This window comes from Nycticebus coucang, chromosome X (assembly GCF_027406575.1).
Source record: "Nycticebus coucang isolate mNycCou1 chromosome X, mNycCou1.pri, whole genome shotgun sequence".
In the NCBI taxonomy this organism is placed as follows: Eukaryota; Metazoa; Chordata; class Mammalia; order Primates; family Lorisidae; genus Nycticebus; species Nycticebus coucang.
This window is the reverse complement of record NC_069804.1, coordinates 79,561,798-79,683,693: the sequence shown is the minus strand read 5'-3', so window position 1 is coordinate 79,683,693 and position 121,896 is coordinate 79,561,798. Positions and strand designations below refer to the sequence as shown.

Sequence of the window (121,896 nt, the reverse complement as noted above, 5' to 3'; positions counted from 1 at the left end):
CTGTTTCAGCCTCCCAAGTAGCTGGGACTACAGGCATGCACCACAATGCCCGACTAATTTTTCTATTTCTTTGTAGAGACTGGATATCACTCTTGCTCAAGCTGTTCTCAAACTCCTGAGCTCAAGCAATCCACCCCCACTTAGCCTCCCAAAGTTGCTAAGATTACAGGCATGAGCCACCATAACCAGCTAGCATACACATCTTTTTACATACTTTTACTTCTAACCTATTTCTGTTTATATATTTAAAGAGTTTCTTGGCTCAGCGCCCATAGCTCAGTGGTTAGGGCACCAGCCACATACACCGGGGCTGGTGGGTTCAAACCCAGCCCAGGCCTGCTAAACAACAATGATGACTACAACAATAAAATAGCCAGGTGTTGTGGCAGGTGCCTGTAGTTCCAGCTACTTGGGAGGCTGAGGCAAGAGAATAGTTTAAATCCAAGAGTTGGAGGTTGCTGTGAGCTGTGGAGCTGTCAGGGCAGCGCACTCTACCAAGGGCAACATAGACTCTGTCTCAAAAATAAATAAATAAATAAAAATAAACATCCCGGCTCCGTAGGTTAGTGAGTAGGTTGCTGGCCACATACACCCAGGCTGGTGGATTCAAGCCCAACCCTGCTAAACAACAATGACAACTGCAACCAAAAATAGCGGGGCATTATGGTGGGCGCCTGTAGTCCCAGCTACTTGGGAGGCTGAGGCAAGGGAATCCTTTGACCCCAAGAATTTGAGGTTGCTGTTGAGTTGTGACTCCACAGCACTCTATAGAGGGCAACATAGTGATACTCTGTCTCAAAAAAAAATAATCTCCAGTGGGGGGCTCCCCACAAAGAGAGCTGGGTCCTCCTCTCCTGCTCTAGTGTAAGTCAGCGCTAGTTTCTCATTTTTCACCCTTGGTTGCCTGTGAGACCCTTGAGGGTGGAGGGCACAGTTAAAGGCCAGGCTCCATGGTTCACACCTGTAATCCTTAGCATTCTGGAAGGCCAAGGTGGGTGGATCGCCTGAGCTCACAAGTTTGAGACCAGCCTGAGTCAGAGAGAGACCTCCTCTCTAAAAATAGCCAGGCATTGTGGCAGATGCGGGTAGTCCCAGCTTCTCTGGAGGCTGAGGCAAGAGAATTGCTTGGGCCCAAGAGTTTGAGGTTGTTGTGAGCTGTGACACTAGGGCACTCTACCAAGGGCAACAAAATGAGACTCTGCCTCAAAAAAAAAATTAAAAATAGGGGCTGGGGGCAGTGCCTGTAGCTCAGTGGGTAGGGCGCTGGCCCCAGATACCAAGGGTGGCAGGTTCGATCCCGGCCCCGCCAAACTGCAAAAAAAAAGAATAGCTCGGGTGGCGCCTGTGGCTCAGTCGGTAAGGCGCCAGCCCCATATACCGAGGGTGACAGGTTCAAACCCAGCCCCGGCCAAACTGCAACCAAAAAAAAGCTGGGCGTTGTGGCGGGCGCCTGTAGTCCCAGCTACCTGGGAGACTGAGGCAAGAGAATCGCTTAAGTCCAGGAGTTGGAGGTTGCTGTGAGCTGTGTGAGGCCACGGCACTCTACCGAGGGCCATAAAGTGAGACTCTGTCTCTACAAAAAAAAAAAAAAAAAAAATAGCTGGGTGTTGTGGCAGGCGCCTGTAGTTCCAGCTCCTTGGGAGGCTGAGGCAAGAGAATTGCCTAAGTCCAAGAGCTGGAGGTTGCTGTGAGCTGTGCTGCTACAGCACTCTCCTGAGGGCGATTAAGTGAGACTCTGTCTCTAAAAAAAAAAATTAAAAATAGGGGCTGGGCGCGATGGCTCACACCTGTAATCCTAGCACTTTGGAAGGCCGAGGAAGGTGGATTGCCTGAACATACCAGTTTGAGACCAGCCTCAGCAAGAGCGAAACCCAAGTCTCTAAAAATAGTGGGCAGGGGTAGCGCCTGTGGTTGAAAGGAGTAGGGCACCGGCCCCATATACCGGAGGTGGTGGGTTCCAACTTGGCCCCAGCGGGGGCGCCTGTGGCTCAAAGGAGTAGGGCGCTGGCCCCATATGCCAGAGGTGGTGTGTTCAAGCCCAGCCCTGGCCAAAAAAAAAAAAACCTGGCCCTAGGCAAAAACTTCAAAAAAATAGCTGAGTGGGCTGGGTGGCTAAGGCACGAGCCACATACACCAGAGCTGGCGGGTTTGAATCTGGCTGGGGCCTGCCAAACAACAATGATGACTACAACTAAAAATAGCCGGGTGTTGTGGCAGGCGCCTATAGTCCCAGCTACTTGGGAGGCTGAGGCAAGAGAATCACAGCACTCTACCCAGGGCAAAAGTTTGAGGCTCTGTCTCTAAATAAATAAATATAGCTGGGCCTTATGGTGGGCGCCTGTAGTCCCAGCTACTTGGGAGGCTGAGGCAAAAGAATCATTGGAGCCCAAGAGTTTGAGGTTGCTGTGAGCTATGATGCCAAGGGACTCTACCAAGAGCAACAAATTGACACTCTGTCTCAAAAAAAAAAAAAGAAAAGAAAATTTAGCCAGGTGTCATGACAGGTGTCTGTAGTCCCAGCTACTTGGGAGCCTGCAGTAAAAGGATCACTTGAGGTTGCTGTGAGCTATGATGCCTTGGCACTCTACCAAGGGCGACAAACTGAAACTCTGACTCGAAAAAAAAAAAAAAGAGATCCTCTTGCCTCAACCTCCCAAATATCTGGGACTACACATGCCTGCCGCAGCATCTGGCTAGTTTTTCTATTGTTACTAGAGAGGGGGTCTCACTCTCCCTCAGCAATCCACCCTCCTCAGCCTCCCAAAGGGCTAGGATTACAGATGTGACACACAGAGCTTGGCTTTTATTTTTATTTTTACTTTTTATTTTTTTGCAGTTTTTGGCTGGGCCAAGTTTGAACTTACCACCTCTGATATATGGGGTCAGTGCCCTACTCATTTGAGCCACAAGCGCTGCCCTTTACTTATTTATTTATTTATTTTTTGAGACAGTCTCACTTTGTCACCCTTGGTAAAGTGCTGTGATGTCATAGCTCACAGCAACCTCAAATACTTGGGCTCAAGCAATTCTCTCTTTTTTTTTTTTTTTTTTAGTAGAGATGGAGTGTCACTTTATCGCCCTCAGTAGAGTGCCGTGGCATCACGCAGCTCACAGCAACCTCCAACTCCTGGGCTTAGGCGATTCTCTTGCCTCAGTCTCCCGAATAGCTGGGACTACAGGCGCCCGCCACAACACCCGACTATTTTTAGAGATGGGTTATTGTTCTGGCTCAGACTGGATCAAACCTATGAGCTCAGGCAATCCACCCACCTTGGCCTCCCATAGTGCTAGGATTACAGATGTGAGCCACTGCACTGGCCTTTTTATTTTATTTTATTTTATCTTTAGGTACTACAAAGGCTGAACTGAACTTTTTATTTTATTTTTTCAGACAAGGTCTTGCTCTGTCACCCAAGGTGGAGTGGAATGGGATGATCACAGCTCACTGTAACTTTAAACTCCTGGACTCAAGCAAATCAAACTCCCACCTCTGCCATCTGAGTGGTTAGAATTACAAGCATGTGGGCGGTGCCTGTGGCTCAGCGGGTAGGGCGCCGGCCCCATATGCCGAGGGTGGCGGGTTCAAACCCAGCCCCGGCCAAACTGAAACAAAAAAATAGCCGGGCGTTATGGCGGGCGCCTGTAGTCCCAGCTGCTTGGGAGGCTGAGTCAAGAGAATCGCCTAAGCCCAAGGATTTGGAGGTTGCTGTGAGCTGTGTGACTCCACGGCACTCTACCGAGGGCGATAAGGTGAGACTCTGTCTCTACAAAAAAAAACAAAAAAAGAATTACAAGCATGTGCCACCATGCCCAGCTAATTCTTTTCTTTCTTTCTTTCTTTCTTTTTTTTTTTGAGACAGACTTTCATTTTGTAGTTCTCAGTAGAAGCTATGGCGTCACAGCTTGCAGCAACCTCCAACTCCTGGGCTCAACCGATTCTCTTGCCTCAGCCTCCCAAGTAGCTGGGACTATAGGCACCTGCCATAACACCCGGCTATTTTTTTGTTGTTGCAGTTGTCATTGTTGTTAGGCAGGCCCAGGCTGGGTTGGAACCTGCCAGCCCTGGTGTATGTGGCCAGCACCCTAGCCACTGAGCCACAGTGCCAAGCCTTTTTCTTTTTCTTTTTTCTTTTGTAGAGAAAGGGTGTCCCTATGTTGCCCAAACTGTTCTCTAACTTAACTCCTGGCCTCAAGAAATCATTCTACCTCAGCTTCCCAAAGTGCTGAGATTGATGGATGAGCATAGTGCCCAGCCTGACTTTATTTTTTTTAGAGCAGTTTTGGGTTCACAGCAAAATTGAGTGGATATACTGAAGTTTATCTACCTGTTCACCTACTGAAGGACATGTTGGTGTTTCCAAGTTTGGGAAATTATGAATAAAGCTGCCATAAATATCCACATACAGTTTTTTTTTTTTTTTCCTTTTGAGACAGAATCTCAAACCCGGGCAGATTTGAACCCATCAGCCTTGGTGTATGTGGCCGGCGCCGTAACCACTGTGGTACAGGTGCCGAGCCCCACATACAGGTTTTTGTATGGACATAAATTTTTGACTTGTTTGGATATATACCTAAGAGTGCATTGCAGAATTATTTGTTCAGTTTTCCCCTTCCCCTTCTTCTATTTCTTCTACAAGGTCTTCCTCTGTCCCATAGGCTGAAGTACAATGGCCTCATCATACCTCACTGCAACCTCAAACTCATGGGCTCAAAGTGATCCTCCCACCTCAGCCTTGTGAGTAGCTGGGCCTGCACCACCTGCACCAACATGCCCAGCTAATTTTTCTATTTTTAGTAGAGATAGAATCTCAGTCTCCCAAATTCATCCCAGAAATCCTGAGCTCAGGCAATCCGCCTGCCTCAGCCTTCCAGAGTGCTGGGATTACAGGCCTGAACCACTAAGCCCAGCCTAAATCTTTATTTTTAAAGATACAAACTAGGCTCAGTGCCTGTGGCTCAGCAGCTAGGGCACCAGCCACATACATCGGAGCTGGTGGGTTCGAACCCAACCCGAGCCTGCCAAACAACAACGACAACTACAACCAAAAAATAGCCAGCGTTGTGGCAGCTGCCTGTAGTCCCAGCTACCTGGGAGGCTGAGGCAAGAGAATTGCTTAAGCACAAGAGTTTGAGGTTGCTGTGAGCTGTGATGCTATGGCACTCTACCAAGGGCAACATAGTGAGACTCTGCCTCAAAAAAAAAGGCTCAAGCGGCTAAGGCGCCAGCCACATACATTTGATCTGGCAGGTTCAAATCCAGCCCAGGCCGCCAAACAACAGCTGCAACCAAAAAATATAGCCAGGCGTTGTGCAGGTGCCTGTAGTCCCAGCTACTTGGGAGGAGGCTGAGGCAGGAGAATAGCTTGAGCCCAGGAGTTGGAGGTTGCTGTGACCTATGATGCCGCCATGGCACTCTACCCAGGGCGACAGCTTGAGGCTCTGTCTCAAAAAAAAGAAAGAAAAAGATACAAACTAAATTGAATTTGAAAATAAAATGACATCTTTCTTTATATGTGAGCAGTGTTATTTCTTATGTTCTATACAAATAGTTGAAGGTTTATTAGCAGTATAACTATAAATAGTAATGCTGCCAGTCTCCTTCAGACAAGAAACTTTATAGAAAGTGGTTGAATGTATTAGGTAAATAATAGGTCTTTATCTACAAATATTAGCTTTTTGTTTTGGGAAACTAAGATTTTAAAAGATATGATTAAGGGGTGGCGCCTGTGGCTCAGTGAGTAGGGCGCCGGCCCCATATGCCGAGGGTGGCGGGTTCGGACCCAGCCCCGGCCAAACTGCAACAAAAAAATAGCCGGGCGTTGTGGCGGCCGCCTGTAGTCCTAGCTGCTCGGGAGGCTGAGGCAAGAGAATCGCGTAAGCCCAAGAGTTAGAGGTTGCTGTGAGCCGTGTGACGCCACGGCACTCTACCCGAGGGCGGTACAGTGAGACTCTGTCTCTACAAAAAAAAAAAAAAGATATGATTAAGGGGTAGTATAATCCATGTATGATGGTTCAGAGCAGACTTTGGAGTTGATAGTCTGGAATTCTCATTCCAACTTCAGCTCTGATTCTCTGAGCTTTAGTTTTTTTCTTGGAATAAAATGGGCATAAATTCTGCTTGCCATGAATGTCATGATGTTGCGTATAAAAAGTGCTAAGTAAATAGTGGCTGTTACTAACCCTGTGTTTATTTTTTATTTTATTTATTTATTTTTTTTTGCAGTTTTTGGCTCAGGCTGGGTTTGAACCTGCCACCTCCGGTATATGGAGCTGGTGCCCTACTCACTGAGCCACAGGCACGGCCCCAACCCTGTGTTTATTTAAAAAAAAAAAAAGAAAAGAAAAAAAGAAAGTAACATGATGTCTATGATATGCTTTAAAATACTTCAGTAAAATCTTAATAACAAAAATCAACATAAATAGAAGGAATAGATGAAACAAGAATAACAGGGTATTGGGCGGTGCCTGTGGCTCAAAAGAGTAGGGCGCCGGCCCCATATGCTGGAGGTGGCAGGTTCAAATCCAGCCCCAGCCAAAAACTGAAAAAAAAGAGAAAAAAAAGAATAATAGGGTATTGATAATTATTGGACTAAGAGATGTGTATATGGGATTCATATACTATTCTCTCTCCTTTGTGTATATTTAAAATTTTCCACACTGAAAAGTTATATTTATTTATTTATTATTTATTTTTTTTAGAGACAGAGTCTCACTTTGTCACCCTTGATAGAGTGCCGTGGTGTCACAGCTCACAGCAACCTCCAGCTCTTGGGCTTAGGTGATTCTCTTGCCTCAGCCTCCTGAGTAGCTGGGACTACAGGCACCCACCACAATGCCTGGTTATTTTTTTTGTTGCAGTTTGGCCGGGGGCTGGTTTTAACCCACCACCCTTGGTGTATGGGGCCAGCGCCCTACTCACTGAGCCACAGGCACCACCCTTTAATTAATTAATTAATTTATTTATTTATTTTTTTATTTGAGACACAGTCTCACTATGTGAGAGGTTGCTGTGAGCTATGATGTGCTGTGCCATGGCATCACAGCTCACAGCAACATCAAACTCTTGGGCTTAAGTGATTCTCTTGCCTCAGCCTCCCAAGTAGCTGGGACTACAGGTGCCTGCCACAACACCCGGCTACTCTTTTGTTGCAGTTGTCATTGCTGTTTAACTGGCTGGGGCTGGGTTCGAACCTGCCAGCCTCAGTGCATGTGACCGACGTTGTAACCATGGTGCTACAAGCACCGAGCCAGTGAAAAGTTTTTTGTTTGTTTGTTTTTGCAGTTTTTGGCCAGGGCTGGGTTTGAACCTGCCACCTCCGGCATATGGGACCAGCGTCTTACCCCTCTGAGCCACAGGCGCCGCCCTAGTGAAAAGTTTTTAAATGGCCAGGTACACTGGCTTACACCTGTAATCCTAGCACTCTGGGAAACTGAAGGCAGATGGATTGCCTGAGCTCAGGAGTTTGAGACCAGCCTGAGCTAGAACAAGACCCGTCCCTAAAAATAGCCAGGCACTATGGTGGGTGCCTATAGTCCCAGCTACTCTGGAGGCTGAGGCAAGAGAATCACTTGAGCCCAGGAGTTTGAGGTTGCTGTGAGCTGTAATGATGCCAGGGCACTTTATGGAGAGGGTGACCAAGTGAGACTCTCAAAAAAACAAACAAAGAAAACAAACTAACAAAAAAAAAAAAAGCAATCAAAGACATTAATCAACTGTCATGGCTGGGTGCCTATAGCTCAGTGACTAGGGCGCCAGCCACATACATCAGAGCTGGCAGGTTCAAACCCAGCCCAGACCTGCCAAACAACAATGACAACTACAATAAAAAAATAGCCAGGCATTGTGGCAGGCGCCTGTAGTCCCAGCTACTTGGGAGGCTGAGGCAAGAGAATTGCTTAAGCCTATGAGTTTGAGGTTGCTGTGAGGTTGCTATGAGCTTTGATGCCACGGCACTCTACCGAGATCAACATATTGAGACTCTGTCTCAAAAAAAAAAAAAAAACTGTCTTAAATATGTTCAATGAACATAAAGGAAACCATGGACCAAAAAATTAAAGGAAATTGGGAAAACAATATATGAAAATAATGAGACTATCAACAAAGAGATACAAATTAGAGTAGGCAGAAGAAAGAATCACAAACTTTTTTTTTTTTTGGAGACAGAGTCTCACTTTATCACCCTTGGTAGAGTGCCATGGCATCACAACTCACAGCATCCTCTAACTCCTGGGTTTAGGTGATTCTCTTGCCTCAGCCTCCCGAGTAGCTGGGACTACAGGCACCCGCCACAACGCCTGTCTATTTTTTTGTTGCAGTTTGGCCGGGGCTGGGTTTAAACCCACCACCCTTGGTATATGGGGCCGGTGCCCTACTCATTGAGCCACAGGTGCCCCCAAGAATCACAAACTTTAAGACAATTGAATTCATCCGTTCTAAGGAGTAGGGAAAGAAATAGAAAAAAAAGAACAAAGCCTAAAGGAACTATAAGACATCATCAAACATACCAACATGCACTTTAGGAGCACCAGAAGGAAAAGAGAGAAAGAAAAAGCAGAAAAAAATATTTGGAAGAAATAATGGCCCCATGGGCAGCGCCTGTGGCTCAGTGAGTAGGGCGCCGGCCCCATATGCCGAGGGTGGTGGGTTCAAACCCAGCCCCGGCCAAACTGCAACAAAAAAATAGCCGGGCGTTGTGGCGGGCGCCTGTAGTCCCAGCTGCTCGGGAGGCTGAGGCAAGAGAATCGCGTAAGCCCGAGAGTTAGAGGTTGCTGTGAGCCGTGTGACGCCACGGCACTCTACCCGAGGGCGGTACAGTGAGACTCTGTCTCTACAAAAAAAAAAAAAAAAAAAAAAAAAAAGAAATAATGGCCCCAAACTTCTCTACTCTGAGGAAAGACATCAATATCTAACAGGTTAACAATGCCAGGTGCAGTGGTTCAGGCCTTTAATCCCAGCAGTCTAGGAGGCCGAGGAGGAAGAATCCCTTCAGCTCAGGAATTAGAGATTACCCTGAAAAAAGTGAGAACCCCATCTTTACTAAAAATAGAAAGAATTAACCAGATCTGATGAGAGTCTACAGTCCCAGCTACTTGGGAGGGTGAGGCAGGAGGATAGCTTGAACCCAGGAGTTTGAGGATGTTGTAACCTAGGCTAATGCCATTGCACTCTAGCCTGGGGCATCAGAGTGAGACTCTGTCTCAAAAAATAAATAAATAGAGGCGGTATCTGTAGCTCAGTGGGTAGGGCGCTGGCCACATACACCGGGGCTGGTGGGTTCAAACCCAGACCAGGCTAGCTAAAAAAACAACGACAACTGTAACAACAACAACAACAACAACAACTACTAGCCAGAAGTCGTAGCAGGTGCCTGTAGTCCCAGCTACTAGGGAGGCTGAGGCAAAAGAACTACTTAAGCACAAGAGTTTGAGGTTGCTGTGAGTTGTGACACCACAGCACTCTACCCAGGGTAATAGCTTGAGACTGTCAAAAAATAAATAAACAATAAATACATTTCTTTTTTTTTCTTTTTCTTTTGAGACAGAGTCTCACTTTGTCGCCCTCGGTAGAGGGCTGTGGTGTCACAGCTCACAACAACCTCCAACTCCTGGGCTTAGGCGATTCTCCTGCTTCAGCCTCCTGAGTAGCTGGGACTACAGGCACCCACCACAACGTCCAGCTATTTTTTTGTTACAGTTTGGCGGGGGCCGGGTTTGAACACGCCACCCTCGGTATATGGGGCTGGCGCCCTACTCACTGAACCAGAGGCACCGCCCATCAATAAATAAATTTTAATAGATTTAGGCACTACAAGTACAGTTTTGCTACATGGATATACTGTGTAGTGGTGAAGTCTGGGTTTTTAGTGCACATATTGGCTGAATAGTGTACATTGTACATATCAGGTAATTTTTCAGTCCTCACGTCACTCCCAATCTCCCCCATTATACGCTTTTTTTTTTTTTTTTTGAGACGGAGTCTCACTTAGTTGCCCTTGGTAGAATGCCGTAGGGTAATAGCTCACGGCAACCTCAAAATCTTGGCCTCAAGCGATTCTCTTGCCTCAGCCTCCTAAGTAGCTGGGCCTACAGGTGCCCACCACAATGCTCGTCTATTTTTAGAGACGAGGAACTTGCTCTGGCTGAGGCTGGTCTGGAACCTGTGAGCTCAAGCAATCCACCCTCCTCAGCCTCTCAGAGTGCTAGGATTACAGGCATGAGCCACCAGCCCAGTCTTTTTTTTTTTTTTCCTCCAACATCTGGGCTTAGGCAATTCTCTTGCCTCAGCCTCCTGAGTAGCTGGGATTACAGGTGCCCACCACAACACCCGGCTATTTTTTCTTGCAGCTTGGCCAGGGCCAGGTTTGGCTACCCTTGGTATAGGGGCCAGCACCCTACCCACTGAGCCACAAGCACCACCCTCTTTTTTTTTTTTTTTCAAGACAGGCTTTCACTTTGTTGCACTTGGTAGAGTGCTGTAGTATCACAGCTCACAGCAACCTCAAACTCCTGGGTTCATGTGATCCTCTTACCTCAGCTTCCCGAGTAGCTGGCATCCACCACAATGCCCAGCTATTTTTTTGTTGCAGTTTGGCTGGGTCCAGGTTTGAACCCACCACCCTCAGTATACAGGGCCGGCGCCCTGCTCACTGAGCCACAGTCACTGCCCTTTTTTTTTTGATTTTTGGCCGGGGCTGGGTTTGAACCCGCCACCTCCGGCATATGGGACTGGCGCCCTACTCCTTGAGCCACAGGCGCCGCCCCTGCCCTTTTTTTTTTTTTTTTAAGACAGAGTCTCACTTTGTTGCCCTCGGTGGAGTCCCATGACGTCACAACTCATAGCAACCTCAAACTCTTGGGCTTAAGCGATTCTCTTGCTTCAGCCTCCCAAGTAGTTGGGACTACAAGCGCCCACCACAATGCCTGGCTATACTCAGCTAGTTTTTATAGAGATGGGGTCCTACCCTTGCTCAAGCTGGTCTTGAACTCCTGAGCTCAAGCAATCCACCAACCTTGGCCTCCAAGAGTGGTAGGATTGCAGGTGTGAGCCATCCCACCCAACCTGTCCATTATATTTTCTATATGGTTTGTTTTTTGTTTTTTTTTGTAGAGACAGAGTCTCACTTTATGGCCCTCGGTAGAGTGCCGTGGCCTCACACAGCTCACAGCAACCTCCAACTCCTGGGCTTAAGCGATTCTCTTGCCTCAGCCTCCCGAGTAGCTGGGACTACAGGCGCCCGCCACAACGCCCGGCTATTTTTTGGTTGCAGTTCGGCCGGGGCTGGGTTTGAACCCACCACCCTCGGCATATGGGGCTGGCGCCTTACCGACTGAGCCACAGGCGCCGCCCTTCTACATGGTTTGTTACGTAACTCTTTTTGTTCTATATGTTTTAATAGAGAAATGCCTAAAATATAAGTAGAAATTTATGTCAATGGACCTATTATGCATAAAGATGCAGTCTATGACAACAATATAAAGAGGAGGGGTGGGGATGTAGAAGAGCAGATTGTATTTTTTTTTTATTTTTATTTTTTGTAGAGACAGAGTCTCACTTTATGGTCCTCGGTAGAGTGCCGTGGCCTCACACAGCTCACAGCAACCTCCATCTCCTGGGCTTAAGCGATTCTCTTGCCTCAGCCTCCCAAGTAGCTGGGACTACAGGCGCCCGCCACAACACCCGGCTATTTTTTTGGTTGCAGTTTGGCCGGGGCCGGGCTTGAACCCGTCACCCTCGGTATATGGGGCCGGCGCCCTACCAACTGAGCCATAGGCGCTGCCCCCCTTTTTTTTTTTGAGACAGAATCTCAAGCTGTTGCCCTGGTAGATTGTCATCATAGCTCACAGCAACCTCCAACTCTTGGGCTCAAGTGATTTTCTTGCCTCAGTTTTTTTTTTTTTTTGTAGAGACAGAGTTTCACTTTATGGCCCTCAGTAGAGTGCGGTGGCCTCAGACAGCTCACAGCAACCTCCAACTCCTGGGCTTAAGCGATTCTCTTGCCTCAGCCTCCCGAGTAGCTGAGACTACAGGTGCCCGCCACAACGCCCGGCTATTTTTTCGTTGCATTTTGGCCGGGGCCGGGTTTGAACCCGCCACCCTCGGTATATGGGGCCAGCGCCTTACGGACTGAGCCACAGGCGCCACCCTTTTTTCTATTTTTAGTAGAGATGGGTTCTTGTTTTTGCTCAGTTTGATCTGGAACCCGTGACCTCAAGCAATCCACCCGCCTCAGCCTCTCAAGCACTGGGATTACAGGCTTGAACCCCTGTGCCAGGAGGAGAATGTTTATATTCCATTGAAATTAATCAGGGCTGGGCGCGGTGGTTTGTGCCTGTAATCCCAGGACTTGGGAGACTGAGGTGGGTGGATTGCCTGAGCTCCCAGGTTTGAGACAAGCCTGAGCCAGAGTGAGACCACATCTCTAAAAGTAGCCGGGCGTTGTGGTGGGCACCTATAGTCCCAGCTACGTGAGAGACTGAGGCAAGAGAATCACTTAAGCCCAAGAGTTTGAGGTTGCTGTGAGCTATGATGCCACAGCACTCTATTGAGTTCAACAAAATGAAACTCGGGCGGTGCCTGTGGCTCAGTCCATAGGGCGCCAGCCCCATATACCTAGGGTGGCGGGTTCAAACCCGGCCCCGGCCAAACTGCAACCAAAAAAAAAAAAACATAGCCGGGCGTTGTGGCGGGCGCCTGTAGTCCCAGCTACTCGGGAGGCTGAGGCAAGAGAATCGCTTAAGCCCAGGAGTTGGAGGTTGCTGTGAGCTGTGTGAGGCCACGGCACTCTAACGAGGGCCATAAAGTGAGACTCTGTCTCTACAAAAAAAAAAAAAAAACAACAAAAAAAATGAAACTCTGTCCCAAGAAGAAAAAAAAGAAACAAAGAAATAGGCAAATGGCAGAAATAAATCCCTCTTTATCAGTATTTATGTTACATATAAATGGATTAAACTCTCTTAGTAAAAGGAAGACCCTGGCACATCGGATTTTCTTTTTTCTTTTCTTTTTTTTTGAGACAGAGCCTCAAGCTGTCGTAGAGTGCATTGCATCACAGCTCACAGCAACCTCCAACTCCTGGGCTCAAGCGATTCTCCTGCCTCTGCCTCCCAACTAGCTGGGACTACAGGCACCCGGCACAACGCCTGGCTATTTTTTGGTTGCAGCCGTCGTCTTTGTTGTTTGGCAGGCCCGCTTGAGCCACAGCCGCTGAGCTTCTTCTTTCTTTTTTTCTCGCTTTTTTTGCCCTTAGTACCTTGATAGAGTGCTGTAGCATCATAGCTAACAGTAACCTCAAACTCTTAGCTCAAGCAATTCTCTTGTCTCAGCCTCCCAAGTAGCCGAGACTATAGGCACCCGCCACAATGCCCAGCTATTTATTTATTTATTTTTTTTGTAGAGTCAGAGTCTCACTTTATCGCCCTTGGTAGAGTGCTATGGCATCACACAGCTCACAGCAACCTCCAACTCCAGGGCTTAGGCGATTCTCTTGCCTCAGCCTCCCGAGTAGCTGCGACTACAGGTGCCTGCCACAACGCCTGGCTATTTTTTGGTTTTAGTTGTCATTGTTGTGTGGGAGGCCTGTGCTAGATTTAACCCCGCCAATTCCAGTGTTTGTGGCTGGTGCCCAGCCACTGAGCTACAAGCGCTGAGCCCCAGATTGGATTTTTAAGAAGGATACACAGGCTCATTCCTTTCCGTCTGTTGGTAGCCATCACGTGAGCCAGGATGGGTGATACACTTATGTACATCCAGGAGCTGTGGAAGAAGAAGCAGTCTGACGTGATGCACATTCTTTTGAGGGTCCACTGCTGGGAGTACCGCCAACTCTCTGTGCTCCACAGGGCTCCCCCACCCTACCTGGCCTGATAAAGTGGAGACTGAGATACACAGCTAATTAAGGTTATGTCATAGACAGGATTCGTGTGCACCACAGTGCGCACAAATGCCCAGTTCCTATGGGTGCAACCTATGGCAAGCCTGTGCATCATGGTGTTAAACAGCTGAAGTTCGCTTGAAGCTTTCAGTTTGTTGCTGAGAAGCGAGCTGGACACCAATGTGGGGCTTTAAGAGAACTGAAATCTGGCTCCGTGCCTGTAGCTATGCAACTAGGGTGCTAGCCAGATACACCAGAGCTGGCGGGTTCGAGCCCAACCTGGGCCTGCCAAACAACAATAACAACTACAATTAAAAAAAAATGGCTAGGCATTGTGGCTGGTGCCTGTGGTCCCAGCTACTTGGGAGGCTGAGGCAAGAGAATCGCTTAAACCCAAGAATTTGAGGTTGCTGTGAGCTGTGATGCCATAGCACTCTACTGAGGGCGACGTAGTGAGACTCTGTCTCAAAAAAAAAAAAAAAGAAGATAGCCGGGCATTGTGGGGTGGGGGGCGCCTGAACTCCCAGCTACTTGGGAGGCTGAGGCAAGAGAATTGCTTAAGCCCAAGAGTTTGAGGTTGCTGTGAGTTTTGATGCCACAGCACTCTACCAAGAGCAACATGAGACTCTGTCTGAAGAAAAAAAATATATATATATGTAAACATAGAAAAGGTACAGTAAAAATATGGTATTATTATCTTATGGGACCACCATCATATATGTGGTTCTTTATTGACAGAAATGGCATTATGTGACTCATGACTACTTGTACACAGCAGAATTATTCACAATAACCAAATGTAGAAAGACACTTGGGTAGTACCTGTGACTCAGTGAGCAGGGTGCCGGCCCCATATACTGAGGGTGGTGGGTTCAAATCCGGCCCTGGCCAAACTGCAACAAAAAAATAACCAGCGTTGTGGCAGGCACCTGTAGTCCCAGCTACTCGGGAGGCTGAGGCAAGAGAATCGCCTAAGCCCAGGAGTTGGAGGTTGCTATGAGCTGTGATGCCACGACACTCTACCAAGGGCAACAAAGTGAGACTCTGTCTCTAAAAAAAAAAAAAGAAAGAAAGAAAGAAAGACACAGGTGCCCTAGATAAAATATGATGGCTTGGCGCCTGTATCTCAAGTGGCTAGATATCAGCCACCGTACACCAGAGCTGGTGGGTTCAAATCCAGCATAAGCCTGCCATACAACAATGACAACTACAACCCAAAAATGGCCAGATGTTGTGGTGGGCACCTGTAGTTCTGGCTACTTGGGAGGCTGAGGCAAGAGATTCACTTAAGCCCATGAGTTGGAGGTTGCTGTGAGCTGTGATGCCACAGCACTCTACCCCGGGCCACAGCTTGAGGCTCTGTCTCAAAAAAAAAAGAGGGCGGCGCTTGTGGCTCAGTGAGCAGGGCGCCAGCCCCGGCCCAACTGCAACAAAAAAATAGCCAGGCATTGTGGCGGGCGCCTGTAGTCCCAGCTACTCAGGAGGCTGAGGCAAGAGAATCGCTTAAACCCAGGAGTTGGAGGTTGCTGTGAGCTGTGTGATGCCACGGCACTCTACAGAGGGCCATAAAGTGAAACTCTGTCTCTACAAAAAAAAAAAAAAAAAAAAGAAAGAAAATATGATATATATGGCTCAGCGTCTGTGGCTCAAGCAGCTAAGGCACCAGCCACATACACCTGAGTTGGCGGGTTCGAATCTAGCCTGGCCCGCCAAAAACAATGACGGCTGCAACCAAAAAATAGCCAGGCGTTGTGGCGGGCGCCTATAGTACCAGCTACTTGGGAGGGGGAGGCAGGAGAATGGCTTCAGCCCATGAGTTAGAGGTTGCTGAGAGATGTGATGCCACGGCATTCTATCTAGGGCAACAGCTTGAGGCTCTGTCTCAAAAAAGAAAAGAAAAAGACCTGTAGTCCCAGCTCCTCGGGAGGCTGAGGCAGGAGAATCGCCTAAGCCCAGGGTTGCTGTGAGCTGTGTGAGGCCACGGCACTCTACCCAGGGCAATAAAGTGAAACTCTGTCTCTACAAAAAAAAGAAAAAAAGAAAAGAAAAGAAAAAGAAAGGCCTATTTAGGAAGTGTTTTCTTTTAGTTAAAAAATTGTTTTATTGTGGGCAGTGCCTGTGGCTCAAAGGAGTAGGGCGCTGGCCCCATATGCCGGAGGCGGCGGGTTCAAACCCAGCCCCGGCCAAAAACTGCAAAAAAAAAAAAAAAAAAAAAAATTGTTGGGCGGCACCTGTGGCTCAGTGAGTAGGGCGCCGGCCCCATATGCCAAGGGTGGTGGGTTCAAATCCAGCCCCGGCCAAACTGCAACAACAAAAAAAAATAGCCGGGTGTTATGGCGGGCGCCTGTAGTCCCAGCTGCTCGGGAGGCTGAGGCAAGAGAATCGCGTAAGCCCAAGAGTTAGAGGTTGCTGTGAGCCGTGTGACACCACAGCACTCTACCAAGGGCGGTACAGTGAGACTCTGTCTCTACAAAAAAAAAAAAAATTGTTTTATTGTAAAATGAAGCAGAGATATAGAAGACCCTATATATCAGGCTGGGTGGGTGGCTCAAGTCTGTAATCCAAGCACTCTGGGAGGCCAAAGCAGGTGGATTGCCTCATCTCACTAGTTCAAGACCAGCCTGAGGCAGAGCGACACCTCATCTCTAAAAATAGCCTGGCTTTGGGCGGCGCCTGTGGCTCAAAGGAGTAGGGCACCGTCCCCATATGCCGGAGGTGGCGGGTTCAAACCCAACTCGGGCCAAAAACTGCAAAAAATAAATAAATAAATAAATAAATAAATAAATAAAATAACCTGGTGTTGTGGTAGGTGACTTTAGTCCCAGCTGCTTGGGAGGCTGAGGCAAGAGAATCACTTGAGCCCAAGAGTTTGAGATTGTGAGCTGTAACGCTATTGTACTCTACTGGGGACAACTAAGTGAGACTGTCTCAGAAACCCCCCCACCGAAAAAAACCTATGTATCAATGCATGGCTTACTGAATAAGGTAAACACTATTTAGGTCAAGGAACAGCTATTTCATGTCTTTTTTTTTTTTTTGTAGAGACAGAGTCTCACTTTATGGCCCTTGGTAGAGTGCCGTGGCATCACACAGCTCACAGCAACCTCCAACTCCTGGGCTTAAGTGATTCTCTTGCCTCAGGCTGCCAAGTAGCTGGGACTACAGGCGCCCGCCACAACGCCCAGCTATTTTTTGGTTGCAGTTCAGCCGGGGCTGGGTTTGAACCCACCACCCTCGGTATATGGGGCCGGTGCCCTACCAACTGAGCCACAGGCACCGCCCCTATTTCATGTCTTGTTGCAATCTTTAACTCTCCCCCGATAAGTAACCACTAACTATCTTGACTTTTTTTTTTTTTTGAGACAGAGTCTCAAGCTATTGCCCTGGGTAGAGTACCGTGTTGTCACAGCTCACAGCAATTTCCAACGTGGGCTCAAGCGATCCTCTTACCTCAGTTTTTCTATTTTAAGTAGAGACATGGTCTCGCTTTTGTTCAGTCTGGTCTTGAACTTAAGAGCTCAAGCAATCACCCTCCTTGACCTCCCAGAGTGCTAGGATTAGAGGGGTGAGCCACTGTGCCCGTCCTATTTTGACTTTTATATTAAGCATTTCCTTACAGGTTTTTTTTTTTTTTTTTTGAGACAGAGTCTCACTACGTTGCCCTCAGTAGAATGCTGTGACATCACAGCTCACAGCAACCTCCAACTCTTGGGCTTAAGGGATTCTCTTGCCTCAGCCTCCCAAGTAGCTGGGACTATAGGTGCTTGCCACAATGCCCGGCTATTTTATTATTTTGTTGTTGTTGTTGCAGCTGTCGTTGTTTTTTAGCTGGCAAGGGCTGGGTTTGAACCCACCACCCTCAGTGCATGTGGCCAGCGCCATAACCACTGTGCTATGGCTGCCGAGCCCTTACAGGTTTTTCAAAATAATTTTTATGACCAAATATAGATCCCTAGACACTCCAGTACCCCTTTATATCCTCTCTTTTTCTTTTCTTTTTTTTTTTTGTAGAGACAGAGTCTCACTGTACCGCCCTCAGGTAGAGTGCCGTGGCATCACACGGCTCACAGCAACCTCTAACTCTTGGGCTTACGTGATTCTCTTGCCTCAGCCTCCCGAGTAGCTGGGACTACAGGCGCCCGCCACAACGCCCGGCTATTTTTTTTTTTGTTGTTGTTGTTGCAGTTTGGCCGGGGCTGGGTTTGAACCCGCCACCCTTGGCATATGGGGCCGGCGCCCTACTCACTGAGCCACAGGGGCAGCCCCTATATCCTCTCTTTTTCTTATAGCCTATCTGTGGAAGAACTTAAGCATTTATCTATAGAGCTTCTTGGTCTGTATTTTGTAATTTTATACACATCGTGCAGTCCCTCTGTCTCCTATATTTCCCAAAAATTTGAAGCTGGATCCAAAGATTAAATTAAATTCAGATTCCATCCTTTTGGTGTGACTATAGGATGGACATAATGCCCGATTATCTTTATTTTTGTGACCTCAGAAGTTGTTAATGCTTACTACTTAGATTTTTTTTTGTTTGTTTGAGACAGAGCCTCAAGCTGTCACCTGGGTAGAGTGCTGTGGCATCACAGCTCACAGCAACCTCTAATTCCTGGGCTTAAGCGATTCTCTTGCCTCAGCCTCCCAAGTAGCTGAGACTACAGGCGCCCACCACAATGGCTGGCTATTTTTTTGTTGTTATTGCAACTTCATTGTTGTTTTAGCTGGCCTGGGCCAGGTTCAAACCTGCCAGCCTTGGTGTATGTGGCCGGTGCCATCCCCACGGAGCTACGAGCACCACCTAAAATAGTTTTGTAAAAAGAGTCCTCTCATCTACTATTTTGTTACCCAGTTCATCTAGGAAAGGCAGGATAAATGCTTGATTCCCTGTATTGACCAGTTTTCAAGATAATTAATCAGTTTCCTATCATGAGAGGTGATATTTGAGCTGAGACCTGATTGACAAGTAGACAGCTATTCAAAGATCTGGAAGAGAATTCCAGGTAGGGAGATGAGACAGTACAGAGGCACTGAGGAAGGAACAAACTGCATATGTTCAAGGAACACAGAAGACCAGCATGGCAACATTACTTTCATTTCTACCTGTATAACTCTCTCTTAAATCCATTACCCTACGCTCCATTCTTGCTACTATGTCCACGTAATCTGGGGATCTCATTTTTCTCCCTTGGACCATTGTAATTATCTTCAATTGGTGTTAATGCCTCCAAGCTTCTCTTCCACCACAGACAGTTAACCCCTTACTCACCAAAAAGATTTTAATATTTTGGTGAAAATGGATTTATTTATTTATTTTTTTTTCTTTGGCCGGGGCTGGGTTTGAACCCACCACCTCTGGCATATGGGACCGGCGCCCTACTCCTTGAGCCACAGGCGCCGCCCCTGAAAATGGATTTATAATTTGATTTGATTTAATTTGATTTTTTTTGAGACACAGTCTCAGTATGTCGCCCTTGGTAGAGTGCTATGGTGTCACAGCTCACAGCAACCGCAAACCCTTAGGCTTAAGTGATTCTCTTGCCTCAGCCTCCCCAGTAGCTGGGACTACAGGCGCCAAGCTACTTTTTTTGGGGGGTTGCAGTTGTCATTGTTTAGCAGGCCTGGGCCAGGCTCAAACCCGCCGCCCTTGGTGTATGTGGCCAGAGCCCTTACTCACTGAGCTATGGGCACCAAGCCAGATTTATAATTTTATAACTCTTGTCATTGGCAACACAAGATTAATGTAATGGAGGGGAGCATTTTCTGGATAAGTATTGCTTGACACCAAACAAAGAATTCAGGCTTCATGGTCAGAATTGAGTTCCAGCTCTGACACCTGCAGTGTGACCTAAAGAAAATCACATAACCTCCTTGAGCCTCAGGTTCCTAATCTATTAAGAAAAGTAATAATGCTTTCTTTCTGGGTACAGTGGCTCATGCCCATAATGCTAGCACTTAGGGAGGCCAAGGATAGAAAATCGCTTGAGGTCAGGAATTTGATACTAGCATGAGCAACATAGCAATGCCCCATCTCCACAAAATAAAAAATAAAAATATCAGCCAGGCGTGGTGGTACACACCAATAGTCTTAGCTCCCGGGGAGGCTAAGGCAGGAGGATCACTTGAGCCCAGGAGTCTAAGGTTGCAGTGAATATGATGACGCCATTGCATTGTACCCCAGACAACATAGCAAGACCTTGTCTCATAAAATTTGCATTTTTATATACTTTTGTGAGAATTAAATGAGAAGTCAAACACATACACCCACAACCATTATTATAGAGTCTGAAGCATAATAAAAACTCAAAAAATAGGCTGGGTACGGTGGTTTATGCCTGTAATCCCAGCACTGGGGAGGCCGATGCAGGTGGATTGCCTGAGATCACAGGTTCGAGACCAGCCCCAGTCAGAGTGAGACCTCCTCTCTAAAAATAGCCAGGCGCTGTGGTGGGCGCCTATAGTCCCAGCTACATGGGAGGCTGAGGCAAGAGAATAGCTTAAGCCAAGGAGTTTGAGGTTGCTGTGATTCTGTGAGCTATGATACTATTGCATTCTACCCAGGGTGACAGAGTGAGACTCTTATCTAAAAAAAAAAAAAAAAGAAAGAAAGAAAAAGCCAGGTGTTGTGGTAGGTGCCTGTAGTCCCAGCTGCTAAGCCCAAGAGTTGGGCGGCACCTATGGCTCAGTGAGTAGGGCACTGGTCCTATATACCGAGGGTGATGGATTCAAACTTGGCCCCAGCCAAACTGCAACAAAAAAATAGCCAGGTGTTGTGGTGGGCACCTGTGGTCCCAGCTACTTGGGAGGCTGAGGCAAGAGAATCACCTAAGCCCAGGAGTTGGAGGTTGCTGTGAGCTGTGATGCCACAGAACTCTACTGAGGGTGATAAAGTGAGACCTGTCTCTACAAAAAAAAAAAGCCCAAGAGTTTGAGGTTGCTGTGAGCTGTGACACCACAGCATTCTACCCAGGGCGACATAGTAAGACTCTACATCAAAAAAAAAAAAAAAAAAACCTGAAAAACCTCCGTCATTACTCAGAGCTATCCTAGAGCCATTGAGCGTATCCAAAAGCTAAGGACCCAACAGAGATCTTAAGAGATTGACATCACACCCCCTAGCCTGGCAGGGTCCCTTTGACAACCCTAACTGGGGACCAGAAGACTCTTGGTTTGATCAGTGTTATTTTACTTTGATAAAAGTCTTCTCTGAACAACTTTTACATCTCTGATCACCTGATCTCTAACCTTGATAAGACCTCCTAGGTACTCCACCTCTGATTTCATACAGATCATGTAATAATCTCCCAGTCATGGCCAGGCGAGGTGGCTCATGCCTGTAATCCCATCACTCTGGGAGTCTGAGGCAGGTGAATTGCCTGCGCTTACAAGTTCAAGAACAGCCTGAGCAAGAGCGAGACCCTGTCTCTAAAAATAGCCAGGCATTGTGGCAGGACCTGTAGTCCCAGCTACTTGGAAGGCTGAGGCAAGAGGATCACTTGAGCCAAGAGTTTGAGGTTGCTGTGAGCTGTGACACCATGGCACTCTACCAGGGGCAATAAAGTGAGACTCTGTGTCCAAAAAAAAAAAAAAAAATCTGCCAGTTATACCACATTGCTCCCTTACCCATACTCCATGGGTAACCACTTTGGTATTACTGTCTCTGGAACTGTTGTCTCCAGTGTCCTTTTCCTTTTTGTTCCCAAAGACCCAGAACATTAGTAGAGAGAAAACCAAGTAGCGTATACCAATTCATGCTGTCCATTTTCGATTTGGTCTTTGCAGCTGCTCAGCAACCTTTTTATTTGTCCCATACATCCCCTGGCACTCTCCCACAAAGGCTATTCTAGATCTTTTTTCTCCTCAAACTACAAATTCCAGTCTCTTTCCTTCTACTTCTAAAGACTTCCTGAGTGGTGCCTGTGGCTTAGTGGGTAGGGCACCGGCCCCATATACTGAAGGTGGCAGGTTTGAACACAGCCCTGGCCAAACTGCAACAAAAAATATAGCCGGGCGTTGTGGCAGGTGCCTATAGTTCTGCTACTCAGGAGGCTTGAGGCAAGAGAATCTCCTAAGCCCAGGAGTTGGAGGTTGCTGTGAGCTGTGACGCCACAGTATTCTACTGAGGGCAATAAAGTTAGACTCTGTCTTTAAAAAAAGACTTCCTATTAGACACATTCATTACATTAATTGTCCCTCTTGTGACAAATCAATAATATCTTTCTCTCTTCCAGCTCTGTCCTCTAGCCATTCATTCCCTTCCTGGGAAAGCAACAGATGTTATTTATCTTTCTAGAAACATTTTGTGACTCTATAAGCACAAATATGGAAAAGAAAGAACTTGCACTTGTTAAAGATATATAGGACCTGTATAGGTAGAGAGAATGAAGATGATATTCCAACCAGAGGAAACATCCGAGGCAAAGACACAGAAGTGCAAACAAATAAGATATATTTACAAAATAGGGTATAGAGAATAACACCCTGAGAAATAATCCCAGGTGCTGCTCAACTGCTCCCTCTCTTTTTCCAGTTGACTTCAGCCCAGTTACTTCTCTGCCTGTCCTGTTCTACATACCAGTGTAGTGGAAATATGAAACTCATGGCCCCTCACCCATACTGTCTTGCCTAGACCTTGGTTACTATTTATTGAGCATTGACCCCAACCATCTGTTAGAGGTCCCAGCTCCTTCCTGAGTCACTCTTCAAGCCTGACACGTTCCAGTTCAATTGTAACATGGACAATTTCCTCACATTGCAAAAACAGGACAATGAATAAAAAGGATACCACATAAAGGTGTTATTCATTTTATTATTATATATGCAACAGGGGTGGTGCCTATGGCTCAAAGGAGTAGGGCGCCAGCCCCATATGCCAGAGGTGGCAGGTTCAAATCCCCAGCCCTGGCCAAAAACTAAAAAAAAAAATAAATTAAAAAAAAAAAAAAAATATATATATATATATATGCGCAACATACGGAGGTCAAGCGATCATATTAAATATGCAACAGAGAAGTACCAAAACAGACTGTATGCAACTCTATTGAAAAAACACTCCAGGTGGCACCTGTGGCTCAGTGGGTAGGGCACTGGCCCTATATACCAAGGGTGGCAGGTCCAAACCCGGCCCTGGTCACCTAAAACAGCAGTGACAACTGCAACAAAAATAGCTGGGTGTTGTGGCAGGCGCCTATAGTCCTAGCTACTCGGGAGGCTGAGGCAAGAGAATTGCCTGGGCCAGAGAGTTGGAGGTTGCCGTGAGCAACCTGTGACACCACGGCATTCTACCCAGGGCAACAGAGTGAGACTTTGTCTCAAAAAAAAAAAAAGAAAAGAAAAGAAAAAAACACTCCAATTCCTTCAATAAAAAAATTGCAAGGGGGCCAGGCATGGTGACTCACATCTGTAATCCTAGCACTTTGGGAAGCCAAAAGCAGGAGGATTATTTGAGGTCTTGAGTTCAAGACCAGCCTGAACTACATAGCAAGACCCCATTTCTACAAAAAATAGAAAAATTAGCTGGGTGTGGTGGCATGCACCTATAGTCCCAGCTACTCAGAAGGCTAAGGCAGGTGGATCACTTGAGCCTAGAAGTTTGAGATTGTAGTGAGATATGATCTAGTCAGGGAAAGAAAGAAAGACCCTGTCTCAAAAATTAAAAAAAAATTGGCTTGGGCTCGGTGCCTGTGGCTCAAGCGGCTAAGGCGCCAGCCACATACACCTGAGCTGGCGGGTTCAAATCCAGCCCGAGTCCGCCAAACAACAATGACGGCTGCAACCAAAAAATAGCCGGGTGTTGTGGCGAGCGCCTGTAGTCCCAGCTACTTGGGAGGCAGAGGCAGGAGAATCGCTTTAGCCCAAGAGTTGGAGGTTGCTGTGAGCTGTGAAGCCATTGCACTCTACCCAGGGCGACAGCTTGAGGCTCTGTCTCAAAAAAATAAAAAAATAAAAAAATAAAATAAAATAAAAATTGGCTTGGCGCCAGTAGCTCAATGGTTAGGGCATCGGCCACATGCATTGGGGCTGGTGGGTTCACACCTGGCCAGAGTCTGCTAAACAACAATGACAACAATAACAAAAAATAGTCAAGTGTTGTGGCGGGCACCTCTAGTCCCAGCTACTCATGAGGCTGAGGCAAGAGAATCACTTAAGCCCAAGAGTTTGAGGTTGCTGTGAGCTGTGATGCCAGAGCACGCTACCAAGGGTGACATAGTGAGACTCTGTTTCAAAAAAAAAAAAAATTACAAGGGGCCAGACATAGTGACACACACCTGTAATCCCAGCATTTTTGGAGGCAGAACCCAGGAGTCTGAGACCAGCCTGAGTAATAGAGGGAAACTCTGTCTCTATTAAAAACAAACAAACAAAAAAAAAAAACTAACTCACGCGAGGTGGCTCATGCCTGAATCCCAGCACTCTGGGAGGCTGAGGTGAGCGGACTGCTTGAGCTCAAGACAGACCAGCCTGAGCAAGAATGAGATCGCTAAAAAATAGAGGGGAAGGGCAGCGCCTGTGGCTCAGCGGGTAGGGCGCCAGCCCCATATGCCGAGGGTAGCGGGTTCAAACCCAGCCCCGGCCAAACTGCAACAAAAAAATAGCCGGGCGTTATGGCGGGCGCCTGTAGTCCCAGCTACTTGGGAGGCTGAGTCAAGAGAATAGCCTAAGGCCAAGGATTTGGAGGTTGCTGTGAGCTGTGTGAGGCCACGGCACTCTACCGAGGGCAATAAGGTAAGACTCTGTCTCTACAAAAAAAAAAAAAAAAATAGAGGGGAAAAAAAAACAATATACAGACTTTATTTGGATACTGATTCAAACAAAAAAGCTATAACAAATTCTTGACACGAAACTATTGGAATTTTTTTCTTTTTGAGACAGAGACTCAGTTTGTCCCCCTTGGTAGAGTACCATGGTGTCACAGCTCACAGCAACCTCAAATTAGTGGGCTCAAGTGATTCACTTGCCTCAGCTCTCCTGAGTAGCTGGGACTGCAGGCACCCACCACAGCTCCCAGCTATTTTTTGGTTGTAGTTATCATTGTTTGGCAGGACTGGGCTGGATTCGAACCTGCCATCTCGGGTATGTGGCTGGCGCCCTAGCTGCTGAGCTACAGGGGCTGAGGTGGAAATTTCTTTTCTTTTTTTTTTTTTGTAGAGACAGAGTCTCACTTTACTGCCCTGGGTAGAGTGCTGTGGCGTCACACGGCTCACAGCAACCTCCAGTTCTTGGGCTTATGGGATTCTCCTGCCTCCACCTCTCAAGTAGCTGGGACTACAGGCACCCGCCACAATGCCTGGCTATTTTTTTGTTGTTGCAGTTTGGCCGGGGCTGGGTTTGAACATGCCACCCTCGGTATATGGGCCGGTGCCCTACTCCCTGAGCCATAGGCGTGGCCCAAAATTTTTTTTTTGAGACAGAGTCTCACTTGGTTGCCCTGGGTAGAGTGCTATGGCATCACAGCTCACAGCAACCTCAAATTCTTGTGCTCAAGTGATCCTCTTGCCTCAGCCTCTCAAGTAGCTGGGACTACAGGCGCCCACCACAATGCCTGGCTATTTTTAGAGACAGGGTCTAGCTTTGGCTCAGGCTGGTCTCAAACCTGTGAGTTTAGGCAATCCGCCTGCCTTGGTCTCACGGAGTGCTAAGATTATTTTTTAATTTTAATTTTTATTTATTTTTAATTTTTTGTTGTTGTTGTTGTAGTTGCATTTTGGCCGGGGCCAGGTCTGAACCCACCACCCTTGGTATATGAGACTGGCGCCCTACTCACTAACCCACAGGTGCCACCCCAGAGTGCTAAGATTACCGGCGTGAGCCACCACGCCCAGCCCTAGAAATTATTGGAAATTTAAATACTGATATGGTATCTGATGATACTAAGGCATTATTATTTTATGTGTGCTAATCTAATGGTATTATAATTAGGATTTTTAAATTATTTATTATTTATTTATTTATTTTATTTATTTTAAGACAGAGCCTCAAGCTGTTGCCCTGGGCAGAGTGCTGTGGTATCACAGCTCACAGCAACCTCCAACTCCTGGGCTCAAGCAATTCTCCTGCCTCCGCCTCCCAAGTAGCTGGGACTATAGGTGCTAGCCACAGTTCCCGGCCATTTTTTGGTTGCAGCCGTCATTGTTGTTTGGTGGGCCAGGGCTGAATTTGAACCCGCCAGCTCAGGTGTATGTGGCTGGCGCCTTAGCCACTTGAGCCACAGGCACTGAGCCTATTTATTTCTTTTTTGAGACAGAGTCTTACTCAGTTGCCCAGGCTAGAGGGCTAGGACCTCAGCCTAGCTCACAGGAACCTCAACTTCCTGGGTTCAAGTGATCCTCCTGCTTCAGCCTCCAGAGTAGTTGAGACAGTGTCTTAGGGTCTTACTCTTGCTCAGTCTGCTCTCAAATTCCTGATCTCAAGGGATCCTCCCACCTCGGCCTCCCAGAATGCTAAGATTATAGGCATGAGCCACTGTGCCCAGCCCTTAGGTTTTTTTTTAAAGAATATCCTTATCTTTTGGAGATACATACTGAAATATTTAGGTATGAAATGGTGTGATGTCTAGGATTTGTTCCAAAATAATATAGGAGGGAAGAAGTGGAGGGGGATATATGTGAAACAAGATTGCTCAAGAGGGTGGTGCCTGTGGCTCAAAGGAGTAGGGTGCTGGCCCCATATGCAGGAGGTGGCGGGTTCAAACTCAGTCCTGGCCAAAAACTGCAAAAAAAAAAAAAAAAAAAGGATTGCTCAAGAGTGGATAACTACTTGAAATAACTGAGTGTCTGGTAAATAGGGATTCATTACACTACTCTGTTTACTTTTATACATGTGATAAGTTCCCCATAAAAGTTCTAAAACAATGCTACTAAATTCTCAAATATCTGATGAAAGCAGATATATTAGTCTAAAGAAGTGGAACAGGAGGAGCTGGAATTTAAGGAGAGGAAGGTCTGGAATAGTCTCTGTGGGAGAGTGCCAGGGAATGTCTGAGACAAATAAAAGGGTTGCTGAGCAGCTGCAAAGACCAAATTGAAAATGGACAGCATGAATTTATAAGTGCTACTTGGTTTTCCCTCTAGCAATGTTCTGGGACTTTGGGAACAAAAAGGAAAAGGACAGTGGAGGCAGAAGTTCCAGAGACAGTAACACCGAAGTGGCTGCCCATGAAGTATGAGTAAGGGAGCAATCTAGTGTTACTGGGAGATTATTACTTGACCTGTATGAAATGAGAGGTGGAGTACCTAGGAGGTCTTATCAAGGTTAGAGATCAGGTGATCAGAGATGTAAAAGTTGTTTAGAAAAGCCTTATATCGATGTAAGATAAAACCAATTAAACCAAGAGCCTCCCTAGTCCCCAGTTAGGGTTGTCAAAGGGACCCTGCCAGGCTAAGGGGTGTGATGTCAATCTCCTCTTCTAAGGTCTCTGTTGGGTCCTTAGCTTTTGGATATTCTCAAATGGCTTTAGGATAGCTCTTAGCAACGACTGAAGTTTTAAATCAGTAGCAAGCTATTTTCTTCTTTGAAACTTGGTTTCCTCATGTGGCTCAGTGAGTAGGGTGCCGGCCCCATATACTGAGGGTGGCGGGTTCAAACTTTGCCCCGCCAAATTGCAACAAAAAAAATAGCCGGGCATTGTGGTGGAAGCCTGTAGTCCCAGCTACTCGGGAGGCTGAGGCAAGAGAATCGCTTAAGCCCAGGAGTTGGAGGTTGCTGTGAGCTGTGTGACCCTACGGCACTCTTCGGAGGGTGAAAAAGTGAGACTCTCTCTACAAAAAAAAAAAAAAGAAAAAAGAAGTTGGCTTAGGGCTCAGCGCCTGTAGCACAGTGGTTACGCCGCCAGCCACATAGACAGAGGTTGGCAGGTTCGAACCTAGTGCAGGCCAGCTAAACAATGACAACCGTAACAAAAAATAGCCAGGCGTTGTGGCGGGCACCTGTAGTCCTAGCTACGTGGGAGGCTGAGGCAAGAGAATCGTTTAAGCCCAAGAGTTTGAGGTTGCTGTGAACTGTGACGCCACAGCACTCTAGCGAGGGAGACATAGTGAGACTGTCTCAAAATAAATAAATAAATAAATAAATAAATAGGAGAAAATTAGTTGGGCATTATAGTTCCAGCTACTCAGAAGGCTGAGGCAGGAGGTCTGCTTGAACCCAGGAATTTGAGGTTGCTGTGAGCTAGGTTGATACCACAGTAATCTAGCCTGGAGAACAGAGTGAGACTCTTTCTCAACAAAAAGAAAGAAGTTGGCTTAATAATACCTATCTTGGAAGGGCAAGGTGGCTCACGCCTGTAATCCCAGCACTCTTGGAAGGCAAGGCAGGTGGATTCCCTGAGCTCATAAGTTCGAGACCAGCCTGAGCTAGAGCAAGACCCTATCTCTAAAAATAGCCAGGCATTGTGGCGGGAACCTTTAGTCCCAGCTACTTGGGAGGCTGAGGCAAGAAAATTGCTTGAGTCCAAGAGTATTAGGTTGCTGTGAGTTATGACACCACGACACTGTACCCAGGGTGACAAAGTGAGACTCTGTCTCAAAAATAGATATATATTAATACCTATCTCACAGAGCAGGCATAAGGATTAAGGAAAATAATGTGGGCAGAAGTACCTGCATTCTACATAGGATACCTATACTCCCTCAGCAGGCAAATATACTCTCCCTAAATTCAAAGCTGATGCAATTGCATGGTAAATTTGTTATTACTTTATGAAATAGCAAAACCTGACTGTCAAAAAAACCTTACTTTCTGGGCGGCACCTGTGGCTCAGTGAGTAGGGCGCCAGCCCCATATACCGAGGGTGGTGGGTTCAAACCCAGCCCCGGCCGAACTGCAACAAAAAAATAGCTGGGCGTTGTAGCGGGCGCCTGTAGTCCCAGCTGCTCGGGAGACTGAGGCAAGAGAATCACATAAGTCCAAGAGCTGGAGGTTGCTGTGAGCCGTGTGACACCATGGCACTCTACCGAGGGCCATAAAGTGAGACTCTGTCTCTACAAAAAACAAACAAACAAACAAACAAAAAACTTACTTTCTTATTGAAACAATTTAAAATTTGATACTGGAGATGTGTTCCCCCTCTCTAAAAACTAAAAAACCACCCTAACTTTCCTAAGAGGGTGAGGTACGAGCTTTTTTATTTATTTTTTTTTTTTTGTTGTTGCAGTTTGGCCAGGGCCAGGTTTGAACCCACCACCCTCGGCATACAGGGCCAGTGCCCTGCTCACTGAGCCACAGGCGCCACCCTGAGGTACAAGCTTTTGATGAAGAGAAAGAATAGTAGCAACAGTAAAAATAATAGCAAACATTTATATGGTATTTATTAGATCTAGGACTCAGAGGAAAAATGTACCCTAGACATTAAAATGTGTGAGTCATCTGCATGTGGGTGGTATTTGAAGTCATGGGTATAATTGAGAGTACCTAAAAGAGAGTCATATGAGAAGAGAACAAACCTAGGACTGAATCCTGAGGAACTTCATCACTGACTAGCTAGGTAGAAAAGGAGAAGCTGTAAAAGAGACCAAAAGGAATAGCCAGAGAAGTAAGACAACAAAGTATAATGTGGGGTTATAGGAGCCAATGTATGAAGATATTTCAAGGAAGAAATGATCATAAGTGTCAAATTGTGCTTGAGAAGCCAAGTAAGATGAGGACTAAAAGTACTTAGTGGATTTAGAGATTTGGTAGTCAGTGGTGGCATATTACCACAGTTTGAAGAGTTGGAAGTCAGATTAGAGTGTTATAAAGGGAGTAGGGAGGAGGAAATGGAAAAAGAATACAGCTATTTCAAGAAGTTTGGCTGTAAAGGACAGAAAAGAATTATATGGTAGCTGGAAAGGTATATGAACTCACGGGAAAATGTTTTTGTCAGATTGGAGAGACTTGAGCATGTTTAAATGTCAATAAAAATACCCCCCCAGGGCGGCACCTGTGGCTCAACAGAGTAGGGCACCAGCCCCATATACTGGAGGTGGTGGGTTCAAACCCAGCCCCGGCCAAAGACTGCAAGAGAATCGCCTACTCCCAAGAGCTGGAGGTTGCTGTGAGCTGTGACGCCACAGCACTCTACTGAGGGTGACAAAGTGAGACTCTGTCTCTAAAAAAAAATTAAAAAATACCTCAATAAGGGAAAAGTTGAATAAAAAGGAGAGAGAAGGGATAATAGTGGTAAAGTCTCTGAGAAAGTGTGAGAGAATAGGATACAAAGTACAGAGGGAAGAAATGAGAAATACAAAAGGATATAGATAGAGGATTTGTTCTAATGTGAGCAAATATATAGATTTTACAGTGGGAAGTAGGGGAATAAATGAGATAATGTATGCAAAGACTTAGCATAGTGCCTACCACAGGTAGTTTGTTATCAGAAATGGTAGCCATGGTCTATGCACTGGTCTGGTCTGATCTATACTTCTTCTGACTGGTCTACACAAGGCAGAAGATTGAGGATGAGCAGCAGCGGTGTGGGACTGATTACTGATTCATTGCTTTGGACTTTTTCACCTTCCTTCTTTAATCTTAGATGTAAGAATGTAAGACCTGAAGAAGGTTGTGAAAAATCTATCCAAAAGGTAACCCAACTAGACAAATTGTCAAAATTGTGCTATTGGTTTACTCTTACTATGAATGTACAGGAAAGCCTGAAGGTACTTGCATATATAATAACACCCAATATCAGATATGTGTGCCCCCCCAGTGGGCCAGTTGTTTGCTACAATCCTTCTGAACCCCCAGAGCAAACTGAATTTGCTATGTGGTGTACTTACATCCCTAGAAAGAAAATAACCTGAGTTATAACAAAAGGAATACCTAAGCAAATTTAAAAAAAAATCATTAATAACAATTTTGCAATATATACAGACATGTGTCTTTCTATATTTTCAATAATTAGTTTTCCATACAGAAATACTGTTTATTTCTGAAGAATTCTTTCTTTCTTTCTTTCTTTTTTTTTTTTTTTTGAGACAGTCTTAAGCTGTCACCCTGGGTAGAGTGCCATGGCATCACAGCTCACAGCAACCTCAAACTCCTGGGCTTAAGTGATTCTCTTGCTTAAGACTCCCAAGCAGCTGGGACCATGGGCACCCACCACAACGCCTGGCCATTTTTTGGTTGTAGTTGTCATTGTTGTTTGGCAGGCCTGGGCTGGATTCAAACCTACCAGCTCTGGTGTATGTGCCTGGCGCCCTAGCCGCTGAACCATAGGCACTGAACCTGACGAATTATTTCTATGTATTTCATATTTTGTGTTGTCATGTTAACTTTAATTCTCTAATTTTTAATGGTATACAATGGATATTTGTATATTGAACTTTAATCCAAAATTTTTTTAAAAGAAGTTAGCTATTTTGCAAAGAGGGCTGTCTTTACCTGCAGTGAAGAAAGCAGCCGTCTACTACAGAGGGTTCAGCCTGCAAAGCCTGAATAACACTCGGGAGTGCCTTGGTGCAGAAGTTTTCAGAAAAAGAAGCCTCTCTGTGCCTGTCCAGAATTGCACACTTACCAGCATGAACAAAGCCCACCTAACTAAAACCAAGCAACTGTTAAGCTTACAGCATTCTTCAGCAATTTTTCTATTCAACAATTGCTCAAAGTTGCAGATAAGTTAATTATTTGACAGAAAGGTTGTCTTGCTTAATAAGAGCCCAGCAAACAGTAAAATCAAGATATCCTGAAAAAAAAAAAAAAAGAAGTTAGCTATGGCTATTTATTTTTATTTTTTCTTAGAGACAGAGTCTCACTTTGTTGCCCTTGGTAGAGTGCCGTGGTGTCACAGCTCATAGCAACCTCCAGCTCTTGGGCTTAGGCGATTCTCTTGCCTCAGCCTCCCGAGTAGCTGGGACTACAGGCGCCCGCCACAATGCCTGGCTATTTTTGTTGCACTTTGGACAGGGCTGGGTTTGAACATGCCACCCTCGGTATATGGGGCTGGTGCCCTACTCACTGAGCCACAGGTGCTGCCAGCTATGGCTATTATTGTTATTCATGTTATATACCTGCTTGAAAATTTCTTAGGTTTGGGCCGTGCCTGTGGCTCAATGGATAGGGTGCCAGCCCCATATACTGAGGGTGGTGGGCTCGAACCCAGCCCTGGCCAAACTGCAACAAAAAAATAGCTGGGCGTTGTGGTGGGTGCCTGTAGTCCCAGCTACTCGGGAGAGGAGGCAAGAGAATTGCCTAAAACTAAGAGCTGGAGGATGCTGTGAGCTGTGATGTAATAGCACACTACTGATGGCGACAAAGTGAGACTCTGCCTCTAAAAAAAAAAAGAAGAAAATTTCTTAGGTTTTAGGCTTTGACTATGTAAACTCTACTTTATTAATGCTGTGAACATGAAATTTTATATCTACAATAAGGATTACTTGAACTTTCTGATTCCACACCTCTGGTCACTTCAGGATTTCTGGATGGTTGCTGGTCCCCAATTTTGATAAGAAGATAGGAAAAAGTTGTACATTTAAGAGAATGTAGCTGGGCACAGTGGCTCATGCCTATAATCTCAGCACTTGGAAGGCTGAGGTGGGTGGATTGCCTGTGCTCACGAGTTTAAGACCAACCTGAGCGAGAGGGAGACACCGTCTCTTTATTATTTTATTTTATTTTATTTGAGACAGAGCCTCAAGCTGTTGCCCTGGGTAGAGTCCTGTGGCATCACAGCTCACAGCAACCTCCAACTCCTGGGCTCAAGCGATTCTCCTGCCTCCGCCTCCCAAGTAGCTGGGATTACAGGTGCCTGCCACAACACCCAGCTATTTTTTGGTTGTAGTTGTCACTGTTGTTTGGCAGGCCCGGGCTGGATTTGAACCCGTCAAGCTCTGGTGTATGTGGCTGGCGCTTTAGCAGCTTGAGCAACAGGTGCTGAGCTGACCCCATCTCTTTAAAAAAAAAAAAAAAAAAGATGATTTTATTTTTTTGAAACAGAGTCTATGTTGCCCTCAGTAGAGTGCTGTAGTGTCACAGCAACCTTAAATTCTTGGGCTTAAGCGATTCTCTTGCCTCAGCCTCCCAAGTAGCTGGGACTATAGACACCCATCACAATGCCCAGCTATTTTTATGTTGTTGTCATTGTGTTTAGCTGGCCTGGGCCAAGTTTGAACCCACCAGCCCCGGTGTATGTGGCCAAAACTATAACCACTATGCTATGGAAGACGAGTCTTTTTTTTGTTTGTTTTGAGTCAGAGCTTTTGTAGCCCTTGGTAGAGTGCTGTAGTGTCATAGCTCATAGCAACTTCAAACTCCTGGGCTCAAGTGATCCTCTTGCCGCAGCCTCCCTAGTAGCTGGGACTATAGATGCCCACCAAAACGCCTAGTTATTTTTAGAGATAGGTTTTGCTTAGGCTGGAATTGAACTCCTGAGTTCAGGCAATCCAAACACCTCGGCCTTCCAGAGTGCTAGGATTACCAGCGTGAGCCACTTTGCCTAGCCAAGATAATATATTTTATACATCTTTCTGTGTTCATTTTACCTCCAAAATTCTTTTTTCTTGTAGAGACAGAGTCTCACTTTATGGCTCTTGGTAGAGTGCCGTGGCCTCATACAGCTCACAGCAACCTCCAACTCCTGGGCTTAAGCGATTCTCTTGCCTCGGCCTCCCGAGTAGCTGGGACTACAGGCGCCCGCCACAACGCCCAGCCATTTTTTGGTTTACAGTTCAGCCAGGGCTGGGTTTGAACCCGCCACCCTCGGTATATGGGGCTGGCGCCTTACCGACTGAGCCACAGGCGCCGCCCTCTTTTTTTCTTTTTAAGAGACAGAGTCTCACTTTGTTACCCTCGGTAGAGTGCTGTGGCATCACGGCTCACAGCAACCTCCAGCTCTTGGGCTTAGGCAACTCTCTTGCATCAGCCTCCCAAGTAGCTGAGACTACAGACACCTGCCAGAACGCCCGGCTATTTTTTTGTTGCAGTTTGGCTGGGGCCAAGTTCGAACCTGCCACCTTTGGTATATGAGGCTGGCACCCTACCCACTGAGCCACAGGTGCTGCCCAAAAATGATAAATTCTGTAAACATACAGTACTTTGGTACCTTGTTAAAAGAACAGGGGAAAGCTCGAACGCAGTCCCCCACTACCACAAACTATGCAGTTGAGTTTCCCACATTTGGGGAAATTGCAGGGTTTAGCACATGGGGAGTGCAATGAATAAACCTTGCCCTGGGAGAACTACCTTAGTGATCATGGTATCTCCTCTGCCAGGTAAGTACCAAAATTCTTTTTTTTTTTTTTGAGACAGTCTCACTATGTTGCCCTTTGTAGAGTGCCGTGGCATCACAAGTCACAGCAACCTCAAACTCTTGGGCTTAGGTGATTCTCTTGCCTCAGCCTCCCAAGTAGTTGGGACTACAGGCGCCCACCACAACACCTGGCTACTTTTTTGTTGTACTTGTCATTGTTGTTTGACAGGCCCAGGCCAGGTTTGAACCCGCCTGTCTGGATGTATGTGGCTGGTGGTCTAGCCGCTGAGCTATAGGCACTGAACCCAAAATTCATTAGTAGTTCTTTCTCTTACTATCTAAATTTTCTTTTTTTCTTTTTGAGAGGCTCACTTTTTTGCCCTTGGTAGAGAGCTGCGACATCATAGCTCACAGCAACCTCAAACTCTTGGGCTCAAGTGATTCTCTTGCCTCAGCCTCCCAAGTAGTTGGGACTACAAACCCATCACAGTGCCTGGCTATTTGTAGAGATGGGGTCTTGCTCTGGCTCAGGCTGGTCACGATCCTATGAGCTCAGGCAAACCACCTGCCTCGGCCTCCCAGAGTGCTAGGATTACAGGCATGAGCCACTGCTCCTGGCATATGTAAAGTTTTTTTGTTTTTTTTTTTTAAGAGACAGAGTCTTACTTTGTTCGCCTTGGTAGAGTACCGTGCATCACAGTTCACAGCAACCTTCAGCTCTTGGGCTTAGGCGATTCTCTTGCCTCAGCCTCCCAAGTAGCTAGGACTACAGGCACCCACCACAACACCTGACTATTTTTTTTGTTGCAGTTTGGCTGGGGCTGGGTTTGAACCTGCCACCTCCGGCATATGGGACCAGCGCCCTACTCCTTGAGCCACAGGGGCCACCCAATATATTTTCTCTTAAAATAAGAAAGATTAACACTTTCTTCATAACTTCTTGTTTTGTTTTTTTTTTTAGAGACAGTCTTACTTTGTTGCCCTTGGTAGAGTGCTGTAGTGTCACAGCTGACAGCAACCTCCAGCTCTTGGGCTTAGGGAATTCTCCTGCCTCAGCCACCCGAGTAGCTGGGACTACAGGCGCCTGCCACAACGCCTGACTGTTTTTTGTTGCAGTTTGGCCAGGGCCGAGTTTGAACCCATCACCCTCGGTATATGGGGCTGGCACCCTACTCACTGAGCCACACGCGCTGCCCTCTTCATAACATTTTCTTTTCTCTAGCTTACATTATTGTAAGAATGCAGAATATAGGGCGGTGCCTGTGGCTTAGTGAGTAGGGCACTGGCCCCATATACCGAGGTTGGTGGGTTCGACCGTGGCCCCCACCAAACTGCAACAATAAAATAGCTGGGCATTCTGATGGGTGCCTGTAGTCCCAGATACTTGGGAGGCTGAGGCAACAAAATCGCCTAAGCCCAAGAGCTGGAGGCTGCTGTGAACTTTGACATCATGGCACTCTACCAAGAGTGACAGAGTGAGACTCTGTCTCAAAAAAAAAAAAAAAAGGCTCCGTGCCTGTCAGTCAAGCAGCTAAAGTGCCAGCCACAAACACCAGAGCTGGAGGGTTCAAATCCAGTCCAGGCCTGTCAAAGAACAATGAGAACCGCAACCACAAAATAGCCTGGTGCTGTGGTGGGCGCCTGTAATCCCAGCTACTTGGGAGGCTGAGGCAAGAGAATTGCTTAAGCCCTGGAGTTGGAGGTTGCTGTGAGGCCATGGCACTCTACCCAGGGCGACAGCTTGAAGCTCTGTCTCAAAAAAAAAAAAAAAGAAAAAAGAAAAGAAAAGAAAAAAGAAGTATGCAGAATATAAAGACATAACATACAAAATATTTGTTGTGGTTTATTTTTTATTTTATTTTATGTTATATATTTTTTTGAGACCCCAGTTTCACTTTGTTGCCCTCAATAGAATGTTGTGGCATCACAGCTCACAGCAACCTCCAGGTACTGGCTTTAGGCAATTCTCTTGCTTCAGCCTCCCAAGTAGCTGGGACTACAGGCGCCCGCCACAAAGCCTGGCTATTTTTTGTTGCAGTTTGGCCGGGGCTGGGTTGGAACTCATCACCCTTGACATATGGGGCTGGCCCCCTACCGACTGAGCCAGAGGCGCCACCCTTGATGGTTTATTTTATCAGTAAATTTTCCTTCCGGTCAATAGTAGTAGAAGTTAGTAATTTAAGTTTTCGGCAAGTCAAAAGTTCTATATGGGGCTCAGTGCCTGTAGCTGAGCAGTAGCGCACCAGCCACGTACCCGGGTGCTGGCCTGGGCCTGCCAAACAACAAAGACAACTACAACCAAAAAATAGCTGGGTGTTGTGGTGGGCGCCTGTAGTCCCAGCTACTTGGGAGGCTGAGGCAAGAGAATCACTTAAGCCCAAGAGTTTGAGATTTATGTGAGCTGTGATGCCACAGCACTCTACTGAGGGCAACATAGTGAGACTGTTCAAAAGACAAAAATAGTTCTACATGGGCCAGGCAAGGTGGCTGACACTCGTAATCCAAGCACTCTGGGAGGCTAAGACCGGTGGATTGCCTGAGTTTACTAGTTCGAGACTAGCCTGAGCCAGAGGGAGACCTCGTTTCTAACAATAGCTGGGCACCTGTAGTCCCAGCTACTTGGGAGGCTGAGGGAAGAGAATCGCTTGAGCCCAAGAGTTTGAGGTTGCTGTGAGCTGTGATTCCAAGGCACCCTACTGAGGGGTCTGAAAAAAAGAAAAAGTTCTGGGCGGTGCCTGTGGCTCAGTGAGTAGGGCGCTGGCCCCATAAGCTGAGGGTGGTGGGTTCAAACCCAGCCCCGGCCAAACTGCAACAAAAAAATAGCTGGGCGTTATGGTGGGCGCCTGTAGTCCCAGCTGCTTGGGAGGCTGAGGCAAGAGAATCTTGTAAGCCCAAGAGTTAGAGGTTGCTGTGAGCCGTGTGACGTCATGGCACTCTACCCGAGGGCAGTACTGTGAGACTCTGTCTCTAAAAAAAAAAAAAAAAACAAAGGGTGGCGCCTGTGGCTCAAGGAGTAGGGCGCTGGTCCCATATGCCGGAGGTGGCGGGTTCAAACCCAGCCCCGGCCAAAAAGCCACAAAAAAAAAAAAAAAAAAAAAGTTCTACATGGATTTTCTTTCTTTTTCTTTCTTTTTTTTTTTTTTTTGTAGAGACAGAGTTTCACTTTATTGCCCTCGGTAGAGTGCCGTGGCGTCACACAGCTCACAGCAACCTCCAACTCCTGGGCTTAGGCGATTCTCCTGCCTCAGCCTCCCGAGTAGCTGGGACTACAGGCGCCCGCCACAACACCCGGCTATTTTTTTGTTGCAGTTTGGCCGGGGCTGGGTTTGAACCCACCACCCTCGGCATATGGGGCCGGCGCCCTGCTCACTGAGCCACAGGCGCCACCCCTTTTTTTTTGAGACACAGTCTCACTTTGTTGCCCTCGATAGAGTGCTATGGCATCACAGCTCACAGCAACCTCAAATTCCTGGGCTAAGGCAATTCTCTTACCTCAGTCTCCTAAGTAGCTGGGACTATAGGCACCTGCCACAATGCCCACCTATTTTTTTGTTGTAGTTGTCATTGTTTTTAGCAGGCCTGGGCCAGGTTTGAACTCACCAAGCCCGGTGTATGTGGCTGGCGCCCTAACCACCGAACTACAGGTACAGAGCCAGCTACATGGATTTTTCACCTACATGAGGGTTTGGTACCCCAGCCCCACATTGTTCAAGGGTCAAATATACTTCTTAACCCTTACATTTATGGTCGATTTTCAACTAGGGTACCAAGACAATTCAATGGGAAAAGAATAGGCTTTTCAACAAATGGTGCTAGGACAATTGGACATTCCCATGCAAAAGCATAGGCTGGATCCCTACTCCACACCCACATACGAAAACTGACTCAAAATGGATTAAACACCCAACTGTAAGAGGTAAAACTGTAAAACTCTTAGAAGAAAACATAGGGGCAATTCTTCACAACCTTTGATTAGGTAATGGTTTTTTTGGATATGACATCAAAAACATAAAAAAATAGATAAATTGTACTTCATCAGAATTAAACTTTTGAGTATCAAAGAACACCAAAGGATTGTGGCAGGTGCCTGTAGTCCCAGCTGCTCTGGAGGCTGAGGCAGGAAAATCGCGAAAGCCCAAGAGCTGGAGGTTTCTGTGAGTCCTGTGACGTCATGGCACTCTACCGAGGGTGGTAAAGTGAGACTCTGTCTCTACAAAAAAAAAAAAAAAAAAAAAAAAAAAGAACACCAAAGGAAGTGGAAGGACAACCCATAAAATGGTAGAAGATATTTGTAAATCATATATCTGACAAGAGACTTGCCCCTACAATATATAAAGAACTCTTACACTCAACAATAAAAGGACAAATAACCCAATTAACAATGGACAAAGGATTTGAACAGACATTTCTCCACATAAGATACACTAATGGCTCAATGTCATTTGGCATCAGAGAAATACAAATCAAAACCACACTTTGATTTCACTTCATACTCACTAGGATGGCTATAGTAAAACAAACCACAAATAAAATCTTGCAAACAAACATTTATAATGTTATTATTCATAGTATCCAAAGAGTAGAAAACAACCCAATGTCCCTCAACTAATGAATAGATAAACAAAATGTGCTATAACCACACAATGGATTTATTTGGCTATAAAAAGGAGCAAAGTACTGATATATCCTACAACATGAATTAACCCTGAAAACATTATGCTAAGTAAAAGATGCCAGTCAAGGCCAGGTGCAGAGGCTCCCTTCTGTAATCCTAGCACTCTGGGAGGCTAAGGCGGGCAGATTGCCCTGAGCTCATAAGTTTGAGACCAGCCTGAGCCAATGGAAGACCTCGTGTCTAGGGCAGTACCCATAGCTCAGTAGGCAGGGCACTGGCTACATCTACCAAGGATGGTGGGTTCAAACCCAGCCCGGGCCAGCTAAAAACAACAATGACAACTGCAACAACAACAAAAAAATAGCCGGGCCTTGTGGCGGGTGCCTGTAATACCAGCTACTTGGGAGGCTGAGGCAAGAGGATTGCTTGAGCCCACGAGTTTGACGTTGCTGTGAACTGTCATGTCACAGCACTCTATCAAGGGTGACAAAGTGAGATTCTGTCTCAAGAAAAAAAAAGAAGCCAGTCACAAAAGACCACATATTCTATGTTTACATTTATGTGAAATATTGAGAATAGGTAAATTCATGACAGCAGAAAGTAGATTAACGGTTGCCTAAGGCTATGAATTTGGGGGGAAATTGAGAATGACTGCTAATGCCTACAGGGTTTCTTTATAGAGTGATAACAATGTCCTTAAATTGATTGTGGCTGTACAACTTTGTGAGGTTATATTAAAAATAACAATGAACTTTACACTTTATTTTTTATTTATTTATTTACTTTTTGTAGAAACAGAGTCTCACTTTATGGCCCTCAGTAGAGTGCCGTGGCCTCACACAGCTCACAGCAACCTCCAACTCCTGGGCATAAGCGATTCTCTTGCCTCAGCCTCCCGAGTAGCTGGGACTACAGGCGCCCGCCACAACGCCCGGCTATTTTTTTGGTTGCAGTTTGGCCGGGGCTGGGTTTGAACCCGCCACCCTCAGTATATGGGGCCAGCGCCCTACCGACTAAGCCACAGGAGCCACCCGAACTTTACACTTTAAATGAGTAAATTGTGTAGTATGTGAATTGTACTTCAATAAAGTATAGAATAAAAATGTACTTCTATGAAACCTTCCCCCCTTCTTTTTTTTTTTTTTTGCAGTTTTTGGCCAGGGCCAGGTTTGAACCCACCACTTCCGGTATATGGGGCTGGTGCCCTACTTCTTTGAGCCATAGGCGCCGCCTGAAACCTTCCCATTTATTAGAGCCCAAATTAACCTTCCAATTCTTTTTTTTGTTTGTTTGTTTTTTTTAGAGGCAGAGTTTCACTTTATCACTTTTGGTGGAGTTGCCATGGTGTTACAGCTCACAGCAACCTCCAACTCCTAGGCTTATGCGATTCTCTTGCCTCAGCCTCTCGAGTAGCTGGGACTACAGGCGCCCGCCACAACACCCAGCTATTTTTTTGTTGCAGTTTGGCCGGGGCCGGGTTTGAATCTGCCACCCTCAGTATGTGGGGCCGGCGCCCTACTCACTGAGCCACAGGTGCTACCCTGCATGTGCTTATTTTCACACATGTATGAAACATACATAGAAAATGGAGGCAATAAATGTGATCTTTGTGAGGTGAGAGAACGACACTATATGAAACTGCAGAATACAAGATTTATTTAATGTTCAGTGACACCACACAGCCAACCATATCCTGGTCTAAGGGAGTCAACGAGGTCCTATCTAGATACTCAACTGTCTGGTGTCACTATTCCCCCATTGCTTCCTCCTCTTCCTCCTCCTCTGTCCAGTTCAGATCATCTGAATCCTCAGATTCTTCCTCATCCATCTCTAACACAACCCCTGCCCTAGCTTTCTCAGCTAGTGCATCAGGGTGTTCCAGCTGGGCCCAGGATCCTGGGTCAGCCTTGACCAGGGAGATTTCAACCCGAGATGGCATCAAGGAGACAGAGCTCTGTTCCACGTCTATGACCTGAGGAGGAGGGAAAGATAGAGGAATACAGAAGAAAGAGAGAATGAAGAAATCAAAAGGATTTGGGTGGGGGTAAAGTGGTGATGAAAAATTTAAAAATGTAAGGTAGGCAAAAAAATGTAAGGTAAGAAAAAGGGGGAAAATATAAGTGGGGAAGAGAAAGGAGAAAGAGGAAAGAAATGAGAAGGGATGGGGGTAGAAAGAGAGGGAAGGGGAGGAGGAGGGGGAGAGAGGGAGAGAGAGAACATGAAAGCAAATAAAGAGAAAACCTCCACTTTCCCACTACAACTCCTTCCCTCAATATACCCTCTGTTCATTCCAGTCTAGCCCTTCTTTTGCCCCATCTACCTCCCCCTCCTGTGCCCCCTTCTCTGCACTTACCCCCCAGAGCTTCATCTGTGCTTGGAACACACGGTTACCATCAAAGACAATGTGGATATGAAGCTGAGAGAAAAGAATTACAGGGGTAGTAACAATCCCAGAAGATCAGAACAAGTCAGAGAACCAGGTCAGAGGTGTGATCCAAAGGCCAGCCAGACAACCCTGACTTAATAGCTACTAGCTCTCTCTACCTTTCAGGGGACTACAGGTTAACTGCATATAACAACTCTGCCTATAAGAATGTAATATCACCCAATTCACTGTTCTCCCATCATCAGCTCATTCCTTACCTCAGTTTGACTGGCCTTCACCCAGTTAAATGCAGGAAGTGGAACCTGGCCGTATACAGTCACCACTACTAATGAATCTGTCTGATGCCAATCATGGCGGCAAGATGCTGGCAACTGAAAAGAGGATGTGAAATGCAACTGGTAAGAATAAACTCTTAACCCAAGGGGAATTCTGATGGTGTATGTGGAGAAGAGACAGAATCTCAGAAAGATTAACATACTACCTCTTATTGCAAAGCCCCTGGGATCTTAAGGGATAAGGAGCATAATTTTATTTGGTTCATACTAAAGGGAGAATATAGGAAGCTTGGCCATGAGCTACAAGGATAATTTATCTCTAAGACTGGTTTTTAATCAAGATTTCAGGAAAGTTGGGGCTTACCTGCTTCCCCCAATCATGTCTACCAACTCTGCATCCTGGTTGTGCTAGGAATGCACCAAAATCCAGGGTCTGGATCCCACAACAGCTCCAAGATTTCATCCTGAGGTAGGAAGATAATTCAACTGCATTCCCCCATATACAACCCCCTCACTCCCATCTCCCATTTGGAGAAACCCATCTCACAGCCCACTCAGTCCCCTCCCTCACCCCTCATGGAATCGAGGTGCTCCTGGGTGGTAGGTACATGGAGTAGCATCACTCTCAGGGCCTTGGTAAATCTAAGGATAAAGGAGAACCAGGAGAAGAATCCTCACTCAGCCTCATCTCTATGCCCAGTCATCTCTCATGTGTAACATTTCTCAGCCATATGCTTCAGCCCCTCAAAACTCTCACTCACAGCATCACATCCTGGATTCTGGCAGCTGGAACCAGTCCGGATTAGACTACTGTCAAGTCCTGGGCAGGGGAAACAGAGTCAGGAACCTATCCATTCCTCCACCCAATTGCCACTTCTACCAAATTCCAGCCTGTGAGGCCTGTCCTAGTAGGCCTGACCCACCTACCTGCCCCAGGTTCCTGGTCTAGTTCCTTCTGTTCCAATGCCATTTCCAGGGCTTGTGATATATTTAGTGGCAGCAGCTTTAGAGGCAACTCTGACCTAGGGGTTATAGGTGGTTGATTTAGTCCTGACCCATTCACCATAATTTCCAACTTCAACACTTCCACCTATGGTAATAGAGTTGAAGAAATCCGATGAAAGTGAGGCAAGGTTGGAGATGTTGGGTAGCAATCCTATTGCCAATTTTTATCTCTATGGATAGCCCAAATTCCTGAGCCCTGGAGAAATCCCTAGTGCTTCCTGCTCTTCTATTCAGTTGCTCTAAATCTGCCCACATTTCTCTGTAGAACTGTCATTTATTCTTCCTCTTTACCTAATTGTGAACCTAAAGTCACCTAAAGTCACAAAGAATTGTGACTTTCTTTTGCTGTTCATTTTATTGACATAAAATTAATTTATTCTCTGCAGTCTCTTGGCAGCCAATAATGCATCCTTTTTTCTTTTCTTTTTGAATCAGACATGGATTTTTTTCTTTCTTTTTTTTCATTTTACCTCCAAAATTTTCTTTTCAAGAGACAGAGTCTCACTTTATCACCCTCGGTAGAGTGTTGTGGCATCATACAGCTCACAGCAACCTCTGACTCCTGGGCTTAGGCAATTCTCTTGCCTCAGCCTCCAGAATAGCTGGGACTACAGGCGCCCGCCACAACACCCGGATATATATGTATATATATATATTTTTTGTAGAGACAGAGTCTCACTGTACCGCCCTCGGGTAGTGTTGTGATGTCACACGGCTCACAGCAACCTCTAACTCTTGGGCTTACGCGATTCTCTTGTCTCAGCCTCCCGAGCAGCTGGGACTACAGGCGCCCGCCACAACGCCTGGCTATTTTTTTGTTGTAGTTTGGCCGGGGCTGGGTTTGAACCCGCCACCCTCGGCATATGGGGCCGGTGCCCTACTCACTGAGCCACAGGTGCTGCCCCACCCGGATATTTTTTGTTGAAGTCTGGCCGAGGCAGGATTTGAACCCACCATCCTTGGTATATGGGGCTAGAGCCCTACTCACTGAGCCACAGGTGCTGCCCCTTTTTATTTATTTTGAGATAGGGTCTCACTATGTCGCCCTCAGTAGAGCACTGTGGAGTCACAAATCAAAGCAACCTCTAGCTTTTGGGCTTAAGCGATTCTCTTGTCTCAGCTTGCCAAGTAGGTGGGACTACAGGCGATCGCCACAATGCTCAGCTACATCCTTATCTTGATGCAAGATTTACCTTAAAGCTCTTTCCAGAAAGAAATAAATCAAGTTAGGTAGTGCCTATGGCTCAGTGGGCAGGGTGCCGGCCCCATGTACCAAAGATGGTGGGTTCAAGCCCAGCCCCGGCCAAACTGCAACAAAAAAAATAGCCAGGCATTGTGGCAGGCACCCATGGTCCCAGCTGCTCGGGAGACTGAGGCAAGAGAATCGCCTAAGCTCAGGAGTTGGATGTTGCTGTGAGCTGACACCAGTGCACTCTACTGAGGGTGAGAGGATGAGATTCTATCTCTTAGAGACAAAAGAAAAGAAAGAAATCAAGTCATTCTCAACAATTTCCCTCATGTTATACTCTAAGTATATATTTGTGAGGGGATATCTATTCCATTGATTTAGAAGTATCTAGTCCATCATCCCATACCACCTTAGAGCAAAGGACATTATTCCCAGACACAAATTTCTCTTAAGGCACAGGATATATACAACATCCAAACCTTGACACCTGGCCCTCCTCACATCTCTGGTCCCTAGTTCCCAAATGCCAATGATCTATTAATCACTCCTAGGAACCTCCATGAAAAATGGGAAAAACCCAGGGGCCTCCTCCTCTTTACTTGGGCCTCTCCCTGCGCAAGGTCTCTGCTGACTTTGGAATCGCATTCACAGGTTTTTGCTCCTGAAGTGAACTGCTTGTAGCAGGGCCCTCAGGTTGAGTGGCCTCAGGAAGCTTCTCAGCACAGTGTAGTCCCATAGTACAGCCCTAGTACAGATAAGGAAATAAAGATTAGGAACAGTATCCTTCTATTAGAGGCAGAGTCCAAGGAAGTAAAGGATTTACCTTGATGTTTAAGAACTCAGAGAAATCTACAGTTCGCTTTCGGCAGCAGGACCAACCCTAATAACAAGAGACCCAGATCAGCTTATATTCCTGGGTGTATCTCCTTCAGGAAATGTTCTTCCTGTCCCCCTCTCTTACTTCTCACCTTAAGGGCATCATGGAAGATTGGGACCCCAGGGTGATGGCAACAGGAATCTGTGGATACCAGAAGTATCAAGGAAAGAAAACCATACCAAATACCACTTCTCACCTCTTTCCTAGATTTGTATGTTTACAGTTTCTTTCCATATGATGCAAAGAAAAAAATCAGCAGAGGTTGAAGATCACCCAGACTAAATATAATAGGGCAGAAATATTAAGTTTCTTTTCCTGCTCCTTAAACAGTCTGCCTTACAGATAGCTAACCACCCCCCAATACCCACACAGAGCCCCTGGCCAGCTCAGGAGTATTTACTTACCAGGAAGATTGGTGCTGGGGTCAAAGTGCTGCCCACAGCCTTTGTTATGGCAGAGTAGAGACATAGAAGCGTTTATAGAATTACTGAAAGGGTATTTCAAGGAGTCTGGCTGCTGAGTGGGGAACACCTCTTTGACTGGAGGCTTTTAGCTGCCTGGAAGGGCCAGCTGTTTCTATCTTTGGTTTAGGAGGCGTACACCTCCTAACATGGGCAAGGGAACTTCAATTGGTCTTCTCAGCCAATAGGAAAGAGCTCACAAGCATTTCAGCTCTGAGGCTCAGAGGAGGATCAGGCAGAGTAGGGCTTAGAACTTGGGTGAGGTCAGCTCACCACTGCTGAGACGGTTTTAGATTTACCATGCCAATTCCAAGCCTGTGACATACCAGCAGCTGCTCAGAAAGGAATACCAAATTTGAGACCCTCCCCCCAATTCAATTAGGGTTGAGCCCATTTTCTTCCTTTCAAAGGAATAGCTTTCCTCTATCATTATTTCCAGTGTCAACAGCACTGATCCTTGCCAACCACCTCAGCCATGATATGCATCTCATCCCCACAACCTTCCCATGTTTGCTTAATACTTTAATCAAAAAGTCACTAAGAATTACCCTTATGAAGCCTACTGCTCATATCCTTAGAACTCCCTTCTTTTTTTTTTGTGGTTTTTGGCTGGGGCTGGGTTTGAACCCACCACCTCTGGCATATGGGACCAGCACCCTACTCCTTGAGCCACAGGCGCCGCCCAGAACTCCCCTCTTCTTTTCCCTCCAAAAACAGCACAGAAAATTAAAAGGCTTAAAATGTATTTTAATAAGTTGATGCTGCATTACTGCTCCATTTCTCAGAAAAACTCCAAATTTAAAGAATCAGGGACAAATCAAACATGGTACACCAATAAAAAATGCACAGCATAACTACCTAAGATAGGCAAGGCTAAGAGCTACTGTTGAGACCTTTAGCATACAGCAACCCTGTTCCCAAGATTGTACTAGGCCTATCAAGAAAAGCTGTGAACAGCAACATCATAGACACAAAAGGGCCATTCCTGGGTCATCTTTACCCAAGACAAGGATAGAGGCAAGTTAATACAAGATTTTTTTAAAGATAGACTAAAATGAAAATCTCTAAGAGAAAATGTCTTCCTTAAAGACATGAGGGGTAATAGATGGGACATAACAGAACCGTATGTTTGTCTGTGACCTCTGTGGACATTTGCCTGAATTCTCACCTGAAAGTGAATGGAGCAACAGGGCTAAGGTCATTGGGGGATGTCTGGTTTTTGTGGTGTTATGTGGCAGTATCTTTGGGGCAGGGGGTGTAAGGGTAAGAAAACAAAATGGGATGGACAAAAAACGGAATGATCAAGATTAATGGGGCTCTAATTGGATCCATTTTGCTATGGTTCCCCCAGGCCCTCAATAATCACATTTGAGTCTTCAGGAATGCACCAAATAGAACTGATTAGTTAAACAATATACCACATAGAATTCATTTGTTAGATATGGCCCCTCCCTTGCCCTCTGCTTCCAGCATACTCCCTAGAATAGTACACGCAGGGTAGACCTAACTATTGGGAGGAATCCCTAACACTTTCCCAGGGTAGAATTCTGACTAGTCCAAAAAGGGTCCTTCTTTTAAGGGTTTTAAGAAACTAGACACTGCAACTTTATTAATATCGGCGACGTTTGTTTGGAGCAAATTCAGCTCCAGGAGCTGCACGGTTGAATGCAGGAGGAGTTCCACCAATTGCCCCAATTCCTTCCATTGTAGCAGCTTGCCCAAAGCGTTCAGTTGTTGGTGGGGTCTTAAAGAGAAAAAGAGCAGAACATTATAAAAGAACATTTATTCTAAGATTCCCACCCATCTATAGTCCCTCCACTGGGGACAATAGTTTCTACTCAACTATTCAAGGCTCCTGATGCTAGAGGTAGGTGAGCAAGTCTCAAGAATTCTAGTAGACAACCCTGAAAGGAAGGTTATCTGAATTAGGGATTTACCCAGTCATCTTACCTTTAACTTTTTAATCCACATTCTTCACTACTGACTAAGCAATGTCATATACAGTACTAAATTCCTACTTTGGCTAAATTTTAACTAAGTCTTTTTTCCTGAATTAGGGATCTGGACAAGGGCAGGCCAACACTCTTTAGCAATGTTAACCTATCCAGTTGGGCAGGCCAACACTCTTTAGCAATGTTAAGCCTATCCAGTTGGGTACTATCCATTTTGACACTAGAACCAAAACAACCTCAGGGTTGTTATGAGCGACGAAGCATTTGGATTCACATCTATTTTATATGATAATGACTAGACTTCATTGACTTTCTTCCAAAAACAACCTGTTACCCAAAGTAGCACTGGTTGGTCAGACACAGGCATTTGTTTAACCCCTTAAGGTATAATTAGAGACTGAGTTTGCTCTAGATTCAAAAACAAAGACCTTTTTTTGGGAGACAGAGTCTCACTATGTTGCCCTCAGTAGAGTGCCATGGTGTCATAGCTCACAGCAACCTCAAACTCTTGGGCTTAAGCGATTCTCTTGCCTCAGCCTCCCAAGTAGCTGGGACTACAGGCGCCCGCCGCAACGCCCGGCTATTTTTTTGTTGCAGTTGTCAATGTTGTTTTAGCTAGCCCAGGCCAGGTTCAAACCCGCCAGCCTCGGTTTATATGGTCAACACCCTACCTACTGAGCTACGGGTGCCACCAAAAACAAAGATCTTGAGGTACATTTAATACTAATAGTCCTAAAGCTGATATCTGTAGCAAAAATTGAGGTAGACCTAAAGGGTGTGAAGGCAAAGCCCTTTCTCCTCCTACCACCATTCAGAATTATTGTAAGGCCCTGCAATTAATTACCAATCCCAAGGTTCCATCCGGCATCATAGTGGCAGGTCCTGGAGGAGCTGGGGTACCAGCAGGCACAGGAGCAGGGGGCATAGCGCCTCTGTTGTTTATGCCCATAGCACCTAATGTAGAGGAATGTGATTAGCCCAAGGGATGGAGATTATTAGTTTCCTTCTATGCCAAAGAAAATAATTCAGTAAGACCTCTGGGCCAAGACATGTATGTCACCCCTTAAAAACAATGCTCCTGGAAATGTTAGTTCCTTAAATTTGGACTAGGTAAGAGAAGCTTCATAGTTCACCAGAGACCAGGCCAAAAAAAAAAAAAAAAAAAAAAAGGAAAAGGAATCAGAGCCACTAACCCCATTAAGTCCTTACCTCCCATAGCCATCTGGCCCATCCGTATCTCCTGCTCTCTCTGAAAAACAAAAATACTCAAGACAATCCAAGATACCACTGAAGACCACACACTATGGGAAGTAGATAGTAATAATACATCCCAAGAGCACTGAGATTAAGCTGAGGCATACCAACAGCTCAAGTTCATGGAACCATTAGGACACAAGCCAAAGTACTATGAACAAAAAGAGAGGTGAGGCCAGGCACAGTGGCTCACACCTATAATCCTAGCACTCTGGGATATGGAGACAGGTGGACTGCCTGAGATCAGAAGTTCAAGACTAGCCTGAGCAAGACTGAAACCCCAAGATTGAAACGAAAAACTAGCTGGGCATTGTGAAGGGCATCTGTAGTTCCAGCTACTTGGGAGGCTGAGGCAGGAGGATTACTCAAACCCAGGAGTTTGAGGTTCCTGTGAGCTATGATGCCCCAGCACTCACTCTACCCTCGCCGCCCCCCCCCCCCAAAAAAAGAAAGAGAGGTAAAAGGAAAGGGAAAGATAGCTGACTCCTAGGGTTCTAACGTGAACAGCTACGTGAATGGACAGACCAAGGCTGGTATATGACTCAATGTATCTCATCCTATAGTAACTGAATCTTAACAGCATACAGTGGCCCTAACTTTTCATTCTAAGCTGCCTTTGAGGAGAGAAGAGCTCCCCTTCAGACCTTACCTCTTCTTCCCATGAACTCTTTTTTCTAAAGAGCTTCATAGCACAGAAAATTTGGTCATAACCTGGTGTCCTAGCAGACAATTCATGGTGGGTTTATCATATCACAACTGGCCTGGCACATCATGGGCACATGGGAGATATACCGCATCAGGGAAGGTTCCCTTGAATCCTTCCTGCTGTCGCCGCATCATTTCTTCCTGTTGTCGCCGCATCTCTTCCTCACGGCGCCTGCGCTCCTCCTCCTGCCTAGAGAGTGATCAAGGTATTTAAGACAGAGGCATTCTAGAACTTGAGTAGATTATCTTAGTAGGGGACTCAGCCAAGGAGAGTAGCCTACTGAAAACTATCACATCTAACAGGACACTCACTGTTAAGCGTGCCTATCCCTAAGGCAACCCCTAAAGGAAGCTTAAGAGACCACTCAGAGGTTTCTCTTGAGTGCAGCCCCAGGTAATTCCTAGAATCATAAAGAGCTAAAATGTCCCCTCTATCCATAGGGAGACTATGAGAAGCAGTCAGGAAATACTTGCCAAAACATCTACAAATGCATGAGGTGGTATTACCTGTCTAAAAGACATTACCTTTTAGAGTTGTCAGAGAAAAAGGATTCAACAAAATAAGTTACCTGAGCTCCAGTTGCTTTCGTTTTTGCACCTCTTGGTTATGCAGTTCTTCCATCCTCCGAAGTTCTTCTTGGCGCCTCATCAAATCTAGAAAAGTAACAGACTGAGAATATTCCTCACTCTCTTCATATACATAGACCTGATAATTTTCTATTAAAAAAGACCAAAGGGTATGATTCCCGAGGGGCCTTCCAAGGTATCCAGATTTCAAAACGAAAGCCAAATCTATTGTTTTCTTCTCTACAGAATCTTTATTCTCTGCTTTATCTTCAAGCCTATTTGTCTTCCAAGATTGGCCAGGTATTTAAAAAAAAAAATAAAACCAGGGCGGCGCCTGTGGCTCAGTGAGTAGGGCGCCGGCCCCATATGCTGAGGGTGGCGGGTTTAAACCCAGCCCCGGCCAAACTGCAACAAAAACGTAGCTGGGCTTGTGGCGGGAGGCTGTAGCAAGAGAATCGCCTAAGCCTGGGAGTAGGAGGTTGCTGTGAGCTGTGTGATGCCACAGCACTCTACCATGGGCAATAAAGTGAGACTCTGTCTCTAAAATAAATAAATAGAAAAATAAACATTTTTTTAAAAACTAAAAAAAAAAAAAATAAAATAAAATAAATAAATAAATAAATAAAATAGAAAACCAGAGCTTTAGGCCTTTCTACTAACTGATACAAATAAACTCCTGAAAAAATGTCATTTTATCCTTATTGTAGCTTAAAATCTATAGGCCTGGGCGGCGCCTGTGGCTCAGTGAGTAGGGCGCCGGCCCCATATGCCGAGGGTGGCGGGTTCAAACCCAGCCCCGGCCAAACTGCAACAACAACAACAAAAAAAATAGCCGGGCGTTGTGGCGGGCGCCTGTAGTCCCAGCTACTCGGGAGGCTGAGGCAAGAGAATCGCGTAAGCCCAAGAGTTAGAGGTTGCTGTGAGCCGTGTGACGCCACGGCACTCTACCAAGGGCGGTACAGTGAGACTCTGTCTCTAAAAACAAAAAAAACAAAAAAAAAAACTATAGGCCTATACTCACCCTGTCTCATTAGCATGACCTGATGCTCATGACGAGCAGCCTCCATCTCCATCTCCAGCTTCTCACGAGCCTCCTTGATGTTACGGTCCACTTGGTCCTGCTGCTGCTTCTCCATTTCAATGAGTGCCTTCCAGCGCATGGCATACTCATACTCAAAGGAGCCAGGCTGTGCAAATCTGGGTGGCTGCTCTCGCTCCCTATAAACAAGGTTCCTAAGTTACTAACTTGGCCTAAGATTGCCCCATCTAGCCCAGCACGGTGGCTCATACCTGTAATCCTAGCACTCTGGGAAGCCGAGGTAGGTGGATTGCCTTAGCTCAGGAGTTTGAGACTAGTCTGAGCTAGAGTGAGACCCCGTTTCTAAAAAATAGCCGGGTATTGTGGCAGGCACCTGTAGTCCCAGCTTCTTGGGAGGCTGAGGCAAGAGAATCACTTGAGCACAAGAGTTTGAGGTTGCTGTGAGCTATGATACCACTCTACTGAGGGCGACAAAGTAAGACTGTCTCACAAAAAAAAAAAAAAAATTACCCCAACTCAGCATTGCGCTATTTCTGAGGGCGAAGATAAGGGCTGCCAATGAACACATTTCAGCAAAGACTTGTCTCTTTTAGACAACTCTTGACAGGCTTCCTTAACAAATAAGCACTTAATAGGGACTCTATCAGGACAACATACTTGTGAAATTGCTGGTTCTTTATAACCAGCTTTTCTGGAAGTCCTTCTTCATCATCTAACTGGTCCATGGGCTCCACAGTCACAGGACGAGGAAATCTGGAAAAAAAGAAGTTAGCGCAGCATTAATTAAATCATACCCTACATCAGGCTTCCTCTCTACAGTTGCCACTGGCACAATGAACCAGGTAGGGTTTAGTACTGCACAATTAAACAGTCTCCTGAGGGAATTTTTATACCAAGCTCTTTTAATGGCATTATGGAAAATTTGGGGTTGACAGGATAGAGTCAGGCTTCAGATCTCTGAATAAAGCTCCAAAAAGATAATCACATCAGGTAGGTACGGTATTTAAGTACAGCTTAAATATCTAACATCTTTTTAACTCCAGGTAATAAGAGATACTGCATACATGAAACAACTTTTCAGAGTTCTAAAACCTCTAAGTAAAGGGATTAACACTCATTAAATTGACCCCTTACTTACGTGGTTAACAGGAAGGAACCTTCGCTGCATCTGTCCAGAGCTTTTCGAGCAGCTGGCTTCCCTGAGAATTCAACAATGCCTTTTCCTGAGGGCCTTCCTCGATCATCCACAATGACTACAGCCCTCTCCACCTGGCCAAACACAGAAAAAGCTTCTTCCAGCAGTTCATTGGACACGTACTGAGGAAGGTTTCGGACTGTAAGGGATGCACTGTGGCAGGCAAAGCGCACACGTAGCTGCTTTCCACGGAGAGGCATATTATCCAGCTCCACTTTGGCAATCTCCGCTAAGGTTCGTGTTTCCTAAGAAGCAGAGGACAATTAGAACAACTCACTTTGACAAAGTTCACCCAAGCAGCCATCAATAGTCTAAAGTAGCACAGCTCTGGGCGGCGCCTGTGGCTCAGTGAGTAGGGCGTCAGCCCAATATACTGAGGGTGGTGGGTTCAAACCTGGCCCCGGCCAAACAGCAACAAAAACATAGGTGGGCCTTGTGGCGGGTGCCTGTAGTTCCAGCTACTCAGGAGGCTGAGCCCAAAAACTGGAGGTTGCTGTGAGCCATGACGCCACAGCACTCTACCGAAGGCAACGAAGTGAGACTCTGTCTCTTAAAAAAAAATTAAAAATTAAAAAAGTAGCACAGCTCGGGCGGCGCCTGTGGCTCAGTGAGTAGGGCGCCGGCCCCATATGCCGAGGGTGGCGGGTTCAAGCCCAGCCCCGGCCAAACTGCAACAAAAAAATAGCCGGGCGTTGTGGCGGGCACCTGTAGTCCCAGCTGCTGGGGAGGCTGAGGCAAGAGAATCGCGTAAGCCCAAGAGTTAGAGGTTGCTGTGAGCCGTGTGACGCCACGGCACTCTACCGAGGGCGGTACAGTGAGACTCTGTCTCTATAAAAAAAAAAAAAAAAGTAGCACAGCTCAGTAACAAAATGTCTCCATAAAAACACTTGGCAACAAGCATACAAAAAATCATGTGGATAACAGGAAGAACTAAACTATGTGTTTCAGGAATGTTTTTTTTTTTTTTTTCTGAAAGAGAGTCTCACTTGGTCACCCTTGGTAGAGTGTTGTGGCACGTTAGCTCACAGCAACTTCAAACTCTTGGGCTCAAGTGATTATCTTGCCTCAGCCTCCCTAGTAGCTGGGACTACAGGCACCTACCACAGCACCCAGCTGTTTTTAGAGATGGGGTCTCACTCTAGCTTAGGCTGGTCTTGAACTTGTGAGCTCAGGCAATTTACCCACCTCATTATGATTATGGGCATGAGCCACCGCACCCAGCCTCAGGTAACTTTTTGGTTACCTTAATTTGTTTTTAATTTTTTGAGGCAGAGTCTCACTATGTGGCCCTCGGTAGAGTGCTGTGACATCACAGCTCACAACTTCAAACTCTTGGGCTTAAGCAATTCTCTTGCCTCAGCCTCCCAAGTAGCTGGGACTACAGGCACCCACCACATGCCCGGCTATTTTTTTTTTGTTGTTGCAGTTGTCATTGTTGTTTTAGCTGGCCCGGACCGGCTTTGAACCTGCCAGCTTTTGGTGTATGTGGCCGGTGCCCTCCCCACTGAGCTACAGGTGTCGCCAGGTTTTTCTATTTTTAGTAGAGATGGGGTCTCACTCTTGCTCTGGTTGGTATCGAACTCCTGAGCTCAGGTGATCCACCTGCCTGGCCCGATTAATTATTCTGATGGCGTTACAATAAATCAGACAGAATTCTAGAAGCTAATACCATTATATGGTCACCAATGTTGTAAGTTATTTACCAAGTAACAGGTCATCCAGAAAACAACGATCACCCAAAAATCTAACCTTACAATACAGCACAAAAAGTATTTTAATTTTTTCTAGCTCCATACCAGAAGAACTTACACTCTCTGCAAGAGGCCTGTTTAGTATCACAGACGTTGGCTTCGCGCCTATAGCTTAAGCGGCTAAGGCGCCAGCCACATACAACAGAGCTGGTGGGTTCGAATCCAGCCCAGGCCTGCCAAACAATGACAACTACAAACAAAAAATAGCTGGGTCTTGGGGGGGGGGGGGCGCCTGTAGTCCCAGCTATTGGGAGGCTGAGGCAAGAGAATCGCTTAAGCCCAGGAGTTGGGAGTTTGCTGTGAGCTGTGATGTCATGGTAGCACTCTACCCAGGGCTACAGCTTGAGGCTCTGTCTCAAAAAAAAAAAAAACAAACAAACTTAGAATCACAGACCTTGATGCCCCCCCCCATATTATTAAAGAGGAATTTGACACCCAGGTAAAATGACTCCCTTATAGCTTCGAGTTAGTAGCAGATCAGAAAGAGATCATTCCGAGGGTGGGCATGGTGGCTCACGCCTGTAATCCTAGCACTCTGGAAGGCTGAGACAGGTGGATTGCTTGAGCCCAGGAGTTGGAGACCAGCATGAGCAAGAGTGAGACTCTGTCTCTACTAAAAATAGAAAAAGTTAGGGTGGGGCCTATAGCTCAGCCGCACCACATGCACTGGTGGTGGCAGGTTCGAATCTGGCCCTGGCCTGCCAAGCAGCATTGACAACTACAACAATAACAACAACAAAAAAACAAGAGAAGGTTAACCAGGCATTGTGGTGGGCGCCTATCGTCCCAGCTACTCAAGAGGCTGAGGTAAGAGGATCACTTGAGTCTAAGTTTGAGGTTACTGTGAGCTATGATGCCATGGTACTCTATCAAGGGTGACAAACTGACACTGTCTCAAAAAACAAAAAATAAATACAAAGAATGAGATCTTGCTGTCACATTATGCTCATTTACAAAGGAAGATAATACCTACAAAATTTTTCATCAACTTTCCCTAAATCAAACTAGATTTAAAAATAAGGTCTATACTTAAATATGGCTAAAATGGTACATTTTATTGCAAATTAAATTTTTTTTGTAGAGACAGTCTCACTTTATGTCCCTCGGTAGAGTGCCGTGGCCTCACACAGCTCACAGCAACCTCCAACTCCTGGGCTTAAGCGATTCTCTTGCCTCAGCCTCCCGAGAAGCTGGGACTACAGGCGCCCGCGACAACGCCCGGCTATTTTTTTTGTTGCAGTTTGGCCGGGGCTGGGTTTGAACCCGCCACCCTCGGTATATGGGGCCGGAGCCTTACCGACTGAGCCACAGGCGCCACCCTGCAAATTAAATTTTTCTTTTTTTGGAGACAGAGTCTCACTTTGTCGCCCTAGATAGAGTTCCGTGGTGTTACAGCTCACAGCAACCTCAAACTCTTGGGCTTAAACAATTCTCTTGCCTCAGCATCCCAAGCAGCTGGTACTACAGGTCCTTGCCACAACACCCGGCTATTTTTAGAGATGAGGTCTTGCTCTGCTGGTCTCAGAGACCATGGCTGGTCTTGAACCCATGAGCTTAGGTAATCTACCCACCTCAGCCTCCCAGAGAGCTAGGAATACAGGCAGGAGCCACCGTGCCCAGCCCAAATTAAATTTTTTTTGAGACACCGTCTTGCTCTGTTGCCTGGGCTAGCGTGCCGTGGCCTCAGCCTAGTTCACAGCAACCTGAAATTCCAGGGCTGAAGGGATCCTCCTGACTCAGGTTCCTGAGTAGCTGGGGCACGAGGATCACTTCTAATTGACAACAACTAAGAGTTTTAGGTTACTATGAGTTATGACAATGCCACAGCCCAGGGCAACAGAGAACCTATCTCAAAAAGAAATGCAAATAAAACTATCTCCTATGGTTTTGAAGTCTTAATATGTTTCCAAAACTCATATATGTGTATGAACTTTGGAAACAAATAATATAAACCTTACTTATTGCTATAACTTTTTTCCTCATATATATATTTTTTGAGATAGTCTTAAGATGTTGCCCTGGACAAAAAAAAAAAAAAAAGGATGGCACCTGTAGCTCAAGGAGTAGGGCGCCGGTCCCATATGCCAGAGGTGGCGGGTTCAAACCCAGCCCTGGCCAAAAACCACAAAAAAAAAAAAAAAAAAAAAAAAGATGTTGCCCTGGGTAGAATGCCATGGCATCACAGCTCACAACGACCTCCAACTCTTCGGCTCCAGCAATCCTCTTGGCTCAGTTTTTCTATTTTTAGTAGAGATGGGGTCTCACTTTTGCTCAGGCTGGTCTTGAACTCGTGAATTCAGGCAATCCACCCACCTTGGCCTCCCAGAGTGCAAGGAGTACAGGCATGAGCCACCACACCCAGCCTTTTCACATTTTCTTTATAAAAAAAAAAAAGAAAAAGGATCAACATAGTAAAATATTTATGAGGGAAGTAAATAGAGGAAGGGTATAGAAAAAACAGAATTAACCATGAGCTGACAATTACTGAAGCTAGGCAAAACTTAGGTACAGGTTTGTTATACTATTCTGCTTACTTCTATGTTTGAAATTTCCCAATTAAAACTTAAAAAGCCTGAGGCAAGAGAATCACTTAAGTCCAAGAGTTGGAGGTTGCTGTGAGCTATGTGATGCCATGGCACTCTACCTAGGGCCATAAAGTGAAACTCTGTCTCTACAAAAAAAAAAAAAAAAAAAAAAAAAAACTTAAAAAGCTCGGCTCAGCGCCTGTAGCTCAGTGAGTAGGGCGCCAGCCATATACACCTAAGCTGGAGGGTTCGAGCCTGGCCAGGGCCTGCAAAACAATAACAACTCCAACAAAGAAATAGCTGGGCATTGTGGCAGGCACCTGTAGTCCCAGCTACTTGGGAGGGTAAGGCAAAAGTGTCGCTTAAGCCCAAGAGTTTGAGGTTGCTGTGAGCTGTGACACCATGGCACTCTACCGAGGGCAACATAGTGAGATTCTATCTCAAAAAACAAACAAACAAACAAAAACAACTCCAAAGGGCATATTTTAGTACCAATATCCTAGGAAAATAAACCTATGTTGTAAATAATAAACCTGAAAATAACCTGAGGAAAAACTAAAATCCGTGTTTTTTATTCCGTTCCACATAGGCTTTTTCCCACAGTCTACTTCTGTATATCCACCACTTCCCTCACCTTTTAGAGCACATTCCCCAAAGCCAACAGTTGCTCACCAAGCGGATAAAGCCAAATCCTTTATCCTTATGGATGAAGACTTCGCCTGCCTTCCCATATTTCTCAAATAGTTTCCTCATTTCCTCCTCAGTGATGTCAGGGGGAAGATTGCCCACAAACAGGCGGCTTCGTTGGGTGAAGGTCTTCTCTCCTGGTTTCCTAAAATTCTTCAGGTCAATAGTCAAGCCTTCGTCTAAGAGAATACAATCAAGTTACCCAAAAGACAGGGGAATGAGAATTACAGTCACATTCTCAAAGAGCTCTAACTGCTGCTAGACTGGGAAACAATTGCTGTAGAAAAGGCAAACACTATTTCTCAATGGAACCTATCCACTAACCATTTATCAGTAAATTACATCGTATAATGCAGACATTTAGGGAGACATATCAATAACTACTATGGGATGGAAGCCAAGCTGAACTAAGCCACAGAGAATGACAATACAGAAGCTATTGGCCAAAGAGAAAATTAAGCAATTCAAGAAGCCTTAGGTTACAAAGGATTGGAAAGATTCTAAAATTTAAAACATAATTGTTCCATTCCCCTAATCTTTCACCAGTCTTCATAACCTTAATAGTTCCCATCCTTTCACGCTTGCAACAATGCAATGAAAATGAGTTAGGAAAGAGTATTCTTTGAAGGAACGTCTGGAAATAGAGTTGAGAGTGGTTCTAGTTTAAGAGGCACACAAGAGGTACTCAAAGGTTACTGAACAAGAAGAACATATGCTTTACGACTGTTTACTGATTAAAAATGGGATAGTATAGACCCCAGGCTGAAAGTATAATACTTAGTACAACTTCTCTATTAAGCCTTAAAGACTTGTTCTATGTTCTCTTTAACTACTAATCATCTGATGACTATCTTTAAGAACCATGTTGAAGTGCAGTGCCTGTGGCTCAGTGGGTAGGGCGCCAGCCCCACATACCGAGGGTGGCAGGTTCGAACCTGGCCCCAGCCAAACTGCAACAACAGAAAAATAGCTGGGCATTGTGGCGGGTGCCTGTAGTCCCAGCTACTCAGGAGACTGAGCCAAGAGAATCGCTTAAGCCCAGGAGTTGGAGGTTGCTGCGAGCTGTGATGCCACAGCACTCTACCGAGGTCAATAAAGTGAGATTTTGTCTCTTAAAAAAAAAAAAAGAAAAGAACCATGTTGAAGTAAAACATGCAGGAGAATGTGCCAACACAGCAACCTGCACCCAACTCAGTCACATGTCTGTTCTTTAGCTTCAGGAAATCAGCTTTTTCCCCCCATCATAAGAGGTATCAAGAGGTGAATAGGGAAAAGAACAAAGGTGTGCTAAAAGCCTATTCATTTATAATCCCCAAAGACTAATCTAAAAATGAAGAAATCATTCCTAAGAGAGAACCTATCTCTACCCCATCTCCTAGCATTCACCCACTTTGGCTGCTGGCCTGTTGCCCATTCGCAGGTATTGGTGGTGGCAGTGGCTGCTGCTGTTGCTGCTGGTGGTGCTGCTGGTGGTGATGCTGATGATGCTTCCTTGGAGTATGATTTTGCTTCTCCAAGTTAAAAGTTTTATTGCTCTGCATATTTGCAGCCTAAAAAAAAGTAGATTGTTAAATACATTCAGAGCTAAGGATGCAGTCATCTTCCTGATGCTTTTTCCAGATCCAAATTAATTGGTTACTTTGAACAATTATGGCAAAGGAATACAATTCAAAAATCTAAAACAAGCAGACATCAGCAGTTATACGGTACATGAAACTAGATGAGAACTTATACTATGATGACTTAAGGAAGTTTTCATTAATGGTAAACTACTTTCCCATAAGAATCTATCACCTAAAACTTAACCCTATCACACAGTATTTTTTTTTTTTTGGAGACACAGTCTCAAGCTGTTGCTCTTGGTGGGGTGCCGTTGTGTCACTGCTCATAACAACCTCAAACTGTGGGCTTAAGCAATTCTTCGGTGCCCTACTCCTTTGAGCCATAGGTGCCACCCGGCTTAAGCAATTCTTTTGCCTCAGCCTCCCAAATAGTTCGGACTACAGGCACTCACCACAATACCCAGCTATTTTTTGTTGTTGTTGCAGTTGTCATTGTTTTAGCTGGCCTGGGCCAGGTTTGAACCCACCAGCCTGGGTGTATGTGGCTGGCACCCTACCTACTGAGCAACGGGCACTGCCAGTAAAGTGTTTTAAAAATACAATAATTAGGGTGGCTCCTATGGCTCAAGGAGTAGGGCGCCGGTCCCATATGCTGGAGGTGGCGGGTTCAAACCCAGCCCCGGCCAAAAACCACAAAAACAAACAAACAAAAAAAAAAACAATAATTAGTGCGGCGCCTGTGGCTCAGTGAGTAGGGTGCTAGCCCCATATACCAAGGGTGGCGGGTTCAAACCTGGTCCGGGCGAACTGCAACAAAAAAATAGCTGGACGTTGTGGCGGGCGCCTGTAGTCCCAGCTACTCGGGAGGCTGAGGCAAGAGAATCGCCTAAGTCCAGGAGATGGAGGTTGCTGTGAGCTGTGATGCCACAGCACTCTACCGAGGGCCATAAATTGACACTCTGTCTCTTAAAAAAAAAAAAAATACAATAATTAAAATAGATTCTAGTTCTCGCAAGGACATTGACTTGCTCTTCTCTGGCACCTAGCACAGTCCTAGGCCATAGTAGATACTTAAAAAAGAATAATGGGAAAAGTATGGACTGTGGAATTAGACAATCTTAGGTTTGAATCATGCTCCTAGTACTTACTAGCTCTGTACTACTTAGTAAATTACTTATGTATCTGTTTCTCCGCTGTAATAAAAGGAATGATTAAAATACCTGTCTGTTGGCTTGGCGCCTGTAGCATAGTGGTTACAGCGCCAGCCACACACACCAAAATTGGTGGGTTTGAACCCAGCCCAGGCCAGCTAACCAATAATGACAACTGGAACAAAAAATAACCGGGCATTGTGGCAGGCTGAGGCAAGAGAATAGCTTGAGCCCAAGAGCTTGAGATTGCTGTGAGCTGTGATACTACTGCACTCTACTGAGGGTAACATAGTGAGACTCTGTCTCAAAAAATAAAATAAAATAAGGGTGCCAGCCCCATATACCAAGGACAGTGGGTTCAAACCCGTACCTGGTCAAATTGCAACAAAAAAATAGGCGGGCGTTGTGGCAGGCGCCTGTAGTCCCAGCTACGTGGGAGGCTGAGGCAAGAGAATCACCTAAGCCCAGGAGTTGGAGGTTGCTTTGAGCTTTGTGACGACATGGCACTCTACCGAGGGCCCAGCATTTATACTGATTTTTTTTTTTTGAGACAGTCTCAAAGTGAGACTCTGTCTCTATAAAAAAAATAAAATAAAATAAAAATGAGTAAGTAAAATACCTGTCTCTTATGATGCTACGAAAAATAAATGTAGACCAGTCGCAATGGCTCACACCTATAATCCTAGCATCTGGGAGGCCAAGGCAGGTGGATTGCCTGAGCTCACAGGTTTGAGATCAGCCTGAGTAAGAGCAAGACCCCATCTCTAAAAATAGCCAGGCACCATGGTGGGTGCTTATAGTCTCAGGTAATTGGGACAATAAGGCAAGAGAATCACTTGAGCCCAAGAGTTTGAGGTTGCTGTGAGCTATGATGCTTTGGCACTCTACCAAGGGCAACAAAGTGATACTCTGTCTCAAAACAAACAGAAAATGTTAAATTCTGTCGTTTAAAAATCAACATATTGGGCAGCGCCTGTGGCTCAGTGGGTAGGGTGCCAGCCCCATATACTAAGGGTGGTGGGTTCAAACCTGACCCTGGCCAAACTGCAACAAAAAATAGCCAGGCATTGAGGCGGGCACCTGTAGTCGCAGCTAATTGGGAAACTGAAGCAAGAGAATCACCTCAGCCCAAGAGCTGGAGGTTACTGTGAGCTGTGATGCCACAACACTCTACCAAGGGTGACAAAGTGAGACTCTGTCTCAAAATAAATAAATAAGGGTGGCGCCTGTGGCTCAAAGGAGTAGGGCACCAGCCCCATATGCTGGAGGTGGCGGGTTCAAACCCAGCCCTGGCCAAAAACTGCAATAAATAAATAAATAAATAAAAATCAACCTACGGCTTGGCGCCCATAGCTCAGTGAGTAGGGTGCCAGCCACATACACCAAGGCTGGCAGGTTCGAGCCCAGCCCGGGCCTGCTAAACAATGACAACCATAGCCAGGCTTTATGGTGGGCGCCTATAGTCCCAGCTACTTGGAAGGCTGAGACAAGAGAATCGCTTAAGCCCAAGAGTTTGAGGTTGTTGTGAGCTGTGATACTACAGCACTCTACTGAGGGCGACAGCTTGAGATAGTCTCAAAAAAAAAAATCAATATAAATGCTGGGCACAGTGATACATGCCTGTAGTCTCAGGTACTTAAGAGGCTGAGGGGGATCACCTGAGTCCATGAGTTCAAGTCCAACCTGGGTAATATAGCAAGATCCCATCTCAACAACAAAAAATCAACAGAAGATTAAAAGGAAAACAAAATCGTAATTCCTGACACAATCCAGACTGAATTCAAAAGTTGAGTTTCTTTCTTTTCTTTTTTTGGAGACAGAGTCTTATTTTGTCACCTTGGTAGAGTGCTGTGGCATCATAGCTCACAGCAAACTCAAACTCTTCAGCTCAAGTGATTCTCTTGCCTCAGCCTCCCCAAGTAGGTAAGACTACAGGTGCCCACCACAATGCCCAGCTACTTTTAGAGAAGAGGTCTCACTTAGGCCCAGACTGATCTTGAACTCGTGAGTTCAGGCAATCCACAGGCCTTGGCCTCCCAGAGTGCTAGGATTAAAGACGAGAGACACCATGCCCAGCCAAGTTTACAGTTTTTGTTTTTTTTTTTTTTTTTAAGAGAAATTCTCAAGCAGTAGCCCTGGGTAGAATGCCATGGCATCACAGCTCACAGCAACCTTAAACTCTTGGGCTTAAGAGATCCTCTTGCTTCAGCCTCCCAAGTAACTGGGACTACAGGTGCCTGCCACAGTGCTTGGCTATTTTTGGTTACACTCCTCATTGTTTTAGCTGGCCCAGGCCATATCCACTGAGCAACGGGCGCCGCCTAAATTTACTATTTTAAAATGAAAATACTTACCCAAGGACAGTACTCTAGGAAATAAATTAAAAGGGCAAAGTCGGAGGCCAAGGCGGGTGAACTGCCTTAGCTCACAGGTTTGGGACCACCCTGAGCCAGAGTGAGACCTCATTTCCAAAAATGACCAGGTGTTGTGGTGGGTACCTGTAGTCCCAGTTACTTGGGAGGCTGAGGCAAGAGAATCTCTTGAGCCCAAGAGTTTGAGGTTGCTGTGAGGTATGACACTACAGCACTCTATCAAGGGTGACAAAGTGAGACTCTGTCTCAAAATAAGTAAGTAAAAAATAAAAATAGAGGGTGGTGCCTGTGGCTCAAAGGAGTAGGGCACTGGCCCCATATGCCAGAGGTGGCAGGTTCAAACCTAGCCTTGGCCAAAAAAAGAAAAAAATGCAAATAAATAAATAAATACATAATAAAAAGAAAGAAAGAAAGAAAGAAAGACATACTGAGGCAAAGGATCGCTTGAGCCCAAGAGATGGAGGTTACCATGAGCTACGACACCAGAGCGCTCTACCCAGGGCAACAGCTTGAGACTCAGAAAAACAATAAAAATAAGGTGGCACCTGTGCTCAGTGGTTAGGGTACCAGCCACATACACCAAGGCTGGCGGGTTTGAGCTTGGTCCGGGCCAGCTAAAACAAAGACAACTGCAATAACAACAAAAAAATAGCCAGGCTTTGTGGTGGCTATAGTCCCAGGCTGAAGCAAGAGAATCACTTAAGCCCAAGAGTTTGAGGTTGCTGTGAGTTGTGACACCACAGCACTCTACCAAGGGCAACAGCTAGAGACTCTATCTCAAAAATAAAATAATAATGAAAACAATAAAATGGAGAAAGTTATATTTCTTAGAAGAAGCAAATGTTACAAAGGCTTGATAACTATTGATTTTGGATGATTTGTACATGGGATTACTTTTTTTTTTTTTTTGTAGAGACAGAGTCTCACTGTACCGCCCTCGGGTAGAGTGCTGTGGCGTCACAGCTCACAGCAACCTCTAACTCTTGGGCTTACGCAATTCTCTTGCCTCAGCCTCCCGAGCAGCTGGGACTACAGGTGCCTGCCACAACGCCCGGCTATTTTTTCTTTTTGTTGCAGTTTGGCCGGGGCTGGGTTTGAACCTGCCACCCTCGGCATATGGGGCCGGCGCCCTACTCACTGAGCCACAGGCGCCGCCCTACATGGGATTACTTTTATGTGTACAAAAACTTTCCTAATCCTTTTTGTCATATCCCACTAAAACTAAAAACTTTAATACAATTACCAAATTTTGTATTCAAAAGTTATTTCATGGCACCAGCCACATGCACAGAGAGTGGCGGGTTCCAACCCAACCTGGGCCAGCTAAACAAATCCAACAACAAAAAAAATAGCTGGGTGTCACAGCAGGCACCTGTAGTCCCAGCTACTTGGAAGGCTGAGGCAAGAGAATCGCTTAAGCCCAAGAGTTTGAGGTTGCTGTGAGCTGTGACACCATAGCCCTCTACTGAGGGCTACATAGTGAGACTGTCTCAAAAAAAAAAAAAAAAAAAAAAAAAAAAAAGAAGTTATTTATTTATTAAATCATAGCTGTGTACATTAATTAGTATGATCATGGGGTACCATACACTTGGTTCATAGACCATTTGACACATTTTCATCACACTAGTTAACATAGCTTTCCTGACATTTTCTTAGTTATTTTGCTAAGACTTACTATGTGAATCTTAGTAAATGTGGAATGTAAAGAAGTTATTTCTTAAGACAATAGTTAATAAAAGCTATCAAGGCCAGGCACGGTGGCTCACACCTGTACTCCTAGCACTTTGAGAGGCCAAAGGCTTCAGGCCCCATCCTACGGGAACAGGAGTTTAGAGACCAACCTAGTTAAAAGCAAGACCTGGTCTCTAAAATTAATAGCCAGGCATTGTGGCAGATGCCTGTAGTCTCAGCTACTTGGCGACAAGAAAATCGCTTAACCCCAAGAGTTGGAGGTTGCTGTGAGCTGTGATGCCACAGCACTCTACCAAGGGCGACATAGTGATACCCATCTCAAGAATAAATAAAATACTTCATCCATAAATATGTTCAATATGATGGGCTTTATGGGAACACAACCAAAAATGACTTAAATATCCAAATTAGGAAAATGGCTTTTTATCAAATTATGGTACAACTATACAACGGAATGTTACACATTAAAAATTATGAAGATCACATCAACATGAAAAATGTTTAATGTTCTAAGGAGAAAAAAATTTTTTAAGACAGTTTTAGTTTGTCACCCTTGGTAGATTGCCAGGGTGTCCTAGCTCACAGTAACCTTAAATTCTTAGGCTCAAGAGATTCTCTTGCTTCAGCTTCCAAAGTAGCTGTTAACAGACACTCATCACAATGACCGGCTATTTTTAGAGATGAGGTCTTTCTCTGGCTCAGGCTGGTCTCAAACCCGTGAGCTCAGGCAATCCCTCCACCTTGGCTTCCAAAGTGCTGGGATTCCAGGTGTGAGCTACCGGGCCCAGCACCAAGGGGGAAATTTTTAAAAAATTTTAAATGTGGGGCAGCGCCTGTGGCTCAGTGAGTAGGGCGCTGGCCCCATATGCCAAGGGTGGCGGGTTCAAACCCAGCCCCGGCCAAACTGCAACAACAAAAAAAATAGCCGGGCGTTGTGGTGGGCGCCTGTAGTCCCAGCTGCTTGGGAGGCTGAGGCAAGAGAATCGTGTAAGCCCAAGAGTTAGAGGTTGCTGTGAGCTGTGTGACGCCAGGGCACTCTATCTGAGGGCGGTACAGTGAGACTATCTCTACCCAAAAAAAAAAAAAAATTATTTATTTATTTTTTTTCTTTTTTATTGTTGGGGATTCATTGAGGGTACAATAAGCCAGATTACACTGATTGCAATTGTTAGGTAAAGTCCCTCAAAAAAAAAAAAAATTAAATGCGTAGGGAGGCACCTATGGCTCAAAGGAGTAGGGCGCCAGCCCCTTTATGCTGGTGGCGGCGGGTTCAAACCCAGTCCTGGCCAAAAACTGGGAAAAAAAAAATTAAATGTGTAAATGTAGACAAGAAACTGCCCTGCTGGTAAGGTTGATAATTTTTGTATTTTATTAATTTAGTCAACAAATATTTACTGGCTGCCTACTATTTGCTAGGCACTATTCTAGGTTTTGGGGAATAATCAGGAAACAAAGCTGATCGAGTCTTACCTTCAGAGTTCACTTTCTAGTGAGACCAAATAATATACACTTAATAAGAGGTAAGTGCTATGTGAAAAAATAAATGGTAGGGGGTGATAGATAAAGTTGGACATAGGGAGTAGAAGGAGGCAGATTATGGTTTTAAATTAGAGCTTTGGGGTAAATTTCACTCAAATGTTGACTTAATGAGCCAAGACTTGGGCTCAGCTCCCATAGCTCAGTGAGTAGGGTGCCGGACAAATACACCAAGGCTAGCAGGTTCAAGCCTGGTTCGGGCCTGCTTAAACAACAATGACAACTGCAACAAAAAATAGCTGGTCATTGTGGTAGGCACCTGTAGTCCCAGCTACCTAGGAGGCTGAGGCAAGAGTATCGCCTAAGCCCAAGAGCTGGAGGTTGCTGTGAGCTATGACTCCACAGCACTCTAGTGAGGGTGGCATAATGAGACTGTCTCAAAAAAAAATAAGCCAAGACTTGAATTTTCTCACTTATAATCATTTAATCAATCATGTTTCTCATTAATGTCACAAAGGGTTGGAAATTACAATTAGGCACTTATTACAAAATACATCTTTTACACAGAAAGCTTAGACATAAAACCTAAAGTTAAATAAAAATCCATAGACCCTGGGGCAGCGCCCATAGCTCAGTGGGTAGGGTACTGGCCACATACACCAAGGTTGGCGGGTTCAAATCCAGCCCAGGCCAGCTAAACAACAATAACTGCAATGAAAAAATGGCTGGGCCAGGCGTTGTGATGGGTGCCTATAATCTGAGCTACTGAGGAGGCTGAGGCAAGAGAATGGCTTGAGCCCAAAAGTTTGAGGTTGCTGTGAGCCGTGGCATTATGGCACGCTACTGAGAGTGATATAGTGAGACTGTGTCAAAGAAAAATAAAATTCATAGACCCACCACTAAAAATGTCCTTGTAAATATTTTGGTATATCCTACTAATCATTTTTTTTTTGTAGAGATAGAGTTTCACTTTATGGCCCTCGGTAGAGTGCCATGGCATCACACAGCTCACCGCAACCTCCAACTCCTGGGCTTAAGCGATTCTCTTGCCTCAGCCTCCCGAGTAGCTGGGACTACAGGCACCCGCCACAACACCCAGCTATTTTTTGGTTGCAGTTCAGCGGGGGCCGGGTTTGAACCCACCACCCTCAGTATATGGGGCCGGCGCCTTACTGACTGACCCACAGGTGCCGTCCCCCCCCACTAATCATTAATTTATATATTTATACATATTTATATATTTGTATATATTGTGTAAGTTTATAAAAACTATTTGTAATCTGTTTTTCTATTTTCCATCATGAAGAGCTTCCATGTCATTACACTCTTTTATATTGTTGTTGTTTTTTTCTTTTTGTAGAGACAGTCTTATTTTGTCGCCCTCAGTAGAGTGCTGTGGTGTCACAGCTCAGAGCAACCTCCAGCTCCTAGGCTTAGCCGATTCTCTTGCCTCAGCCTCCTGAGTAGCTGGGACTACAGGTGCTGCCACAAGCCTGCCAAAAGGCCTGGCTATTTTTTCGCTGTAGTTTGGAGGGGGCTGGGTTCAAATCTGCCAACCTCGGTGTATTGGACTGGAGTTCTACACGCTGAGCCACAGGCGCCGCCCCACTCTTTTATATTGTTAATGGACATAGACTAAAGCTATAAACCAAGTCCCTTTTGTGATGGACAGGGATTCCTTCTAATAAGCAAGTCCACAATTAACTATTCCTCCCTTAATTTTCCATTTTCATTTATTTACCTTCCTAGACAATCATTTCAGGAACTGAAATCACAATGAACCTGTGTATATTCAGCTTTTCCTCATTTCTATAGTGTTGACATAATTGTAATTTTTTTTTTTTGAGACAGAGTTTTACTATGTAGCCCTTGCCCTCGACAGTTCACAGCAACCTCAAACTCTTAGCCTTAAGCGATTCTCTTGCCTCAGCCACCCAAGTAGCCAGGACTATAGGTGCCCACCACAACACCCAGCTATTTTTGTTGTTGTTGCTGCAGTTGTCATTGTTGTTTTAGCTGGCCGTGGGCATGAACCCAACAGCCGCGGTGTGTGGCCAGTGCCCTACCCATTGAGTTATGGGCACTGTCCCATAATTGTAATTTTTAACAGCTAAAGCCCATCTGGATGTACACTATCTACTAAACTACTCTCTACTATGATACATTTAGGTTATTTTCAGCTTTCCCCCCTTATAATGTTATAGTAAACAGCCTCTTGTTTTTACTAATTATTTCCTCAGGATAATTTTTTTTAGAGACAGAGTCTCACTTTATTGCCCTCAGAAGAGTGCTGATGCGTCACAGCTCACAGCAACCTCCAACTCCCGGGCTTAGGCGATTCTCTTGCCTCAGCCTCCCAAGTAGCTGGGAATACAGGCAGCCACCACAACGCCCAGCTATTTTTTTGTTGCAGTTTGGCCGGGGCTGGGTTTGAATCCACCATCCTTGGTATATGGGGCCGGTGCCCTACCCACTGAGCCACAGGCACCACCCAGGATAAGTTCTTAAAAATACAATCCATCTGGCCGGTACCCCAGCACAGTGGTTTTGGCGTCGTCCACATGCACTGGGGCTGGCAGGTTCAAACCCGGCCGGGGCCAGCTAAACAACGACAACTGCAACATAAAAATAGCTGGGCATTGTGGCGGGCGCCTGTAGTCCCAGCTACTTGGGAAGCTTAGGCAAGAGAATTGCTTAATCCCAGGAATTTGAGGTTGAGCTGTGACGCCACAGCACTCTACCAAGGATGACATAGTGAGACTCTATACAATCTATCTTCTTTGTGACTTGCCACAATGTGCAATGTTGTTTTCTCTAAAAGTTAATGTAAAATGCCATGAACAAGTGTAGCAGTTTCACCTCAAATGGGGTATATTAAAAAAAAAAAAGGAAACCACACTTTTAAAGAAAGATATAAAAGTATGAAATTTAAATCACAGAAAATCTAAAGTCCACCCAGAAACAGTTGGAGATGGGGCATGGTAGGTATTAGAATAAAATCTTTTCCTATTTGGGTCCCAGCTATTAAACACCTCCCTCCCCCAACCCCAAAGAGGCCCAACAGGGAATGCAGTGGTAAAAACTAAGTAATATTGTATAAAGCATCTACAAAGTACCAAGTACCTCAGAAAGTATTTATTCCTATCACCTACTTCTGATGATGACCACCAACATTAATTCGAAAATATGTGCAGAAAGCTCCTCTGAGTAATAAATGCACTGCCCCCTAACTGCTGGGCCTCTGAAAAGAGAACAAAGCATAAAGATAAGCAGCAAAAATTTCCATCTACTTATCTGTCCTAAAGACTTATATGAGTTACCACATTAGAAAGACTGTAGCTATTTGGCGTGATACAGTTGCACATGTTTAGATACAAGACTAAATACTACATGACACCTATCTGCACTCTAAATAAATGCTCCCTCCATCTTCAGCAAAAGGGTCAACTTTTTAAAGTGGAAACTGCAGAGGGAAATCTGGTATAAATTTACCAGACTGAGATGGTTGTCTGGATTGCCTGCCTGAAAGCTGTAAAATGAACCAACAAGGTACGATTCTTTTCTAAGTTTCTTAAGATCTGTTATTCAATAACAAGGAAGTTGGACAAAGGCGCAGTAACAGTCTAACCAGTGACCCCCCCAATAGAGTTGCTAAATTTAGCAAATAAAATACACAACCCACTGTTAATTTGGATTTCAGATTTTAAAAATGGTTTTGTTTTAAAGTACCATGCAACGTATACTAAAAAATAATTCGCTGTCTATGTGAAATTCTAATTCAGCTGGCTGTCCTGTATTTTATTTGGCAACCCTACCCCTTACACCTACCTCAACTTCGAGTGAAGACAGCAAAGTGCCTCCCAGGCCTCCCTAACCTCGATTTCTGTCAAAAACACAAAGAAAGGTCAGCTTACTTACAGTAAGAGTTTCTCAAAGTGGACGATAAAATACCCAATACGAAATCCATAAATTTAAGTTTCATTTTAAAAAAGTGATGCCATAAATGGGCCGGGGAGCTAGGCAGCAAGACTAGAAAAGAGGCATATAGGAGGAACCCGACTACGAAAGCGGTGGGATCCGGACCAGCGGATAACTTCCCAGCTAAGAGTTTTGACAAAGAAACATCGCTCGAGGGGTCTCACTTGCCCATTCTGGATTAATGGCCTCCCGGGGCCGAGAGGAGGAGCGCCCGACAAAGCGCCTCCTCCTCCAGCCAACCAGGACTTCAGGGCTCCGGCATAATAGACCCCACACCCTCCGGCCCAGGGCAGTTCAGAGGCCTGCAACTTATGGACAGGACTAAGATTCGGAGATAAGTAGCACAAAGAAACAGGCGTAAAAGAAACCCGGAGAGTGGTTAAAGACCGAAAGGCGAGTTGAGGGCTGGGCCCCCGCGGGTGGGCTGAGAAGGCCGTGCGGTGGCAAAGACAAGGCCTTAAGGGGCCTTGGAACCGCCATCCTCCCTCCAAACCTAGCCTCGCCCAACCTTCTTCCTTTGCAGACTGTTCCCCCAAATCCCACTCCCCTCCTAAACAAGAACCAAGCAGTCCTAAAACTCACCCTCTACCGACTGGTCTTTCCTCTGAGTAACGGCGACGCTACACGGCCTCTACCGTCCCGAGAAAAGAGCGCGCGACCGCCGGAAACGAGACGACGGAGCTCGGGGCCTCCCCAGGGATACAAAGTGGCGTTCTCCATTGGTTAACTCAACCGCCAGTCAAGCTTTATCTACAGGGGCAGAATCATTTTTCCGCCATTTCTTAGATTTTATTGGCTACCGAATGCCAAAGGATTGAGTTCGTGTGAACGACAGATGGGGACAAAGAGCGAGGTTTTGTACCAAATGCGCATGTACAGCGGCCGTGCGCGAGAGACGGAAAAGGAAGGGGGATGGGGAGAACAGAGCGGGGAACGGGGGGTCAGAAAGAGAGACATAAACGGACTAACGGAAAGGCTGAAAGACCAAGTGATGGGAAGGGGAAGGGGACGAGAAAAAGGGAGAGAGAGGAAAGTGGAAACAGAGAGGAGAGAAAGTGCGCGCGTAGGCGTGCTCTGAGAATTCCTTCACTGCGCCTGTGCAAGAAGCGAGAGTGTCAATGTCATTGTATTAAATGTAGTAATCTTGGCCTTTTCCTACTGGAAAAAAAAGAGCCCGCCATGTTTATTTTTTCACACTACGTCGTTAGGGCTTGCACCCTGACATCTCGTACTTAATCAGATTTTTTTAGTTGATGCTCCTGGCTACTGGGGCTACTCGGGAAGCATAGCTGAAATAGTCATCTCTGTGGGGAGAGGAGGGAGTTGATACTGTAGTCTCTGTGTGATTACACAGAAATGTAACGAGCACCTTCATTTCCATGGTAACCAGGAAACCTACCAGTCCAGACATCACTGTTGTTCCTATGATTTACAGAGAGATTCAACAGGTGTCATCCTTGCCATAGATGTATTGTAGTCCTCCAGATCAGACTGATTCTGTGTTCCATAGGTGACCTATTAGCTAATCGCCTTCATTGTTTCAGTAGCCTAACTGGCCTCTGTGACTAACCAAGGACTGCAAGGCTCCAGTAATAGGTATTTGAACTTAATTCCCACTAATTAATTCACACTCAGGGTTGCAGAGTATCCCAAGTGTCACCATCTTACTTGGGGACACAATGATCTAGACTTGAGCTGCCCAAATAGAGTGTTTTGCAATGGTGGAAAGGTTCTGTGTCTGGCTGGGCACCTGTAGCTCGCACCGGCCACATGCCCCGGGGCTGGTTGAGTTTGAACCTGGCTGGGCCTGCCTGCTAAACAAACAACAACAACAACAAAAACAAAAATAGCTGGGCGTTGTAGTGGGCGCCTGTAGTCCCAGCTACTCAGGAGGCTGAGGCAAGAGAATCATTGAACCCCAGAGTTGGAGGTTGCTCTGAGCTATGACGTGCGTGCCCAATACACACAATTATGACGGTTGACTGTTCCGTTTAGTTTAAACCATGCTTCATCAGACCAAACCACTCTACGGAGAGTGAGAAAGTGAGACTCTGTGTCTATTAAAAATCAAAACATGGGCGGCGCTTGTGGCTCAGTGAGTAGGGCGCCGGCCCCATATGCCGAGGGTGGCAGGTTCAAACCCAGCCCCGGCCAAACTGCAACCAAAAAATAGCCGGGCGTTGTGGCGGGCGCCTGTAGTCCCAGCTGCTCGGGAGGCTGAGGCAAGAGAATCGCTTAAGCCCAGGAGTTGGAGGTTGCTGTGAGCCGTGTGATGCCACGGCACTCTACCCGAGGGCGGTACAGTGAGACTCTGTCTCTACAAAAAAAAAAAAAAAATTCAAAACAAAGGGCAGCACCTGTGGCTCAAAGGGGTAGGGCGCTTGTCCCATATGCCGGAAGTGGCGGGTGCAAACCCAGCCCTGGCCAAAATAATAACAATAATAAATAAATCTTTAAAAAAAAATCAAAACAAAACAGCTCTTTGTCTCACGCAGTTGGGTGGACTGACCCGCCGCGGGTTTCATGCCCGACTCCGCCTGCGGCAGCAAGGACCCAACTCCGGCCGACCCTGGGCTTTGGGAGTTCATCTCCAGCATATGCGGAGGTGCAGAGGCCTCAGGTCTAAGCACAGGTTAAAAACTACAGGCACAAGCTATCGAAGCTGGGATGCTCTGGTGTTGGTATTTCCCCTGACTTATACCAACTTTCACTCTGTATAGTTACAATAAGAAAGTTCCTCGAGCGATAAGGTCAAATACGTGGGTGCCAAAAAAAGTATGCGTATTTTAAGAGATGTTACCTAGATAGTACTTAGCCTTCTCAGTCACCAATTACGAATGTAATTACAGTAGCAATGTGTAGTATGACATTCACTTAAACGATGGTGCTAACCTAATCGAATGATTGCCAGTGCCAGTCACCATGCGACAGGCAGGACAGTCAAAGAAAATGGTGGAGTCGCGGTTGCCCTTCGAGGAAAGCAAGACCATTTTTGAAGCGGTATTTGAAATTGGAGAACTTTGTGGAAGTGCAGCGACAATGGAGGCATGAGTACGCGACAGACCCTCCAATGCGCCTGACAATCGCGCGCATTCGCGATAAGTTTGGGACACACGGCACCCTGTGCGACGTGCACAAGAGATGGTCCAGGAGGCCTCGCACAGCCACCAGTCCTGCTGTGTCTACGCTGGCGCTGGAGCAGTTCACACACTCGCCGCATAAGTCCACCAAACAGTGTGCACGTGAGACGGGGATCAGCAGAACCAGCATATGAGACGCATTCTTAAGACAGCAAAGTGGGAAGTTGTTGTAACGAGATTGTTACATTCCCTGAATGACAACGACCCCAATCGAAGGGTGCAATACCGTGAGTGATTCCAAACATGGTACAAGTGGATGAGGAGTTTGTGGGGAAAATGGTTTGGTCTGATGAAGCACAGTTTAAACTAAACGGAACAGTCAACCATCATAATTGTGTGTATTGGGCTCCAGAAATTCCATATGTGGAAAAAGATGTCCATTTACTGGGCCTCGATGTCTGGTGTGGACTGTCATTGAGGGGACTCATTGGCCCATTCTTTTTTGAAAGTCCTGTTACTGGTCCAGTGTACCTAGACATGCTACGTACATCCATTTTGCCTGCAATTCGGACACTTTTTGGGGATGATATGTTTTACTTCCAACAAGATGGTGCCCCACCACACTTTCACCCAGACGTGAGAGCTTACCTTGATGAGAACTTGCCAGGACAATAGGTAGGATGAAGAGGTGTGGTTGAGTTTCCTCCACAGTCTCCTAACTTAACACCCCTTAACTTCTACCTGTGGGGCACCTTACAGGATGCGGAGTACCATAGAAAACCGGCTACACTGGTGGAACTTGGGGAAGAAATTGAAAGGGTATGTGCAGTGATACAAGCGAACACTTTGGTCAGCGTGGCTCAGGCAGTAGTTCTCCGAAATCAGAAGTGTCTGGACGTTGGTGGTAACCACTTTGAGCACCTCTTGTAATTGCAGAAATCATGTGACTTGTATTTATTATCTTTTGTGATAGGTATATATTCAGTATTACAGTTTTAGTAGTTTTTGCTTTTCTTAAAAAATTAAAAAACAAAAACAAAACAAAACATAACAAGAGACTCGGCGTCCTTAGCACAGTGGTTAGGGCGCAAGCAACGTGCACTGAGGCTGGCGGATTCAAGCCCAGCCCAGGCCAGCTAAACAATAATGGCAACTGTGGCTCTGTGCCTGTAGCTCAAGTGGCTAAGCCACATACACTAGAGCTGGCGGGTTCGAATACAGCTGGGACCTGCCAAACAGCAATGACAACTACAATCAAAAAATGGCTGGGCGTTGTGGTGGGCGCCTATAATCCCAGCTACTTGGGAGTCTGAGGCAAGAGAATCGCTTAAGCCCAAGAGTTTGAGGTTGCTGTGAGCTGTGATGCCACAGCTCTCTACCCAGGGTGACAGCTTGAGGCTCTGTCTCAAAAAAAAAAGAAAATGACAACTGCAACCAAAAAATAGCCTGGTGTTGTGGTGGGTGCCTGTAGTCCCAGCTACTGGGGAGACTGAGGCAAGAGAATCGCTTAAGCCCAAGAGTTTGAGGTTATTGTGAGCTGTGTGATGCCACGGCATTCTACCTAGGGCGGTAAAGTGAGACTCTGTCTCTACAAAAAAAAAAAACATTTGCAGCCAACAACAGTGGTGCATGCCTGTTTGGGAGGCTGAGGCAGGAGTAAGACTTGAACCTAGGAGTTAAAAATAAACAAAAACCCCTTTCGGCCGGAGACGCCATCTTCCAGTAATTCACCAAAATGACGAACACAAAGGGAAAAAGGAGAGACACCCGATACATGTTCTCTAGGCCTTTTAGAAAACATGGAGGTGTTCCTTTGGCCACAGATATGAGAATCTACAAGAAAGGTGATATTGTAGACATCAAGGGAATGGGTACTGTTCAAAAAGGCATGCCAGGGCGGCGCCTGTGGCTCAGTGAGTAGGGCGCCGGCCCCATATGCCGAGGGTGGCGGGTTCAAACCCAGCCCCAGCCAAACTGCAACAAAAAAATAGCCGGGCGTTGTGGCGGGCGCCTGTAGTCCCAGCTGCTCTGGAGGCTGAGGCAAGAGAATTGCTTAAGCCCAGGAGTTGGAGGTTGCTGTGAGCTGTGTGAGGCCACGGCACTCTACCGAGGGCCATAAAGTGAGACTCTGTCTCTACAAAAAAAAAAAAAAAAAAAAAAAAAAAAAAAACAAAAAGGCATGCCACACAAATGTTACCATGGCAAAACTGGAAGAGTTTACAATGTTACCCAGCATGCTGTTGGCATTGTTGTAAACAAACAAGGGCAAGATCCTTGTGAAGAGGATTAATGTTCATATTGAGCACATTAAGCATTCTAAGAACCGAGATAGCTTCCTGAAAAGTGTGAAGGAAAATGATCAGAAAAAGAAGGAAGCCAAAGAGAAAGGTACCTGGGTTCAACTGAAGCGCCAGCCTGCGCCACCCAGAGAAGCCCACTTTGTGAGAACTAACGGAAAGGAGCCTGAGCTCCTAGAACCCATTCCCTATGAATTCATGGCATAATAAGCATATAACATAGCACACAGTAATACCAGTGGACCCATGTTTCTAGGTGTAAGAATCCATTCCCCATGAGCTCATGGCATAATAGGCGTATGGCATAGCACACAGGATAACCAATATAGCCTCCATGTAACGGTGATACAAGGTGCTGGAACCTATTTCCCATGAATTCAAAAGTCGATCAACACTTAGTCACATTCAATGGCAAGGTGCCTCCCTGAGCTACTGGAATCTCTTCCCTATGAATTCATGGCATGGTAAATACAAATAATAGCGTAAAAATGTGTCTCGTTCATTCACTACAAGTGTGATTTTTTCCCCCAAAGAAGTATTAAAGCAAATTTTAATGTGTCCTAAAAAAACAAAAAAAAAAAACAAAAAAACTTTGCTATCTTTCCATATGAATGTGTAAAGATTTATGACACCCCCCTTTTTCTTTGAGACAAAAACTCACTTTGTCACCCTTGATAAAGTGACATAGGCTTCATGGGTCACAGCAACCTCAAACTCTTGGGCTCAAGAAATTCTGTTGCCTCATCCTCTTGAGTCACTGGAGCTACAGGTGACTACCATAACATCCAGCTATTTTTGTAGATGGGGTCTCCCTCTTGCTCAGGCTGGTCTTGAACCCCTGTATTCAAGCAATCCATTTTCCTCAGCCTCTCAGAATCCTAGGAGACTCTCTTTTTTTTTTCTGTTTTTTTGTTTTTGTTTTTTCAGTTTTTGGCCAGGGGTGGGTTTGAACCTGCCACCTCTGGCATATGGGGCTGGCGCACTACCCCTTTGAGCCACAGGCACTGCCCGAGACTCTCTCTTTTTTTTTTTTTTTGTAGAGACAGAGTCTCACTTTATGGCCCTCTGTAGAGTGCTGTGGCCTCACACAGCTCACAGCAACCTCCAACTCCTGGGCTTAAGCGATTCTCCTGCCTCAGCCTCCCGAGCAGCTGGGACTACAGGCTCCCGCCACAATGCCCGGCTATTTTTTGGTTGCAGTTTGGCCGGGGCTGGGTTTGAACCCGCCACCCTCGGTATATGGGGCTGGCGCCTTACAGACTGAGCCACAGGCGCCGCCCGAGACTCTCTTTTTAATAGCAAATTTTTATAGACTCACACATGCTGGTTTTTAATACCTGTTGAGCAAAAAATATATATATAATTATGAAAAAACTATGAAAAAACTTGAGCCTGTGGCTCAAGGAGTAGAGCGCCGGTCCCATATGCCAGAGGTGGCGGGTTCAAACCTAGCCCCGGCCAAAAACCACAAAACAAACAAACAAACAAAAAAAAAAACTACGAATTCAGTAACATTTTACTCAATGTATATCTTGTTAATCACAATAGGTGTTTAAACTGAAAAACTAGGGTGGCGCCTGTGGCTCAAGGAGTAGGGCGCCAGTCCCATATGCCGGAGGTGGCGGGTTCAAACCCAGCCCCGGCCAAAAAAATAAATAAATAAATAAATAAAAATAAACTGAAAAACTAATCTGGCAAAATAAAAGAAAAATTGTGTGTGTGTATATCTCTTCAAGGCAATCATAACATAAGCAGAAAGATGTTCATGTAAACAATTGTGATACTGTAGGCAAATAAAATAATAGTATCATTCTGGAGATACAGTGGCAACTAAAAGGTAACATGGATATGCATGAGTGAATCAAGAATGGCTTCACTGTGGCTCAAAGGAGTAGGGCGCCGGCCCCGTATGCCAGAGGTGGTGGGTTAAAACCCAGGCCCAGCCAAAAACTGCAAAAAAACAAAAACAAGAACAAAAACAAAACGAATGGCTTCACAGAAAAGAAAACCCTTGAATAACACTCTTAACTAAGGAGATCATTTCTTTGTGCTCCTTCGGCAGCACATGTAACAAGGAGATTAAGTCAGAGAGGCCAATGTGCAAAGGATCAGAAGCATAATAGGTTTTAGGTTTTGGAATGGCTGAGAGAAATGAGGAGGCTGAAGTGATACAATATTAGGCTAGAGAGATTGGCATAGGCCAAGTGATTAAGGGTCTGTGCCATCCTTAGAAGTTTATACATTAGGTTGGGCACAGTGGCTCATGCCTGTAATCCTAGCACTCTGGGAGGCCGAGGCAGGTGGATTGCCTGAGCTCACAAGTTTGAGACTAGTCTGAGCCAAAGTGAGACCTCATCTCTAAAAATAGTCAGGTGTTGGGCGGTGCCTGTGGCTCAGTGAGTAGGGTGCCGGCCCCATATACCAAGGGTGGTGGGTTCAAACCCAGCCCTGGCCAAATTGCAACAAAAAAATAGCCAGGCGTTGTGGTAGGCACCTGTAGTCCCAGCTACCTGGGAGGCTGAGGCAAGAGAATTGCCTAAACCCAGGAGTTGGAGGTTGCTGTGAGCTGTGATGCCATAGCACTCTACCAAGGGTGATAAAGTGAAACTCTGTCTCTAAAAAAAAAAAAAAAAAAAAAAAAAATAGTCAGGTGTTGTGGTGGGCGCCTGTAGTCCCAGCTATTTAAGAGTCTGATGCAAGAAAATCACTTGAGCCCAAGATTTTGAAGTTGCTGTGAGCTGTGATGCCATGGCACTCTATCTAGGGTGACAAAGTGAGGCTCCATCTCAAGAAAGAAAGAAGAAAAAAAAGAAAGAAAAAGAAAGAAAGAAAGAAAGAAAGAAAGAAAGAAAGAAAGAAAGAAAGAAAGAAAGAAAGAAAGAAAGAAAGAAAGAAAAAGATTTGTACTTTAATCTGTAGGTGGCAAGGAGCCATTGAGGGTATTTTTAAAAATATGTTGCTTCTTTTGATTATAAAAATAACGTATGTTGGTTTGTCTTTTGAGCTGAGCGATGAGCTGGGTCCTCCTCTTCAGTTGTTCCATTTCCTGGGGATCCCAAGTGTCTATGCAGCAGCCTCTGTCACCCTGTGACCTGCAGGGAGGACACCGGGACATCCCAGGAGCTGGGAAATGGGAGTGTTGGCATTCAAGGACGTGTCTATTGAATTCTCTGTGGATGAGTGGGCCTGCCTGGACCCTGCTCAGCAGCATTTGTATCGGGAAGTCATGTGAGAAACCTACAGAAACCTGGTCTTCCTGGGTCTTGCTGTCTCTAAGCTAGACCTCGTCACCTGTCTGGAGCAAAGCAAAGAACCCTGGAAGGTGAAGACCCAGCAGACACTGGTCAAGCACCCAGAGACAGAGTCTCACTTTATCGCCCTGGGTAGAGTGCCGTGGTGTCACAGCTTACAGCAACGTCCAACTCCTGGGCTAAGGCCATTCTCTTGCCTCAGTCTCCGGAGTAGCTGAGAATACAGGTGCCCGCCACAATGTCCAGCTATTTTTTGTTGCGGTTTGGCCAGAGGTGGGTTCGATTCCGCCACCCGCAGTATATGGGGCCCGTGTCCTACTCACTGAGCCACAGGCGCCGCCCGTCTTTTTAAATTTTTAAAGTACGTCACCTCACCTCAGTCAATTGTGTTTGTACTTTTTACCTATACGTGGTGTACCAAAATTTGCCAGACATACATGGATAAGGAAAATGGGAAAATGTAACTAAATGTACCATTATTTACAAAATATTCATCACAAGATTTTGCATCATATTTTTCTGTGCGAAAATAAAGAGATTCAAAATCTAAAAAAATAATAATAATGTATGCTTTCTGAGGAAAAAATTTAAAAATACACAGAAATATAAAAATGACCATAATTCCTCTATCCAGAAATAACAGTTTAGGACTGGACATGGTGGCTCATGGCTATAATCTTATAATCCTAGCACTCTGGGAGGCTGAGGTGGAAGAATTGCTTGAACTCAAGAGTGAGAGACCATCCTGAAGGAAGTGAGACCCTGTCTCTACTAAAAATAGAAAAAAAATGGTCAGATGCAGGGTGGCTCATGTCTGTAATCCTAGCACTGTGGGAGGCCAAGGTGGGTGGATTGCCTGAGCTCACAGGTTCAAGACCAGCCTGAGCCAGAGTGAGACCTCATCTCTAAAAAAATAGCCAGGCGTTGTGGCAGGTGCCTGTAGTCCCATCTACTTGGGAGGCTGAGGCAAGAGAATCACTTGAACCAAGGAGTTTGAGGTTGCTGTGAGCTGTGACACCACGGCACTCTACCCAGTGTAATAAGGTAAGGCTCTGTCTCAAAAAAATCCTTAACTTAATCACATTTGCAAAGTCCTTCTTTTCTGCCATATAACATTCACTGGTTCCATGGATTAAGACAAGGATATATCTTGGGGGGCTATTATTTAGCCTACCACAAACACACTTTCAACATTGTATAGAATAGATAGGAGAAGAGAAGGTAGGAGATAGAGGCACCTATTAGAATACTATGATGACAATTCAGGTCAGAGATGAGGAAGGCCTGAACTAAGGCAGTGGTTGTAGGGATAAAGAAGAGGAAACCAAATCTAGATATTTAGAAAGCAGGATTGGCTGGGCATAGTGGCTCATGCCTGTAATCCTAGAACCCTGGGAGGCCAAGGCCGTTGGATTTTCCTGAGCTCACAGATTGGAGACCAGTCTGGACAAGAGCAAGACCCCGTCTCTACAAATAGCTTGGTGGGCGGTGTCCATAACTCAGTGGGTAGGGTGCCGGCCAAATACTGAGGCTGGCTGGTTCAAACCTGGCCCAGGCCAACTAAAACAACAATGACAACTACAACAGAAAAAAATTAGAAGGCGTTGTGGCAGGCGCCTGTAGTCCCAGCTACTTGGGAGGCTGAGGCAAGAGAATCGCTTAATATAGCACAAGACTATGGGGAAAGGGCCAAGGAAGGGGAAGGGAGGGGGGAGGTTACGGTGGAGGGAGGGTAATTGGTGAGACCATACCTACGGTGCATCTTAGAATGGGTACAGGCGAAACTTACTAAATGCAGAATACAAATGTCTACATACAGTAACTAAGAAAATGCCATGAAGGCTACGTTGAACAGTTTGATGAGAATATTTCAGATTGTATATGAAACCAGCACATTGTACCCCTTGATTGCACTAATGTACACAACTATGATTTAACAATAAAAATAAAATAAAATAAAGAGAATCGTAGGGCAGCGCCTGTGGCTCAGTGAGTAGGGCGCCGGTCCCATATGCCGGAGGTGGCGGATTCAAACCCAGCCCCGGCCAAAAACCACAAAAAAAAAAAAAAAAAAAAAAAAGAATAAAAAAAAGAGAATCGCTTAAGCCCAAGAGTTTGAGGTTGCTGTGAGCTGTGATGCCACATTATTCTACCCCAGGGTGACAGCTTGAGACTCTGTCTCAAAAAAAAAAAAAAAAGTGGCTGGGCATTATGGCGGGTGCCTGTAGTCCCAGCTACTCAGGAGGCTGAGGAGTTTGAGGTTGCTCTGAGCTATGATGCCATGGCACTCTACCAAGGGTGACAAAGTGAGACTCTGTCCCTCCTCCAAAAAAATCATAGGGCAGCACCTGTGGCTCAAGGAGTAGGGTGCCAGCCCCAAATACTGGAGATGGTGGATTCAAACTTGGCCCTGGCCAAAAACTGCAAAAAAAAAAACAAAAAAAAACATAAAGAAAGCAGGATCAAGGGGACTTATTAGTCAATCAGATGTACAAGTTCAGGAATGGAAGACTAGAATGGTTCTTAGGTTTGTGGTTTAAGTGTCTGGAGTCTGGTTGTGCCACTAACTGGGAGAGGAAAAAGAGGTGGAAGAGCAAGATTTCTAGGAGGAAAGTACAGTTTTGGTCATGTTGAGTTTAGGTATATATAGTCCACGTATAGATAACATGTAATTAGTTATTAGCCACTTGGTCATGTAGGTTAATTCTCAGAAGAGACGTCTGGATTTGAGGTATAGACAGTATGTGAATGGTCAACCTAAAGAACAAGCTGAGGGCATGAAGGAAAAAGAAAACTAAATCCTAGCACTCTGGGAGACTGAGGTGGGTGGATAGCTTGAGCTCACAAGTTCGAGTCTAGCCTTAGTAAAAGTGAGACCCCATCTCTATTAGTAATAGAAAAACTGAGGCAAGAGGATCGCTTGAGCCCAAGAATTGGAGGTTGCTGTGAGCTATGATGCCATGGGGACTCTACCCAGGGTGACAGATCAAGACTCTGTCTCAAAAAAAGAAGAAAGAAAGAAAAGGCTCCGCGCCTATGGCTCAAGCGGCTAAGGTGTCAGCCACATATACATGAGCTGGTGGGTTCGAATCCAGCCCAGCCCCACCAAACAACAATGACGGCTGCAAGCAAATGGGCATTGTGGAGGATGCCTGTAGTCCCAGCTAGTTGGGAGGTGGAGGCAGGAGAATCTCTTGAGCCCAGCAGTTGGAGGTTACTGTGATTTGTGATGCCACGGCACTCTACCCAGGGCGACAGCTTGAGGCTCTGTCTCAAAAAAAAAAATGTTTACGGCTGTATTATTCATAATAGCCAAAGGCTGGAAACAACTCAAATGTATAACTAATAAATTGATAAACAAAATATAGTATATCCATTCAATGTAATATTATTCAACCATAAATATGAATATATAATGATACCTACTACAATGTGGATGAACCCTGACAATATTATGCTAAGTGAAAGAAGCCAATCACAAACTACCACATATTATATGATTCCATTTATATAAAATATCCCAAATAGACAAATCTGTGGAAACGGGGCTGGGCACAGGGCTTGCGTCTGTAAAAACTAGCCTGAGGCTTGGTGTGGTGGCTCACACCTGTAATCCTAGCAGTCTGGGCGGCCAAGGCAAGTGGCTTGCCCTGAGCTCACAGGTTTGAGACCAGCTTGAGCAAGAGCGAGACCCCTATCTCTAAAAATAGCCAGGCATTGTGGGAGGTGCCTATAGTCACAGCTACTGGGGGGGCTGAGGCCAGAGAATCACTTGAGCCCCAGAGTTTGAGGTTGCTGTGAGCTATGATGCCAGGACACTCTACTGAGGGTGACAAAGTGAGACTCTGTCTCAAAAATAAAAAGGGCCGGGCGCAGTGGCTCACGTCTGTAATCCCAGGACTTGCGAGGTGGAGGCAGGTGGATTGCCTGATCTAACAGGTTCAAGACCAGCCTGAGCCAGAGAGAGACGTTATCTCTAAAAAATAGCCAGGCATTGTGTCTGGCACCTATAGTCCCAGCTACTTGGGAGACTGAGGCAAGAGAATCGCTTAAGCCCAAGAGTGTGAGGTTGCTGTGAGCTGTGACGCTACAACAATCTATGGAGGGTGACAAAGTGAGACTCTCAAACAAACAAAAAAGGTGGCGCTCATAGCTCAGTGGGTAGGGCGTTGGCCACATACACTGAAGCTGGCAGGTTCAATTCTGGGTAGGGCCAGCTAAAAAACAATAGTCACAACTGAAAAAACAGACAAACAAACAAACAGAAAAAAAAAAACCAAACCAAACAAAACAAAACAAAAAAGTAGCCTGAGGAACAGAGCGAAACTCTGTCCCTACAACTGTATTTTTTTTTAATTTATGCAAACAGACAGCAGAATGGGTGTTGCTTAAGGTTGGGGGAATGGAAATGGAGGGTAATAGCTAAAGGGTACAAGACTTCTTTTTCTTTTCTTTCCTTTTTTTTTTTTTTGTAGAGACAGAGTCTCACTTTACTGCCCTCGGTAGAGTGCCGTGGCGTCACACGGCTCACAGCAACCTCCAGCTCTTGGGCTTATGTGATTCTCTTTTTTTTTTTTTGTTGCAGTTTGGCCAGGGCTGGGCTTGAACCCGCCAGCCTCGGCATATGAGACAGGCGCCCTACTCACTGAGCCACAGGTGCCGCCCAAGGGCTTATGTGATTCTCTTGCCTCAGTCTCCCGAGTAGCTGGGACTACAGGCATCCGCCACAATGCCCGGCTATTTTTTTGTTGTTGTTGCAGTTTGGCCGGGGCTGGGTTTGAACCCACCACCCTCGGCATATGGGGCCGGCGCCCTACTCACTGAGCCACAGGCGCCCCCCTCCTTTTTTTTTTTGAGACAGAGTCTCACTATGTCACCCTCCGTAGGGTGCCATGGCGTCACAGCTCACAACAACCTCAAACTCTTGTGCTCAAGCCATTCTCTTGCCTCAGCCTTCTAAATAGCTGGGACTACAGGTACCCACCACAACACGCAGCTATTTTTATTCTTTTTAGAGACAGGGTCTCACTTTTGCTCAAGTTAGTTTCAAACCTGTGAGCTTAGGCAATCCATCCACCTCAGCCTCCCAGAGTGCTAGGATTACAGGTGTGAGCCACTGCACCCAGCCATGACTTTTTTTTTTTTTTTTTGTGGTTTTTGTCTGGGGTTAGGTTTGAACCCGCCACCTCCGGCATATGGGACCGGGGCTCTATTCCTTGAGCCATAGGCGCCGCCCCATGACTTCTTTTTCTTATAGAGATTCTTCACTATATGGCCCAAGCTGCTTTTGAACTCCTGGCCTGGCCTCAAAGGGATCTTCTGACCTCAGCCTCTTAAGTAGCGGGGCCTATAGGCAGGAATTACTGTGCCTGCCAAAGGCTGCTTTCTGAGGTGATGAAATGCAAAATTGATGATGTTTCCACATCTGTGAATATACTATTAATAAAATCCATTGGGGGCAGCGCCTGTGGCTTAGTGGGTAGGGCACAGCCCCGTATAACAAGGGCGGCAGGTTCAAACCCAGCCCCGGCCAAACTGCAACAAAAACATAGCCAGGCGTTGCTGAGGCAAGAGAATCGCCTAAGCCCAAAAGCTGGAGGTTTCTGTGAGCTGTGATGCCACAGCACTCTACCAAGGGTGACAAAGTGAGACTCTGTCTCTTAAAAAAAAAAACAAGAAATGGGTCCTTCTCCTGGAGGAGAAATCGTGAAAGAGACCAATTTAAACTTTAGGGGGTGGCACCTGTGGCTCAAGGAGTAGGGCGCCGGTCCCATATGCCGGAGGTGGCGGGTTCAAACCCAGCCCTGGCCAAAAAACCACAAAAAAAAAAAAAAAAAAAGACCAATAAAATCCATTGGGTTTTATATCTTGAGCAAAAATGTATGGTATATGAATTCTACTTCAAGAATACTCTCTTTTTTTAAAGTATAATTTTACTTTTAATTATTTTTTGTTGTTGTAGTTGTCATTGTTCTTCAGCTGGCCTGGGCTGAGCTTGAACCCACCAGCCTTGGTGTATGCGGCTGGTGCCCTAACCACTGTACCACAGGTGCCAAGCCATACTTCAAGAATACTCTTACTTGGCTCAGAGCCTGTAGCTCAAGCGGCTAGGGCACCAGCCACATACACCAGAGCTGGCGGGTTCGAATCCAGCCCGAGCCCGCCAAACAACGACAACTACAACCAAAAAATAGCCGGGCATTGTGGTGGGCGCCTGTGGTCCTGGCTACTCAGGAGGCTGAGGCAAGAGAATCACCTAAGCCGAAGAACTGGAGGTTGCTGTGAGCTGTGATGCTATGGCACTCTACCGAGGGCAACAAAGTAAGACTCTGTCTCTAAAAAAATAAAAAAAAGTAGAAAAGAAAGCTAGCTGGAAGTTGTGGTGGGCACCATAGTCCCAGCTACTCGGGAATCTAAGGCAAGAGGATCCTTGAGCCCAGGAGTTTGAGGTTGCTGTGAGCTATGACGCCATGGCACTACTGAGTGCAACAGAGTGAGACTGTCTCAAAAAAAAAAAAGAAAGAAAGAAAGAAAGAAAGAAGGAAGGGCGGCACCTGTGGCTCAGTCGGTAAGGTGCCGGCCCCATATACCGAGGGTGGAGGGTTCAAACCCGGCCCCGGCCGAACTGCAACAAAAAAATAGCCGGGTGTTGTGGTGGGCACCTGTAGTCCCAGCTACTTGGGAGGCTGAGGCAAGAGAATTGCTTAAGCCCAGGAGTTGGAGGTTGCTGTGAGCTATGTGATGCCATGGCACTCTACCTAGGGCCATAAAGTGAAACTCTGTCTCTACAAAAAAAAAAAAAAAAAAAAAAAAAAGAAAGAAAGAAGGAAGGAAGGAAAGAAAGAAAAAAAGGAAAGAAAACTCTTATTTTCACTAAAGAACTCTAAGTGGTACCCAAAGAAGTAATATTAAACTAAGTTCATTTCCCAAGGAAAAGAATCATAGCAGAACATCCTGTAGAAAGATGGGGGCGCACATAGTCCCTACTGTGTGTGTGTGATATAGTAAATTGCCTGTTTGGGAGTAGACTGGGAAATGTTGCCTCCAAAGTTGGGAGAGATGGTTGAACCTGATGAATTAAATATTAAAGCCTGGAGCATACTCAGAATCACAGTAATAAGTTTTACTCCTACCATTAGACTTATTATTATAAGTATATTACACATTACTATGTGCCCCTCGGTAGAGTGCCATGGCATCACAGTTCACAGCAACCTCCAACTCTTGGGCTTAAGCGATTCTCTTGCCTCAGCATCCCACAGGTGCCCGCCACAACGTCCGGCTATTTTGGTTGCAGTTGTCATTATTGTTAAGCTGGCCCATGCTGGGTTCGAACCCGCCAGCATCAGTGCATGTGGCCGGCGCCATAACCACTATGCTATTGGTGCCGAGCCTTTATATATATATATATATATATATATATATATATATATATGTATATATATATATATATTTTTTTTTTTAGAGACAGAGTCTCACTTTGTTGCCCTCGGTAGGTAGAGTGCTGTGGTGTCACAGCTCACAGCAACCTCCAGCTCTTGGGCTTAGGCGATTCTCTTGCCTCAGCCTCCCGAGTAGCTGGGACCACAGGCACCTGCTACAACGCCTGGCTACTTTTTTGTTACAGTTTGGCTGGAGCCAGGTTTGAACCCGCCACCCTCAGTATATGGGGCCGGTGCCCTATTCACTGAGCCAGAGGCGCTACCCTATTTTTTTTTTTTTTTTTATTGAGACAGAGTCTCACTTTGTCGTTCTTGGTAGAGTGCCGTGGTGTCTCAGCTCACAGCAACTCAAACTCTTGGGCTTACGCAATTCTCTTGCCTCAGCCTCCCAAGTAGCTGGGACTACAGGCACTTGCTACAATGCCTGCCTATTTTTCTGTTGTATCTGTCATTGTTTTTAGCAGGCCTGGGCCAGGTTCAATCCTGCCAGCCCCGGTGTATAATGCTGGCGCCTTAAACACTGAGCAATGGGCATTGAGCCCCACCATTGGACTTATTGACGATAAAGGATAAGAACATATCCTTCTGGGTGGCGCCTGTGGCTCAAGGAGTAGGGCACCAGCCCCATATACCGGAGGTGGCGGGTTCAAATCCGGCCCCAGCTAAAAACCGCAAAAAAAAAAAAAAAAAAGAACTTACCCTTCTATTTACTTATTTATTTATTTGAGACAGAGTCTCAAGCTATTGCCTTGGGTAGAATGCCGTGGCCTCACAGCTCACAGCAACCTCAAACTCTTGAGGTTAAGAGATTCTCTTGCCTCAGCCTCACAAGTAGCTGGGATTATAGGCCCCTGCCACAAAGCCTGGCTATTTTTTGGTTTTAGTTGTCATTGTTGTTTGCTAGGCCAGCTCTGGTGTATATGGCTGGCACCCTAGCCACTTGAGCTACAGGCGCAAGTCTTATTTATTTATTTATTTTTGAGACAGAGTCTTATTATGTTGCCCAGGCTCGGGTGCCATGGGGTCAGCTTAGCTCACAGCAACCTTAGATCTCTTTCTTTCTTTCTGAGACAGAATCTAACTTTGTCACCCTTGGTAGACTGCTATGACATCATAGCTCATAGCAACCTCAAGTTCTTGGGCTCAAGTCTCTTGCCTCAGTCTCCTGAGTAGCTGGGACTATATATACGCTGGCTACAACCCCGGGGTATTTTTAGGGGGGGGGTCTAGCTCTTGCTCTGGCTGGTCTCAAATCTGTGAGTTTAGGGCAATCCACCCGCCTCACCCTCCCAGCAACCTCAGATTTCTGGGCTCAAGTGAGCCTCCTGCCTCAGTCTCCGGAGTATCTGGGACTACAGGCACCCGCCACAACACAGCTCATTTTTTCAGTTTTAGTACAGTTGGGGTTTCCCTCTTGCTCTTGCTTAGGCTGGTCTGTTGAGCTCAAGGGATTCTCCCATCTCTGCCTCCAAGAGTGAGTGCTAGGGTTACAGGGCGAGCCACCAGGCCACGCCTACTATCGTTTTTTTTTTTGTTTTTTTTGAGACAGAGTCTGACTATGTCGCCCTCAGTAGAGTGCCAGGGCATCACAGGTCACAGCAACCTCAAACTCTGGGCTTAAGCGATTCTCTTGCCTCGGCCTCCCAGTAGCTGGGACTACAGGCACTCGCCACAATGCCTGGCTATTTTCCTGTTGCAGTTGTCATTGTTGTTTAGCTGCCCCAGGCTAGGTTTGAAACTGCCAGCCTCGGTGCATGTGACTGGCGCTGTAACCACCGTACTAAGGGCGCTGAGCCTATTATTGTTCTTTTTCTTTCTTTTTTTTTTTTAGAGACAGAGTCTCACATGTTGCCCTTGGTAGAGTGCTGTGGCATCACAGCTTAGGTGATTCTGTTGCCTCAGCCTCCCGAGTAACTGGGACTACTGGTGCCCGCCACAACACCTGGCTATTTTGTTGTTGCAGTTTGGCCGGGGCCGGGTTTGAACCCGCCACCCTCAGTATATGGGGCTGATGCCCTACTCACTGAGCCACAGGTGCTGCCATATTATCGTTCTTTTTAAAGGTAAAATGGGCAGTGACTCAGAACTGTAATTCTAGTACTCTAAGGGGCCCACGCGGGAGGATCCCTGGAGCTCAGGAGTTAGAGACCAGCCTGAACAAGAGCAAGAGCAAGAAAGAGACCCCATCTCTCCTAAAAATAGAAAAAAATACTAGCCAGAGTTATGGCCAGCACCAGTACTCCCAGCTATTCCTGAGACTGAGGCAGGAGGATCACTTGAACTCAGCAGTCTGAGGTTGCTGTGAGCTATGCTGTTGCCAGGGCACTCTAACCCTGGCCAGAGCAAGACTCTGTTTCAATAAGTAAGTAAATAAATAAATGTGAGATGAAGATGCCTTATCTTTGCCTGTCTGCCTTTGTTCCCCTCTTGTTTCACTCTTATCTCTTTCCTTATTAAGCCTTATTTTTTTATTAAGTCATTTGTACATAGATCATAAATACATTTATGTCATTATGGGATTCAATGTGTTGATTATTTATACACATTGGAGTGCTTACATCCTACTAAGCAACATAGCCTTTACCTCATTTACCCAATTACAGCATTAAGGCATTTATGTTCTACACCTGATAGATCCAACTTATACTTGCAATATGCTCCATAGGTGTGGTCCCCCTACTAACCCTCCCTCTGTCGACTCACCCCTCCCTCCCCCCTCCCTCCTCTTCCCTCCTTAATCCTAAGCTATAGTTGTGTTTCATTTTTCATATGCAAGTGTGAGTGCTTATAAATTAGTTTCACAGTATTATAGAAATATTATAGCCAGGCGCAGTGGCTCACTCCTGTAATCACAGGGCTTTGGGAGGCTGAGGTGGGCGGATCCCTTGAGCTCAGGAGTTGACCAGCCTGAACAAGAGTAAGACCTGTCTCTACCGGTATTAAAAATAGAAAAAGGGCTTGGCGCTTGTGGCTCAAGCGGCTAAGGGGCGAGCCACATACACTTGAGCTGACAGGTTCAAATCCAGCCTGGGCCCGCCAAACAACAATGATGGCTACAACCAAAAAATAGCCGGGCATTGTGGCAGGCACCTGTAGTCCCCAGCTACTTGGGAGGTGGAGGCAGGAGAATCGCTTGAGGCCAGGAGTTGGAGGTTGCGGTGAGCTACCCAGGGGGACAGCTTGAGGCTCTGTCTCAAAAAAAAAAAAAAAAAAAGTAAATAAAGAGGGCGGCGCCTGTGGCTCAGTGAGTAGGGCGCCGGCCCCATATACCAAGGGTGGTGGGTTCAAACCCAGCCCAGGCCAAACTGCAACATAAAAATAGCTGGGTGTTGTGGCGGGCGCCTGTAGTCCCAGCTACTTGGGAGGCTGAGGCAAGAGAATCGCCTAAGCCCAGAAGCTGAGGTTGCTGTGAGCTGTGACGCTATAGCACTCTACTGAGGGTGATAAAGTGAGACTCTGACTCTAAAAATATAAATAAATATGGGCGGCGCCTGTGGCTCAAAGTGGTAGGGCGCAGGTCCCATATGCCGAAGGTGGCAGGTTCAAACCCAGCCCTGGCCAAAACCCACCAAAAAAAAAAAAAAATATATATATATATAAATAAATAAAGTAAATAAAGAAAGAAAGGAAAAATAAATATTACCATAAGTTGGATTCATTAGAGCTTTCCCCCCATCTCTTTCTCTTTTATTCATTCATCCAATAAACATTAATTGAGTACTTGCCAGGGACTATACTAGATGTTGGAGATTTAGAGATGTGTAAGACCTGATCTGTATTGTTGAGAAGCTCACAGTCTAGTTTTCCCTAATGTCTCTCTAAAACACATGTTTCTTTTTCTTTATTCCAGGGTACTTAGAATGCTAAAAAACACTAAATAAGAACCCATACGGTTCCAGAGTTGGTTCTACAGAGCAAAGTTCATCCTAATCAAATAATTGCCAAAGAGTCTGCAGCTTAATGCCACTTTCGGAGTTAATTATTCAGATATCTCTCTCTCTTATTATTATTATTATTAATTATTATTATTTTTGAGACAGAGTCTCACTATATTGCCCTCTGTAGAGTGCTGTGGCATCACAGATCACACGAACCTTAAACTCTTGGGCTCAAGCGATTCCCTTACCTCAGCCTCCCAAGTAGCTAACACCCGCCACAACACCCGGCTATGTTCTTTTTTCTTTGAGACAGAGCCTCAAGCTGTCACCTTGGGTAGAGTGCTGTGGCATCACAGCTCATAGCAACCTCCAGCTCCTGGGCTCAAGCGATTCTCTTGCCTCAGCCTCCCAAGTAGTTGGGACTACAGGCGCCCGCTACAGCGCCCTGCTATTTTTTGGTTGCAGCCATCATTGTTGTTTGGTGGCCGGGCTGGATTTGAACCCGCCAGCTCAGGTGTATGTGGCTGGCACCTTAGCCACTTGAGCCACAGGCGCTGAGCCTGGCTATTTTTTTTTTTTTTTTTTTGTAGTTGTCGTTGTTTAGCAGGCCCTATCCGGGTTCGAACCTGCCAGCCCTGGTGTATGTGGCTGGCGCCCTAACCACTGAGCTAGAGGGCCGAGCCTTGTTTTTTTTGTTGTTTGTTTTTTGAGACAGAATCTAACTTTGTTGCCCTTGGTAGAGTGCCATGGCGTCATAGCTCACAGCAACCTCAAACTCTTGGGCTCAAGCGATTGTCTTGAGTACCTGGGATTACAGGTACCCTGCCTCTGGGTACCTGAGGATTACAGGTGCCCACCACACTGTCCGGCTATTTTTAGGCCCTCCCATAATGACTGGCTATTTTTAGAGATGAGGTCTTGCTCTTGCTCAGGCTGGTCTCAAACACATTAGCTCAGGCAATCCACCCACCTTGGCCTCTCAGAGTGCTAGGATTACATGCTTGAGCCTCTACATCCGGCCACTCAGATATCTCTTTTCACTTGGGGTTCTGTACAGTTCCCGTTGATGTTCATGGAAATGATTAAATTCAGAAAATATTATACTTCCATTTGTTATATGTGGCCTTTCTTGTTGTGAAAAAATAAGGTTTGATATCCATGCTTGAGCTCAAGAGTTTGAGGTTGCTATGAGCTATAATGCTGCCATGGCTTTCTACCCAGGGCAACAGAGGAAGAGTCTGTCTCAAAAACAAAAAAAAAAAAAGTGGGCGGCGCCTGTGGCTCAGTGAGTAGAGCGCCGGCCCCATATACCGAGGGTGGTGGGTTCAAACCCAGCCCCGGCCAAACTGCAACAAAAAAATAGCCGGGCATTGTGGCGGGCGCCTGTAGTCCCAGCTGCCTGGGAGGCTGAGGCAAGAGAATTGCGTAAGCCCAAGAGTTAGAGGTTGCTGTGAGCTATGTGAAGCCACGGCACTCTACTGAGGGCGGTACAGTGAGACTCTGTCTCTACAAAAAAAAAAAAAGAAAAGAAAAGAAACGAAAGAAAGAAAAAGAAAGAAAAGGCAGTACCCATAGCTCAATGGGTAGGGCTCCGGGCACATACACTGAAGCTGGCGGGTTCGAACCCAGCCCAAGCCAGCTAAAGCAACAATGACAACTGCAACACAAAAAATAGCCGGACATTGTGGCAGGCACCTATATCCCAGCTACGTGGGAGGCTGAGGCAAGAGAATCGCTTAAGCCCAAGAGTTTGAGGTTGCTGTGAGCTGTGACACCATGCACTCTATCGAGGGTGACAAAGTGAGGCTCTGTCTCAAAAAAAAAAAAAAGTTTGACATGAGCGGTGCCTGTGGCTCAGTGAGTTGGGCGCTGGCCCCATATACTGAGGGTGGCAGATTCAAATCCGGCCCCGGCCAAACTGCAACAACAAAAAAATAGCCGGGCATTGTGGCGGGCACCTGTAGTCCCAGATACTCAGGAGGCTGAGGCAAGAGAATCGTGTAAGCCCAAGAGCTGGAGGTTGCTGTGAGCTGTGATGCCACAGCACTCTACCGAGGGTGACAAAATGAGAACTCTGTCTCTAAAAAAAAAAAAAAGGTGGGTGGCGCCTGTGGCTCAGTGAGTAGGGTGCCAGCCTCCTATACAGAGGGTGGCATGTTCAAACCTGGTCCCGGCAAAACTGCAACAACAACAAAAATAGCTGGGTGTTGTGGTGGGCACCTGTAATCCCAGCTACTTGGGAGGCTGAGGCAAGAGAATCACCTAAGCCCAAGAGCTGGAGGTTGCTGTGAGCTGTAATGCCACAGCACTCTACCGAGGGCAACAAGTAAGACTCTGTCTCAAAAAAAAAAAAAAAAAGGTTTGACATTTAGTAGTAATTGGTTAAACAAAGCATGGCATGTCCAAATGATGGAATAATATATAGCTATTATAATAATGTACAATAATGTTGTAGAACATACTGTATAATTCCAATTTTTTTAAGACAGAATCTCACTTTGTCACTCTCAGTAGAGTGCTGTACCATCACAGTTCACAGCAACCTCAAACTCCTGGGCTCAAGAGATCCTCTTGCCTCAGCCTCCTGAGCAGCTGGGACTACAGGTGCCTGCCACAATACCCAGTTAGTTTTAGAGATGGGTCTTGCTTTTGCTCAGGCTCGTCTCAAACTCCTGAGCTCAGGCAATCCACACACCTTGGCCTCCCAGAGCACTAGGATTACAGGTGTGAGCCACCTCACCTGGCAATTCCAATTTTGCAAAAATATGTATGCATTAAACAAAAGACTGGGGGCGATGCCTGTGGCTCAAAGGGGTAGGGCGCCGGCCCCATGTGCCAGAGGTGGCGTGTTCAAACCCAACCCCGGCCAAAAAAGGAAAAAAATTATAAGAAACAAAAGACTGGAATGATATACATCAAAAAGAGCAGTGAGGCTGGACGGATGGTTCACTGTTGTAATCCTAGCATTCCGGGATGCTGGGGCAACCAGGCAGGTGGAGTACTTGAGCTCAGGAATTAGAGACCAGTCTGAGCAAGAGGGAGACCCTGCCTTTACTAAAAATAGGAAAATTAGCCCAGCAGTGTAGCAGGTGCATGTAGTCTCAGCTACCAGGGAGGCTGAGGCATGAGGATCACTTGAGCCCAAGAGTTTGAGGTTGCTTTGCACTATGATGCCACGGCACTCTACCCAGGACAACAGAGTGAGACTCTGTCACAAGAGTCTCCTTATATTTTTATTTTTAGAGGCAAAGTCTCACTCCATTGCTTGGGTTGGAGTATAGTGGAGTGATCATAGTTTACTGCAGCCTAGAATTCCTGGGCTCAAAGGATCCTCCTGCCTCAGCCTCTAGGACTACAGGCATGCTCAGATAATCTCTCTTTTGTAAAGATGGGGGTCTTACTGTGTTAACTAAACTGATCTTGAATTCTTAGCCTCAAGTGATCATCTCACCTTAGCCTCCCTAAGGGCTAGGATTACAGATATAGGCATGAGCCACTGCCTCTCCCCCACCAATATCTTATTTTTAAATTTTTTCTTTTTGAGACAGTCTTGCTTTGTCACCCTTGGTAAAGTGCCGTGCTGTCACAGCTTACAGCAACCTTCAACTCTTGGGCTTAGGTGATTCTCTTGCCTCAGCCTCCCGAGTAGCTGAGAGTACAGGCACCCACCATAACGCCCAGCTATTTTTTGTTGCAGTTTGGCCAGGGCTGGGTTCGAACCCTCCACCCTCAGAATATGGGGCCGGCGCCTTACCCACTGAGCCACAGGCGTCACCCTAAATTTTTTCTTTTTTTGAGACAAAGTCTGGCTCTGTTGTCCTGGCCAGAGTGCAGGGGTACAATCATAGTTTACTGGAACCTCAAAGTCCTGGGCTCAAGTGATCCTCTTGTCTCAGCCTCCAGATTATTTGGGACTACAGGTGCTACAGATGCACACCACTGGTCAATCATTTTTTCTAATTTTTGTAAAGCTGGGGTCTTGTTCTTGCTCATGCTGGTCTTGAACTCCTGACCTCATATGATCCTCCCACCTCAACCTCCCAGAGTGCTAGGATTACAGGTGTGAATCACCACGCCTGGCCTAAAAGTTAATATTTTTTCCTGTAGGCTGGGCGCAGTGGCTCATGCCTGTAATCCTAGCACGCTGAGAGGCTGAGACAGGTGGATGCAATTGATGAAACTACATTGATACATCATTATTAACCAAAGCCCACAGTTTACATTAGAGTTCACTTTTGGTGTTGTACATTCTGTATGTTTGAACAAATATAGGAAAACAATATATTGTCAGTGGAAAAATTTAGAAAATAGAGGTAATGTAGAAAATTATTTTTATTTATTTTATTTATTTATTTTTTTGGAAATAGTCTCAAGCTGTTATCCTGCGTAGAGTGCCAGGTCATCATAGCTCACAGCAACCTCCAAATCTTGGGCTCAAGTTATCCTCTTGCCTCAGTTTTCTATTTTTAGTAGAGACGGGGGGGGGGGGGTCTCAATTTTTGCTCAGGCTGGTCTCAAACTTGTGAGCTCAAGAAATCCACCCGCCTCGGTCTCCAAGAGTGCTAGGATTATAGGTGTGAGTGACCACCCCCCAGCCTAGAAAATTATTTTTAAACTCATATATATTCCCAGCTCACAGAGATAATCCTTCCTTTTTTTTTTTCAGACAGAGTCTCATTCTGTTGTTTCAGGCTAGAGTGCCAGGGCTCCAGCTTAGTTCACAGCAACCTCAATTCCTGTGCTCAAGTGATCCTCCTACCTTAGTCTCCCAAGTAGCTGAGAATTCAGGCAACCACTAATTTTTCTATTTTTACTAGAACTGTGGTCTGGCTTTTGCTCAGGCTGGTCTTGAACACAGAATCACTCGAATGATTCTCCCACCTCAGTATCCCAAAGTGGTATGATTACAGGCATTAGCCACCATGCCCAGTGAGATAATTGTCCTTGACATTTGGAGTATTTACTTCTAGTCCTTTCCTATGCATACATGTGTACAGAATTCTTCCTCTACATAATTAGGGTCACATTTAACTCCTTTAAAAATTAATATTAGGCTTGGCGCCCGTTGCTCAGTGGTTAAAGTGCCAGCCACATAACCTGGTGCTGGCGGGTTTGAACCCGGCCTGAGACTGTGAAACAAAAATGACAAGAACAGGGCGGTGCCTGTAGCTCAGTCGGTAAGGCGCCGGCCCCATGTACCGAGGGTGACGGGTTCAAGCCCGGCCCTGGCCAAACTGCAACCAAAAAATAGCTGGGCGTTGTGGCAGGCGCCTGTAGTCCCAGCTACTTGGGAGGCTGAGGCAAGAGAATCGCCTAAGCCCAGGAGTTGGAGGTTGCTGTGAGCTGTGTGAGGAGGCCACGGCACTCTACCGAGGGCCATAAAGTGAGACTCTGTCTCTACAAAAAAAAAAATAATAATAATAAATAAAATAAAAATGACAAGAACAAGAAAAAAATAGCCGGCCAAGTGTTGTGGCCGGCACCTGTAGTCCCAGCTGCTTGGGAGGATGAGGCAAGAGAATTGCTTAAGCCCAAGAGTTTGAGGTTGCTGTGAGCTGTGACACCACTCTACCAGGGGAGACATGGTGAGACTCTGTCTCAAAAAAAAAAAAAATTATATTGGGGTATTTGCATTTATCATTCATTTTAATTTTAATGGATTTTCTTTTTGAGACAGAGTCTTGCTTTGTCACCCTCGGTAGAGTGCCTTGACATCACAGCTCACAGCAACCTCAAACTCTTGGGCTTAAGCGATTCTCTTGCCTCAGCCTCCCGAGTAGCTGGGACTACAGGCTCCCGCCACAGTGCCTGGCTATTTCCAGCTATTTTTTGTTTGTAGATGTCGTTGTTTGGCAGGTCTGGGCTGGATTCAAACCCACCAGCTCTGGTATATGTGGCTGGAGCCCTAGCCACTAAGCTACAGGCACTGAGCCAAATAGATTATTTTTTTCTTTCTTCTTTTCTTCTTTGACTATACTTCAGTGCCTGCAAATAGACTTTATTTATTTATTTTTTTTTTTTTTTGTGGGTTTTGGCCGGGGCTGGGTATGAACCTGCCACCTTCGGCATATGGGACCGGTGCCCTACCACTTTGAGCCACAGGCACCGCCCTAGACTTTATTTTTTATTTTATTTTATTTTTTTGAGACAGAGTCTCACTATAACACCCTTGGTAGAGTGTCGTGGTGTCACAGCTCACAGCAACCTGAAACTTTTGGGCTTAAGTGATTTTTTTTGCCTCAGCCTCCCAAGTAGCTGGGACTACAGGCACCCATCACAACACCCAGCTTTTTTTTTTTTGGTTGTAGTTGTCATTTTTGTTTAGCAGGCCCAGGCCAGGTTTGATCCCACCAGCTTCGGTGTATATGGCTGGTGCCCTAACCACTGAACTACGGGAGCCAAGCCAGACTTTATTTTTTAGAGCAGTTTCTGGGTTCACTGCAAAATTGAGCTGAAAGTACCAAGAGTTCCCACACACACCGTACTCCCATACAGGCATAGCCTGCAAGACTATCAACATCTTGTACCAGACTGGTAAATTTGTTACAATGATGGACTTACATTGACACATCATTATCAAACAAAGCTCATTTTTCACATAAGGGTTCTCTTTTGCTGTTGTACATTTTGAGGGTTTTAATTTTTTTTCTTTTTTGGTTTTTGGCTGGGTCTGGGTTTGAACCAGCCACCTCTGGCATATGGGACTGGCGCTCTATTCCTTGAGCCACAGGCGCCGCCCGAGGGTTTTAATTTTTTTTTTTTTTTTTTTGTAGAGACAGAGTCTCACTGTACCGCCCTCGGGTAGAGTGCCGTGGCGTCACATGGCTCACAGCAACCTCTTAACTCTTGGGCTTACGTGATTCTCTTGCCTCAGCCTCCTGAGCAGCTGGGACTACAGGCGCCCGCCACAATGCCCGGCTATTTTTTGGTTGCAGTTTGGCCGGGGCTGGGTTTGAACCCGCCACCCTCGGCATATGGGGCTGGCGCCCTACTCACTGAGCCACAGGCGCTGCCGGGTTTTAATTTTTTAAAATACGGAGGTTTTTTTTAGAGAAGTTTTAGGTTCACAGCAATACTGACAGGTACAGAGATTTCCCATATGCCCTTTGCTTCCAACAGCAGGCAAAGCTTCTCCTGCAGACTATCAACATCCTGACAAGAGCAGTAAATTTGTTACAATCAGTGAACCTATGGTGATACATCATTACTAACCAAAGCCCCCTGTTTACAGGAGGGTTCACTCTTGATGTTAAGTGTTCTATAAATTTGAACAAATATAATGTACACTGACATGTATCTACTATGAAAGCATCATACAAAGTAGTTTCACTACCTTTGATTTTTTTTTTCAGACATAGTCTCACTCTGTTGCCCTGGGTGGAGTCCACTGGCCTCACAGCTCACAACAACCTCAAACTCTTGGGCTCTAGCAAGCCTCATGCCTCAGCTTCCTGAGTAGCTGGGATTACTCAGCTAATCACAAAGCCTGGCTATTTTTAGAGCAATCCACCAGCCTTGGCCTCCCAGAGTGCTAGGATTGCAGGCGTGAGCCACCATGCCTAGCCTGTTTTTTTTTTTTTCTTTAAATGTGGTTGTAGACAAGGTGAGGTGGCTCATGCCTGTAATCCTATCACTCTGGAAGGCCAAAGTGGGAGGATCCCTTCAGCTCAGGAGATTGAGACCAATCTAAGCAAGAGTGAGACCCTGCGTCTACTAAAAATAGGAAAAAAAGTTAGCCAGGTGTTGTGACAGGTGCATGTACTCCTAGCTACTCCTGAGGCTGAGGCATCAGGATCACTTGAACCCAGGAGTTTGAGGTTGCTATATGAGCTAGGCTGACACCCTGGCATTCTAGCATGGGCAACACAGTGAGACTCTATCTAAAAAAAAAAAAAAAAGTGCATCTTAGAATGGGTACAAGCGAAACTTACTAAAGGCAGAATACAAATGTCTACATACAATAACTAAGAAAATGTCATGAAGGCTACGTTGAACAGTTTGATGAGAATATTTCAGATTGTATATGAAACCAGCACATTGTACCCCTTGATTGCACTAATGTACACAGCTATGATTTAACAATACAAATAAATAAATTAAAAAAAAGAAAAGAAAGAAAGAAAGAAAGAAATGTGGTTGTTAATGACTACATCCACTGTATGACTATAACCAGAATTTATTTAATCAATCCCCTCATATTGGACATTTAGATTTTGTTCCTTGTCTGTGTTTTAAAGGTGAGAAAACAAAGGCTCAGTGACTTCAGTGACTTGTCCAAAGTCACCTGGCTAAGGGGTAAGCAGAGCTGAGATTAGAAATTTGGTCTGGGCTTGGTGTGCGTAGCTCAGTGGTTAGGGTGCCGGCCACCTGCACCTGGGCTGGTGGGTTTGAACCTGGCCCGGGCCAGCTAAACAACAACACCCCCCCCCAAAAAAATAGCTGGGCCTTGTGGTGGGCACCTGTAGTCCCAGCTACTTGGAAGGGTGAGGCAAGAGAATCACTTAAGCCTAAGAGTTTGGGGTTGCTGTGAGCAGTGATGCCACCACACACTACCAAGGGCAATGTAGTGAGACTCTGTTTAAAAAAAAAAAATCTGGGACGGCGCCTGTGGCTCAAGGAGTAGGGCACCGCTCCCATATGGCGGGTTCAAACCCAGCCCCGGCCAAAAAAAAAAAAAAAATCTGGCGGCGCCTGTGGCTCACTGGTAGGGCGCTGGCCCCATATGCTGAGGTAGGCGGGTTCAAACCCGGCCCGGCCAAACTGCAACAAAAAAATAGTCGGGCGTTGTAGCGGGCACCTGTAGTCCCAGCTACTCGGAGCTGGAGGTTGCTGTGAGCTGTGTGACGCCAGGGCACTCTACCGAGGGCCATAAAGTGAGACTGTCTCTCTACAAAAAAAAAAAAAAATCTGGTCTGACTCCAGAACCCACTCCTATGCCTGCCACCATACTGCCTGTAGAATGAATAACACACCATTTACCCCCCCCTTAGATTGTCCCTCCTCAACTTGAAAACTAGTGACCAAGTACTCTTCATAACGGGAGCAGCCACAGATCCAAGCAAGTGTTGAGGGCAGACAATACAAAAGAAGGAGGAGGCCCAACTGAGATGGAACAAACAGAAAATGCAAAAGGGAGGTACAGAAGGTGAGAGATAGGCACACCGAATATTGGTTAAGATAAAGAGAAAGCTGGGTTTGGGAAACTTAAAGGAGAAAAACTTTTATCTCACTATATAGAGGAGAGCAAAGATAATTTCAAGGCCATGTGGGAAGCTAGGAAGGATAAGGTTTATGGGAAGGTTATTTAAAAAAAGGGAGGATAAAACTCCCCAGGACTACATGGTTAGCGAAGGCTTAGTGTAGGAAGGAGGAAAAGCCAGAGGTCAAAGAAGCAGGCTAAAGAAGGCAGTGCATATCAAACCTTCCTATTTCTAAGGGACTTCCTTACAGCCTGAATCTTCTCTAGTACCCAGCTACTAAATGCTCTTCAGCACTTAGGGAACATAGGGAGCAGGGATTGTAAAGTGCTCTAACTATAAGGAGGACTGGGAATGGATCCTGGCACACATTTTTTAAACCAGTAGGCCCAGAGCTAGTGTCACCTACCCCTACTCCACTTCTATAGCCTTAACCTCAGCCACACCCACATGCTAAGGACCGTCCGGGCGGGGGAGCAGTGAGTGTGTTAGCGCGCGTGCGTGCTCGTGCGTAGGATCGGCAGAGATACAGAGACGGAGACAAAAAGAGACAGAGAGAGAGAAAGAGAGAGGGAAAAGACAGAGACATAGAGACTGGGACTTAAAGAGGGAGGGAGGGTGTAAGGAAGAGAAAGCGCGAGCGCGAGCCAGCACCAGCCCTAGTGAGGGAGGAAAACTACTCAAGAGATAATGCAGGAAGCTCCTGCAGGAAGACTCAGAGAGAGTAGCCCAGAACTTACCCTAAAACCATCGAGAGAGAGTGTGTGTGGGTGGCTTTGCAGGACCTGGTTTAGGGGTCATCAAGCAGTAACGGTTACTGCATAGGCATTGTCAGTAAGCCACAACCATTTAACCCTCCCCGGGTCTCTAGTGACCAAGCTTAAGGCACCCCATAACTATGACTCTCAGACTGGTGAGGGGGCCCGAGGCTGCAGACAAGGGGAGGAGGGGCACGTGAGGGGTGGGTGCCTGCCTTCCCCCATCCTCCGCTGTCACTCACTACCCCAACAGTGGCCCAGGGGGCGGGCCTCGAAGAGGTGGGGATGGGGGCAGGGTAATCTTGGCAGGCGCCTGCTGCATGGCGTAGGTAGGGACTGTTGAAGGGGGCGGACGCGGGGGGGGCTGTTGAACACGAGTGGGAAACGAAGAGACACGGGGAGGGGGAGGGGACCGGGAACCATTTGAATGAGAGGAGGGGATCACGGGTAGAGTGGGCTACAGGAGGCAGGGCGGGCACGGGTGTTGACGGGGGTCAGACTGTTGAGCCAGGTAAGGGAAGCAGGTGCGTAGGTCTGTGTTTTTGTGGGTTACTGTACTCTGGCCCTTTGATGGAAAGAGGACACCGCCTTTCCTGGGGGCGGGCTTCAAAGCTCCAGAGGCTATCTTTTCCTGCTCAACTAACGGGGCCCCGGGCGGGGGCTCACGCTCCATCTCCAATGACTATACTCCACTCCGCAATTTCCAGGAGGCCACTGGGCTGGGAGTCTCGCGCCGGGGGCCGGCGCTGTCTCGCGAGCCCCCTCCTTGAGCCAGCCAATGGGATTGTTTGCTGGCACCGCCCGCCCGCCTGGTGCAGAGAGCTGGTCGCTGCGAACGGCGTTGCCATTTAAAGGGGCCGCGACCCCTGTCCCGGCTGCCAGGGAGGGAGGTGGAGAAGGAGCGCGGGTCGGTTGCTGTCTGCAGTTCTAAGCTTGTAGCGGTTACACTAACCCTGCTGCAGGTAGGGGTCGGGCCTGATTAAGCCGAACCGAACCTGCTGGAGGATCTCGCAGTAACCGTGAGGGGGGTCTGAGGAGAGATCGTAGCTCCAAAATGTCTTCCTGTAAATGCCTGAGGTGGGGGGTGGGCAACAGGAGAAGGAAGGACTGGGGGGAGCCATAGGAAAGGGTGACGGGGCTAAGGAAGTGGGCGACCCCGAAAGGTAACTAGAGTGGAAAGGGTTAGGAAGGGCAGTTTGTGGGGGCGGGGGAAGGGCTGAGGGAGGACCCTGTGATGAGGGGAGAAGGAGTGGGGCCAGACAGGGTGGGTGAAGACTAGGGAGCCGGGGGGCTCTCGGGGAGTGGGGAGGGAATAGAAACTGAGATCGTGGGGGCGGGTAAAGCTCCTGGTGGCGACGGCCCTACGATACTCTTAAGGGGGTGTTGAGCTCTAGTTGGGGGGGAGTGAAAGGTAAAGGGGGAGGGGAGCTGTGACTTGCACTTGGGGGGCGGGTGGTGTAACGACTGTCTGACTGGTGAGTGTGGGCACTGGGCCAGGACGGGGAACGCCTCTCCCCACAGGGGGCGCTGTATAGGGGGGGGAGTGGTCTTTAGGACTAAACCCTGAGGAAATGCCTGTCGGTTGTTGGTGGGGACTGTTCGTGAGAAATCTAAGTGGATGATGGGGTGTGTCCCAGAGCCTATACAAGAACAACTCTGGCTAAGACCACCTCTACTGCCTCCTCTTCTTACTCCTAATCTGCAGCCCATATCCAGTCATCCTCATGGACCCCAGTGATTTCCCCAGTCCATTTGATCCATTGACCCTGCCAGAGAAGCCCCTGGCTGGAGACCTTCCAGTAGACATGGAATTTGGAGAGGATCTACTGGAATCCCAGACTGCCCCAACTCGAGGATGGGCCCCCCCTGGCCCTTCTCCCTCCTCCGGAGCCCTGGACCTGCTTGATACCCCTGCTGGTCTGGAAAAAGACCCTGGAGTTCTGGATGGAGCCACCGAGCTACTGGGGTTGGGGGGGCTGCTCTATAAAGCCCCTTCTCCCCCAGAGGTGGACCATGGTCCTGAAGGAACCCTTGCATGGGATGCAGGGGATCAGACCCTAGAACCTGGACCAGGGGGCCAGACCCCTGAGGTGGTGCCACCTGACCCAGGGGCTGGGGCAAATCCTTCTTCACCTGAGGGGCTACTAGAGCCTTTGGCTTCAGATTCTCCAATAACCCTGCAGTCTCCCCACATTGAAGAGGAGGACACCACCTCCATAACTACCACCAGAAGAGGCTCTCCTAGGCAGGAGGAGGAGCTTCCTCAAGGGCAGCCACAGAGCCCAAATGGTCCCCCTAGCCCTTCAGTGGGAGAGACTCTGGGGGATGGAATCAACAATTCTCAGACCAAACCTGGGGGCTCTAGCCCCCCTGCACATCCTTCCTTGCCAGGTAGGTTGCTTAATTGTCCGGAAAATCAAGGCTGGATAGAGGGTGGGAGTATGGAGGGGTGGCTGTGAGTTTTGGAAAGTAGAGGTGAGGAGGAGGAAGATGGAGAGATAAGAGTAGGGATATGTATGTTGAAGGAGTTGGGGTTTGGGAGGGAGGAATGGGGATATATGTCAAAGAAGATTAAGGAAAGAAGGAGTAGGGGGTAACAGGGGGCCTGTGCCAGAGGAATGTGGTGAGGTTTTGGTGAATGGGTTGGAAGAAATCAATCCGGGGGGAGAAGTTCCCTTTTTTTACCCCAGTGGGCTTTTGGTGCCATAGTTCTTCCTTCAGGATTTGGAGGAGTACACTAGGCTTCTTGGTTCTAAGATCTTTTCAGCTTTTTGGTTCCAGATAGGAGTGGGGTTTCTGGTTTTGATGAATGGTAACTAGGTTCTGGAGCCCTCAACAGCATAATGATTTCAGGGGAATGGTAGAAATGCAGGGCCTAGGATTGAGTCTCTACTAGGGGGAAGACAGCCTAGATTTGAGGGTGCTGTGGTTTCTCCCATGTTCTGCCTCATGGTATGCCTCTCTCAGGCTGTGACCAGGGTCTTGGGACTTATATAACCACCCAAGTCCTGGGGAACCTACCCATACATTGATGCTTCCTTTTCTTCTTGCTACGTTTGGGTGGTTATGTTTGTTTTAGGTTGGCAAAACATAAATTCTAAATGAAAGGTGTGTTACCTGTGTTTCCTTAACTCCCAAGGATTAGAACAGAAAGCTGGTAGGAAGGGTAGATTTTTTTGGTGGAGAATAGCTGCATGCCCCCTCCCCCTTAGTGCAGTGCCTGAAGTAACCCTGAGAGGGGCCCCAAGAAGCCACAGGCACTTGCACTTGTGTTTTCCCTTTCAGTTTTGAGTAAGTTCTTCCCCAGGAATGGAGGCGGGGGTGGATCAGGGAGGGGTGGTGAGGACAGGCTCAATATTAAGGCTGCCTTTTGCTTCCTTTGCAGGAGATGGCCTGACTGGGAAGGCGAGTGAGAAGCCGCCTGAGAGGGTGAGGGGGGGAGGGGATTGGAAGCAGTCTGGTTTCCCCTATAGCTCTGGGAAGGACAGACCCTTCATTTTCCCTCCCAGATGTTCTGTGGAGAGTGTATGTAAGGAGAATTAGGAGAAGGGAGGGAGAAGTCTTCTGCTTCTTAGGGAGAAAGTCCAGCCTTCTTTTCTCCTCTCCTCTTAAGGGCTGGGCTAAGGGTCCCTATTCTTCCTCCCCCTCCCATCACCTATCCCCTCCAAACACTGTACTGGTGTCAGCTTTCCTGCCCTCCCCATTTTTCCAAGGTACAGAAGAGAAGTGAGCGTGTTAGGAGAGCAGAGCCTCCAAAACCTGAGGTTGTGGATTCCACTGAGAGCAGTAAGTAGGATTTGAGGAAGTGTGACCTGGGAATTCTGGGTGTGGAGAAGAGTGGAAAGAGAGATATAGCAGGGCATGGGTCTTCCAAGCTCCTGTAGTCCCACTCCATGCAGAGCGTGAAGTGCCTATCTCCTCCACTATGGGTTGGCATGGGAACCAGGGGCAACGGGGGAAATTGAAAAAAAGCGCAGTGAAAATGGAGAGTTGCCTGTTTCAGCTATGCCATCCGAATCTTCTCACTTAGAGCCTTTCCCATCCCTTCCCTGGGAGATTACAGAGTAACCAAGGGAGAGATCCATCAGTGGTTTAAGATACTAGTGTAATGGGGGTGAAGGTATAAAGGCTAGAACAACAGGGATACCAGGATAGGGATTGAACTATTGGTCATGCAATGGCTGGAGACCAGGTCTGGTGGCCTTTTCTCATGCCTCCATCCTACTTCCTCAGTTCCAGTGTCAGATGAAGATTCTGATGCCATGGTAGATGACCCCAATGATGAGGACTTTGTGCCATTCCGGCCCCGACGCTCCCCTCGCATGTCCCTTCGCTCAAGCGTGGCACAAAGGGCTGGGCGCTCTGCAATGGGCACTAAGATGACTTGTGCACATTGCCGGACACCACTACAGAAGGGCCAGACAGCCTATCAGCGCAAGGGGCTACCTCAGCTCTTTTGCTCTTCATCTTGTCTCACCACTTTCTCCAAGAAGCCCTCAGGCAAAAAGACCTGTACCTTCTGCAAGAAGTGCGTGAGGATCCTGGGGTGGAAGGGTAGGGATCAGGGAGGGAGTATGGGTAAGATAGAGACTATGTTGGTAAGAACTTAGCAGAATAGATCTGGGAGAGAGCAATTCAGGGACAGCCAGAATATTTGGCTTTGTGGTCATTGATCCTAGAGAAAGGGTGGAAGTTGATGAACCGAGAAGGTGATCCTGAGTGAATATTCAAATCTCTTCCTATTTCTAGGGAGATCTGGAACACCAAGGAGTCAGTTGTGGCACAGACTGGTTCAGGTGGCTCTTTCCATGAGTTCTGCACATCAGTGTGTCTCTCCTTATATGAGGCTCAGCAGCAGCGCCCAATCCCCCAGTCTGGAGATCCCACCGATGCCACTCGCTGCAGCATATGCCAGAAGACTGGAGAGGTAAGGACACTCAGTGGGGGCTAATTTACAGAGCCTGATCAGCCCTGACTTGCCCCTTCAATCCTGGGGCTGCAGGGGTCAGGCCCTGTGGAAAAGGGGAGTGGGAGGAAAGGCAGCCATCATGAGGGAGCATATTCAAGGATAGAGCCTCTCCAGGATGTATGCAGCTGACCTCCCTTGCCTCCCAGGACCTCACCATCAAGTCGGCAGCCTGATGCGCAGGTTGGGGGGTCCCTGGGCCCACTGTCTGCTATGAAGGTCTAGGGTGAGGTGGGGGCTGTCCTTGTATTGGGGTGGGCGGTGGTGGCCAAGCCCCAGCTTAGGGTGTGTGTGTGTATGTGGCAGGTCCTGCATGAGGTCAGCAATGGCAGCGTGGTGCACCGGCTTTGCAGCGATTCTTGCTTCTCCAAATTCCGGGCCAACAAGGGACTGAAAACCAACTGTTGTGACCAGTGTGGGGCTTACATCTATACCAAGACCGGAAGCCCTGGCCCTGAGCTCCTCTTCCATGAGGGCCAACAAAAGCGGTTCTGCAACACAACCTGCTTAGGGGCATACAAGAAGGTGGGGCCGAGGGAGTAGTGTGTTAGAGGGCTGTGGAAGGGGGTGTGGCTCTTGGGTGATAAATAAAGGTGCCGGATGGGTCGAGGGCTGGGAGAAATAAAACAAATAAAGGGGGTTTCAATTGTATTCGTTATGTTTTATTTTTGAAGCTGGCTGGTGGACACACAGGTCTTTGTTATCTCATCATCTATACTTTTTTGTATGCCTGAAATATTTCATGTTTAAAAAATTTAAAAAATAAAAGTGAAGGGACAAATCCAGCCTCAGCCTCTCCTTCCCCATCCTCGCAGAAAAACACACGTGTGTACCCATGTGTCTGGTGCAAGACCCTGTGTAAGAACTTTGAGATGCTATCACATGTGGATCGTAATGGCAAGACCAGCTTGTTCTGTTCCCTGTGCTGTACCACTTCTTACAAAGTGAAGCAGGCAGGGCTCACTGGTAGGTGCAAAGCCCTCTTTTCTGAGACCCCTGCTGGCCTTCCTTCTACCTCCCATACTCCCCTCTTCTAAAGTAATCCCTGCTGCCCGACCTCAGCCCCAACCACATCTTCCCATGGATTTTCTGTTCCGTCTCTGCACTGCCTTACACCTTCCATGTGCTCTCCCTCTCTCTGTTTCCCCCTCTCTCTTTTCTCTTTCTGTTTCCCTCTCTCTCTTTCTCTCTCTTTCTCTCTATGGCCCAGGCCCTCCCCGACCCTGCAGCTTCTGCCGCCGCAGCCTCTCTGACCCCTGTTACTACAACAAGGTTGATCGCACAGTCTACCAGTTCTGCAGCCCCAGCTGCTGGACCAAGTTCCAGGTACTTCAGACCCTGGACAAGGGATAAAAGGGTGTGGTAACAGAGAAAGGGTAGGAGAATTGGGGTAGGTAGGCCTGGGCAGAGCAAAAGGAAGCCCAACTCCCATGCTACCACTGCACACATCTTGCCCTTCCCTTACTTGTCTTCCTTCCCTCTAGCGCACAAGCCCTGAGGGGGGCATTCACCTGAGCTGTCACTACTGCCATAGTCTCTTCAGTGGCAAACCTGAGGTCTTGGACTGGCAGGTAAGACCCCTATCCCCACCCACATCTTGCTATATGATTGGACATCTGTCTGAAGGGGTCTTCCGCTTGGTTCCTGCCAGGTCCAGGTGTCATAGCTGTGTCTCCCTACCCTGTGCCCCCACCTCAGGACCAGGTGTTCCAGTTCTGCTGCCGTGATTGCTGTGAAGATTTCAAGCGACTTCGGGGTGTGGTGTCCCAGTGTGAGCATTGTCGGCAGGAGAAACTCTTGCATGAGAAACTCCGTTTCAGTGGGGTGGAGAAAAGCTTCTGCAGTGAAGGTAAGGAAATGGAGAAAGGGCAAAGGCCGTATTCCTCACAGCCAGGGAGAAGGGTGGAGAAGTGAGGGAGGCTTAGAAAGTGGTCCATGTGGCAGGACCTCTGCTCAAAATGTTCTGCCCCCATCTATCCTAAGGTTTTTGGCAGAAAGGGCTATTCAGAGAGAGGTTTTTTTTTTTTTTTGAGACAGAGTCTTATTTTGTCACCCTCAGTAGAGTGCCATGGGGTCACAGCTCACAGAAACCTCAAAACTCCTGGGCTTAAATGATTCTCCTGCCTTAGCCTCCCAAGTAGCTGGGACTACAGGTGTGCACCACAACGCCCAGCTATTTTTAGAGATGGGGTCTCGCTCTTTCTCAGGCTGGTCTCAAACTCCTGAGCTCAGGCAATCCACCTGCCTTGTCCTCCCAGAGTGCTAGGATTACAGGTGTGAGCCACTGCGCCTGGCCTCAGAGAAAGGTTTCACATTGAAAAGGTTGGATCTTGGGGCAGCACCTATGGCTCAAAGGAGTAGGGCACCAGCCCCATATGCCGGAGGTGGTGGGTTCAAACCCAGCCCCGGCCAAAAACTGCAAAAAAAAAAGGAAAAGAAAAGGTTGGATCTCGTGTCCTGGGGCATCTTTGTGTCTCTGGACTCTTTTTCCTTCTTCCCCTCTTTCCAGGCTGTGTGCTGCTCTACAAACAGGACTTCACTAAGAAGCTGGGCTTATGCTGTATCACTTGTACTTACTGCTCCCAGACCTGCCAGCGGGGAGTCACTGAGCAACTGGATGGCAGCACCTGGGACTTTTGCAGTGAGGACTGTAAGAGCAAGTACCTACTGTGGTACTGCAAGGTAAGGAGGGTCCCACATTAGCATGGAGAGAAAGAGGGGTGCAGGAAACATGGCTGTTTTTCTGAGATCAGGGTGTGCGCAGATCTCTAGGGAGGGGAGCCAATCTCCAGTCAACAAGCTGGCCCAGTCTTCAAAGGGAAGAGCATGGCTTATCCCAGGGAAAAGGGCCCAGCACATTTTAGGGAGGCAGATCTGACTATGCTGTTGACACCCTCAGGCTGCTCGGTGCCATGCCTGTAAACGCCAAGGAAAGCTGCTGGAGACCATCCACTGGCGTGGGCAGATCCGTCATTTCTGCAACCAACAGTGTCTGTTGCGCTTCTATAGCCAGCAGAACCAACCCAACTTGGATACCCAGAGTGGGCCTGAGAGTCTCCTGAACAGTGAGTCCTGGGGCAGGAGGCACATTTTTTTGGAGCCAACCTGGTCTCTTCTAAGCCTAGGCCCAGCTCCTTTCTTTTTCCTCTATGCATTCACCTCATCCCTGGCCAGAGTTCCTGGTACTGTGCTCTCTTTTAGCTTCTGGACCCTACAGGGGGGGAGTCTTTTTTTTGTTTTTTGTTTTTTTTTTTTGGTTGGCCGGGGCTAGGTTTGAACCCGCCACCTCCGGCATATGGGACCAGCGCCCTACTCCTTGAGCCACAGGCGCCGCCCAGGGGGAGTCTTATTTAAAGTGTCTTGAAGTTAGATTCTACTGATTTTCAAGAAAGGATATATTTTTAGGTAATAGGTACCTATTGAGGTAGGATGGGGGTTGTGGTTAGTTCTCTAAAATAAGGAAGTATCAGCATAAGCTTTATCTTTACTGAGACTGAAGACTGTAGTTGTTTGTTTGTTTGTTTTTTTCTTTTTCACTTTATCGCCCTCGGTAGAGTGCTGTGGCATCACAGCTCACAGTAACCTCTAACTCCTGGGCTTAGGCGATTCTCTTTTCTCAGCTTCCCGAGTAGCTGGGACCACAGGCGCCCACCACAACACCTGGCTATTTTTTTGTTGCAGTTTGGCGGGGATTGGGTGCGAACCCGTCACCCTTGGTGTATGGGACTGGCACCCTACTCACTGAGCCACAGGTGCCGCCCCTATAGTTGTTTCTTGAATATTATTGCAACCCCAGGGATGTCAAAACTCCTTGGGGGGCCATCTAAATGGAAGGTCTCAAACTGTGGGTTTTGGGGGAAAATGTATTGTTTCATTTCTCTTGGCCACCAGGAGTGAAGAATCTTATTGGCCAATGTTGCGGGGCCTAGAGAAGACTAGACCTGAGATGACAAGGAGGGGAAATCCTAGACTTCCCATTTATTTTATTATTTTTTTTTGAGGCAGAGTCTCACTGTGTCGCCCTTGGTAGAGTGCCATGGTGTCACAGCAATCTCAAACTCTTGTGCTCAAGTGATTATCTTGCCTCAGCCTCCCAAGTAGCTGGGACTACAGGCGCCCACCACAACGCCTGGCTATTTTTTTGGTTGCAGTTGTTGTTGTTGGTTAGCTGGCCCGGGCTGAGTTCAAACATGCCACCTTTAGTGTACATTGCTGGCGCCATAACCACTGTGCTACAAGCGCTGAGCCTAGACTTCCTGTTTATATTTGGTGTAACTCTTTTTTTTTTTTTCTTTTTTTGTGGTTTTTTTGGCCAGGGCTGGGTTTGAACCCGCCACCTCCGGCATATGGGACCGGCGCCCTACTCCTTGAGCCACAGGCGCCGCCCATATTTGGTGTAACTCTTAATGAAGCTCTCCTGGAACAGGGGTGAGGAAAATGAAGAGTTAGTCCCTTGGATGAGAACATTAATTTGTTTTGATCTACAGGTCAGTCTCCTGAGTCAAAGCCCCAGACACCCTCTCAAACCAAAGTGGAGAACAGCAACATAGTGAGGACCCCAGAGGAAAATGGGAATTTGGGCAAGGTCGGCGTAAAAGCCAAGGGGGAGGATAATCTCAGAGGAAAGTACTGTAGTTAGGGGCGCTAAGGTTCCTTTGTCTCTGCAGATCCCTGCAAAGACCCGATCAGCTCCCACTGCTCCCACCCCTCCTCCACCCCCACCGTCCCCAGCAACACCCCGCAAAAACAAAGCTGCCATGTGTAAGCCACTGATGCAGAATCGAGGAGTCTCTTGCAAGGTGGAGATGAAGTCCAAAGGGAGTCAGACAGGTGAGCTAGGGTGCCTAGACACCACCCCATGTTCTAGAGTCCTAGGAGCTGGGCAAGGAGATTTCTTGTATATGGTTGTATGGTTGTCCTAAAATCATAAGAGTTGTCTTTCAACATTTGGTTCAAGGGTGGTTTTGTGACACTGAGCACATGTTAGACCTTTTGGGGGTGACAAGTAAGCATTAGGTCCTGGGTCAGATGTGACTGGTTTAGCAGGGGCTCTGAGAAGACCCCTTTCTTGTCAGTAGAAGAGTGGAAGCCACAAGTGATCGTGCTGCCCATCCCAGTGCCCATCTTTGTGCCAGTGCCTATGCATCTGTACTGCCAGAAAGTCCCTGTGCCTTTCTCAATGCCTATCCCGGTAAGTTTCCCTACCCTTCTTGGCTAGGTCCTTTTTACCCTTCCAGGTTTGAAGCTTACTCCTTCCCTTTACTTTCATCAGCTGTCCCTCTCATCTGCTGCTATGATTCTTGGCATTTAGTTGGGATTTGTGCATCCAGGTGCCTGTGCCCATGTTCTTGCCCACTACCTTGGAGAGCACAGACAAGATTGTGGAAACCATTGAGGAGCTGAAGGTGAAGATCCCTTCCAACCCCTTGGAGGCTGACATCCTGGCTATGGCAGAAATGATTGCAGAGGCTGAGGAGTTAGACAAGGCCTCATCTGACCTTTGTGGTATGCTATGGATGGTAGCAATGAGGGAGACAGAGTGCTACCAGTCTGTCTGCTTGAGGGGGTAGAATTGGTAATCTTGGTGCCTAGTGGAATGGAAGGATAGTTGGGATCGGCCCCTGAAAGCCTGTGAGGGTGCCAGGCAGGAACTGCAGCCACTGAGCCAACTCCTCTGCCTCCCAGATCTTGTGAGCAACCAGAGTGCAGAGGGACTTCTAGAGGACTGCGACCTATTTGGGCCAGCTCGAGATGATGTCCTGGCCATGGCTGTCAAGATGGCCAATGTCTTAGATGAACCTGGTCAAGACTTGGAAGCAGATTTCCCCAAGAGTAAGTAGGATTTGAAGCATGTCCACTGAGTACAATAGCATTTGTGCCATCAGGAAGGCAGTGTTCCTTATGTCCCTGAGCATGACACTAAATAGTACTCATTGTGACTCTTAAGACAGAAAGTTCCCATAGGGAGTAGCACTAGAGATACCAGGACAGTGCAGTGTTTTAGACTTCTGGGTCTTTTGTTTGTTTGGTATGTTTTTAGAAAATGTTAATTGTGGTAAAAAATACACAACAAAAATTTTACCATCTTCACCATTTCTAAGTGTACAGTTCAATGGTGTTGAGTATATTCACATTGTTGTAAATGTTTATGTTTTGTATTTTCGTGTCTCTGAGCAAGTTATTTGGTATAGCTTTGCTGGTTCCTATTGAGTCCAATGAAGCTGTCTGAGAGATTCATTTTGAATCAAGGGGGAAAGTAGCAGGAGTGGTGTAGGAAGACTATAGGCTTGAGATCTTCAGAGATTGATTTCTTCTTTTTTTCCCTTTCATTAGATCCTTTGGACATTAACCCCAGTGTAGACTTCCTCTTTGATTGTGGCCTGGTTGGGCCTGAGGATGTGTCTACTGAACAAGACCTTCCCCGAACCATGAGGAAGGTGAGGGCTGGGACTCCTATATCCACAAAAGAAGTATGGTGGCCCAAAGGGGGGAAGGTTCTTGTAGTCAAGCCAACAGCCATAGTTTAACTATAGTTTAACCTTCCCTAACTCTTTTCTCCAACACCAGGAATACAACTGATATATAGCCTCCTACTTCACAAGGCCATCAAAGCTGTTCTTGGGGCTCTGCGCTATGTCTTTACATCAGTCCCCCTGCCCAGTGGTAAACATTGTCCTGACTAGTTTCCATGGTACCCCTGGCCTTAACTCTGCTACCCGCTTCCTTTCTCTTTCCCTCTAGGGTCAGAAGCGGCTGGTGCTTTCAGAAAGCTGTTCCAGGGACTCCATGAGCAGCCAGCCTAGTTGTACTGGACTCAACTATTCATATGGTGTCAATGCTTGGAAGTGCTGGGTACAGTCAAAATATGCCAACGGAGAAACCAGCAAGGGTGATGAGCTGCGCTTTGGCCGTAAGTACCTAGGGAAGGAAGATAAGATGGAGAGAAGGAGAGGAAGGGGAAGAAGGAGTTGGGCTTATAATTCAGCTGAAGATGTCTAGGAGTGATAAGGGAATGATCATTTAAGGATGCCCTGTGAAGATGGGGAACAGTTGTAGATTAAAGAGAGATGCTATCTAGGTTCAGGGCTGAGGGCTCTATTTGTAATTTTGTTCAGGAGTGAGGCATAACTAAGGGATGAAGGGGTTAATGGTGGTAGAGCTAAGTGAAATTCTCCATGTGGAGTTTTACTTAATCTCATCCGCCTGTACTACGTATCCCTACAGCCAAACCCATGCGTATCAAAGAGGATATTCTTGCCTGCTCAGCTGCTGAGCTCAACTACGGTCTGGCCCAGTTTGTGAGAGAAATTACTCGACCCAATGGCGAGCGCTATGAACCTGACAGTATCTACTATCTATGTCTTGGCATCCAGCAGGTACCCTTGCACACTGCCTCACTTACCATCATTCAACATAGCAGGCAGGGTCCAACCAGAAATGATCTGTCCTACTCTCTGTTCCTTACTTTGTCCCCTACCCCAAGCAGGCAGCTTGCTTTTAATTTCCTAGTGAAAATATGATTGTGAGATGTGAATACTATTCTAAAAATCAAAGCTTCATTCCAGAACCATTGCTGTCCGGGTCCCCTTTGTAATCCTTAAACCCATTCTTGGAGGAAAGGGATGGGTGGAGCTGGGCTTCTTGAGTGGTGTGGTAATGTTTAGTTCCAACTGGGAGAGGTCAACCATGTATTACCTGATGTATTACATACATCTCCTCCAAACCTCCTCTTCCAGCAAAGCCTCAGTACTTCAGAGTGATAGGTTTACCTGGGGGAAAGTACTCTGGGTCACCTAATCAAGCAGCTGTTTCCCATCATCTCCTTGTTATCAAGGACAAGATACCTGGGGCTTTTGCCATCACTGTCTTTCTAGGACCTACAGTCTGGCTTTATGTGTGTCTTTTTTTTTTTTTCCCCATAGTACTTGCTGGAAAATAACCGAATGGTGAATATTTTCACGGACCTTTACTACCTGACTTTCGTTCAAGAACTCAATAAGTCTCTGAGTACCTGGCAGCCGACACTCCTCCCCAACAGTAAGGGACAGGGACTTAACAACCCACACATCCTTTCCTCCATTGGTCCAATATACCAGCGGTTCTCAACCTGTGGGTCGCGACCCACAGGAATTGTATTAAAGGGTCGCGGCATTAGGAAGGTTGACAACTACTGCAATATACCGTCCCAAGAGTATTGTGCCGTTTGATCTGCCACTCTTCACAAAGGATCCAAGGGCAGGAGCATGTAGCTGAAGACTTGAGGGTTTAGAGCTAGAGGAGCAATCCACCCACCTCTACCTCCCTGAGTGCTAGGATTACAGGCGTGAGCCACCGTGACCAGTTTATATTTTCTTTAAAAAACTTGGGAGGCGGGCGGCGCCTGTGGCTCAGTGAGTAGGGCGCCGGCCCCATATGCCGAGGGTGGTGGGTTCAAACCCAGCCCCGGCCAAACTGCAACAAAAAAATAGCCGGGCGTTGTGGCAGGCGCCTGTAGTCCCAGCTGCTCCGGAGGCTGAGGCAAGAGAATCGCGTAAGCCCAAGAGTTAGAGGTTGCTGTGAGCCGTGTGACGCCACAGCACTCTACCCGAGGGCAGTACAGTGAGACTCTGTCTCTACAAAAAAAAAAAAAAAAACTTGGGAGGCTGGCGGTGCCTGTGGCTCAGTCGGTAAGGCACCTGCCCCATATACCGAGGGTGGCGGGTTCAAACCTGGCCCCGGCTGAACTGCAACCAAAAAAAAAAAAAAAAAACACTTGGGAGGCTAGGGTGGCGCCTGTGGCTCAAGGGGGTAGGGCGCCGGCCCCATATGTTGGAGGTGGCGGGTTCGAGCCCAGCCCCGGCCAAAAACTGCAAAAAAAATAACAAACAAACTTGGGAGGCACCTGTGGCTTAAAGGAGTAGGGAACCAGCCCCATATGCCAGAGGTGACGGGTTCAAACCCAGCCCCGGCCAAAAACTGCCAAAAAAAAATATATATATAGTCCGGCTGTGGAGTGGAGTGGGGTATCAGGGTTTATATACAGTGGTCACTCATTGGATGAGAATTATGTGGGAAATGCTCACAGGACACTTGGAATAAGAAGTGGTTGGATTTAGGGTGGTAGATCCTTTCTCACTGGCTCCTGCCCTTTGACCATTGCAGATACGGTATTCTCTAGAGTGGAGGAGGAACACCTCTGGGAGTGTAAGCAGCTGGGGGTCTACTCACCCTTTGTGCTCCTCAACACCCTCATGTTCTTCAACACCAAGTTCTTTGGGCTGCAGACAGCTGAGGAGCACATGCAGCTCTCCTTCACCAATGTAGTGCGGCAGTCCCGCAAGTGCACCACCCCTCGAGGTACTACCAAGGTGGTGAGCATCCGCTACTATGCCCCAGTCCGCCAGAGGAAAGGACGAGGTATGAGCCTGTTCCCCCTTCTTTGCCTTTGCCCTTTCTGTTCTTTCCCCTTCCATGCCCCACCATACCTGCTGGACAGGCCCTCTCCTTTGCCACTAGCTTCCTTCTCCTTTCGTTCCTGTGTTTGCAGAAAAGGTGGAAATGGCTAGTCCTTCTATCTGATGGGTAGTGGCTGTTAGATAAATAGGAGATCACCTGTTGGCTTGTTTCCTGCCTTTGCTCATTTAAGGCAGTTTACTCACTTGCCTACTTTTCTGGGTGGTGGAGAGGTAGAAAGCTGTTGGGTATGTTTGGCTGTGGGAGAGAATGGACAGTGAATGACAGGCTTTCCATGATTCTTTGCTATCACACATAACAGGAACTGCACCCAGGTTTCCATTCTTTCTAGCCCTGGGATGCTGTTCTGTCTGCGTATGGTTCCTAAAGGTTCCTTGTCTGGACCCATGCCTCTACCTGGACTAACACATAGGGGTTGGGACCACTGTTGGTCCTCTATCCTGGAAGGCAAGCTCACTCTTGAGATAGGATCTGTTTTATCAGTTTGTGTAACTTTTTGAGATCACCTCTTCAAGAAATCAGCTTGGGGGAGGTTATAAAGGGACTTTGGCAGTGAGATGCAAAGAGTGCTGCAGAGCAACATGCTGACCAGATGTTTAGCTAGTGTGGAGAGACTGACCAATAATTCTTCTGTCTTAATGTCTTTGTGAGACTGTTGTGTCCTGAGGCTTCTCTCTGTACCCTGGACTATGCTCTTGGCAGTAGCTTGTTGAGCCTATGCTGTAACTAATCTAAGATGTATCGCTCCTCTACAGACACGGGTCCTGGGAAACGGAAGAGAGAAGATGAAGCTCCTATCTTAGAACAGCGTGAGAACCGCATGAATCCCCTCCGCTGCCCTGTCAAGTTCTATGAATTCTATCTCTCAAAATGGTGAGTTAGAGGTTTGGCGGGAATGGCATTAGCATGGGGACCCAGCGATCTGCTTTGCCTTGGTACTGATCTTCTGCCTTACCACGTCCACTCCCCAACCCCATTGTTGCAGTCCTGAAAGCCTCCGGACTCGCAATGATGTATTCTACCTGCAACCCGAGAGGTCCTGCATCGCCGAGTCACCTCTCTGGTATTCTGTGATTCCCATGGACCGCAGCATGTTGGAGAGCATGCTCAATCGCATCCTGGCTGTGCGTGAGATTTATGAGGAACTGGGTCGTCCTGGTGAGGAAGACCTGGACTGAGCCCATGTGCCATCTATATCCATTTTTCACATCATCAGTGTCTGTCCTGTGGCCACATTATGCAGAGTGACTGGCCCAGGAACCACTGCTACTCATTCTGAAGGGTTCTGACTGCCCCTTTCCACTTACCCATTCCCTGCCTTCTCTAGGAATCCCTGGCTTTTACCTTCTCCCATACCATTTGACAAGCATGGGGGTCCTAGTCTTCTGTACTCAGGAGCTGGTCTCCCGGTGGTGGGTAAAACCAACTGGCCCATTTTCCTTATACTTCAAAGTAAACCCTTTCTCTTGGGTCCAGACTCTGGGTAGAGTGTTAGTAACTCTGGTAATCCTGTTGGCTTTGGGTTTCCTGGCCCATCCCACGTAGGTAAAGCCTCTTGTTCCTAGCTTTGACCTAGGGAAGAACCCAGCTGCCAGTTGCCGTCTCTGCCCTGTGCCCACTTCCTTCTCAACTCTTCCCTATTACCACTAAAAAGGGTCTTGTCTGAAAGTTACGAGAAACTATGATAGCAATGAGGGGACCATTTATCTGAAACACAACCCTTAGACACTCTTCCCCTCCTGTGAGATAATTGGTTGCTGGTACCCTCTCACCACCATGTCCCACACCCCACCCCGGCAAGCACTAGCCCTTGGTGCTGCAGTTAAAAAAAAGCTTCCAAATGCATTCTTTTCCTCCGAGGCAGAGAATGACTCTAAGTATGGGCAGCAGACTCCTGTTGTGCAGATTCCTGTCCCCTTGGTTTATGTGTTTGTCTCTCTTTGCCATCTTAGGTTGGCATGAGCCATGGTGTCAACATGCTTAGCCCCTTTCTGTAACTGCCTCCCTTTAGTTCAATGGACAGTGCTCCCAAGGCAAAAACTACCTTCTGACTTGGGTGGGGGCTGGGTTCTCCACTCTTGTTTTCCCCCATCATTAGAGCCAGGCCAAGTCTATGGAGGCCTGGGTCATGTAGGATCGGATCTGTGGTCAATGGATAGGTGAGGAGCTCTTGGCAAGTTCCCTGCCCCTACTGCCTACATCTCTCTTCCCCATCTTGACTTTGAGGTCCTAGAAAACTATTAGTGTCTGGAAAAGGGGGTACCCAGTTCTTTCCCTGTTGGCTTTGCTGTTCCCCAGCTTCCTTTTTGTGTTTTTATAACTGTCACTGGTTTAGCCACTGTTTAAATTGTATATATTGTTCCAAGGCACCTGGCCTGTCCCTTCAGTGAGCCATGCCCACCCTTGTGTTGTAGTGAGAAGCTGTTGTCATGACTAACCTCCTGTCTCTGGAATTGTTTGTTTCAAATAAAGAGTTAAAATTGTCTTTTGCCTTCTCTGGGACAGGGAGAGTGATATTTTGAAGGGTGAGGGATACAGAGGAGCAATGCTGGATAACTTCCAGTCTCTCAAAGTGTAAATTAAGGCATCCCACTTCAGTTTGAGGATCATTCTTACCAGGAATGTGGCCCTTTTAATAACAAGTTTCCAAATATGAAAGGAAAAACAAACTAATCAGTAGCCATCTATTAAGCACCTACTATGTTTAAGGACTTAGATTATATGCTTCAGAAAAGATACAGACTAATTAGACCAGTATCCTGTTGCCAGCAGCCTCCCAGGCTAGCAGGCAGATTGACCAGTGAGTGCAGTTATCATAATACAGGCTGAATGAAATAAATGGTGCTACAGGAGAGCGGAGGTATAAGAAAATTATTTCAAGTTTATAGGAAGGTTGTGGGAAGGTTCACCAAGAGAGGTGGCATTTCACCTGGGCCTCAAAGACTAAGGGGTGGGGAGACCATAGGTGTAGTGGTGGGAAGTACCACTATGAGGTTTTCTTTTCTTTTTTAAATTTTAGGTTAATGTGAGGGTGCAAACAACTAGGTTACAATATTTGCATTTGTTGGGTAGAATCCCTCAAGGCTGATATTTTCCAACTAGGGGATGGCAGGCTCAGATCTGTGCTTTAGGGAAAGATCCCCTGAATAATATGAAGGCTATGGGAGCAGGGGCAGGCCTGAAAGCTGGAGATTGGTGGAAGGGATGTGGGGAAGAGATTCTGTGGGCATTGATGAGGGATGTGAAGATACAGAAAGAAAAGAAGATGGGCGGCGCCTGTGGCTCAGTGAGTAGGGCGCAGGCCCCCTATGCCGAGGGTGGCGGGTTCAAACCCAGCCCCAGCCAAACTGCAACCAAAAAATAGCCGGGCGTTGTGGCGGGGTGCCTGTAGTCCCAGCTACTCGGGAGGCTGAGGCAGGAGAATTGCTTAAGCCCAGGAGTTGGAGGTTGCTGTGAGTCGCGTGACGCCACGGCACTCTAACCGAGGGTGGTACAGTGAGACTCTGTCTCTACAAAAAAAAAATAAATAAATAAAAGAAGATGAATTCAAAGCAAATTTTAGACATTTTTAAGGTCAAGTCTGCAGGATCTGACAAATGATTGGATGTGAGAGTTGGAAGAGAGGGAAGAATTGAGCATGAACCCCAGGATTTTAGCTTTGGTGACTGGGTGAGTGAGATGCCTTTAACCAAGGTGGGAAACCCAGGCAGGGCTTTTTGGTTCCTCTGTGTGTGTGTGTGTGTGTTTTATTGGGGGTGGGAGGAGGTTGGGAGTAAGTTGATTTTTTTTTTTTTTTTTGAGATAGAGTCTCACTATGTCGCCCTCGGTAGCATGCAGTGGCATCACAGCTCACAGCAACCTCAAACTCTTGGGCTTAAGCGATTCTCCTGCCTCAGCCTCCCAGTAGCTGGGACTGCAGGCATCAGCCACAATGCCTGGCTATTTTCTTGTTGTAGTTGTCATTGTTTAGCTGGTCCAGGCTGGGTTTGAACCCGCCACCCTCGGTATATGGGGCCGGTGCCTTAACTGCTGAGCCACAGGTGCTGCCCTGTAAGTTGAGATTTTGATCACACTGGGTTTGAGATTCCACTGAAACACCCATATGGTAGGCTGTACAACATGGCATAGAAGAAAGATCACCCAAACTTGAGTTTCTATAATAGGTTTGCCACAAAAACTTTGGCAAGCTTACCTTTTGGGGCCTTGCCTAAAATATGGGTTCATATTCTGGCCTGACTTCCTCAGAATTGCTGGGAAGGTCAGATGAGAAAATGGATATGAAAGAGGAAATATTGATGCTGTATATTACCATATATACTAAGCAGTTAGAAATTCAGGTCTGAGGCTTAGAAGAGGTAAGTGTTGATTTAAAAGTCATCTGCAGGGTGGCGCCTATGGCTCAAAGGTGTAGGGCGCCAGCCCCATATGCCAGAGGTGGTGGGTTCAAACCCAGCCCCGGCCAAAAACTGCAAAAAATAAAAATAAAAATAAAAAAAATAAAAGTCATCTGCAGGCTCAGCGCTTGTAGCTCAAGCAGCTAAGGCGGTAGCCACATACACCAGAGCTGGCAGGTTCGTAATCCAGCCTGGGCCTGCCAAGCAACAACGACAGCTACAACCAAAAAATGGCCAGGCGTTGTGGCTGGCGCCTGTAGTCCCAGCTACTTGGGAGGTGGAGGCAAGAGAATCGCTTGAGCCCAGGAGTTGGAGGTTGCTGTGAGCTGTGATGCCAAGGCACTCTACCTAGGGCGATAGCTTGAGGCTCTGTCTCAAAAAAAAAAAAAAATGATCATCTGCAGGCAGAGACCAGCCTGAGCTTTTCTATTAAAAATAGAAAAACTGGTGCCTATGGCTCAGTGGGTAGGGCGCCGGCCTCATATACCAAGGATGGCAGGTTCGATCCCGGCCCTGGCCAAACTGCAACAAAAAACAGTCAGGCATTGTGGCGGGTGCCTGTAGTCCCAGCTACTCTGGAGGCTGAGGCAAGAGAATTGCCTAAGCCCAGGAGTTGGAGGTTGCTGTGAGCTGTGATGCCATAGCACTGTACCAAGGGTGACAAAAGTAAGACTCTGTCTCAAAAAATAAAATAAAATAGAAAAACTGGCTGTAGTCCCAGCTACTTGGGAGGCTGAGACAAGAGAATCGCTTAAGCCCAAGAGTTTGAGGTTGCTGTGAGCTGTGACACTACAGCACTCTACTGAGGGTGACAGCTTGAGACTCTGTCTCAAAAAAAAAATCAATAAATAAAAATAAAAATAGAAAAACTGGGGCGGCGCCTGTGGCTCAGTTGGTAAGGTGCCGGCCCCATATACCGAGGGTGGCGGGTTCAAACCCGGCCCTGGCCAAACTGCAACCAAAAAATAGCCGGGTGTTGTGGCGGGCGCCTGTAGTCCCAGCTGCTCGGGAGGCTGAGGCAAGAGAATCGCTTAAGCCCAGGAGTTGGAGGCTGCTGTGAGCTGTGTGAGGCCACGGCACTCTACCGAGGGCCATAAAGTGAAACTGTCTCTACAAAAAAAAAAAAAAAAAAAAATAGAAAAACTGACTCAATGCCTGTAGCTCAGTGAGTAGGGTGCTGGCCACATACACCAAAGCTGGAGGGTTTGAGCTTGGCCTGGGCCTGCTAAACAACAATAACAACTGCAGCCAAAAAATAGCCAGGTGTTGTGGTGGGCGTCTGTAGTCCCAGCTACTCAGGAGACTGAGACAAGAGAATCGCTTAAGCCCAAGAGTTTGAGGTTGCGGTGAGCTGTGACGTCATGGCACTCTACAAAGGGCGACATAGTGAGACTCTGTCTCAAAAAAAAAAAAATAGAAAAACTGAGGCAAGAGGATCACTTGACCCCAATAGTTGGAGGTTGCTGTGAGCTATGACAGCACAGCACTCTACCCAGGGTGACAGCTTGAGACTCTATGATCTGTATTGTAAAAAAACATATGTAAGAAGGATATCCACCATTTGATTTCAGTATCTCTGGGTTGTGGGACTATAGGCAAATTTTTTACTAGTAATACATTATATACATATGATATATACATTTATATATTATTTATTTATTTATTTATTTTGGTTTTTGGCTGGGGCTAGGTTTGAACCCGCCACCTCCGGCATATGGGACCAGTGCCCTACTCCTTGAGCCACAGGCGCCGCCCAATAATTTATATCTATTTTATCTATGTGTCGATCTCATGTAGAGAGCTACATATACAGAATAAAAGTGAGGAAGAAATTATACCCTACTATTAATAGTGGCTAAATTTGGACATTGGAATTCATGATTTTTAAATTCCTCTGATTATAGTCTCAATTTCCAGAAATTATTAAATTATTAATAAGTATTTAAAATCTTTTGTATAGTTTTTTTTTTTTTTTAGACAGAGCCTCAAGCTATCACCCTGGGTAGAGTACCGTAACCTCACAGCTCATAGCAACCTCCAACTCCTGGGCTCAAGTGAATCTCCTGCCTCCACCTCCCAAGTAGCTGGGACTACAGGTGCCTGCCACAAAGCCCGGCTATTTTTTTTGGTTGCAGCTGTCATTGTTTGGCAGGCCTGGGCTGGATTCAAACCTACCAGCTCAGGTGTATGTGGCTGGCACCTTAGCCGCTTGAGCCACAGGCGGCAAGCCTTGTATAGTTTTCTGATTTTTCTTTCTCTCCACACATTTTTCTGTTTAACCCTATTTTCAACAAATGACACTACTCTATATTCTGTCCAGATCATACCACTTTGATATATCTACGCATATTTTCTATTACTTGTCAATGTGGCTGTCTGTTTTATCTCACTGTTAGAAGAATATATACCTTTAGCCAGACACGGTGGCTCACGCCTGTAATCCTAGTACTCTGGGAGGCCAAGGCGGGTAGATTGCCTGAGCTCACAGGTTTGAGATCAGCCAGAGCAAGACCTTACCTCTAAAAATAGCTGGGCGTTATGGGGGGCGCCTGTAGTCCCAGCTACTTGGGAGGCTGAGGCAAGAGAATCGCTTGAGCCCACCAGTTTGAGGTCGCTGTGGCTATGACACCACATCACTCTACCAAGGGTGACAAAGTAAGACTCTATCTCCAAAAACCCCCCAAATAAATAAATAAATAAATAAAATTTATAAAAAAATAAAAATAAAAGTCATTTGCAAAAACTCCTAGCTAAAGCTCTGGGAATTAACAAGGTCACTCAGAAAAATAGAGTGAGGAGAGAAGAGGACAAAAAAATGGTACCATGGAGAATGTCTGCAGTTAACCAGAAAAAGTTACTGAGAGGAAGAGACCAGAGAAGTAGGAGAAGCCCAAACTTGCCCAATGCCAAAAGTATAACCATGTGACATAATGCTGTCTTTATAGTCCAGATGAAGTCATCTTTTTTCTTTTTTTTTGAGATAGAGTCTCATCATATCACTCTTGGTAGAGTGCTGTGGCGTCACAGCTCACAGCAAACTCAAACTCTTGGGCTTAAGTGATTCCCTTGTCTCAGCCTCCCAAGTAGCTGGGACTACTGGCACCTGCCACAAATGCCCGGCTATTTTTTGTTTGTAGTTGTCATTGTTATTTGGCAGGCCCAGGCTGGGTTCGAACCCGCCAGCTCCCATGTATGTAGACGGAGCCCTAGCTGCTGAGCTACAGGTGCAGAGCCATCAGATGAAGTCCTTTAATTTTCTTTTGTCACTCAGGCTGGAGTACCTTGGTGAGATCATAGCTAACTTAACTACAACTCAAACTCCTGGGCTCAAGCAAAGCAATTCTCCCACCACAGCCTCCCAAGTAATCACTATTTTAAAATTTTTTGTAGATGTAAAAGTGGAGTCTCACTATGTTGCCTAGGCTAGTCTTGAACTTCTGGCCTCAAGTGATCCTCCCACCTCAGGTCTCCCAAACTGCTGGATCACAAATGTGAGAGCCACTGCCCCCAGCCCAAGATGAAATCTTAAACTGAAGCCTTCTCCCATCCATAACAAGGCCCAAAGATATCTTTTTCTTTCTTTCTTTCTTTTTTTTTAGACAGAGTCTCACTATGTCACCCTTGGTAGAGTGCTGTAGCATCACAGCTCACAGCAACCTCAAACTCTTGGGCTTAAGTGATTCTTTTGCCTCAGCCTCCTAAGTAGCTGGGACTACAGGCAGCTCCCACAATACCCGGCTATTTTTTTTGTTGCAGTTGTCATTGGTGTTTAGCTGGCCTGGGCCAGTTTTGAACCCACCAGCCTCAGTGTATGCCTGGCTCCCTACCCACTGAGCTAAAGGCACCGCCTATCTTTTTCTTCTTATTTGTTAACTCCATTAGTACAAGGAAAGGCCTGATTTCATTTGTTAAAATACATTTCTGCTCTGTTCCCAAGCTTTGCGCAGTGGCAGTATTATAGCCAAGAAGGGGTTCATCTAAGGCACAATTGAAACTCTAATTGAGGCTAATTGAAACTCTACTTTGTTTCCAGCCTTGTGATAATCACTATGGGTACAAAGATGAATAAGAACTTGGGGTCAACTCCTGAGAAGTCCCTAGACTGATAGGGAAGACCAGGGACGGGACTGAGGTGAAGGAAGGAATCAAGGCACCTGGCATGCAAAACGTAAGAAGGCACTTGCTGGTGGCGCCTGTAGCTCAAGCGGCTAAGGTGCCAGCCACATATACCTGAGCTGGTGGGTTCGAATCCAGCCTGGGCCTGCCAAACAATAATGTTGGCTGCAACCAAAAAATAGCCAGGCGTTGTGGCAGGTGCCTGTAGTCCCAGCTATTTGGGAGGCTGAGGCAAGAGAATCACTTAAGCCCAGGAGTTGGAGGTTGCTGTGAGCTGTGATGCCACGACACTGTACCCAGGGTGACAGCTTGAGGCTCTGTCTC

General features: G+C 46.6%; 3 protein-coding genes, 2 non-coding genes and 1 pseudogene across 19 annotated transcripts; 3 read left to right on the top strand and 3 right to left on the bottom strand.

The window, feature by feature from the left end:
- The first annotated feature begins 5,483 nt into the window (after positions 1–5,483).
- Positions 5,484–5,610, top strand: LOC128578838 (small nucleolar RNA SNORA19). The gene has a single exon (XR_008377942.1). It is a non-coding gene; the product is annotated as a small nucleolar RNA SNORA19 (small nucleolar RNA).
- Positions 5,611–33,892: 28,282 nt separating this feature from the next.
- LOC128578913 (U1 spliceosomal RNA) lies at positions 33,893–34,056 on the bottom strand. Its single transcript, XR_008378000.1, has one exon. It is a non-coding gene; the product is annotated as a U1 spliceosomal RNA (small nuclear RNA).
- A 4,568-nt stretch (positions 34,057–38,624) lies between these two features.
- On the bottom strand, positions 38,625–45,406 carry ITGB1BP2 (integrin subunit beta 1 binding protein 2). 3 transcript variants are annotated; one of them, XM_053579172.1, is made up of 11 exons: positions 44,778–45,406; positions 44,465–44,514; positions 44,320–44,376; positions 44,096–44,241; positions 42,230–42,324; positions 42,064–42,122; positions 41,874–41,944; positions 41,667–41,766; positions 41,285–41,398; positions 40,995–41,057; positions 38,629–40,613 (listed from the first exon to the last, which is right to left on the bottom strand). In XM_053579172.1, exons 1-11 carry the CDS (start codon positions 44,839–44,841, stop codon positions 40,389–40,391), a joined length of 1,044 nt encoding a protein of 347 aa, XP_053435147.1. In that variant the 5' UTR covers positions 44,842–45,406; the 3' UTR covers positions 38,629–40,388. The 3 variants fall into 3 exon arrangements, with proteins under 3 accessions (XP_053435150.1, XP_053435149.1, XP_053435147.1); XM_053579175.1 differs by lacking the exons at positions 44,096–44,241; positions 44,320–44,376; positions 44,465–44,514 and having other exon boundaries at positions 38,625–40,613; positions 44,778–45,404; XM_053579174.1 differs by lacking the exons at positions 44,320–44,376; positions 44,465–44,514; positions 44,778–45,406 and having other exon boundaries at positions 38,626–40,613; positions 42,230–42,392; positions 44,096–44,223.
- Positions 45,407–45,560: 154 nt separating this feature from the next.
- On the bottom strand, positions 45,561–69,826 carry NONO (non-POU domain containing octamer binding). 4 transcript variants are annotated; one of them, XM_053579168.1, is made up of 13 exons: positions 69,323–69,826; positions 68,591–68,645; positions 67,886–68,003; positions 57,900–58,059; positions 56,495–56,688; positions 51,490–51,791; positions 51,009–51,104; positions 50,334–50,530; positions 49,315–49,399; positions 48,833–48,935; positions 47,996–48,035; positions 47,631–47,740; positions 45,561–46,578 (listed from the first exon to the last, which is right to left on the bottom strand). In XM_053579168.1, the coding sequence occupies exons 4-13, from the start codon at positions 58,048–58,050 to the stop codon at positions 46,444–46,446; spliced, it is 1,413 nt and encodes a 470-aa protein (XP_053435143.1). In that variant the 5' UTR covers positions 58,051–58,059; positions 67,886–68,003; positions 68,591–68,645; positions 69,323–69,826; the 3' UTR covers positions 45,561–46,443. The 4 variants fall into 4 exon arrangements, with proteins under 4 accessions (XP_053435143.1, XP_053435144.1, XP_053435142.1 ...); XM_053579169.1 differs by having other exon boundaries at positions 67,915–68,003; XM_053579170.1 differs by lacking the exon at positions 67,886–68,003 and adding an exon at positions 46,678–46,738 and having other exon boundaries at positions 46,250–46,578.
- Positions 69,827–73,546: 3,720 nt separating this feature from the next.
- LOC128577136 (60S ribosomal protein L21-like) lies at positions 73,547–74,324 on the top strand (annotated as a pseudogene).
- Positions 74,325–98,918: 24,594 nt separating this feature from the next.
- Positions 98,919–115,547, top strand: ZMYM3 (zinc finger MYM-type containing 3). Of its 10 annotated transcripts, none has more exons than XM_053579158.1 (25): positions 98,919–98,972; positions 100,349–101,034; positions 102,029–102,072; positions 102,363–102,429; positions 102,877–103,171; positions 103,393–103,570; positions 103,916–104,134; positions 104,425–104,575; positions 104,820–104,935; positions 105,094–105,180; positions 105,308–105,458; positions 106,119–106,291; positions 106,509–106,674; positions 108,097–108,194; positions 108,277–108,439; positions 108,685–108,800; positions 108,940–109,114; positions 109,295–109,441; positions 109,943–110,046; positions 110,351–110,519; positions 110,834–110,985; positions 111,532–111,646; positions 112,751–113,005; positions 113,818–113,935; positions 114,048–115,547. In XM_053579158.1, exons 2-25 carry the CDS (start codon positions 100,368–100,370, stop codon positions 114,238–114,240), a joined length of 4,119 nt encoding a protein of 1,372 aa, XP_053435133.1. In that variant the 5' UTR covers positions 98,919–98,972; positions 100,349–100,367; the 3' UTR covers positions 114,241–115,547. The 10 variants fall into 10 exon arrangements, with proteins under 10 accessions (XP_053435133.1, XP_053435130.1, XP_053435135.1 ...); XM_053579155.1 differs by having other exon boundaries at positions 102,357–102,429; XM_053579160.1 differs by lacking the exon at positions 98,919–98,972 and adding an exon at positions 99,185–99,605 and having other exon boundaries at positions 102,357–102,429; positions 108,097–108,158.
- The last annotated feature ends 6,349 nt before the right edge of the window (positions 115,548–121,896 follow it).

Coding starts and splice junctions, on each gene's coding strand:
- ITGB1BP2 (XM_053579172.1), bottom strand. CDS start 44,841: ATGTCTCTACTCTGCCATAACAAAGGCTGTGGGCAGCACTTTGACCCC. Junction 44,242..44,319: donor CTGAGTTCTTAAACATCAAG/GTAAATCCTTTA, acceptor TATCTGTACTAG/GGCTGTACTATGGGACTACA. Junction 41,058..41,284: donor TGAAGGCCAGTCAAACTGAG/GTAAGGAATGAG, acceptor CTTTTCTCTCAG/CTTCATATCCACATTGTCTT.
- NONO (XM_053579168.1), bottom strand. CDS start 58,050: ATGCAGAGCAATAAAACTTTTAACTTGGAGAAGCAAAATCATACTCCA. Junction 56,689..57,899: donor GCAACAGGCCAGCAGCCAAA/GTGGGTGAATGC, acceptor GTATTCTCTTAG/ACGAAGGCTTGACTATTGAC. Junction 51,105..51,489: donor GGTTCCTTCCTGTTAACCAC/GTAAGTAAGGGG, acceptor CTTTTTTTCCAG/ATTTCCTCGTCCTGTGACTG.
- ZMYM3 (XM_053579155.1), top strand. CDS start 100,368: ATGGACCCCAGTGATTTCCCCAGTCCATTTGATCCATTGACCCTGCCA. Junction 101,035..102,028: donor TGCACATCCTTCCTTGCCAG/GTAGGTTGCTTA, acceptor CTTCCTTTGCAG/GAGATGGCCTGACTGGGAAG. Junction 113,006..113,817: donor CCGCCAGAGGAAAGGACGAG/GTATGAGCCTGT, acceptor GCTCCTCTACAG/ACACGGGTCCTGGGAAACGG.